We start from the raw sequence: 144,179 nt of genomic DNA on the forward strand, positions 1-144,179 counted from the left end.
GTATTTTGGCTTTAGGGACCCGTGGTCCCGATATCTCATTACAGTGTAGTAACGTAAATGTGTCTTACTCAATTTAGTACCCCAATTACTATTGTTTCTGTGATATTATCTTCATAACCGGAAGATGCTCTGCAATATACTATCACGAAAATGTACAATAGAAAAGTCAGAGTACTCAACAACTCTCAGACGAAAAAACGCGAGGCAGAATCAACCAGTACTGATTGCAAATTTGAAGGCGAAGGTAACAATGGATAAAATTGTTGGCAACTCCAGCTTGACTGAATGGAACTAGTTTGTTTTCATTGCATACCATCAGCACTGAAACTCTTCCAATTACACTAAAATATTCAGAAAATATGCCTAGACAACTACCGAAATTTTTCGCTGTGGTTGGGGTTGACCGTATACAAAAAAATGTTTTATAGCAAAATGAATGAAATTACCAGTGCAGAGAGAACACGAATCGGGACAAGAGTCTGACTGTATTTTGGACTCATTGCCAATGACTCTACAAATAAGTCACTTTCCGTTTAAACAGATTTACTAACACCAAATATTTTGCCGCTTTTATTTCTTCCAGCCATTACTAGTTACTAACACTAGCAATGTCAACGTATTATGAGGGGGGGGGGGGGGAGGTACTTTGTCCACCACACAAACTTAAAGAAACACAAATTTATTTAATAGTTATTAACTTTCATTAACAACATCGTTTTTGGATAGGTACTGGCTCATAAGCTGGGTCCAGAACCTGAAAATATCTTTGAACACAATTTTAGTAGTACATGCACATTTCCGTAATATGTGTACAGGGAGGAGTGAAGCCTTATGACCATACAAAAAATTTAAAAAAATACAGATTTCAGTAATGGCGTTGCTTAAAGATATGTAGATGTAGAAGATATGAATTTGCTGCGAAATGTCACATTTGCTACTAAGACTTATATTTCTGTGTTACGTTTTACTGAGAAATTACAAACAATTGTGGAATACTCTATAAGATATTATTACAGCCGGTAAATATTTTTCGAAATTTTAAAATATGATTTACACGATTAGATAACAACATTTACAAAAGGTGGGTATAAAGTACCGCCCCTCTCTCGGCCTAAAGAGGCTTAAGATTTTTCAGTGGTAGCCTTAACTCCAAAATAAGGTCCTGCTTACTATAATTCTACTCCTGCCTATGTGCGTTTTTTGGTTGTTTTACCGGTCGATTCCTGAGAGAGAGAGACTTTTAAATGACGACCACTTGTAAATCCAGTCTGCTGTGGCTCCGTGCAAGATGTCTGAAACACTGCTGTTATACGAACACCTCACTTCAAACCGCCGGCACAGAACATCCTTCCGCGAGAGTAAGCAAAACGCAAGAGGCGCGCCGGCTCTGTCGCTGGAGGCGAAGGTCAGCGGCGAACGTGTGACGAAACGAACAATGAATGGATCGGCACCCAATAATTAGTGTGAGATTAAAGGAAGCCGCCACGTGGCGACTGCGCGCCTCGTCCTTTTGTGCGTGGCGCGCCGCGTTCCCACGGTGGCTGCGCGGGGCGGGGCGGGGCGCGGCTGCGCTGCGCTGCGCTGGGGTCCCGGGATCGATAAGCCGCGCGCTTCTGATTCGACGTTCAGTGCGGCTGCACAGGCTCCTGGCGTACGTTTACAACGAATGCATAGGGCTTGCCTGTGTTGCGTTCAAAATAACTCTTCAAAGAAGACGTACTACTGCATAATGATGCAGATCGTCTTATTACTATTTTTAAAAGGCAGCGGAAGACCCTATTTTAACTGTAAACAGCTGTATTCATAATAGTGAATGTCGTAGTCGGTCGCTCTGAAAATGTACTGACGGAAAACAACTAATGCACAGTAATGGATTTCCGGCAATGCATTTGTCTGGGTCACAGGGTAACGTAAGCGCGAGGTAAGTCATTGCAAATGTGAAATGCTGGAACATTAACAACCTACGTAGCTGCCAGAATGTTGAATGCAAGCCTGCGTTTGTGCGTGCATTATGTTGTAAAGATGCCGGATCTTAGTTTGTGGGATGGAATTCTATGCCTGTTGCACTTGTTTGGCCAATACAGGGACGGTTAATGCTGTTTCTGAACGATGCTGGAGCTGTTGCCCACTAATTCCCCTTGTGTGATCAAATGGAGACAGATCTGGTGATCGAGAAGGCCAATGCAATATGTCAACACTCTGTAGAGTACGATAGGTTTCCACAGTGGTATATGGGCGAGTGTTATCCAGTTGGAAAGCACAGACCCCCTCCCCTCATCCGAAATGATGCTCTTGAATGGCGGAACAACTAGTTGCACAACCAAACTGACGTACAAATTTGCAGTAAAATGCCAATGTGCGAGTTATAACCACAGGAGTGCTCCTCCTATTATACGAAATCGCACTCCAGACCCTAATTCCAGGTGCAGATAAAGCGTGTCTAGAACAACTAGAGATTGGTTGCAACCCCTCAACTGGTCTCCTCCCAGCCAACACACAGCCATCACTGACACTGAGATAGAACCAGTTTTCATTAGGAAACACAACAGACCTCCACCATGCCCTCCAATCAGCTCTCGTTTGATACCACAGAAGCCGTAAATGGCGGTGGTTTGCGGTCAGTGGAATGAACGCTACACGGCGTCTGACTCGGAGCGGTTCTTGAAGTGATCGATTTGTAACAGTTCGTTACGTCACTGTGGTGCCAACTGTCGCTCAGATTACTGCTGCAGATGCAGTACGATGCGCCAGAGCTATAAGCGGAACACGATGGTCTCCCCTCTCCGTAGCGCCACTTGGTCCGGAGCCCTGTCTTCCTGCGACAGTACATTACCGTAACCACCACTGCCAGCAGTCATGTACAGTAGCCACATTCCTGCCAGGTCTTTCTAGGATATCGCAAGAGGTATATCCGGTTTTCCGTAGCCCTGTTAGACGATCTCGTTCAAACTCAAGTGAAATGTTGATAATGACATCCTTGTCGCCTTCCAGGCATTCTTGACTAACATCAACACGTCATGTCCAGTCTTTAAGGTAACCAAAAGGCTCACTATCGTTACAATGTGTATTTAAACCAAAACTGATTTTCATTCTCGTATTGGTGTTACTAGCACCTCCCTTATGAAACTGGCCTGAAGTTTGAATAGATATCTTCTTTCAGAGGTAGAAATACTTTTACCAACTTTTGTTTATGTCGCACAACTCTTCTTGCGTTGCGATATTCTTTTCCCAGCAGGGTGTATGAATATCTAAAAACCAGACAAATTCATTAAAAAGTTCGTCCATCTCCTTAGCTCAGTGGTCAGGGCGTCTGACTGCCATGCAGCGGGCCTTGATTCGATTCCCGGGCGGGCCGGAGATTTTTTCCGCTCTGGGACTGGATTTTCTGTTGCCTTCGTCATCATCACACGTAACTCGCTCAAAGATGCGTCATCTGAAAAGACTTGCAATACAGCGGCCGAGTTTCGCCAGCTGGGGGACTTCCAGCCATCAATGCCTTACTACCATCTTCATTAGGAAGTTCCACAGGTGACTTCTTTTATTTTTTCTTATGCATCCAGTGTGCGTCGTAAAATATGGCTTACGGGAAAGCAGTTGAAATGAAATGCTCTGTGCTGTTGAACATCAGATGATGTTTGCTCCCTGTAAGATCAGTGCTTTCAGCAGACATAAGTGGGTTAGTCATAAAGTTTTAACTCCCACCTGGAGGAAACGAAGTTACGTTATTAATTTTTTGTTTTTTTGCAAGTTAATGTCTCTAGTCTTGACATACATTAAAGATGGCTCACTGCAGCACCGTAACACGCTACCAGAACAACAAAAGCAAAACGCCGCAGCCCACTGACATAGCAGAGATGGACTGTTATTTTATTTTAGATCCTCTAACGGTGTGCTACAATGCTGTGGCGCGGGAATGTCAAGTGTGCGCAAGGCCGCACTCATGCACCTGCGAAGATTCAAGACATTAATTGGTAACTTTTATGTTCTATTTAATACTCAGAACTTATCACTACCCCTCGTATTTTCCTGGGTTGCCAGTATAATTCTAAGCGTCGGAGCATATGATGGAACAGAGTGTAGTGGATCTGTTCTTATTCTACCACAGGATATTCGTAGATCCTTTTGAACTGGTGTATTTGTAAATAATAATTTTCGTAGTTTCTGGTAATATTATCAGGTGAAATGAGACGAAGTAACAGTAAATGCCTTTAATTCCTTCCTTTCTGGTTATTATATTGATTTTTTCACTAAAAACGATTCCAAACTACCCCTTTCGTCCCTGCGAAGAAATAGATGAAGTTCTTTTCTATAATTTCTGCTAAAACCTTTATTTCATTTCTTAATTTAAAAATTTCAAGTCAAACTAGAATTAAATATAGCAAAACTGTAAATTTCCCAATTTTTCTTTAACAACCCTTTCTTCGAAGCAGATAACACGACGAAATCGCATTAAAAACATATGCGTGAAATAATACCTTTTCGTGTATTCGCAGAACTACATTTCTTGCACCACAGCCTGTATATAATTTAAGGGTTTGTATCATAAGTATTTACTTTCCATAAAGAAAAAAACTCAATTTTGGTATAATTTTTTTTTCTTAGAGATTTTTCGGAAACCACATGTTTGCTTGGCATAAGCACACATTTGCTGTTTAGCTGTCACTGAAAGTTCACAATGATGAGCAACAAGAACATTACTTGAAGGATTCTATAATTCGCTACCTAGAGCCAGTGACAAAAATTCCTTTATTATACAATTGGTTTTGGACCACAGACCAGCATAAGGCATCCTATTTAGCATTGCAAACAAGACACAAGAAGAATTACAAGTTGAACTGTCAGTATAGCGCTTTGTGGTGTTCATGTTTACGAATAACTCACTTAATAAGACGTCACACACCCACATGAAGTTTTTGCAACAATTTACAAAACCGTATAAAATAAAAGGCGTCAAATAACATAAAATCCATTATTCATCATTGTAGATGAAAATGCGACACATAAACTAGTATAATAGACTGTGTTAATACATTTTACTAAATAGTTTCGTGTATTGTATCTATATAGTGTTACTTACTGTCAAATGTTAATGTAAATCACATAATCAATTGTAGAAAGGCATGAGACATTGTTGTCTTTCGTGTCATGTCAACAGTCAGCTTACAACGTTACGAGAGGAGGCACTCTACCCACTGACAATTAAACAGCTGGTAATTGCTTATAAGTGAATCAAAGACGATCCAGAGGTTTGCGTATATCGATGGCTACAGTACTTTGACGACCTTCGGAGTTGGCATCGAATGCTCACGCAACAGCACTTTGATTTTACTCCAAAAGGTTAACTGATATTCTGTGATCATAAATTCCTCAATCATTCGTGATAATAGACAGTTTCATTTGACGTCTCGCTTATTGTGATTACATACATGAAGTGATATCGTATTATATCCAGGGCTGCATACAATCGCTTTGTAAGTGGGATAATTTCAACTTGTAATCGTAGTTCGAAACATTCATACTAATGCCAAGATGAGAAACAAGAGATGCGTTATGTTACAAACTTAAATTCCCGTTTCTGGGGATCTTTCTTCACTAACAATCCTCCTGCGATAACATCTAAAAACATGTCATTTTTTCAGGTCTCATGTAAGCACTTCGTAGCCTTACTTTCAGTTCTATCTATGGTTTTCTTCTGGTATGTCTTGAAAAACAGGTTTTTGTGATTATCAGTTATTTACACCTGCTCGAGATTCACTGTACTCTGCTTCTTCTGTAGTATTAATTTTGCTGTCTGCTTATATTTGTTGACGTATTCGAAAATTTGTAGTGTTTCCAATATATATTAAATATTTTTATTCTTATAATCATTGGAATGTGTCTTGATGCATTATTCAGACATATATTAAAGCAAATTTCGTTTCCCGGTCTTTTGTGGACTCTTGAGAATTGTACGTATGTATGGTTTACGAGTGTTTGTAAAATGCGGATTATGAAATCCACAGCTCCCATTGACGTAATTTGCTTTTCTTGTGGTCATCGATTTGTTAAAAGTTTACGGGTCTGCGGCTCCACTTTACGTACGACTTTACTTGAAATTTGTAAATAACAAACAACATTGATAGTGAAGGTGGATTATTACTGTTCACTATAAAAACAGAGGCATCTTATCGCACTTCCATCTGTCGTATTCAGCGTTGCCAACGAAAAATAAAATCGAATCATTGGAATCATTGGCGTAACTGACTGCACAGTTTCTAGAGCTGCCCTTAGCCGTTAGCCTTCAGAAGAGTGTGCTCCTTTTATCGTGATGACTTGTGACGTCATTCCTATGACGTTGCACAAGCCGTACGTCATTAATATTGTCTAATCAATCAAATAAATATTGCTACAGTTTCCAGTGACACTGAAGACAAATTATCCGAGCCACTCGTTGGATAAAAGAAGTGATCAGAGACCCCCATAAAGTGCCGGTTCTGTTTGGATATATATTATGTTCATAACGTAGGATAGTGACTGAACTGTCTTGAAATGGGACAGAAGAGCTAAAACATACGTGAAAGGCTGTCACTTAAAAACTGTCAAAATCAGAATTGTGCACACGATATGGTTCATATACACAACAAAACATTATTTTTAATGATAAATAAGAAATATGAGCTTAGATTTTTACCGCTGCGTTTTTAGCAGTCTCTTAATCAATTAATGTTAATTAGAACATTGTAGTTTCGATAAAATAAATTACCTATTTCGAGAGATTTCGGCATTGTGCATAAACTCTGGTACTTCTGCTACTAGAGAATGCTTTCCAAGGAAACAGTGGAAAAGTAAAGCCAGCAGCGCTCTCACATCGGGCTTTGGAGGATTATTTCGTGGAAGGTAGCCGACACCCAGACTGTTACGTCACTGCAAATAAAACGTGGTGCCGACTTCCAATACATGACAGTAATGCTGGGAATAATTTATTGAAGAGAAACAAACTACGAAAACTTCAACTACACGAAGAAAGGTGATAAAGTAAATGCAAACAAAAAGGTCGATATGGAAAGGGACGGATAATGGCAAATAGTTTTATGTACTGACCGAATGTGTCTGTTGTTTTACATCAGAGCTAACGCGAAAATTTTGATCATGACATAACAGTCGAAAGGCCTTCCTTCTGAAACTATCGGTTCAGGTCGATTAGTTGCAATCGATCGTTGATTTATGAAGAGGGAAGGGAGTTCAAGAGAAGTATACTGTACCACATTTTGCGAATGTGCGCGTCGGCGTTGTGTGTGTGTGTGTGTGTGTGTGTGTGTGTGTGTGTGTGTGTGTGTGTGAGAGAGAGAGAGAGAGAAAGAGAAAGAGGACAATATACATGAGATGGGCAAAAATATGGAAACACCGCGATAAATGCATGTTTGACGATAAAAAGCCGGCGTTACCCAAACCTGTAGATGACGCTGATCTTTTTAACACGAACGGCACTTTAGGTGTGAGTGCAATACGTCGGAGCTAAATGATTTCGAACGCTGGAAAATCGTTACGTTCGTATGGTGGGTGATTCCAGAACCAAGAAAGCCGAAGTGTTTGTTGCTTCCAGAGCAAGCGGGTCTAAGATTTATACCGCATACAGATAAAGCTGAGAAACATCATCCGTTAAGTCACAACGCGGACGAAACTGTGTGTTGAGTGACTGTCATTGAAGAAGACTGTGACGAAAGGTAAGAGACCGACGGCTGCAGAAGTCACTGCAGAACTGAATGTCGCGTTCGCAAACCCCATCAGCAGCAAACAACACGAAGGCTCCTCCAGAAGCAGGGAACTGTAACACTAAGTGGAATTCCAAAATAGTCATCAGTGATGCAAAGCCCGAAAGAGGAAACCGTGATGCAGAAGTCATAAAAGTTGGACTATGGAGCAATGGAAGAAAGGCATTGTCTGCCATTTCTGGCGGAGTTTACGTCCGGAGTAAGTCATCCTAAGCCTACGATTTACATTTTTTGCTGCGAAGAGCGAAACATGACGGGGATTCGGTGATAATATGGGAAACCACATTGTGGTGTTCTAGGGACCCCATAGTTATTTTGCAAACGTCGCATTATAGCCAAGAATTATGTGGCCATTTTGGCTGATCAGGTCCTTCCCGTGTTACAGTTTTTTTCCCCTGTAGTGATGCTGCTTTCCAAGACGCATCTCCCATGCCACCACAGTCACCATATCTCGATATTGCTGATCCTTTGGTCTCCTTTGGAGAGAAGGGTACGTGGTCTCTATCCACCTCCATCATCGTTACCGAAAATTGCCACTATTTTACAGGACTAATAGTATAAGACCCTCCTGGAAACCATACAGGACTTGTATTATAAATTGCGAGACGACTGGAAGCTATTTTGAATGGCAGCGGTTTTTATAAACTGTATTAAGCATGGTGATACTTTGTGTTTTTGGTATCTACATATTTTTCTCCCACCACTCCATGTACTCCTTAATATGTTCTTGTCGTTTATTGTTGTATTTGGTCACTGTTTAGAATGTTTCGTGTAACAATCCTGTGACCTAATGAGTATCTTATATCTTATGTTGCAGATCTTTTTGTTCATCCCTTCCTGTATTCCACAACACGCCGTCGCAGCTCCGTAGACAGTCTAGCGCACGGTCAGCATCTGTTTTTAAAGTATCTTTAGAGAGAACTCCTGTCCTCCTTTAAATGTTTTACAAAGGACTTGGGCGCCCCGCATCTTCGTCATACTTCCGTGCCTCTTTCTTGTGATGCCTTACTGTCCGCCAATGTTTTGCAGACACGTTGTCTTATTTTCATTTGTTTCCTTGACTGTATGATAAGTTCATTTCCAAGCTTGAAATACGATGATTGGCAAATTTGATTAGACTGAGCTTCAGTCATCAGTTTTGGTTTTTCTTTTTGTTCAGATCTGCGTTGCGGGTTATGTACGTATATCCTTGGTTTATTGGCTAACTCCTTTGCGTGACCAGAGGTGCTTACGGGGATCGTGCTAGCTCGGTTTGGTACATACCTAAAGTCGACTTGTATTTAATTCAGCAGAAGGTCAGGCTGCATTTATTACCTGTTGTTTTGGTGTAGTGAAGATTGTCTTTTCTCGCCCATGGCTGATATAAATGTTATTTACTTTTGCAAGTATAAAATTAATTTTATTAAGCCACACTCGATTCCTCTTACGGTCTGAGCTTCATATAACATGCAAGTCAATATACTGAAATCAGCAACTATATCTGTACTAATCTAAGAACTTGTAGCGTTATGTCGATACAATGTTTCAAAAAAACTATCAGATATATGGTTCATGAAGCTCTCCTGAAACAGGCAGTCTCAAATTTTTGTCATCTAGTGCACTATATATAGATTTACCTGCTTTTTGTAATTTCCATCGTCACACACGTTTCCTTCAACGAAAAATGCAATTTTTGGCATATAATGACGAAATATAAATATTTGCATTTGTTTTGTCAGTGTTTATGCGCATGGTGTCCTAAAACGACTTACTCTTAAAGTACGGAAGATGTGACGAATGAGGGAGTGGTGGTGCTGGGTTGGAGATGTGTGCATAACAATATTACACAAATAACAAAATTTTATCAAACAACGCGAAAAATCCAAGTATTAATGTGGATATCCAGTAAGGACATGAGCCACATAACTACAGTTTTACAAGGAGTAGATACAATGACCCCCGAAATGCACAGTCATTTAAAAAAATACAAATAGCATCCCTTTGGAATTTTATAATAACCTTAAATAACGATTCCAAAACTGTACAATATTATAAAGAATACAGTATAACATAACTTAGAAAGTTGGGCAACGCTTTCAAAATTTATTGAATAAGGTCAAGGTGGGAACCAAATTAGAAAAATAGCCTGACACCCACACTCCCTTAAAATACTAACAGTACGTAATACTCGCATACGGTTTAAATATCGAGTTCAAAATTATACCAGTCACTTCAAATCGGCCCTCACGCGAAATATGACAGAACCTCCGATTAAATAAATGGGTCCTCCACAATATACAACGATCAAAATGAATCTTAGAAGCAACAGACGCCGGCCGCTGTGGCCGAGCAGTTCTAGGCGCTTCAATCCGGAACCACGCGGCTGCCGCGGTCGCAGGTTCGAATCCTGCCTCGGGCATGGATGTGCGTGATATCTTTAGGTTTGTTAGGTTTAAGTAGTTCTAGATCTAGGGCAGTGATGACCTCAGATGTTAAGGCCCATAGTGCTTAGAGCCATTTGAAGCAACTCGTTGTTTTTGAATCAACGCACTGTGACGACCGTCCGAGAACAACACAGGGCAACACGAGTCTGTTGACGTCGACTGGTGGTAAAGGGCCACAGTCTGTAATGTACACATTCGCATGTTGCGATTAAACGCCAGCGTCTGTAGCCCAGTAAAGCTTCCCATTGTACTACTTTTCACAAAGCCAAAGACTGAATATAGACGAGAGAAACTGAGCAGCCTCATGTCCCGACATCAATTCCTGCGTGCGTTAACGATTCCCTGTTAGCGTCAGATCTGCACATCGAGAAAACGTGTGCATGCAGTCGAAGCTGCCTCTGCCGTGACCAGCTGCTGGCCTCCACACAGGAACAGAGAGCCCACGAGAATGCCGGGTCGCCAAAGCGACTGCGGAGCATCCCTTCGGCAAGTGCGGCCGACGTCGAGAACACAGTTCGCGAGCGCTGTCAGCGGCGGCGCGGTTGGGGCGGCCTTCAAATCTGCTAGCGTCTGTGACGTAGCTGAAACACCTAAGATAAAATTTTGATCTTTTTGATTACCTACCAATTTCGCACTTCTTACAGTTCTTTCGGCTAGTCTCTGGCTTTGTCAATAATTGTGTATCATATTACACTGAGGTGGCAAAAGTCATTGGCTACTCCCTAATGTCGTGTTGATCTCTTTTTGCCCGGCGTTATGCAGCATTCTGACGTGGCGCGGACTCAACAAGTCTTTGGAAGTCACCTGCAGAGATACTGAGCCATGCTTCCTCCGCAACCATCCGTAATTATGAGTGTTCCATTACAGGATTTTCTGAAGGAATTGACCTCTCGATTATGTCCCAAAAATGTTCGATGGAATTCATGTCGCGTGATCTGGGTAGTCAGATCATTCACTCGAATTGTCTAGAATATTCTTAAATCAATTGCGAACAATTGTGGCCCAGCGACATTGTCCATTGTAATGCATAAAAATTGCATCATTTCTTGGGAACGTGAAGTCAATCACTGACTCCAAATAGTCTCCAAACAGCCTAACATTACCATTTCCAGTCAATGGTCGGTTAGATAGGGACAGACGACCCAGTCGATTACATGTAAACACAGCCCACATTATTATGGAGTCAACACCAACTTGTACAGTGCCTTGTTGGAAACTTGGGTCGATGGCTTCGTGTGGACTGCGCCATGCTCGAACCCTACCATCAGCTCTTACAGAAACCGGGAACATCAACCAAGCCACACTGTTTCACTCGTCTAAGGTCCAACCCATACTGTCACGAGCCCAGGAGAGGCGTTGCAGACAATGTCGTGTTAGCAGTAGCACTTAGAGTCGGTGTTGCCTAGTCCATTAACGACAAGTTTCGCCTCACTGTCCTAAGTGGCATGCTCGTCGTACGTCCCACACTGATTTCTGCCGTTATTTCACGCAGTGCTGGTTGTCTGTTAGCACTGGCAACTCTAATCAGACCCCACTGCTCTCGGTCGTTTAATGGAGGCCGTTGGCCACTGTGTTGCCCTCAGTGTAAAGCAATACCTGAAATTTGGTATTCTCGGTACGCTTTTGACGCTTTGGGTCTCGGAATACTGAATTCCATAAAGGTTTCCGAAATGGCAATCCCCAATCGTCTAGCTCCAGCTAACATTCCGCTTTCGAAGTCTATTAATTCCCGTCGTGCGGCAATACCTCGGAAACATTTTCACGTGAATCACCTGAGTACAAATGATTCCATCGCCAGTGCACTGCCATTTTATGCGTTGTGTAAGCCATACTACCACATATGTGTGTGTCCATGTCGTTATCCCAAGACTTTTAACACCTCACTGTACGTTGGCTACTGGCAATATGTATTTGTAGTAATTGGAAGACAGTTATTTTCACTCTCTTATGCCTTTCCACTCTGATAACGGTTCGATTCTAGTAGTATATTATTTGTTTCTATACTTGAAAGATTATCAGTTATACCGGGTGAACATTAGTAAAACTGGCAAAGGACAGGGACGGATTCCTGATTGAAATTCCAGGAAGAAAGGTTGTATGAAAATGTGTCAGGAAATGCATCGTTGACACTGTAGATGGCGCTGACGAATGACGATTCCTCTGACCATGTGCTGTGTGTTCATTGTGTCCTGCAGGCTCTGTGATTGACACAGGGTACTGTAAGCAGCAGAATGGTCGGGTAGTCATGTCGGGAACAAGTCGAGATGTTCTCTGTGTACGTCCAAGCAGATGGAAACGGTCGAGAGGCAGCACGGCTGTAGCAAAACATGTACCCTTACAGACACCAGTCATATCACACAACGTCTGAAGCCCTTTTTGGGAATTTATGTGGTCATGGGTCCTTTCAGACAGACGAACATGCATGGAAAAGGCGGATTGTGCGTAGTCAGATTTTGAAGACCCATTCTACAGGACCCTGAGACGAACCCATAGCACAAGCTCCAAATCAGGTGTACGCACAGTCCGTCGCCTCCCTCTACGTTTATATGTCTGAAAGGACCCATGATCACACAAACGCCCAAAAGGGGCTTCAAATGTTGTGTGATGTGGTTGGTACCTGTGAGGGTATTGCTTTTGGTATAGCCGTGCTGCCTCTCGACCGTTTCCATCTGCTTGGCAGTACACAAACACCAACTCGGCTTGTTCCCGACACGTATACCGGACCATTCCGCTGTTTACAGTACGCTCTGTCAATCACGCAGCCTGCCACACCCAAGGAAAATATGGCAGGTAGTCAGAGGAACTGTTATTCGTCAGTGACGTTCATTTCCGGACACATGTTCATACGGTCGTTTTTCCTTCATCTCCATTTCCAGTCAGGAATCCGTCCTTGCAGTTTGTCGGTTTTATTAGTGTTCACCTGCATTTATGTGAATTGTAATAAAATTATTTATTTGCAATTCCTTACAATCCTTAAGCCTTTCTGTATCACTCCTGTAGAGGTCAGCCTGTACGACTTCTATGGTGGCAGGTGAACCTGGCTCTCATAGAAAAAACTGTGGTAGTTTGTAGACGGATCAAAATCGTTTGCACTGTCTATACACCAGCTAGATATACCATAGTCACATCTATAAACATCTGAATTTACTGACTCGTTATTCAACAAATAGTCTGCAAATACAGCTGCCCACACACGACGATCTCCAGTGGTCTGAACAGCCAGCTCGGCGTCTGTCTCGCCAGTCGAGTGACTGTTAGGGATTAATGATTGTGTTGCATTGCCCCCATTCCTCAAGCTGAAAAATAAACGCACTCTACAAGACGGTTCGTTTCTAAAAGTTTTTCTGTGCAATCACCACTAGTGCTCACTGTGTCTTTATCTGCTAAACTCGGTGTCTTTCAGGACTGTAACTTATATATTGCATATATTGGGGTATTTTAATATAAAATACATATATGTGCACCGCCCTTACAAGAGATCCATTACTTGTGCCAGAGTTGCGCCATATGGTACTCATTTATTCTCCATAATGAATTACCATGCTTTGCAGTGTCAGCGCTTCGTTATGCCCGTTTCAGTGGGGTGGAAGGTGTTTGCTGACCCATAATCAATTCAGCAGCTTTAAAACTGTTCATCAAGGAACTTGCGCATCTGAAAAACAAAGTGTGCAGGAGCTGTCCATCTGTCTGCAACCAATCGTAATTCATAATTTCCTTCGTCTTAGAGCTGAGGTGATAAACTACTTTTACAACATGTGAAAATAAAAATTTCCGTTGGCATGTCTTTATAAAAAAGTGATATGAGCATATATCGCCATGACATTCATATCCATATTTTAACACGAAGTGTGTTCTTACCCATAATAAAGATTTTCTCTTGACTAGAAAACTACATTTTTCCTCCATGAACAGCGATATATACACATTTATCAAAAAACGCAGTTCCTGATAGGGCTATGCCATTTGTAAACTGTGACAACAATATATAACAGGCTGCAGTTTACTGCCTCACGTTGTATTCAGAAAATTAATTCACAAACATTAACCTGAATTGTTTCATTTTTAAAACCTTTCTTTAGCTTCAAGATGGGACATCAGTAACGTCTGCTTCCCATGTAGTGCATTACTACAGACATCAGGGCAACAAAAATCCTTAGGTAGGGTCTCCAGACCTTAACTTACATAGCCCCTCGAGGAAAGCTCCACGAGCATAACAAGGGTAAAGTTATGAATCAGGCTGGTAGCACCAGAGCAGGCCAACAGGCTTACATAAAATGTCAGATGCTTCAAGTCACATAGACGTTATCTTCTCAGCCGGTGCCGCCAAGGGGACACCAGCCACGCTTGAGAAATTACACTGTGAGCCATAAATATCAAAAAAATGGTTCAAATGGCTCTGAGCACTACGGAACTTAACATCTGTAGTCATCATTCCCCTAGAACTTAGAACTACTTAAACCTAACTAACCTAAGGACATCACACACGTCCATGCCCGAGGCAGGATTCGAACCTGAGACCGTAGCGGTCACGCGGTTCCAGACTGAAGCGCCTAGAACCGCACGGGCACAACGGCCGGCCAATAAATATCACTCAGTGCAAGAGTAAGAGAGGAATGAGGGAGAGGGTCCCTGGAAGGAGCGCATATATGTCATGAAGATCCTATAGCAGGTCCACGACATGTATTTACATCAGACGCCTCCCTCCCTCCACTTTCTGAAAGAACAGTGAATATTTGAAGCCTTTGAGACGGCGAGGGCGCTTCAACATTACGCAGTGTCAGGGACTGGCAATGGCGAATGGGAAATTTATTAAACCTCGTATGCACACGCTACCAATGGAGACTCACTGCAGTTAGAGCAGACAGGAGAAGACAGGATGGGCAGATACTACTGGAAGTGGAGAAATAGTAGTATTCACTGAATCAGACAGTGGTATTAACAGAAGCAGCCGAAGTTATTAGCCAAGCAGGGCTGAGCAGATTTATCTGCAGTAGCTCGGAACGGTAGATGGAGCTCCAGATGTGTAGCTGAGGACACTTGCGTGTTGTGTAGTGTGTGAAGACGCAGTTCATACCGACAGGATCTGTGCAGAACGGTGCTAGTTATTCAGCGCGTCAGAACTAGGACTTCCATGGATACAACTCATTTAGAGCAAATATGTATTAGTCTGATGGAATTCTCTGAATACATTCAGAAATTGTAAAACAGTGTTCGTGCCTCAGTACAAAATTCAAACTTTACCTTTTGTAATAAGGGAATTTTAACAACATATTTCGTTCAAGAGTCTCGCTCACTCAAGCCAACCATTTCCCTTTCTCCTAGTAACCTGTAGCCAATCCCAAGCAACACTTACGTTTCGGACAAGACGGCCACCGACTGAGGTACGCAGATATACGCATATTTCCTCTTCAAAAAGTACATTTTTTTAACAGTAAGTAGTGTTAAAATAAGTTTGTTTCGTTTTTTATAGTTGCTGCAGTGTCTGTCCTTGTTATACAAGTGAACATTTAACGTCCCTATTCAGCTTTTTCTTAAAAAATTCTCGTGTTATTCGAAATCAGACAGCTTGACGAACTTGATACATTCTTTAAAGTAAACTTAGTTCTTCTTTCGAAATTGACTATGAGTGAGAATCATGGAAACTGTCATAAGGTAGTTTGTACGGGATTTTTGTTCCCAACCTTATAGCAAATATTTTCAGTTGGGGGAAGCAGTTGGGGGACGTAGGGAAAACAGAATAGGCTCTCTCTCGGAATTGCAGAGTATACAGTACCAACACTTTGATTGTGGAACAGGAAAGGAAAATTTGTGCCCTTCAGGCGCAGCTGGAGGAAGTAAGCAAGGATCAAGCGAGGTGGAGAGAAGGAGGCTGGCCGGGAAGTGTCAGTTGGAAGGAAGGTAGGGACAAAGACGACGCTGATTGATAGTTTCATTATCAACAGCAAAAACGTGTATGTTCTACTGCCTGAGTTAAATGGAGAAGTGCCTCAGGCAGCACTAGGAGCAGGAAATATGCAACACACTTTCACCGATGTCAGCAAGCCTTGGAATGGGCAAAGTGTTGGAAAGGAGAAAGAGCTGCTACTGGGTAGTAGCCAGGGCCGAGCGGTAGGCCCTCATCTACAGGAAAGCTTAGGGGCAGCGCACCAGGCTACCAGTATTCTGAAACCAAGTGCAGGGCCAAGTCAAGTGATAGAGCACTTAGGATCTTTAAGCACAGATATTTCATAAGGGGGCCATGTAGTGATAGTGGGTGGGGCGGGAAACAGTTTGGACAAGGATGGAGCATGTTTGGACAAGACAGCGTATCTCCAGCAGTTTAAAAAAATCTGAAATAATCACTAAAAAGACATATTCTAACTCATCAAATGACACATGTATCACATATCCCAAAGAAAGAGAAACAATGAAAAACGCGATATGGGACGTTTCACAGACTGAAAAATCCTTCATCAAAGCATGCATCTGAGTCCAAATATGGCAGCAGAAGTTGATAAGATAAACATCACGTCTACTACAATCAATGATGGAATCATCATTTGCATTTTTTCTATTATTTGTCCAGAAGAAACGAAATAATAGGCACTCTACACAATCCATAGGGAAACATTAATATCACATTTGAAAACTATCGAACGAGTACTCTCTAAAGGCATTGCAACGGATAATATATTATCGATATGGTTAAAAAATAGACAACCGGCAGCATCGAGCATCAAGTGAAACAGGCGTGACGTTATGGGTTCCATGATACGCAGCCGAGCAAGTGAAACGACTGCATTGTGATTTGAGGTAGACATATGGTTTTATCTATAGTATCTGTAGATCACACTCTTACAGTCAGGTACCCACCATTTTGTCTTTCCATTACGTAGACAGCTTCTCCTTTAGCACACCTAGTATAAATAGTGGCTTAATTTACTTTTCGCTTTAATGATTTTACAATAGCCGCCGCCCTACTCACTATGCGGGTACATCCAGCTTCTGCACTGGCATCACTGGAACTCCCATTTTTTCAATCAAGTTCATCAAAATGAGCTCAATGCAGTTCCAGGGTATGAAATAACTGAGACAGTCTATGAAGTCCTACCCAATTAAAAAAATACCTGCGAAATAATTTAGCTCTAATGACTCATTGTCGTAGTGCGTTAAGATTCAGTGGTACGAAATGCATTTAGGTATTGTACTAATCTAGACTTACATTTTCACGCAACGCGAAAACACAATACTTCCCGTGCTGGTGAGCCCTTCCCAATCTGTGACGTTTCGACCGTCTCCTACAGATTGTGTTTACTAGGCTACTACAATTTAAAGTATATCTGTGTTCACAAATTAAACTGCTGATTATATTTACAAGAAGACTGTTCCTTGTATCATCACAATGCTTGCTGGTACTCGAAGTCGATACAGTGGACAGGAAACAGGTTGACAAGTCAGGGAATACAGTTAACGAACTCTATGTTAGCACAGTCATTAGTGTGTCTCTTTAGCGCAAAACTGGCTCTATTGCACAGAACAGTAGTTCACGGCAAAATTGGCGAAGTCTATATGTTTATCAGTAGATTACAGCGGCGTTCTTAATATCAATGTTAAATATAATTCTCCAGTCCGTTAAAACACCATTAGGGAAATTGTCGTCAAACACTTTTGCTTAACACCCAATACTGACATTGTGGCGCAGCTCCTAGGGCAGTATGTATACTGATATTATTATTATCTGTTAACCTAGATTAATTAGTACATCATGAGCCACCAATGGACTAGCTATAGTAAGGGCGCTATAAGTTGGCTGCAGGCTCCCCAAGTACTGGTTGTTAAATGTCGTACTATTTTGAACAATTACTGTCGGCTGTTCTTTCTTTGATTGCTACGACACCGAATGACCCCAGCGCTCACTTTTATTGCCTGACGAAGGGGTGGTGTATTGTCTGTGTGGGGGCATGATTAACTGTTTGAAACAGTAATTGCACTTCAATTTAAATTCATTACGCAAAAGAGATAAAATCACGACCGTTTACTACATGTTTCATATTACTTGCTATAAGTAAGTACCGCCCTTGAATATGGACGGCCGGCCGCTGTGGGCGAGCGGTTCTAGGCACTTCAGTTCGGAACCGCGCTGCTGCTACGGTCGCAGGTTCTAATCCTGCTTCGGGCATGGATGTGTGTGATGTCCTTAGGTTAGTTAGGTTTATGTAGTTCTACGTCTAGGGGACTAATGACCGCGCCCGGGTTCCCGGGTTCGATTCCCGGCGGGGTCAGGGATTTTCTCTGCCTCGTGATGATTGGGTGTTTTGTGCTGTCCTTAGGTTCGTTAGGTTTAAGTAGTTCTAAGTTCTAGGGGATTGATGACCATAGATGTTAAGTCCCATAGTGCTCAGAGCCATTTGAACCATTTGACTAATGACCACAGATGTTAAGTCCCGTAGTGCTTAGAGCCATTTGAACTATTTTTGAATATGGACGTTTCTGTAAAGTGCGTCGAAGAATCCATGTTACAGCTTTGTCAAAATCTACACTAAAGCTGCTGATCGGTACGAAACTTCGGATAGCAGAAAGCGTTAAAACTCCGTTTGTGGCATGTTGGGAGGTGCTTCAGCCTCACTTTGTATCAGCCCGGCGGATTATTGACGAGTGTCGCTGTGCCGGCCAGCTTCGACGTGGCCTTTAGGCTGTTTCCCACACATGACTAGGCTATTACTGGGCTGATATCCGAATCCCGCCTCAGTTACACGATTCGCTGACATCTAGAAAACTTTCACTCACACTCACGTGCGTTACAATACACTCAGAAGGCTGGTGTACAGATGTCTCATCCTGGAGGGTTACACTGTGCCGATAGCAAGGACATCTGGACACCCCTCAAATTAACCATGCCAGTTCGGTGGTAACAATGCGTAGTTGCGGACAAAGGCAAAAATGAAGAATATGAGCTGATCGGTACTAGTAGCACAGGACCATGAGTTGTCAGTAATGGAAGACAAACAATAAACCGTGCTCACAGCCGAATTCACGTACGTCAATTACGATAAACGACATCCTAAATTATTACAGTATCTGTATCTCTCGGTGCTGCTGAGCAGGAAAACTTCACTCTCAAGAAACTCCCAACGTTAGCTGCGCCTCTGAACTCGGCTGTTAGTTGCTAGATGCTTACTATCATAAAACACGACTGATAACCGATGGATGCACGAGTGCTTGATTGGGTAGCATGCAGCCGCGGGTCGCAGTTTGATGATTACTGCATTAGGGTATACCGTCACGCCATTCACATAAAATAAAATACAAAAATAACTGTCGTTTCAACCGTATTGCAAAATCCTTCCTCAGGCGTAGACTGGATTTACTGCAATAAGATACTTCAACGTTCTGAATCCCTGTCGGTTTCATAAACTAAAGAAGTCATTATTCTACGATTTTGTCGTCCCCGAGGCTTCACTGGTCTGTATAACAACAAAGGAATTGTTAGAAGGTCGATGCAACGACCGGTGAAACCGTTACCCCGCAACCACTCGCGGCCCGCCTTACTGTGATCGCTTTCTGTTGATGCTGATGCATCACTTCAAGATTCCAACGGCTCATTTCTTTTGCATGTGATAATCCGAAAGTACCTTGTACGTATGTGGGCTCCCTGTTACTTTATAGACTTCCCACAACCACGATTGTGTATGACTAGCACCGGTCTGCTGTGCCGCGTCAATGGAATGCAGCAGCTGTGTCCAGCTATGCGAGTGACAGCGGGCACTCTCTGTTCCCACGTATAGGCAGCCCTGTGCTCAGCAATAGTTCTCGGCTACGCCTGCGCTGTTGAGAACGTTCGCGGTTTGTGTTAGTGGAGCATCTAAGTTCCAAACCATGCAGCCACTAATGAAACTTGGTTTGATGCGTTCCAAGCGAAGCGGGCCGCCAGTTCGGTACCCACTAGTTCCAATTGAGGTGAGTGCCCAAGTGGGAACAGTTTCTTCATATCTGCACTACAGGTAATGTGCATCAGATAAGCAGAGCTTCTAGTCACCAGTTGTCAGTGTGCTTTGAAATACGCAAATAGACTTCCACATATCTCCTCTCTCTTTGTTTGCTACAGACTAGTGATACTTGAGGGCTATAAAAGCATAAAATACTGACGTTGGTAGTCCTGAGGTATCTACATGCACATAATCTACGTCAGTACTCCGCAATCCACCTGACTGTGTGTGGTGGCCGCTCCTTCTTGTACCACTATTTCATGCCACCTTCCCTGCCCCATTCGCATATAGATCGTGGGAAGAATGATTGATGGCTGTCACCTATGTTAGCTATAATTTCTGGAATTTTCTCGATGTGGTCATTTCGCGAGACGTATGTTTAAGGAAGTAATATGTTGCCCTGAGCTTTCCGGGGGATTAGCGCACGGTTCGATTCCACCCGTCTGCTTTGATCGAAAACTTCCTAATTGGAACAAATAGCATAATTTACACCAGTGATTAAAGTAACTCAGTTATAATTTAAAGACAGGCCACTTACATCCTTTAAGATGGCGACCACAAGAAAGACAGTTACGGCAAAAACAAACATAAAAACACTCGAAATATTTCAGTCACTAAATGAAATGAAACTAGTGGAACAACCACATGAATTGGGTTCCAAAAAAACAAATAACCAATATCTACCAAAGACCCAGTACCATTAAACTGAACCATTACTACAAACAAAATCACAAACACCCGTCTGCTTTGATCGAAAACTTCCTAATTGGAACAAATAGCATAATTTACACCAGTGATTAAAGTAACTCAGTTATAATTTAAAGACAGGCCACTTACATCCTTTAAGATGGCGACCACAAGAAAGACAGTTACGGCAAAAACAAACACAAAAACACTCGAAATATTTCAGTCACTAAATGAAATGAAACTAGTGGAACAACCACATGAATTGGGTTCCAAAAAAACAAACACAAAAAAACAAAATACGCAGCAAGAGTGCGCCACCGTTAACAATAACATAATGTCTTCGACAACAGCTGCGCGGAGTGGCCGTGCGGTTAGAGCCGTCATGTCACGGATTGCGCTGCCACTCCCGTCGGAGGTTCGAGTCCTCCCTCTGGTATGAGTATGTGTGTTGTTCTTAGCATAAGTTAGCTTAAGTTAGTTTATCGGGCATGTGAATATGTGTTGTTCTTAGCATAAGTTAGCTTAAGTTAGTTTATGTAGTGTGTAAGTCTAGGGACCGATGACTTCAGCAGTTTGGTACCTTAGGAATTCACGCACACACACCTTCGAGAACATTCCAATTCAAGTACGCCGTGTCTCCAAGACGTCACCTATCGCAAAGAAAGAGAAAAAGAACAGCATATTATTTCTAATAAACAAGATTATAAATAAAATAAATACAGACTTAACTCACAACCTTTTGAACTACGCCTAACGTCACATTTTAAAACAGTGCCGCATTTGAAAAAACCGCCACATATTTTAAGAAGCATGATTATAATTATAATTATGAACCGCTTCACTCTCAACATTTAAACTGTGCTTTTAGGTTCTTGCCTAAACTTACCTTCGGAAATAGTGTCACATGCGGGAAGAAACAATCATCTACTTGTGAGAACCAAGATTATACATATGATCGCTATTCGTTTCTCTAGCAAACATTTAAGCTGTGTCTTTAGCGTCCTGCCTAACGACAACCTCGTAAATTAAGACACTTCTGGAATTTACAGCACGGTTTAAAAAGAGTATAGATTACACCAGTTTCTAAGACATCGATATATAACATTTAATAACAAGTCACTTGCATCCTTCGCATTATAAGCTGATGACATCACACAGGGGATTATTGGTAAAAGTAGACGGGTGGTATCGTACCATGCCTTGACCCCTTCTCAGGAAGTACTCTTTTGAAATTTCAGTAGCAAACTACTTCATGATGTACCACACCCACCTTGAAACGTTTGCCAGCGGAGTTTCCTGAGCACCTCTGTAACGCTTTAGCGCTAGGAGCACTATCCTATTATGTAACTCCCTGCTCTGTCTTGGATCTCCTCTATCTCTTCTATTGGTTGTACCTGGCATGGATTACACAGAGATTAGCAATATTTAACAGTGGGTAAACTGTAAGCATTATGAAGAATATATTCCTAACGTAACAACCAATCTAATTGTAAGAGAAACTGTTCAGTGTAATGAATACATTAGTACTTACCATATACTTCAAAACCAATGACGTGTTATGAATCCGTAACGCACTCCCTCTAAAACGACTGTATTGATCTCATATTCACTTCTGAAAATCGCTTTTCTCATGGCCAAAACTAATGACTTTACATGTGAGAACAAAGCACTCTTTCGAGTTAGACACAGGGCCACAATAGTTGTTTCTCAGGTAGTGAACATTAATATCACTTTTATTTCCACTTAGTGATACTTAACGAACAGGAATTGGAATTTTTATATACACAGTATTGAATTAGAAATGTGATAGGCCATATCATTATTTTCGAAATCCGCTGTGAGCATGTTGTGTACTAATCTATGACGCATCAGTACACGGCGTCGATGTCAGAAAACCGTGTTTACCATCATTGATAGTTGAGAATCTTGCAGTCCTTCAGATAAAGCAGCACTGTTTTCTCTATGTATGGTGTGGACACATCTTGTACTCATGAACTTGTGCGAAGTGTTCAGAAATTTTAGCAATTAAAGAAAGAAAACTAGTTTATAATGGGCCTTACCACATCTGTGGAATAGCACACGGCAATGCTGTGGGGGTTGACACTTTATGTACACACAAGAGAAAAAGATTTCACCATGTTACATATGTGCAACCATTTACTGAGTAAAACGTATCGTAATTTTCTATGAATAGTTAAAGAATATTTTATTTTTGTAATTTTTGTGTAGCTACATCCTTGCACCCAAGTGACTGTTATTTGATTATTGAATGTGCATTGCTGTAATTTTTACTGTTTTATCTTCAGTGTCATGTATTGCATTGTAATATAGAGAATATACGCTAATTTACAAATACTACTTTGCTATGTATTTAAACATCTTTTTTACGTTTGAAGGATTCATGGCTACAATGAAAGTTAAAGATTTATTTTAAAAGATTGTTACATAGCAGGAATTAATCAGCGCTCTGCTGCTGTTAAAATGGGGGTAATTGATGAAAGATTTTGAGGCAGGTATGAATGGTGGAGATAAAAAAGAAAGAATATACAGAATATTTTTATCGTTTTTCTGGTAATGTAGGCATTTTGTTAGATTTTTTCCCCTTAAATTTATTTTTCCTACCAAGACATTTTAGTTTAACTTTTGATGATGTAATTTGACCTTGTGTGCAAACAGTTACTTTTGATACTATTCTTTCCAGATTATGTGACTTTCCTGTTAGGAGCCAGTACAGAACTTAATGAAAATAAATTCAGGGACAATGTGAAGCTCCATAACTAGGAAGAGGTCAGATAAAATGAAGCTGACTGTCCATACTGCATAATGTGCCTTGGCAATTTAATTTACTGATAAGATAGTATAACTTCCACTTAGACTTTCTGGCTGTGTTTGTTATGTTGGTGTTTTGGAAAGGTAAGATGAAGCATAGATAACTTAATGAGTAATGTTTGGTACTGTTGACAGAGGTGTATTTTTGGTGCACATATGATAATTATAGCAGTGGTACAAGTAGAATAATAAATATAATGCTCATTTAAAATATGAGAAGTAGTATGGTTACGGTAAGTTTTTATTGCAAAAAATATGGTAATGGAGTAAAGAAGCTGTCTTGTAGCCATTCAGAGATGTGTAGTAAAGTAAAAGTATATGCTGCAACGCTGATAAAAGGTAAATCATACTGATAAGATTACAATGAGTAGAAATGTGACAATGGTTGAAGAATTAAACGAAATATAATAGCAACGAAAAATTCATAAAAGTTCACTTCACTTAGAAAAAATGATGGTTACTTCATTTGTGCTTCTTCTTCACTGTTAGCTTTAGCCAATTTATGTTTTGAGTATTTACTTTGTTTTCATTCAAACAGAAATGCTGAAGATGAAGCAATAAAATTGGTCGTCAATAGTATTATTTAATCAGTTAGTTACGTTTACTTTGGAGTACCATTTAAATATTTATGTCTTTTCCATTTTCTTTAGTTGTATAAAATGATATTTCAAGAATTCTACTTGTGACTGACTGATGACTGGTGACTTTCTAACAGGATTTTTCTGGCAGCACTAGTTCTTTGAATCAATTCAATAATCTTTTTTATAGCTAACTTAAATATTGCTTTTCCTTGCCTTCATATGTGTTAGCAGTTGATTTCATCCTTGTCATATGTATCTGTAGTTGATTTTGTTCACTGTCTTTATATGTATTTGTAGTTGGTTAGCAATAGTTTGTTTCCTGTGTGTAGTTGATTAAAATCACTATTTTATTCAGCTGTACACAGAAAATAAACCACTGTTAACCAGCTATAAAACATACCATTAATTGTCAACATGAAATATTTTGATACATAATGCTATGCGTATTCTCTTTTGTCATTTGTTTTGTTTCATTTGAAATATTTTACCTTTCCAATTGCTGGGAATATTATTTTTGCTTATTGCTACTGTCATGATTACACTGCAAGTACAGCTTTATTTTAGTAATTTATGAAACTTTACTACGTTAAATTTTTGTATTCTTACTAAGTTTTTTGTGAGGAAGTTGATTATTGCAACTTAGTCACTATATGTGCCATTATACAGTCACAGACAGGGTTGTAGCCTCTCCCCGATGTTGTTCAATCTGTATATTGAGCAAGCAGTAAAGAAAACAAATGAAAAATTCGGAGTAGGTATTAAAATCCATGGAGAAGAAATAAAAACTTTAAGGTTCGCCGATGACATTGTAATTCTGTCAGAGACAGCAAAGGACTTGGAAGAGCAGTTGAACGGAATGGACAGTGTCTTAAAAGGAGGATATAAGATGAACATCAACAAAAGCAAAACAAGGATAATGGAAGGTAGTCGAATTAAGTCGAGTGATTCTGAGGGAATTAGTTTAGGAAATGAGACACTTAAAGTAGTAACGGACTTTTTCTATTTGGGGAGCAAAATGACTGACGATGGTCGAAGTAGAGAGGATATAAAATGCAGACTGGCAATGTCAAGGAAAGCGTTTCTGAAGAAGAGAAATTTGTTAACATCGAGTATAGATTTAAGTGTCAGGAAGTCGTTTCTGAAAGTATATGTATGGAGTGTAGCCATGTATGGAAGTGAAACATGGACGATAACTAGTTTGGACAAGAAGAGAATAGAAGCTTTCGAAATGTGGTGCTACAGAAGAACGCTGAAGATTAGATGGGTAGATCACATAACTAATGAGGAGGTACTGAATAGGATTGGGGAGAAGAGGAGTTTGTGGCACAACTTGACTAGAAGAAGCGATCGGTTGGTAGGACATGTTCTGAGGCATCAAGGGATCACAAATTTAGTATTGGAGGGCAGTGTGGAGGGTAAAAGTCGTAGAGGGAGACCGAGAGATGAATACACTAGGCAGATTCAGAAGGATGTAGGCTGCAGTACGTACAGCGAGATGAAGAAGCTTGCACAGGATAGAGTAGCGTGGAGAGCTGCATCAAACCAGTCTCAGGACTGAAGGCTACAACAACAGCAGTCACTTCTCAAGTTCCAACAATTTTCTTTCGTTTTATACAGCTTATTGGGTTATAGATTTACTGAATGTTCTGTTATTTTTCATTGTTTCATGTTAGCTTTGTTGGACCTGTCAGAGAGATATAGGTTATCACCATACCACATACACACCTGCCCTCTGAGAGATGGACAGTCACTGTGCTAATACTGTACCGCTGTCAGTACTGCTTACAGACATACAGATTGGGCAATGTGGCACTTAACACACAAATACATTGCCCTGTACTGTCATCATAAAGGAACTGAACATTCATGGCATTACAAACTGATGTACAAGTGTGATTTAACAAATGGGCGTCAGCAGATTCATCACTATTAGACTAACGGATTTATGGGTTTTTACTAACGAATACATTGCTTCCGGCTTAGTGAGTCTACACTTATTTGACGTACGTCTAGTGTTCCCTTGACCAATAATCCTTTTACTACGTGATGTTACAATACTTACCGTTTTGAGGAAGATACTAGACGAGCTTTCGGTGGAGGACATATCACATCGCTGCTTTCCTGAGTCTGCCTTCTAGTTCCCACACATGTACCGTTTCATCACCCAATACCGATTCGATTTTTTTTTTGTGTGACGTGTGTGTGACAATTTTTTATACATTTGTACTTCCCTCCTTGAAGAGAATACTGTCCTTCATTTCGCTTACTGAATAGGTTTTGGTTTTGCTATATTTTTTGGTTTACTCACACATTTGCTGGTTAGGTCGTACCTCATGTACATATGTTGTCTTTGTAGTGGTCTTCAGTCCAAGAAGTGGTTTGATGTAAATCTCCATGCCACTCTTTCCTGTGCAAGCTTCTTTATCTTCGAATAACTGCAGTAAACTACATCCGTCTGAATCTGCTTACTGTATTAATCTCTTGGTCTCCCTCTACAAATTTTATCCACAATACCTCCCTTCAGTATTAACTTGGTTATCCCTTGAAGCCTCAGAATGTGTCCTAAAAACATATTCCTTCTTGTAGTCTGGTTCTGGCACAAATACTGGTCTCCCCAATTCTTTTTCAGTACCTCATCATCAGTTACGTCATCTACCTATGTAAACTTCAGCATTGTTCTGTAGCACCACAATGCAAAACTTCTATTCTTTTCTAGTCAAAATTGTTTATCATTCATGTTTCGCCTCCAGACAAATATCTCCAGAAAGGGATTCCTAAGACTTAAGTCAATATTCGACGTGAACAAATTCCTCTCATTCGAAAACGCTTTTCTTGACATTACCTGTCTACATTTTATATCCTCTCTATTTCTGCATCGTCAGTTATTGTGCTGACCAAAGAGCAAAATTTATCTAATATTCTAATGTAATTCCCTCAGAATCACCCGATTTACTTCGACTATGTTCAGTTATCTTTGTTTTGTTGATGTTTATCTTTTATCCTCCTTTCAAGACACTGCCCATTCCGTTCAACTGCTTTTCCCAGTCCTTCGTTGTCTCTGTCAGCATTACAGTGTCATCAGCAAATCTCAAAGTTTTTATTTCTTCTTCCTGAACTTTAATTTCTATTCCAAATTTTTCTTTGGTGTCCTTGTACATGTGTAACTCCGGTATAATCAAAATAGTAATTATATTAGAACTGGATTATATACCTGACATGTAATTTTTTCTTAATAGTTAGTCATTTTCACCGCTATTTTGAAGAAGATACTGTACATTGAGGTAACCTACTCGTACTTTTGTTCATAATTTGACTGCAGATTATCTTTTTTGTCTCTTTCTCTATGAATTCCTAAGTTAGAATTTGTTATATATTTGTTCCTATTTGCAGCAAAACATACTGCCGTAATTTTGTTGGAAAAGGAGGGGTTTGGAGGATTTCTAAGACCGTGCTTCTCCCAATCTACAGATTTCTATTTTAGGCCTGCAAGATTTCACAGTTATCATAGTCCCTGGTCTTCATTAGGTAATACGGATTTACTTACGGGAATAATTGTTGCCGCAAATGGTGCTGGCGAATGTTTGCAGAGTATAGTCGATTCATAGATTAATACTGTATTCCACTTCTATTTTTTCCTCGTGCAAACTTCTCTCTGTTACAGGTCTGAGGTATGTTTCCTTCCTGTTAATGGGTGTAAATAATCCTGGGACCTTACCCTGAACGAAACAGCGGTTGGCTAACAACTTTAAAATTTCTTTTTCTGAAGTAATATACACTGACGAACCGCCTCAGAAATACAGAGCACGTCTGATATATCTACGAGCACCTAACAGCGTATGCAAAACAAAACAAAAAAAAACAAAAAAAAAAGTTCTCAAAATCATTTTAGAATCGACGCAGCGTCTGACTGAAGCCTTCCAACTGCCTTCAAATCAAAGGGCTGCAGTCAGTCCTCTGGATTACGCCAAAAATTTCCATCTGTGATTTCATCCCATGAGCGATGCTAGTGGCTGTCAGCACTTGTATCCGCATTCGTCTTCCCCCTAAAGTCACACGTCTCCGCCCTGGGCGAGAACTCACTCACTACCTCACCTTCCGCATCCGCCTTCTGTCTCGTACACATATCCTATATCACTTGTTGAAACTACTCCTTAAAGTCTACGAGCACCGTTACGGATCCTAGAGGCCCTCATTCCACAAACTCCAAGATCATAACCCAGCTGTCTTCCCAGTCGTAGTTACGGGCTGTTTTCTTCCCTATACCAACACATTCCGTCACTCTCCACTTCCAAACCCTCCATATCTCCTCTCAAGGCAACTTCCTGACTAAGAAATAGCTTTAGACTGCATCCAGCGATCAGAAACCTCTCTCAGCCTCCTGACATACCCTCACTCTTTCCTGTTCCAGCCTCCATCTGTACATCCCACTAACCAGACCAACTTAATTTCTCACACCACTCTCACACCAGCTACCCATTTATCTGTGCTGTCGTATTGCTCCACAATTTGTCTGTCCCACCTTTCCTCCTACCACACAGTGTTTAAGGTGTGCTTCAGGAACTTGCCAAATGCGTCATCATCTTACCGCCCAACACACCATTACTACCTGTGTTTTATAGTGAAACATCAATGAGAATACTATATTTTATTTTAATACCACTATATTAATGTTTCAACTATACGAAAAAAAACTATATTTGTATACACTGGTCTGCAAAACTTAAGGGACAAAGCTAACTCTCGCGTGATGTATCCCTGTTTAGTAAAATAGCTCGATGAAAAGAACTACTACAGTATACTAACGGAAATAAATATGCAATGAATGAACAGGAATGACAGTTTTACTCGTAGACAATAATTATACTTAAGTCACAGCGATTTTAGATGGTGCCATGGACATTATATAAGATGTGACATGGCTCTTAACAGTGTGTACGAGCGCCACAGACGGCAGTGCGTGGTCCATAATTTACTCCCATGTAGCCAGAAGGTTGGTAAAGAGTTCTTCTTATAGGGCGTTCCATTAATCAACCTGCGGTTGAAAACTGCTGCACAGTCGTTGATCTATGTGGACGTGCTCTAGTACATCTTCCCAACGGATCTCACACACGCAGGATCAGATTTAAGTAGTCGGACAATTGGGAAGGCCAGTCCATTCGCCGAATACCCTTCCCGTTTTAAGAGCTCCATTACCTTCGAGTTCTATTCGGTTGCGCGGTGTTATCAATAAAAATGGAGTCAGAGCCGAATGCACCCCTGAAAAGATGCACGTGGGGAACGAGTACGGTGTCACAACAACGTTGAGCAGTGAGTGTACCATGTTGAAAGATTTGGACATAAGTACACCCATGCAACTTCGTGCCTCCCTACACCATAGCACCTGGACCACTAAAAAGATAATATTCCTGGGTGCATTATGTTTTTGCACCCCTCGCCATATGAGGGTACATTCAGAGTCACTACTCAGACTGACTCAGCTCTCAGCAGAGAAGAGGACGCGACCCCACTCGTAGTTGGTACAGTCCATATTTCTCTTTACACTATCACAAACAGTGCCCCTGATACGAAGGTGTCAACGGAATACATTGTACTGATTGTCGAGCAAAGGAATAACCCCAAAAAACTCCCGTGCCAGTGTGTAGCGTGACACTGCGTGCCTTACAGACCTGTTAAAGCGTTTCCAATTACACCCGTTTTTTGAAGTGGCTTTCTTTTCTCTGTTGCGCAGTTTAGCGGAAACCGACTGCTGTGGTTGACCGTAAGCGATCGCCGTCCGGTCTGTTTGGTCCGCAGTTCCCGTTGTTCAGAACGCTCCCCACACATGTGGAACAATGCTGTGAGCAATGCACGTCTTCCAGTTTCTCGATTGTTTCAAATGCTGTCTCGGGGACATATTGCAATTAAGAACACCATCGCAGCGCATCGTAACTGTTCGCCGATTGACACACACACACACACACACACACACAGACACACACATGGTCTTTTTCCATTCCTTCAGCTAGCTCATGTTGCGGGGTCAATCACGCTGACCTCACGCAATGTGACGCCCCACTTTCTGTGTACGCCTGGGAGACTTCCGTCAACATCCTCCCGCACCATCATTGATTTCCACCAATATGGTAAGATGTTATGTTACCTTATCGATCTCGTTCTTACGTTTTATAGAGCAGTGAATATTTACATTTGGCTTAGCAATATGGCCAGTGCATCCTCTTCTCCATACGACGGGAATGACATGATGAGTAAAAAGAAAAAAGAAACTATCTAGGCAGGACACACTAGCAGACAGCAATGTAAGTCGTTCACTGTGGAGGGCTTATAACCAGATGGCATTGTAGAGATTTGCTTGAGAGGCTGTTTACATGCGCTAGGAAGGCTGGGCCAATAGCTGTTGCAGACGCGAGATATGTTCAAAAAGTATCGCGAATTTTCATTGTTTGGAAATAATTTATTTATTCGTCTACAGTAATGTTATATCCTTCAAGAGTATCTCCTTTAGTTATTACACTTATGCCAGAGCTTCTTCCAACGTCCCAAAAATTACTGGAACTCGATCTTTGGGAGAACACTTAGATCTTTCAGCGATGACCTTTTAATCTCATTTAAGCTTGTAAAACAACGGCCGTTTAAGGTTCTCTCTATTTCTGGATACAGAAAAAAGTCACACGGGGCCATATCTGCTGAATATGGAGGCTAAGGCATCGCTACAGCTTTTTTCTCCAAAAACTCATGAATAAGTAAATAAGTGTGAGCAGGAGCTTTAACGTGGTGCAAAAGCTCTGAACTGTTTCGCCACAAATGCTGGCGGTATTTTTTTCTGATTGTTTCCCGCGCTGTTACTCTTTATTAGTTGTTTGACGTTTTGGGGGCAAGAACTCGTGATGCACTATGTCGTTAACATCGAAGGAAACAGTTAGCGGAACCTTCATGTTTGATGGTACTTGCCGAGCGTTTTCCCATCAAGGGGATCCAGACGTTCAGCCCTGTTTTCGGTGTCATACCCATATTCCCATATTTAGTCATCTGTTATTATACGTTTCGATAGTTCTGCATCGTTGTTGACTTCATTTGGCAACTCATGGGTAACTTCCATTAGCCGCTGTTTTTGCTAGAAATGCTCGAAATTCAACACCTCTCCCACAAATTTTGCTGTCACATCTCTCATACCCAAAACATCCGAAAAGATTTCATAGAATGAGTCAGTTGATATGCCAAAATTATCAGCACTTTCCGTTATTATGATTCGGCGAACGTTCGTAAACATTTCTTTCACTTTTTCCACGTTTTCATCGGTTGTTGATGTGTTGGTGCAATCAGAACTTTCTTCATCTTCAGCTTCTGCACGGTCATCTTCATCTTTGAATCGCTTATACCATTCACAAATCACGTTCATCTCATAGCAGGCTTACCAAACGCGAGATTCAACGTTTCTAAAACACTATTACATTTGTTTCTATTTTGTAGGTAAAGTAATGAGAATCTCCTATAATTTTTTAAAAAATAAATCAGGGATCATCGCTCGTAAGTAAACACGTATGTCCTTGTTCACAACTAACGACATGCCAAAGATCCAATATGGCTACCAGTATAAACATACGTTTCGGAGATGTTTACCACCATAACAACGAAAAATGCTGCGAATCAGGCGAGTACAATACATGACATTACAAAGGTTCAAATACTTTATGAACACACAAGTTATATGGATGAGAATACGAGTTTACATTCATTAAGCAACTTGCGCTATTGCAGAACCTTCGTTTACAGGGTGAGCGTATGTACAATATACATTTACTACCCCTCTACAAATTGTCAAATCTGAAATACACTACTGGCCATTAAAATTGCTACAACAAGAAGAAATGTAGATGATAAACGGATATTCATTGGACAAATATATTATACTAGAACTGACATGTGATTACATTTTCATGCAATTTGGGGGCATAGATCCTTAGAAATCAGCACCCAGAACAACCACCTCTGGCCGTAATAACGTCCTTGATACTCCTGGGCATTGGGTCAAACAGAGCGTGGATGGCGTGTACAGGTACAGCTGCCCATGCAGTTTCAACACGATACCACAGTTCGTCAAGAGTACTGACTGGCGTATTGTGACGAGCCAGTTGCTCGGTCACCATTGACCACCCGTTTTCAGTTGGTGAAAGATCTGGAGAATGTGCTGGCCAGGGCAGCAGTCGAAAATTTTCTGTATCCAGAAAGGCCCGTACAAGACCTGCAACATGGGGTCGTGCATTATCCTGCTGAAAAGTAGGGTTTGGCGGGGATCGAATGAAGGGTAGAACCACGCACGGATCGTAACACATCTGAAATGTAACGTCCACTGTTCAAAGTGCCGTCAATGCGAACAAGAGGTGACCGAGACGTGTAACCAATGGCACCTCATACCATCACGCTGGGTTATACACCAGTATGGCGATGACGAATACAAGCTTCCGATGTGCGTTCACCGCGATGTCGCCAAACACGGATGCGACCATCATGATGCTGTAAACAGAACCTGGATTCATCCGAAAAAATTACGTTTTGCCATTCGTGCACCCAGGTTCGTCGTTGAGTACACTATCGCAGGCGCTCCTGTCTGTGATGCAGCGTCAAGGGTAACCGCAGCCATGGTCTCCGAGCTGATAGTCCATGCTGCTGCAAACGTCGTCGAACTGTTCGTGCAGATGGTTGTTGTCTTGCAAACGTCCCCATCTGTTGACTCAGGGATCTAGACGTGGCTGCACGATCCGTTACAGCCATGCGGATAAGATGCCTGTCATCTCGACTGCTAGTGATACGAGGCCGTTGGGATCCAGCACGGCGTTCCTTATTACCCTCCTGAACCCACCGATTCCATATTCTGCTAACAGTCATTGGATCTCGAACAACGCGAGCAGCAATGTCGCGATACGATAAACCGCAATTGCGATAGGCTACAATCCGACTTTGATAAAAAGTCGGAAACGTGATGGTACACATTTCTCCTCCTTACATGAGGCATCACAACAACGTTTCAACAGGCAACGCCGTCAACTGCTTTTTGTGTATGAAAAATCGCTAGGAAACTTTCCTCATGTCAGCTCGTTGTAGGTGTCGCCACCAGCGCCAATCTTATGTGAATGCTCTGGAAAGTTAATCATTTGCATATCACTGCATCTTCTTCATGTCGGTTAAATTTCGCGTTTGTAGCACATCATCTTTGAGGTGTAGCATTTTTAATGGCCAGTAGTGTAGTTCTCAGCCTGTTCAGTGCCAAACTGGTGAATCAATCCGTTTTGCACTTGCGAATTGCTGGGCTTAGACGAGAACTAAGGGTAAGAGCCCTGAGGCAGTAGTTTGTGTACGCAGACTAAGCCCTATGGTAGAGAGCGGCTGACGTCGCACCGCCGTCGCCGGTAATGGTCGCCATGCGTCACCTCGGCGGCCGAACGCCGCGGCGCGTTTGTCACGGCGTAATCATGTCAGGCCGCCTTATAAACACCTGCGACCGCTCGGCGCCGTAATTAATGGACGTGTTCGTTAGCGGTCGGCCGCTATGGTGCTCGCTGCTCCCAGGGCAAAAAGGCAAAAAACGAACGCACTAACGCGTAACGAGCCCATCTCGGGCTGGGGAGCGCGCGCGTATTTAACATAAACGGAGACGTTCCCCCGCGCCGAATAAAACACCCCGCCCCCTAAAAGTGATGTATTCTAATAGCGCTCCTTTCGTTTTACGCAGAGAGTGCGAGTTCACCGTGGAGTTCACTACATCAGGAGGGCCGCGGGGTGCCCGCAACAGCCCCAACAAGTTAACTCTGCCGCACTGTACCTCACTCGTGTTAGTGTAAATGAGAACCAGTCTCGAGAGCATTGTCCGCTCTTAATAGCGAGTTGCCCCGTGTTACAAGCACTCGAAGGATTGCTGAACCGAAGGGAAGCTTTTAAAAAACTTCGTGTAGTAACGCCGAAGATAGTCTTGTTGAAATGTCTCCCTCTCCCGCTCCCCGGGAGAACCACTCGTGAAACTATTCATTCGAATTAGAACTCCAAAAGAAATATACTTCAATACGAAACATATGGTGTCTGAGGTCAACTTCTAAAGTTAGGGAACATTTTATTAAGCATTCACAACTGTTCTGTGTACGGTTGGTTAGCTGCACTGATTGGATTCATCACTGAAGGTCAGACAAAGGATGCACTTTCAGCACGATAACGCGCCAGCACATTTCATCAGTGCCATGAGGAACCATCTGATAGCCACCTTCTGGAACCGATGGATCGGTCGAGGTGGCCAGGTGGCATGGCCACCCAGGTCACGTGACCTCCCGTGTCTGGATTTCTGGGGACATGTGAAGCAGTTGCTGTATGAAAGCATTGTGGAAACAGAAGAAGACCTCGTCGCTAGAAGTGCCATCGCTGCTGGTACCATGGCGTGCATACCAGGAATTTTCGAATGGCCTCAACAGTCAATGGCCCAACCACGCAGGCCAATGGTTACGAATTCAAGCAATTCCTGTGAATGCCAATGCTGTAATTAGCATGCTAAACTATCTTTTGCGTAAATCGTCCCTAGAATCACACAACTGCCGTTAGGGTCCGTATGTCTCTTAACTAAATATTTTGTTTCGATGGTTTCTACCTCCTGCATTTGAACACCCTGCATGTTCAACGTCTCCCATCCGCAGAGTTCTTGTTGCAATGGTGATGTATCGAACGACTGTCAACTCACTGCAAATTTTAATCATTTGACTTGTTAAAACCAAACTTATGAGTAGGGATTACTGAACTGTTTCTGTGGTTAATAACTTGGATTGTTATAAAAAAAAGTTTCTCAACAGTAATTTACATCGATTAAATTCAACTTTTACTTGAAGAACGTGAAGATATTGAATCTCTACCTTCTATAATCAGAGTTTCTTAACAGACATCAAGGTATCGCACCAACGAAAACGTATCCACCCGAAAACTTTGTAACTGAATTACGACACCACCAAGATCTAACATTCTCACGACGAGAAAATAATTTCTAGTAATGGCAAGAAACAGTCGAAAACAAAAATCGTAAGAAATCTCTGTACTGTAGCATTTGTGTCTGAGTAAATTCCATAATTACGATTGTCATAAGTAGAGACCATTGTTTACATTTGCCCATATAAAAATAAATTAAGTGACATAATGCTGAGAGAATCTTGACTACAGGCTGTGGGATCCTCAAGAGGTATTCATCGCCCTGGAAACACATTAGAGTAAGCAGGAATCTCTACGCCCAAATAACTAATTACACTGTCTTCTTAACATCTGCATTACATTCTGTGGCTCGAAACACTTAGGCACTACAACACGCCAAGATTTACAGTTTAGATAATTATCTCCTTAGAAAGATAGAGTAGTCGAAAATTTTGTGGAGTAATCGCTCACATCGACTTTCACCTCACTATCGAGATACAATGTTCTAGTTACTACTAGTAGCTACAGTTGGGGATACGTGTGTCCCGATATAAAAATCGTCGTTCTCGTAGCAACCAAGAGAAATACAATTGATCGTTTACTGCAGACTTGTCCGCTGAATGGGCGTATTCCTGTAACGCCTGTGCCATCGATTTGAGACCTGTAAGAATAATTAGTGAAATGAGCAGTCGTAGAATTGAAATTAGTCTCGCTAGCAAAGGACCGATGAAGATATTTATTGATCTTTCAACTTCTCCATCCAAATAATTTCATAGACAACATTGACATAATTCTTCATAAGCCTTCTTTCAACATTTCAACGCACAACTTAGAACAGAAATTAATATCGCTCCAGACAGAACTCAGTTCTAAATTGCCTCCAGCCATGACTTGAACGATCTCATGCCAACATATCCACTGTTCACCATAGACTAAAGGCAAAGAATAACTGCCACACAGAGCGTCTATAGCAGTACAGTTCCAACGTACATTAAATCTCTGCTCAGCGAAGAACTTTACACTAGTACCTTATTACTATGAGTTCTCGTGGGTATGTACGGTACTAAATCTTGGTCACAAAAGGGAATAATATTGATGTCCTGTCAGTTCAGTAGGAGACAGTGAATCACAGATGCGAACATTATGTCAACTCTCTATCTTACTAACAAAAATCGTCGTGTTTTCCAAATGAAAACAGTTTAGATAATCATTGTTGCAGTGAATAAGAGGAAAACAATTACACGTTAAAGTCGTTGGAGTGTGGAATCACTGCACTGCTTAAGTATTTTAATTAAGAATTTTGTTTCGTGTGATCCATGATATGAAGTTTTTCGTCTTAAGATACGTTTAGTTTGTTATCTGTTGATTATTTTCTTAATCTTAGTTTTTTTTTTTTATTCGAGAATTGAGAGAAATTGTGTGAGGTGAAATGAAAAGTTTAATGTCGCAATGTTTCTCGCCAAACTACAGCTTTTCACACAGTTTTCAACCCGCCAACATAAAAACAGTGCAATGGATAACGCTTCTTGCCAACATCAAGAAGCGAAATAAGTTTATACACAACAACGTTAAATATTAACTCTCCGAAAGAACATCAATCCTAAGCGCAATATTACAAACGTTTAATTGGAAGTTTCTTTACATTAATCCTAAGCACAATAATATGAAAGTTTAATTGGACGTTTCTTTACAAAATTGCTCCTACACATACGTTATGATGTTGGTCAGCACTACGAAAATCGTCGGATTCCGGTTCAAAGTTCGGTACTATTTAGGATGACAATCAAGTCTACAGTGGATGGTTAGTCAAGTGACAAATTTGAGTGCAAGATTACCCAAGGCCACTCGAGATTACAGTGGATGCAAGCTAGTAACCCAGCAAAGTTCACGCCTCTGCACGCGGTATTTACCCTAAGCTGAGACGTGCTGCTGTCTGCAAGGCCACTCTCTCCCACTGAAATTCCTACAAAACTAATCTGGCCTTTGCTGAATTTTCCAGCAGAAAGTTTCACTATGTTTCTCATTATGCGGGAAAACATGTACTCAGCCCTAATTTTATTATGTGGCGATATACACATGCATGGTTGAAGCAGCGTGCATATTATAGTGCCCTCTCAGTTCTCAAAAGAACAGTTAACTAATCTGGCTGGTTCGTTTCTCCATAGTTGGATCTAAACATTGCTACAGCTAATTTTAATTGGAGTGCAGCCACTGTGAACACAGCGTCCACATCAATTTCTTCTTTGTGTCGTACGGAGCGTTAAGCGCACCGTTCTGCACTTGACGCCAGTTCAGAGAAGAGTCCCCTCAAAATTTCTCTCTTGTCCTACTCATGGCAGAACTGCCTCCCTTCACTTGGGTTCCTTTTTGACATCACAGCTTTTTTCGACCAATAGGAGCGTTCCTCTAACTTGGTAGAAACACCCTCTACCAATCGCAGTGTCCCTTCTATCAAACTGCATCGAAACTTCAGTAGTTTTTCTCCTTCCTAGTGAGCCAATTGGACGCTTTTTACCTGTTACAGATGCCTAAAATACATTGACCTTTCTGTGTCGCACTTGCTGGATGAAAATGCATCACTTGCTTTTATTTGTATCCTGTTTCAATTTCGAAATGACGTTTTCTAAAGCTTCTCCTCTGCTCTTGTACCGATGCCCTCGCTACAGGCAGCCCTCCAGCTTGAATCACCTGGCCTGGGGCCGCTGTCCTCCTTCTTGCCACCCCTTTAAGTGGTTGCTGGCATAACTTCCACAGAGTGGTTTCCCTACGCCGTTATGGAGCTGGCTTTTCGAAACTAAAAGTGACTTCACTCGCGTTCCCTGTTCTACCTTCCGCTTATAGACGTGCATTGTATAGGAATGGTGTGTTAATTACTGTCGATTGACAGTCATCTGTTTTTGCATTATATATTGATAGGCAATTGTTCTCTTAACTGTCGATTTATGTTAAGTGTCATCTTCACCTTCTCATTGCGATTTGTAAAGGTCTCATGTAAGGTGCGAATCTGACCAGTTATTCTGCCACCTTACACTGTTATGAGAAAATGTTGTTGTTTTAAGTTCTTATTTGAGTTGCTTTATTTTTAATATTAATTTTTTCAAAATATGTTTCTTTAAACATGGTATCCTTTTGAAGATTTGCTGATCCTGTATGATTTATACCTTTCCTTTCAACTAAGCTTTTAGATATTTTCCATTAAAGATGAGTTATTATTCATGAAAATCCTTCGATTGTCATTGAGGAGAGTTATTAGAGAGTTATTAGATAGTCTGGTTAGTTTATCTATAGAAATGGTGATATTCGAGGATGACACTATTCTAATTTTTAGATTTACCATTCATTTTTATTTTCTGCTTGTAATTAGACAGTGACACTGAAGATGTTAAGGAAATATTTTTCTTTTGAGGCAGTACTTACAAATATAAACTTTTATTTGTACAGCTGGTCATAGTGGGTCAGTACGAGGTGGGACTAATCACTGAAAACATTTCTTCTCCAAGCAATGAGACTCCAGGCTGGGAACGTGTCTGGAGACGCCCCAGGTTCCCATGGGATGCCAACCTGACCGTCGTCCACCATAAGGCCCGATAGTCAGGAGTGATGATCTGGAGTGCCATTCCATTTCATAGCAGGACCCTTTGGTTGTCATCCGCAGCACCCTTACAGCATAGCGGTACGTTGATGATATTTTAAGCCTTTTTTTGTTACATTTCAGCGAGATAATATCCTCCCTCACACGGCGAGAGTTTCTGCTGCTTGACTTCATGCTTGCCAAATCCTACCTTGGCCAGCAGGGCTGCCGGATGTCTCTAACTAGGAAAGTTTTGAGCATTATAGGCAGGGTCCTCCAACCATCTTGGGATTCTGCTGATCCAACGCGCCTTTTAAACAGAATTTAGCACAATATCGCTCAGGAGGACATAAAAGAACTCTAACAATCAATGCTAAGCCAAATAACTGCTTGCTTAATGGTGAGAGGTGGCCCAGCGCTTTGTTGGCTTGCTCAATTCGAGAAGCCCCTTCTCTTGAATAACTCAACCAATTTTTCTGAAATTATTACCATTTATTTATGTGTACATGTACTTCTCATCTACCGATTGTCGTCCCATTCGGATAATTACTTCGTGGTGTCTCCTTTTTCTTTGTGTCTCGGAGTGTATATTATAGAAACAAACGTTCAGTTCTCTTAAATATTCGGAATCATCAATTTCAGTTTAGAATTAATTACAGTGTATTTATAAATAGGTATAATCTTTCTAGGTTAACACAATTTTTAATTTCTGTAACAAATTTTCAGTGTTGCATCAACATAACTGGCAACTGTCAATATTAACGAAATTCTCCAACGGCCGTGTAACTAAGATGTTATTTTATTTAGACGACAACCACTGTCGGAATTCCACTATGCCATCTTCAGGCCCCATATACATCTCTCAAAACACAGGACAATGTCGTACAGTGCCTTATATTTCTGGGTTTCGTGAATTCAAACCTTTTCACAAGTGATTCACTCGAGGACTTCAGAAACTCAAATTTGGCCCAGTGGAATGTCGAAACTAGTTGGCGTCAAAATAAAGTAAAATAACATGTATTGAAAACATTTTCACGTTTCAAAGAGAAGTATTTAATTTCTTAAACACGACATAATCGCGTTATTTCTGAGTGTGTCACCTGCTGGTCACACGTTTCTAAGCGCTGTCCGACCACGGGTCAGACAATTTCTCATCCAATTTGCCTTCATGTCATCTCTGTTAGAGCCTCATCTATTCGCCTTCTTTGCCAAGCGTCGTTATCATTAATTCACGCCACTTTGTCGACTGGTAGACGATAATGCATACGACACGGCTGCGGAAAACATGACTCTCTGCAATCGAAGAAGGTACACACATCCCCACTTGTAATAATAAACTAATTTCAAATATGAGGTTTAATCTAATACATAACGACCTATAGTCTATTTTAATTGCTGTCAAGAGATGTACACACACTTTAACTGCAGCATTTTTCTGTATTTCTATTCCTAGTTCTTATTTCTTTATTTCATTCCTTCTTGTTGTACTTTTCGATTTGCGTAACCACTTTTGTAATGTAAGGCGATAAATTATATCATTTTTAAGCAAAATTCTGGCTTGAAAATCTAAATCTTACGGCCTCTTAGCCAGGGAAAATATTGTAATAAATACAGCATTTCTGTACTAATTCTGAACACCATTTAAATTTTGATTTTACATATCAGAATATGGTTTCTAATAAATAATAGCTCGCAAAGAACTAGTTCTACAAGAAAGGGGAGATTAAAATACACTGAACTGCAACCCTCTCTCACATTTATAGGCTTTAATTTTTTGGGGGATAAATATGCCTGTGGACACTAAAATATCCTACGTTGCTGTATTTCATTTTTATGGGGAATCAAGTGTCCTTTTAAAATGTACATTTTCCTCACTAGCAAACAGTAGTTCTTCTATATATATAGGCAGACAAAAAATTGACCATATCGAAAGACTGTGGGCCTACTGAACACAAACATTTGTGAAAGTGTTATCTCGATTTCTTCAACAAATTGTTCAGTATTGGGGGTGATATCAGAAGTTCCCTCACACTTTATAAATCAATCAAATGAAAGCTATTTACATTGACTCTGTATTCATGTAATGTAAAAGGAAGAAAGATTTAGGTTTAACATTCTGCCGACAATAAGGTAATTACAGACTGCACATAAACTCGTATTAATGAAGGAAATTGGCCCAGCACACCGTTTGTGGAAAATGTCTGAAACATAACTTTTGAAAGCAGCACGGATATTTTTTACTATCATCCTTCCGAATACGAATTCATGTCGTTCGATCGCTTTGTTTAGGCCAGTGATGGCTCGTTTAAAAATGAGTACCGTATCAAAATGCGTATGGTGTTAAAATACGGTACATCCTAAATTTAAGTTTCGCATCGGACGAAGCACAAAGGCAACAAATCAACAAATAAGCAACCGAGGACAAATACGTCATAAAAATTTTTGTTAAGTTAGCCTTAGTTTAGTATCCTTGGCAAGCAAAACCTTGAAGCAAAGGAGTAGTAAGAAGAATTGATTCGTAGGCACAGTCGCCCAGACAAACTAGTGTGAATTAACGATAACGACGCCTGGCAAAGAAGGCGGACAGACGAGGCCCTAATAGAGATGACGTGAAGGCAAATTGGATGAGAAATTCCCTGACCCGAGGTCGGGCAGCGCTCAGAAATGTGTGACCAGCAGGTGACGCACTCAGAAATAACGCGATTACGTCGTGTCCGGCGGCGCGGGCTCCCTACCGACCTAACAATAGCCGCGGTACCGGTCCGCCGGGCCGGCCGCATTAGCATACGAAATTAACGCTCCGTTCGGACGCGTAAATCACGCTCTCCGTACCGTCCCGCCGGCAGAACTATCGCCTAATACATTCAAATATTATTATTTATATGGACAGAGCACATTCAGAAATATAACACGCGATGCATCACCCGAGATTAAACCGGCGCGCCGCGAGTGATAGCGTGCTGCGTAACAAACGAGCCTCGAATTAACGGCCGCCCCACGTGGCCCGCTAGCCGGGTGGCGTCTGGCGTGCCGAGCCGGGCTGTGGCGACTCCATTAGGGCTCCCGGCTGCGGGGCCTTCGATTAGCGCGTAATCGCAGGTACCGATCCGAGGGGCGCGCCGGCCGCGTGTCTGAACTGCTTGTAGGGGGCAGGGCTCGATGCACCTGCCAGCCATTGAGCTACCCAGGTTCCATTTTCACTCACAAAACGCTAGGATCATTCCCCGTAAGTCAACATTGCTCATTCCTTTCGGAACATGTTCTTTCGTTTTCGGGTAGTTCCGTTTAGCTACTACCATTTTTCATGAACCATAATAGCAACATCTCACTTTGCTGTTTAATGACTATACGACCGCACTATACTTTTTCTGTGAAAAATATAACAACATATTGACCACCAGTGGAAAACGCGCTTATCGGAGCACAAAAAGAGGCGAATATTCTCCTATTCATTAAAAGACTCTACTGAAAAGTGCAGTACCACCTGCTTCATTCCACATTCATCAGTGCTTTACAATATTGCAAAAAAATTTAGCGCACGAACGTATTCACTTTCTATTTAATGCGTAGCTAATCTCTCACTTGTTCAAATGGCTCTGAGAAAATGGGACTTAACGTCTGAGGTCGTCAGTCCCCTAGAACTTAGAACTACGTAAACCTAACTAACCTAAGGACATCACACACATCCATGCACAAGGCAGGATTCGAACCTGCGACCGTAGCGGTCGCGCGTTTCCAGACTAAAGCACCTAGAACTGCTCGGTCACTCGGACGGCTTCTCACTTGTTCAGTTGCTGTATGTCGCTCATACCCAACAACTGTCGCCCAGTCTCACTCTCTCATTCAGAACAATTCACTGCTATTATCTCTTTGTGTTTCTGTAACTGTTACAGGGTCCTCATATCCACACTCTCCTTCGTTCTGTCCCACTACTACTGTCTCACTGTCGCTGTCTCCCTTTTGCTCTCTCTTACTGGTACTATTCGACACATTGCTTCCCACTGCTGCTGTATCTTCTCACTGTCACTATCTCTCTCTGTCACTGTCATAAGGTCTGTCTCTCATTATCATTGGCGGCTGTCACCCAATTTCTGTTTCACTTTATTCCTACCGGCCGGAGTGGCCGAGCGGTTCTTGACGCTACAGTCTGGAACCGCGCGACCGCTACGGTCTCAGGTTCGAATCCTGCCTCGGGCATGGATTTGTGTGATGTCCTTAGGTTAGTCAGGTTTAAGTAGTTCTAAGTTCTAGGGGACTGATGACCTCTGAAGTTAAGTTCCATAGTGCTCAGAGCCATTATGAAACGTCCCCTTAGAAAAATTATACATGACTGTCCTTAACCTGACACACAATATTTTTAGCGCAACGCAATCTGACTTTCAAAATCCCTACAAAAGAATGGCCCTGACTAACATTAAACTATACCTTTCAGAAATCACTTACCTCACAAAAATCTTCATTACTCGAACTACTGCAATACAGCGAGCGCCACTACTGCCAGCTAATTAAAAGATTCAAACTACGGAAGGCACTAACTACTGATAGGGATAGTTAGCAAATGAAAGATATTAATAGAGAACAAACAATGTATTTACCTTGATAGTCATAATATATATAGCAGTTCATGACAAATTACAAAACTCCGCCATCTCTCTTCCCACATCCATCACTGCTGGCGGCTCACCACCAACTGCGCAACACTACGCGCTGTTCACAGCCAGCTGCCTAACACTACAATGGCGAGTATTACAACAATGCAAAGCAGCCACAGACTGCACACAGCACAGCCAGTGATTTTCATACAGACGTGGCGTTACCAATAAAAAAACCTAAACAGCCTACTTACACCATTTGAACCGTTTTGAACTTTATTCCTCTCCCACTAATACTGTCTCCTTCACTCTTTTCGTAGCACTCTTCTGTCACTGTCAACTATGTTCCACTGCCACTGTGTCCCTCTCTGTCTCTCACACTGCTACGTCTATCTCCTTCGTTCTTTCTACACCATAACCGCTGTCTACTACCTCCTACTTACCTCCAGTATTTATAACTTTTCCGTCTCTATCCCGTCGACACTGTCTGCTTCTTTCTCAGCATAAGGAAGTGCGAATATGTTCGCAGGCCGAAACTTTAGAGATAAATTTTAAAGGTGTTGCGGAAGGCAGTGTAAGGCAGCTGTTACCCCATTTTTCAGTCAGAGTCTTTTAAACAGGAGCTTATCTGCCTCTTTGTGCTCTCACCTGAGCATTTTCCTACTGCCTCCCTTCTTTTTCCTGCCACATCAGGCATGTCATTCATATGAAAAGAAATACATGGGTCTGAAAAATTTTTATTGTTCTCGTGACACAGAAATAACGCAGAACTATATAATTTTGTACCTAAGATCAGATTTTATGCACAAAAACGTTTTTTATGTGCTAATGGTGCCTCCGAAGCCCTTTAAGGCTCACCATAGACTAGTGTAAGACAAACAGAACCAGCCGACTTCTCCCATTTGCATAAAATTGTAGAAGAGTGTAACATTAAAACTTTGACCCTGTACTATAGGATAGTTTAATTAAAACAATCCTTCTGCTGGGTACACAATAGGTTCCTAGCCCAAGGAATATCCAAAACATTTGACACCACCATTCTGCCACAAGCGGAAACCGAGGTATGAGCTCTGGAAAATTCCCGTTTCTGTGCGCGAAGTTTTGGAACGTATTACGTAGCGTATGCGCCGCATTATTGTCCTGCTTTCTTGCTGCAGTGAGTATATTTAACTACAATATCTCCCTGTTCTCCTCCATAGCTAAGTGGTAAGTGCAACTTACTGCCATGCGGAAGAGCTCGGTTCGATTCCCAGTGCCGTCAGTGATGTTACCTTGATGGGATTGCTGGAACGGGCTGCACTCAGCCTCGTGATGCTAGCTGAGCAGGTACCTGACCGAGTAGTATTGGCACTAGGTCAGCATGACCAACATGCTGTCTCGGGTGACCTCGTTGAAAGATAGCGTCAGCGTGACCTGGGAGACAGGGCAAAGCCACTGACCTTAACACGATAGAAGTGTAGCCCATGTCGTCAAAATTACACACTACGCCAACCAGAGATGATCACCCCAGATGCTGTGCTACGTGCTGACAACGAGTGCTGTGTGGCAGTGTTCGTCTCTTCGTCCGTCGTGACAATGTTCCCAAAGTGGGGGTCGGTCTGAGAGGCAACGTGGAGGCACACCCGTGCCCAGTGCTGCCACTGGACGCAGCTCTCTCTGTAGCTGTAAAGCTACACTGATCGTCGCAGAGCTGACACTCTGTGGTGTTCCAGACTCATCACATTGCCATTGTAGATACTTACCTAGCTGCGGACAGGCTAGCCCTTACTGAATGTACCTCGTTCCTCATTTCTGAACGAACAACACATCTTCCCTCTCGGGCGCTAGTATTTGGAGCTGCTTAGATCCTGCATCGCGCTGAGTATCGTCCTCCACAGCCGAGCGATTCTACATTTGCATGGTCACTATAAAGCCGCTGTCGAATAACGACAAGTGCTGGTAGACGTTTCTCCTTGTTATATGAAGCATAGCGCTGTCTTACCACAAGCATTAACGCCCAATTATACGAATGCGTGCAGGAGATCACGGGTTCAAATCCCGGTCCGGTATATGTTTTCATTCGACGCCGCTGATTCCGTGTAATGTCCCGATGCTGCAAACATCAGTAACCCCAATTCCTTCCCTTTCTCTCCCCCGCTCCCTTCCACCACCAATTTACATAAAGTTAACACCAAAATTAAGTTTGTGACTGAGGAACCCACAGTGCAATATTATCTCACGTACGGAATGTATTTGGTGATATTCCTACCCTCTTTACGCGTTTGCTCTGAAATGATAATCATTTGCGTACGCAGACCTGTACGGGGACGTGCTCAAAAGTAGTATCTCCGAATTTCTTATATGAAGACTGTTAATGACTACAAACGCCATTAACGTTCTGCATCATTATTCTTCGTTTCCACATATTTGCAGGTCTCTGCCGTTAGATAGCTCCGAACTGTAATGCGTAACGTAGGGGTATGCAACGTAACTACGTCGTGTGCAAGAAACAGCGTGCTTTAATCGAATTTCGAATTTGAAGAGTTTGTCCGTCCACACATGGAGAACCGTCTTCTTCATCATGGCAATGTCAAACAGCACAAAAGCGCTGCGGCATCTGCAACAATCCGACTCGTTGGGTTGACTGTCATCGGTCATCCTCCTTACAGTGCTGACTTGGCCCTGTCTGATTTTCATCTCTTTCCAAATCTTAAGGAACCCTTCATTTTGATAGTGGCAAAGCGGTGCAAGTACACATGGTCTCGGCAGTGTATATCTTAATGTCAATGAGCACTTGTTCATCTTCGCTACTGTAAAACACAGTTCTACTACTGTCCAAGTGTTCATAGCTCTTAATGTATGTACAGGGTGAGTCACTAACTATTAACACTTAGAACAACTCCGAAAGTATGAGGGGAGCTGAAAAGCTTGTGGTACAAATGTTGCATGGGACAACGGGGGCCATAATACGACGTTACTTTTTTGTTGCTCACAAAGAGCACCTTGAGTGCAAGGTCGCAAGTTCAGTCATTAGTAAGGCTCATTTGAAAGTGTTATGTTATTAGCTGCTAATGACTCACCATAAGTATATGGAAGGGCGACAGAAAATGACTGTTCGGGAGGTGCAGAGATCAACGTTCTGTGAGATGTATGTTTTAAACCACATAAAATGAACATCGTCGATACTCAAGGAATTTTCAAAACAAATCTTTAACTTGTACCATGAACACAGAATGAAATATATCACACATTTCTCACAAGGGACAGTTGCTCCAAAGGAGTATGCTTTCCATATGCAGAATAGGAATCAAGCAAGCGGAAGTTGTTTTCACCAGCTGTTTACAAAAAGCACTGCTCATACCACAGTTGTACTTCTCTTGCGCCAATTTTCCTACTCTTGCTTGCTGTGACGTAAGTACTCCTTACTGTCCTTGGAAGATCACGCACACGAGAAAGAGTCGTAGGGCGCAGAACACCTCCAACTTCTTGCAGATTGGTAAATAACTTACTTGCCAATTTGCCACTCAGATTAATAGTCAGCGTAATTGTACACAAATGCGGTAAGGCATTGATGGTAATTGCTCTTGATACAATACTCTTGGTATCTCTAATTCCCAGGATTGCTTTCATGTGCATTGCTCTTGATACAATTCTCTTGGTATCTCTAATTCCCAGGATTGCTTTCATGTGCATTTCCTTTTCAAATCCCGATTAGTCAGAATTGAAAACAAATTACTTATTGAACGATAGGGTAAGTTTGTTTATCTCATCTAAACATTTTCGGGAAGATTCCACAGTTTGCTGTGCATCGTGAAGTTCACGCTTTGTTTGAAATTTCGTTATCTTCCGTCTTCGAATGCTGTAGCACTGTTTGAAATTATGCAACCACCCACTGCTTCCGTTGAAATCACTATAATCTATGTCGTACGCAATTTGATGTGCGTAACGTAGTAGGTCATTATCATGCACATCCTGTAAATTGTATCGAGCATCCTTGAAACGCACAAACACCAATTTTTGTGTCAAGTGCCCCTTTTCGTCCCTTGTATGCACTGAACGGTCATACTGTCGCGAAATTATTTCATAACTGTTCTTTTACTATGCTACGGTTAATTTTCCATGTACGTAATGATGTTTAGTACCCTCTCTGTGGACAACGATTGTCCTGTACTGTATTTCATTAGAGACGGGATTTGTGGCTGCCTGTCCGACGAGGATGATGAAGGTACATGGCTAGACATCTGTTTTAGTATCATTTTCACTTGTTAAGCATGTATCATCGTCACTGTACTCCTAATGAATATTCTGCGCAGAGTTGAGCGTATACGGCACTAAAAATTCCACTGACTCATTTCATCTTCCACTTCTTTCTCACTCTGCGAAATTTCTTGGGTAAGTTTCTGACGAAATGTCAGCTTCGGCAACGGTTGTTGTAGATAACTCAATGTTTGCTTTGTTTGTCGTTGTCAATGCTCTGCTTTGTATCAACACCACAAGCCCTGTATCACTGCTGAAAATTACTCGTTGACTAAGTAGTGGAACTACGTTCTGTAGCTTCATGCTGCACTCACTACTGGATGCCTCCAGTCCCGCGCCCTGTTGCCATTAGCAGCCAATATTGTCGTTGCATGGTAGACAACATGTAGGCGTCGAATATCGTAAACATCACTGACCTTTTGCGATGTCGCACTCAATGGGTTCCTTGTTAGTAGTTTTCCCCGCATACAGTTACATGATACTCATCACGCCGGGAAAACTTCAAGAACACATTGGGCTCCATTCTAATTGTATCTCTTCAACTCAATGATGTCTGCCCATGGTAGCTGAGTGGTCATCGCGACGGAATGCCATACCTAACGGCCCGGGTTCGATTCCCGGCTGGGTCGAAGATTTTCTCCGCTCAGTGACTGGGTGTTGTGTTGTCCTTATCATCATTTCATCCCCATCGACATACATGTCGCCGAAGAGGCGTCAAATCGAAAGACTTGCACCAGGTGAACGGTCTACCCGACGGGAGGCCTTAGCCACACGGGATTTCCATTTCCAGCTCAACAATTCGTGCATTGTAGCTCATTATATTGCAGTAATGTATCTTATGATATATTGTACTTGCGACTGAAATATTATTACAGAAGTAGTGCATAAAGCTCGAAGAAGGTACCGACTGTGGTGCTTGAACAGCCAGCAGAAAAATCCAGCGGTCTTTGAGGTCGTGAAACTGTCAGATCATGATTTGAATCATAGATTTCTGATTCACATTACTGTTCTTTCTGAGCTTACGTTCTGAAGTAACGAAGCAGAAAATTTAGGACATGATTTTTGTCAAGGAAGACATCTCTCAATACAACGTTTCATTACAGTCGTCTACTTTACACTTCGTTACGTTGCAAATTCCACTCAGTAACGAAGATACCACCCATTTAAAATCTTATAACTGGTCAATGGATCACATCAATTTAACAGGGTAAAAAATAGGTCCTGGAATTTTTAGGCTTCCAAAATGCCGCATGTAGTTCACAACTGGTGCGTTCACTATCGTGCTTTACAGGATGCCACTCACGCGCTGCCACCACTTTGAGATAGGTCCGGGCAGGTGGAAGTGGCGCAACACAGCCCAGGAAGCTGACTCGTACTCCTGGAAGTGGCACGTAGCTCTGCCGGACCTGAACATAAATTGCCAGTGTTAACTAGTCAGTCGCGGGATAACGCAAGAAAACCCGCTTGTTCTGTTACGCTCAGGTGTCCAACAACCCAACTTATGGCGCAGCTTTATTTTCTCAGACCCTTCTTCGCCATTTTGCAGAAGAGACTAAAAGGCGATTATCTCCGGAACCCGTTATGAGCGAATACCTTACGCGGCTATTAGTAGCAACTGACTGCCCAGTAAGTTACGTCTGCCAAGTGTTCGTAAATAATGTACTCGTCATTAGTTCTCAGTTTGCCTACAGGAATTTCCTGATGGCTTGTTAATATCAGCAACAAAGTAAAAACGCAAGTGTCATACTCGTAGAAAATATTTACATCCTAAACAAAACTATACCTATATTCAAAAGAAGAATATTTTTTCCCTTATGTTTCACCTTTCCGTCAGTGCATAGGTAACGTTACTTTAATGGTTCCTTATTCTGTTATGAGAAAAATATCTGCTTTCAAACATTTCCTCAGAGGTGATCCTCACGAGACGAATGTGTCACAAAACAAAGATTCAGAAAACTTGTCGACAATCAGCTGGTTGTCGCGAGAATGCTCGTCTAGAACCAGTGTTTCTACTCGTTTATAATAGTTATTTTCAGCACAAGTTCTGAGCTCCTACAGGGACGCTGGAATGCGCTCATTCTCTGCCATAGGAGCAGCAGCCGCCTAGGCGCAGGATGCAGTATGCTGTTGTAGGGATCAGAGTGTGGAATACTGATGCTGACTATCCCTTCCGTTTCCTATCTATGTCACTCTCTGTTGGTAGCTTTTCTGGCGACTCCTTGTTTATACAGAGTGCCATGCAGAGCTTAGTGTCGTTTATTCTCACTTCCGTTACTTTCTGCTTTACAGAGTCATATAACATATTCCCAAGGAACAACAGCTTCGCCTGTTCAAACTGGAACTTGTGTCCTTTATGATGCTGCATTCTACCACTACAAACTTTTCTGTCTGTCGAAGGTGGAAGTTTCTTATATGTTCTACGCCAGAATGTGGGTCATTGTCTGATCTAACGGCGTCAATCCTCGCATCTATTAAGAAAAATTGAGAGAATTAGGGACATGACATGCTCCATTGCACATCAACTAGCGTTTACATGTTTTATGCTCAAGAATGATGATTTTTTTAAGAACGAAAACTTCCTCTATGAAAATTAACAACGATTCCGCTAACAGAGATCTAACGATACGCAGCTCGCTCTGTTCCTCCATGAGTTCCAGACGCGGTAGACAACGGCGCTGAGATTGATGCCGTGTTCCTTGAATTCAGGAAGGCATTTGACACCGCTCCGCACTGCTGGTTAGTGAACAAAATACGATATTTTCGGTATCGGACCAGATTTTCGACTGAATTCAAGACTTTTTTGCAGATAGAACTCAACACGTGGCTCATAACAGAACAAAATCGGTAGGTGTACCCCAAGGAAGTGTGATATGGTGGTCAGTATTTACAATATATACACTGAAGCGCCAAAAAACTGGTATAGCCATGCGAGCGATGGAACATAGCATATCTGGGGTAGCGATGAACTGGGGACTTCCTCTTACGATCATTACACGAGTGTACCGTGAATATTAGAAATTCGGTAAAACATCAAATGTCCGACATCGCTGCGGCCGGGAAAAGATCCTGCAATAACGAGACCAACGACGACTGAAGCGAATAGTTCAACATGACAGAAGTGCAACCCTTCCGCAAATTGCTACAGGTTTTAATGCTGGGTCATCAACAAATATCAGCGTGCAAACCATTTAACGAAACAGGGTCGACATGGGCTTTAGGAGCCGAAGGCCCACTCGTGTACCCTTGATGACTACACGATACAAAGCTTTACGCCTCGCCTTCGCACGTCAGTACCGAATTTGGACCGTTGATGAGTGGAAACATGTTGCCTGATCGGACGAGTCTCATTTCAAATTGTATCGGGTGGATAGACGTGTACAGTTATAGAGCCAACATCATGTATGCATGGACCCTGCATGTCAGCAGGGCACTGTTCAAGCTGGTGAGGGCTCTGTAAAGGCGTTGCGCTTCTGCAGTTGGAGTGATATGGGACCCCCAATACGTCTACATACGACTCGGACAGGTGAAACGTACGTAATCATCCTGTCTGATCACTTAAATCCATTCATCTATATTGTGCATTGAGCGTTTCAAGGTTGCTCGATACAATTTTCAGGATGTGCATGATAATGACCTACTTCGCTACGCACATACAGAATTGCTACAGAGTGGCTCCAGGAACACACTTCTGAATTTAAACACTTACGCTGGCCACCAAACTGCCCAGAATTGAACATTATTGAGCGTATCTGGGAAGTTCTGCAACGTGCTGGTCGGAAGAGATCTCCACCCCTTCGTACTCTTACGGATTTATGGACAGCCCTGCAGAATTCATGGTGGTAGTTCCCTGTGCTCTCTGGGGCGCTATACGATATTAGGCAAGTGTACCAGTTTCGTTGGCTCTTAAATATATATATGAGCTAGTAAAAAGCGTTGGAAACTCTTGGAGATGTTCACAGATGATGTGTTTGTTTATAAGAAAGTAGCAACCGCGGAAGACAGTATCGATTTAGAGAATGACCAACGAAGATTTATGAACGGTGCAGGGTCTGGCAGATCCTGAATAAATAAATGCGACGCATTGTGTATACATAGGAAAAGAAATCCACTATTTTGTAAACCCTCGCTGTCAATTTTTGTAAAGGCCTCACCGTTACTGCTGTGGTGGCCGAATTGCCACTTTTATAGCAGGCCGAGTTTGTGAGTTCGTGAAACGGCTTCTGGTGCAGTACACCACTAAGACAATTTCTGCCTGCCACTATTACACGGCTATGCCCCAGGGTCTGGTAACAGGATACGAGAACGAGGGTCCTACAACACTGAAAAAAATTACTAACAAAAATACACAAATGAATTAAAAAGGTTTTCTTATCTTTGTGATAAGTTGACTGATTAAGTGTACAGCAATCTGCATGTAATATAACACAAAAATGGTCCTCAGCAGCTAAGTGCAAATAATCGTAGATAATCTTCTCAGTACATAGGAAATGATATTTACAGCAACTGTCTCTTCACTTCTAAGAGTTCACTAAACGACGTTCCCTGTCCAATTCAGTCCTGGACGATGACCTATAACCAAGTGATACAGCTGGTCTTCTGTCTTCCGAGTCTGCTGCTGTCCGTTGTCGTCCGGTCACTGGCGGACTGTATTCAACCGGCAATTGGCCGATGCAAGTCGATATCAAAGCCGATATCTTCATTCTCAGCGGCGCCAGGGGCGCCGGTGGAGCTCGCCCATGTGGCGAGTCTCTATGGCACTGCCACCAGCTCGCATCTTTGCGCCTGTAGTGCTTTTGCCCTGGCCGTATCTTGTTCGGACGACATGCAGACTACTTTATAACTATGCTATTGATGACAAATTGCTGCAAACAATATCCAGCGTGATATATCTAGGAATAACTGTCAAGAGCGATCTTAAGTGGGATGACTACGTAAAAAAAAGAGTAGGAAAAGCAGATGGCAGATTGAGATCCATAGGAAGGATCTTAAGGAAGGAGGTGACTTAATGCTTGATCGATTGATCCGTGAGTGTTGTTCATCAGTATGGCGTACTTCCGACATAGGACCGATAGAAGTGATAGAGAAGATCCATCGAAGAGCTGAGCCTTTTGTCACAGGATCGTTTAGTCGACGCGAGAGAGTTACAGGGGTGCTCAACTAACTCCGGAGTCAGACGCTGTGAGAGAAGTGTTGTGCATCACGGAGAGTTTTACAATTCAAATTTCGAGAGAACATTTTCGTAGGAGAGTCGGACAACATATTACTTCCCCCCACGCACATCAACGCGATATGACCACGACGAGATAATTCGAGAAACTGTGGCTGAGACAGAGGCTTACCAACAGTCATTCCTCCCACACGCCATTCGTGACTGGAACAGGGAAGGGCGGATCAGTTAACGGTACGAGGAGTACCATCGTCCATCTGTAAATCGACCATCTTGATGTAAGAAGTCTGACAATCGTCTTGTATATGAACGGAATTTGAAACACCCATCGAGTCATCGCGAATTAGTTTTCTATTGAATCCCTGAATAACTGCACGTGATTTTTGAAACAATTTATTTCGCAGAGACACAACCATCTTTATCTGTCTCTCTAGCTGAGCAAATGTTAGTAGAGAACTCGATGTCGGTGAGTTGTTACTGTCTAATCTCCCCGTTTCCAAAACGACACCTATGTTAATGAATAATTGTTTTTGTTTTCATATAATTATTGCCCGTATTCCTTTGATCATCTTATTTTGGCTAATCTTAATCTGAACGTTTTGCAGTGTAGAATGTTGTTGTGGTAAGTATTCTCAGAGTTCTTAATTCAGAGCGATAGAATATGCATCTTACGTTAGCTGTGAACTCCGTCTTCTGGCCACAAGAGGCCCATCTGGACCATCCGACCGCCGTGTCATCCTAAGTTGAGGATGCGGATAGGAGGGGCGTGTGTCAGCACATCGCTCTCCCAGTCGTTATGATGGTTTTCATTGACCGGAGCCGCTACTATTCAGTAGCGCTCGGAAAAAACGAACACACCTATATCTTTCAGCGGGACCTCTGATTTCCCTTATTTTATTATGATGATCGTTTCTCCCTACGTAGGTCTCGTCAACAAAATATTTTCACATTCGGAGGAGAAAAACTGTGACTGAAATTTCGTGAAAAGATCCCACCGCAACGTGAAACTTCCTTGTTTTAATGATGTTCATCCCCAATTCTGTATCATGTCCATGACACTCTCTCTCCTACTTATCACTAATACAAAAAGTGCTGCATTTCTTTGAACATTCTCAGTGTACCCTGTCTGGTAAAGATCCCACACAGCGCTGCAGTAGTCCAAAGGAAGACGAATAAGCGTAGTGTAGGTAGTCCCTTTAAATGATCTGTTGCTCCTTCTAAGTGTTCTGACTATAAAACACCGTCTTTGATTCGTCTTCCCCACAACACTTTCGATGTATTCTTCCCAATTTAAGTTGTTCGTAATTGTAATTCCTAGGTGTTTAGCTGAATTTACGGCCTTCAGACTCGATTAATTTATGATGTAAACGAATTTTAACAGATTCCTTTTAGTAATCATATGGATGGTCCCACACTTTTCATCATTTAGGATCAATTTCCAATATTCGCGCCATGCGGATATCTTTTATAAATACTTTAGCAATTTGGATTGATCTTCTAATGACTTTACTTGAAGATAAACAACAGCATAATCTGCATACAACCTAAGACGGCAGCTCAGATCGTCTCCTAAATCGTTTTTGTAGGTAAGCAACAGCAGAGGCCCTATAACACTACCTTTGGGAACGCCAGAATTTACTTCTGTTCCACTCGATGACTCTCCGTCAATTACTACGAACTATGATCTCTCTGACAGGAAATGACGAATCCAGTCGCCGAACTGAGACTAAATTCCATAAGCACGCAATTTAATTACAAGCCGCCTGTGAGGTATTGTGTCAAAAGCTTCCTAGAAACCTATAAATACAGAACAAATTTGACATCCTTTGTCGATAGTACTTGACACTTCGTGTGTGTGTTTAAAGAACTAGTTGTGCTTCGCAGGAACGAGTTTTCTAAATCCGTGTTGACTGTGTGTCAATAGACAAATCTCTTCGAGATAGTTCTTAACGTTCGAACACAACATACATGTTCCAAAATTATGCTGAAATTTGAAGTTAACGATATGTGCTCGTAAGTTAGTGGCTTATTGCTATTGCCTTCCTTGATTATTGGTGTGACCTGTGCAACTTTCCAGCCATTGGGTACGGATCTTTCATCAAGCGAGACATGCCTTTATTAAGTGATTTAAGTCAATTCACTATTCCCAGGATGTCTCCTTCTAAGTTACTCATGTTGGCAACTGTTGTGTATTCGAATTCTAGAACATTTACTTCGTCTTTTGGTGAAGGAATTTCGGAGGACGCTGTGTTTAGGAACTCTGCTTTAGCAGTACTGTCATCGATAGTATTTCCATTGTAGTCGAGCATAGATGGCATCGATTGTGTCTTGCCGCTAGCATACTTCATGTAAGACCAGAATCTCTTTGGATTTTGTGCCAGAATTTGAGGCGAAGTTTCGTTGGCGAAACTGTTATAAGCATATCGCATTGAAGTTCAAAATGTTCAAATGTGCGTGAATTCCTAAGGGCCCAAACTGCATAGTTCATCGGTCCCTAGAGTTACACACTACTTAAACTAACTTATGCTAAGAACAACACATACACTTATAACCGAGGGAGAACTCGAACCTCCGGCGGGAGTGGCCGCGCAGTCCGTGACAGTTCCCGTTAAACCACGCAGCCACTCCGAGCGGAGACTTTGAAGTCCGTGCTGTGTCTCGAACTTCTGTAAAACTTCGAAAGTTTTGGGGATTTTGCGTTTGCTTAAATTCAACAGGAATTTTGTTGTCGTTTCTGCAACAGTTTTCTTACCTGTTTTGTGCACCATGGGACATCAGCTTCGTCATTTGTTAATTTATTTGGTATATATGTTAAAATTGCTATCGATACTATCCATTTTAATTCAAGAAACATCTGGTGTACACTCATATAGTTAATTTGCAAGGAGTGGATATTGCCTCTCAGGGAGGCGTCAAGCAAATTTTTATCTGGCATTTGAATCTGTGTATGTTTGGTTTATTTTTGGTTGATCTTGGACCTACGGTATTCAGTCTCGCTACGACAACACAGTGGTCACTAATTCCTGCACTCGTTGTGGCGCTCGTTGTAAGCTCAGAATTGCTAAATAATCAAGAGTGTTTTCACAACTACGATACGAGTGGTCTCATGAAGTAATTGCTAGAAAGAAATTTCAGAGAATGCGTTTAGAACAATTTCGGATGATGTTTTATGCATACCTCTTACCCGCGAAGGTACCCGAAATCGCTAATGCGCTGCTTCCTAGCCTCGGGTAGGTGCACTGGCCCCGGGTACACCGGACGTGGGCTGGTATGCCGACCAGCCTTGATGTGGTTTCTAGGCGGTTTTCCACATCCCGCTAGGTGAATACCTGGCTGGTCCCCATGTTTCGCCTGAGTTACACAACTCGCAGACATTTGAAACACGTTCGAACTATTCCATGGCCTACACTAGTCGCAGACAGCTGGAGTACACTAATTTCCATCATGGGGGTTCGGGGTGGCAGCAAGGAGGGCATCCGGCCACCTTCTGCAACTAACACTGCCAAATCAATAGTAACAAGGCCGACTACGCATTGCAGCGGGAATAAGGTCTCAAGCAAATGATGACAATGATGAAGATGTTTTATGCATACCTCTTGATTTAAAGATGTATTTTCGCCAACATATCCAGGATAACTTGAAGTTAATACCAACTATATTTGTATGAGTCGGGTACGTGATTGAAATTAGGCTCACGTTTTCTTCGAACCTTTCGGCAACTGAACCATCTACGTCGGGAAGTGGGTAAAAGGAACCAGTTATTATTTTATTCCGATTCCCAAGAACGACCTCTTTCCATACCAACTCACAGAAACTATCTACTTCAATTTTTGTACAAGATAAACTGTTTGTAACAGCAACAAACACTTCATCACCAACTGTATTTAGCGTATTCTTTCTGACTCCTTTCGATTCTTAGCAAAAATTTTAGCTGAAATTATTTCTATCTTTAGCAGGCTTTCAGTGCCCATAACTATTTGAGCGTCTGTGCTTTCTGTTTGTGCTTGGAGTTTTGGTGCTTTCCCAATACAGTTAAGAGGATTTACAGCTGTTATATTGACAGTTTATAGATCTACATTTTTCCTGGGTGTGACTTACACTCTTTGAGACTGAAGCCCTTTCTGTGTTTCCCCGAGACCCTCTAACCTGAAAAGCCTCCCAGTTCACGCCAAGCAGCCCCTGTTATCCGTGTAGCCGCCTCCTGCGTGTAATGATCTCCTGACCGATTTAGCGGAATCCGAAATTCCACCACCCTATGGCGCAAGTAGAGGAATATGAAGCGTACACAGTCGCAGGATCGTCTGGGTCTCTGATTCAGTACCTCCACTCGACTTTGTGCCAGGGGTCCACAATCAGCTCTGTCGACTATGCTGCAAATGGTGAACTCTGTTTTCACCTCACTAGCAGACTGTACCACTTCACATGGTCGCTCGAAACCAGGGAGAATCTCTTATAATCCAAAGCGACACACATCATTGGTACTGACATAAGCTACCGTCTGCAGCTGGCTGCGCCCTATGTTCTTCATGGCTTTAGGGAGTACCCGTCGCAATGTCTGGAATGACTCCACCGGGTGTGCAAATGAACACATGAAGTGACTAGTGACTTTCTGCCCCACCTTGGCAGTCATGCTCCTAAGGGGTGCCATAATGCGACTAACATTGGAGCTCCCTAATACCAGTTATCCCATCCCCTGTGAACTCCCAAGATATTGCAAGCTGAGAGGTTTCCTCTGAAACAGGGGAAGTGTTGCATCTAGATGAGGCATACTGTCAGCCACAGACAGCATTTGGAACCTGTATGTCAGAGTAACTGGGGAGGGCTTACTTTCGGCCCTCCAGGAAGTCTTTTGCAGTCTGCCACAACCTGAAGTGACCTCCCACTCGACCACGGTGAGGGGCCAACCTCAATGCGAACAGTAACTGTGCTGGCCACCAGCGCGGACTGATCGGTGGATTCGTGGGTCCTGCTGGACGAACGTTGGATCCCTAAGGCCAGTCCACAACAGTCCACTACAACTAAACTACCAAAGCACGCGGGTGAGACTAAATAATTCGCTCCTCGTTAGGATCTTGTAAAATGTCGCAAAATATGTAATTTTTCGATGCAAAAAGACCTGGAAACTGTGTGTATTAAATATTACATTATCCCACAGAAATTCAAAACCTAAACTACCAAAGCACACAGATGAAACTACATAATATACTCTCGGTAAGGAAGTCGTAAACTATCACACAATCAGTTACTTTCCTGTTGTTGGTTGTGGTGTCACCGCCAGACACCACACTTGCTAGTTGGTAGCCTTTAAATCGGCCGCGGTCCGGTAGTATACGTCGGACCCGCGTGTCGCCACTGTCAGTGATTGCAGACCGAGCGCCGCCACACGGCAGGTCTAGAGAGACTTCCTAGCACTCGCCCCAGTTGTACAGCCGACTGTGCTAGCGATGGTTCACTGACAAATTACGCTCTCATTTGCCGAGACGATAGTTAGCATTGCCTTCAGCTACGTCATTTGCTACGACCTAGCATGGCGCCATTATCAATTGCTATTTATCTTGTGATGCATGTACCGTCAGACCGATGTGCACCAATTATGGATTAAAGTTAAGTATTCCAGAAGCTACGTACTATTTTTGCTACTATAAAGACCTTGTCATTTTCCGGACCTCACGCCAGCCTGCGTGAGCTTTAACGAGTGCCTTTCGGATTCACCTCGTAGTGGCTTGGCTGTCTTACCAAGTCACAACATTGGTGTTTCTCGGCCGGCAGCTGCAGCCAGGCTCTCGGATATGGAAAATGAAAATACATCTAAATTTATAGCAACTTTCTATACAGCTAAGACTTCCACTTTCGGCATTTGGTGAAAAAAAGTTTGAAAGGGCTCTCGACGTAGGCGAATGGAATAAAGAGAAAAGTGTCTTTCACATGACGAATTAACTAAAAGGAAGATTTTTGTTCATAAGTCGTATTTGTAGCATGTTTAACGAAAATCAGTTGTGGAAAATATTTAGCATTAATTTCTTGAACTTTTTTTTAATTACTATAACTGACTTTGTGCACTGATTAGCTACTGTTGTAGTGGAACCCTACACAGGTAAGCATAACTCGCTTCAGTGCTACACAAAAAACGAAATTTGTCTGTCGATATATTTGTGGACACTACTGTTCGTATTTGCTGTTGTTTTTCCTCAATTAGTTCTTCAACAGTGTTTATCTCGTAGCTTCTCTTTTGAAACTGAGTATTTATTATTGTATTTCACCAAACATATTTCCCCTAATGTTTTTAGACAGAATTAGTGATTTTAGTGGCTTTTATGTTTTATGTGTGCTCACTGAATTCTGTTTTAGGTCCTACCCCATAAACAAAAAACAAACACACACACTCACACACACACACACACACACACACACACACACACACACACACACACACACAAAGTTAATGAACGTACACGAAACATCGGAGACTTAAAGCCTATGAAAACGGCTCGACGAAACACACTTGGTTGAGAACAATAACAAAAACAATAAGAAATATGAGTAATAGTTATTCTTACATGTAAGGTAAATATTATTTTTCTTATTGATTACGTTGCTGAAGCTGAAATATCAAGTGGCAAATATTAAGCAAGATTTCTGATCCCAAAGGCTAAAAACAATAGGCGAGTAGATGCCTTGATTGTGAAAATAAATTGCACATCATATTTCATTAAGATAATGTATCTGTCCTAAAAGGTGCTATGGAATTGGGAAAACTGAGGTAAGAACTGTAAGAACATGAATACTATTCACAAGATTTGGAACCCCTTGACGTACCCATCCCTACAACTTCGTAAACGTGTGGCTGAAACACGTTTTCACTCCTTTGCCTTGTCATGGCAGATGTAGATTAGTACGACGGACTTTCAGTAAGCCACGCAACAAATTTTTCTCGACCAGTTTCGATTGAAAAAGTTTGGAATTTATTGTGGGGCATCGTAGAACGTTCACGCTTCTGCCCCATATAGTTTCTTGCAGTTCCGATGGGTGGTGGCGCTGTACGTAGCCGACACCCCCGGGATAACAAGGCCGCCCAGCAGTGTTAGTGACGTCACACTAAGCGGCCCATAGCCGACGCAGCAGTCCACGGACACCTCCGTACAGACGCGCCTGATGCTAACGATCTTCTGTCCGTCGTACAGAAAGGAGCGAACTATAATTCGAACCAAAGACCAAATTATATATATTCTTGTAAACAGCATAAAGGTTCATAACGAAATACCGACTACATATACGGGCAGGAATAAGTTTAATCGATTGAGGAACTTTGCCACAATTTTATAATTGTCAGAACACTATTTAGCTTTAAAACTCGCATACAGGTGGTGACAAATGCCAACTGACAGCAGGCCTTCACATTTTCAAACTATTACACTGAAAGTAAATTATCTTAAACACTGTCATACATAGCAAAACCCTCACAACTTTCGTTTACAATAAGGTAACAAGAGTTCGCTTTATCTCATAAAACACATAACAATTGTGAATTTACTCATATGTTCATGGTGACAGCTCTTTTCAAGAATTTTTACAAGTGTATCCCCAGTAATAAATAATGGAAACAAAAGATAGATATCAAATATTCTCCTTTTAACATAGACATCACTGAACACAAGGTTCTGTCTTGCACTGTGATACTAAGGGACTGCTCTTTCCTTTAAGAAAAGCCTGACAATTTGAAGTTCACTCTGCTATTGAAGATACACTTCTTGAAACAATATTAAAAATATTATGAAAGGTAAGGAAATGAAAAACAACCAAGTGCATTACATGTAAGAATGTGAGCAAAAGGCTGAAGCTCTCTTTACTTACCATTTTCAATCTCTCTACAGCTTATTTCCTTTTCCACGTAGAAATCACCAACTGCAAGTCTCATTATTGCTGTCTGTTACTAACAAAGTGCTTTTCTATTTAGAAAACCTGACAATTTGATGTTCATTCTGGTACTGAAGATAAACACTTTTCAGAGCAGTTCTAGAACCTATTCCTGCCCGTATATGTAATCGGTATTTCGTTATGAACCTTTATGCTGTTTACAAGAATATATATAAATTGGTCTTTGGTTCGAATTATAGTTCGCTCCTTTCTGTACGACGGACAGAAGATCGTTAGCATCAGGCGCGTCTGTACGGAGGTGTCCGTGGACTGCTGCGTCGGCTATGGGCCGCTTAGTGTGACGTCAGTAACACTGCTGGGCGGCCTTGTTATCCCGGGGGTGTCGACGTAGCCATCAAAATGGAGTCTCTGAGGGAGGCTTGTTTCAACCTGAGAGATGTTACCGAATTTCTTTTGGCGAGAAACCCGAGCCCCGAAGATATTTACAGGCGCTTGCTGGGTGTCTACGGAGACCCGGCAATTAACGAAAACAGGGTGAGTCTTTGGACGAGGTGTCAGTTATCATCGGACCTATGTCAGGCAGATCTGTCCGACCTCCCACATGTCGGCTGGCAGCGCGCATCTGTGATTCCTGCAGTGCTGAAACGTGCGGACACTTTCACTCGAGGTAATCGGCGGGTCACAATCCAACACCTCACTGACAACGCAAGGCCTCGCGCAAGTCTGTGCACCCGAGAGGCGCTCACAAATCTTCATAGGACGTTCTTCCTCATCCACTCTATAGCCCGTATCTCGCAGCTAACGGCTTCCATCTGTTTCGCCCAATGAAGGAAGCACTCCGCAGGAAGCAGTATATGGATGATAGGAAGGTTATTGATGCTGCAAGACGCTGGCTCTGACGTCGACCGGTAGAGCTTTACCACGCAGCCATACGGGCCCGGAAGACCTTCGCATTGAAAGGAGATTATTTTGGAAAATAGAGTTATGAAGCAAAAAGAGTGAGGAATAATGTGGTGTGTTGGATTCCCAAACCAACCTACTTTCGTAAAAGTTGCATTATTTATTGAAATCCCCTCATACGTTTCTGAGCTTTCACAATGATACTTCCCTGGGAAAACGGAGCACGAAATTCGTTCTCCTAGAAGGAATCTCATTAGAAAATATTTGGCTTTTAGACTGGAAAACAGAATCTTGCTAGAGGAGAAAAGTTGATCACTGTGCCTTCTTACTAGACTCTCCAAACAAACAAATTCTTGCTTAACAACTGTGAAGGTTAAATTAAAATTGCAAGGAGAGTAAGGGTTGCATAGATCCACAATTTTCTCGAACACTTTTTCCGAAAACCTATGCACGCAAGGCGTTCCAATAAAGAATGTGAAAATGAGTACTTCGAGTTCAGAAACATTTACATATTATAGCAACAGCTTAACTGCTTAAAAGGTCACAGGGACTGTTCAAAGTGACGATCGCCAGTCTCATTGCACAAATCGCAGCAGCAAGCAACACTTGTCCACCCTCCCTCAAATATTCCTGTTCTTATTTTGTGCAATGAGGTCGTTGCCCACCAGATCTTATTATTACGCGAGAAAAAAATTGCCTGAAACTATCACAGACCTTTTTTTTTTTTACAGCGTAGCACCATAACATACAGGGGTTGGAAACATAAACAGACACCAAACACACATTATCATGCCCATTTCGGCGTAGGATAACCATTGGCATGCAGAACAGCTTCAGTTGTCTCGGACTGGTTTCCAAGGGAATTTTTCCTACAAAACAGTGGCAAGTTCAAGTAAAAATAATGGAAATGGACTGCGCTCATGCAAATCAAATAAACCTCAAAATGCAATAATGTTAAGATTTTGTGACAATGCTGGCTAGGGGAGATACGACAATTCATCCCAGTGCTCATAAAACCAGTCCTGCACGATGCGAACTGTGTGAACACGGGCCTTGTCTTCATAGTGTACAGCATCAGCATTGAGGAACAAAGATTGCACAGCCAAAACAGTCACAAAATCGTTGTCGGTGGTGCTACATTGCGGAGTAACAAGTGGGCCCATGAAACAGCATGATATGGCTGCCCAAATTGTCATTGAGCCTCCGCCGGTTTTCACTCTTTGTAAGTGAATTCGGCCAGAAATTGGAAACAGTGTGGAACAAGGCTCATCAGACCAAAATCCGTTTTTCCTTTGCTCTTTCTTTTAGGTTTTATGGAGTCGGCATCACGTTTTGCTTTTACAGGCATGGTGGATGAGGGGTTTTGCAGTTCTAGCTCTCCCTTCAACATCTTGATCCTGGAGCCCACTCCACGTTGTTTTGGTGCTGACAGTGTTCACGAGTGCGACATTCAGTTCTGCAGTGACTTCTGCCACTATCGTCCTCTTATTTTTTGTCATAATCTTCATCAATGACCGTCCGTTGTTATCACTGAACACACAGTTTCTTCCGCGTTGTGTCTTACCGTATGTCGTATCTCCGTTTCCCGTGTGTGCGGTATAAATCTTCGATACGACACCTCTTGGTGTACCAAACACTTCGGATACCTTCATTACGGAGACAACCACCATACGAGCCTCAACCCACGTTCGAATTCTCTTAGCTCCCACGTAATGAACAAACAATTACACAGAATGTTGTTGTGACCGCGACTGACACTGACACTGAAAACGTATTGAGGACATTACACTGATGCCGTTCGTAGTCAAATACAACAGCGCAACCTGAAGGCCTGAGCAAGATCTGCATTTATGTTCAAGCAAGCATTTCGTGCGCCGTTTTCATTTTTTATCCAACCCTTGTAAGAGGGGTGCCAATGGCCTTGCCGCAGTGGTAACACCAGTTCCCGTCAGATCACCGAAGTTAAGCGCTGTCGGGCTGGGCTAGAACTTGGATGAGTTCCGGTCTCCGAGCGCTGTTGGCAAACAGGGTGCACTCAGCCCTTGTGAGAAAAACTGAAGAGCTACTTGATTGAGAAGTAGCGGCTCCGGTCTCGGCAACTGACATACGGCCAGGAGTGCGGTGTGCTGACCACATGCTCCTCCATATCTGCATCCAGTGACGCCTGTGGGCTGAGGATGACACGGCAGCCGGTCGGTACCGTTTGGCCTTCATGGCCTGTTCGGGAGGAGTTTAGTTTTTTTGTAAGAGTGGTAGTAATTAAGTTGTTACCTCAGAAAACTGAACTGATCATTGTTTTGTTTATCTGGATGTACGTGTCTGCAATTGTGGCACACAGTGAAATCTCCTTGCCACAGTACCGTAGCATACCGGTATAAGAGGCAAAGGAAAATGGCAAAGCCCATTCTTTAAGTGGAGCACAGTGTGGTAATTCGTTTCCCGTATTTTAAGGGGAACAATGCTGCATTATACATGCTGAACTAGTGGAAGTGTCCGCCTTCCTAACCAAGTGGTCGGCGTGGCTGACTGCCATGCGGAGGACCCGGTTCGATTCTCGGTATTCCCAGGGATTTTCCTTGGTGGGATGACTGGTAAGGGGGCAACCAGCCACGTAAGGTTCAGCGAGGAACTACTCCACCGGTTAGTAGCAACACAACAACCAGGAGAGCGGTGTACTGGCCCATACCCCTGAATAACGCAATCAATGATGCCATTGTCATAAGACGATACAGCGGTTGATCCGGCACGATTGACCCACCAAGGGCCAGAACGCGAAACGTCACTTTACTCCTTTTATTGGTTAAAATGCACGCAACAATGCTTCTTCGTATGACACCGTGGTTACTTGGTGTAGACTCTTCCAGTGTGGTAAAATGTCTGAATGACGAAGAACGAACGACGTGGATCATCTCTTTGTGAGGAAGGGGGAGTCGACAGAGAAATGGAAGCTCTTTTGTTCACAGACTAGCATACCGCAAATCGACATGAGAATCAAAAAAGTGAAAATCAGTCACGTATCAGTTTTCAAGTATTGGACGGCGTTTTAAAGAAGGTCGTCGTCGTCGTCGTCGTCCCCCCCCCCCCGCCCCCCCCCCCCCCCCCCCCGCGCTTCCCACTGGTTTCCGCTACTTCTCACACCTATTCAAAAACCCGTGAAGCAGAGGCAGCAGCGGAAAAGTACATATGGATCAGCCTGTGGGGCGGCGGGTAAAATTGATACAGTTTGTTAATTTTAGTTTTATAAGTTGAAGTGTTTACTAGTCTTGTGCGTTTTTTGGATACAAGTGCCTGTAAACTATTTGTGCGAATACCCTGAGAGCGATGGAGAACGTACCGTTCGTGGTCTTCAATCCACAGGTCAACAGTACAGCTGTCAAAACTGAAATAAAAAATTCTAACATTCTGGAAATAATGCAGAGGACTCAGGAACCCCGCCAGTAAGTCAGGAGTTAGTTAGGAAGATCATTAGAGCTTGTCCTATCGTACTCAGCACTCGGCACAGTTAACAGCCGATTTATACTCCTTGTTCCTAATCACGTAAAGTTAATTACTGCTCATAAGACTGGAGAATAATCTCAGACACTCCCCATGCGGTTCTCTAGAATATAGCCGGCGGCACACGAAACAAAATATAGAAAACGAAACACGGGCTTTCCCGTTAAATTATTAATCCAAGTAAGTTAACTTCCTCACAGTTTCACGAGATATGTGCTATATAAAATTTGATCGGAAAACAATCGTGTCAGACATCACTAACGCCATCCGAGGCTTAAGCGAACACGGACGTGAACAGAATCACGGGACAGAAACATAGCACATTCTGAAGTGGATATATCACATTTCCGTATGGCTGACAACGATCGAATAATCCAGGTGCAGACACTTCGGTCTTTATATAATCTCGGTGCGAACGGTGAAGGCAGATTCGTTCAAAAATTGCTTCTAGCGTCGGCAGTAGTGCTCATGCAGCACCCTTTCTGAGCATAAAAATATTTATGTCGTTTTTAGTTGAAGGCCTGCAACAATCCCAATTTTCTTCTAAGTAAACCTAAACTCTGAGAATATTGCACAAAATTCTCAGCCCGATAACTTTGAAACTTAAACTTCCAGAATTTTTCGAACGCAACAGACGGTAGATAATGGCCTCTGAACTGTCCCTTTCTAACTTGTGTACCTTTGCTGAGTTATAGTATCGTAGTGAAAGTTGTTATAGTTTCATTATCACTTATATCAGTATTATAGTTTTAGCGTTGCATATTAGTTACTAAAGTAAGTTACACTAACTCGGTTTTGCTGTTTTGACACAAGAATTGGACTTCAGTTATTAATTCGAAAACTTAAAGTGGTACCTTCATGAAAACCACAACCGTAAAGGCTTCACGATAACGTGAAGCTAATTCCATATGTTGAAATTCTACATTATGTTCTTTTAAGATTACAGAAAAAGTGGAATAATTCAAAAAGTAAGAGATAGCGTGATGGAAACCTCGACAGAATGTTTTTATGACTAACTGAAACTAATAGCACAAATATCTATGTTCAATATTACACACTTTTAGGGTTTCGAAGAAAGTGGATTTCTGAGGAAACCACTTACCGAATCACGTTGAGGCTCAAAATCTTTGACGTTGTCTTAGTTCTGCATAATCTGACAGAGTTTAGTAACCGTATTTAAACATTTAATCTTACATAAGGTTGTGCAATATTTTTGTTCGCTCTGTTCAAGGCGTGCAGCAGGCTCCTGCCATCTTGATCTTGGCCGAGCGAAGGAGAAAAATCATTAACTCATTCACCACTAGACATATCGGTAAGTGCTTGTTTGCGCACACGTCACTGCCGGAGAAAACTCAGTTATCCTTGGGAAGGTGACACTGAGTGTTTTCTAGGAAATCTGAAGGTTTGGTGCTAACAGAATAGTTTATTATGCGGTAGACTGTCACAGGAGAATACTGTCGAAATCTTCTCACAGGTTTACGGGAGACAACACAAGCGCGTGTTTTTGCCCCACAACAACGTCCTAGCTCATTCTGTCCCTGGCACAATAACATATGCTGCTTCCTCGTGTTATCAAATTTGGTTCACCCTCTCCCTCCCTTCCCCCCCCCCCCCACCCCCCAGCCCTCTGTATTCTCCACTCAGCGACTTCTTTGGCATTCCGCAGTAGAAGAAACCATCCCGTGGCAAGAATTCAGAAGGCGACAGTGAGGTGGTTTCCGAGGAGGCGCCGGCCGCGGAGTCCGAGCGGTTCTAGGCGCTTCAGTCCGGAACCTCGGGACTGCTACGGTCGCAGGTTCGAATCCTGCCTTGGGCATGGATGTGTGTGATGTCCTTATGTTAGTCAGGTTTAAGTAGTTCTAAGTTCTAGGGGACTGATGACCTCAGATGTTAAGTCCCACAGTGCTCAGAGCCATTTGAACCATTTTTCGAGGTGGCACATTTCTTGAACGGACAAAAGCAGGCTTGTAAGACCAAGGACCTCTTCGCATCATCCTTTAGTTGAGTAAAATGTGTCGCATTGAGGTGCGAATCGTTACGGCATAAAGTCAGCGCCAGCGCGGCAGTCGGGAACGATAGAGAAAAGAAAGCTGTGAGAAGAGGACAGCCAGTCGCAGACTGACCAACCTCTCCCCAGGACGGCAATGCAACCAAAAAAAAAAAAAAAAAAAAAAAAGGCTCTGAGCACTATGGGACTTACCATCTGAGGTCATCAGTCCCCTAGAACTTAGAGCTACTTAAACCTAACTAACCTAAGAACATCACACACATCCATGCCCGAGGCAGGATTCGAACCTGCGACCGTAGCGGTCGCGCGGTTCCAGACTGAAGTGCCTAGAACCGCTCGGACACTTCGGCCGGTGACAATGCAACAGCAGCGGCACCTAGGTGAAGACGATATAAGCGCTGCGCCCAAGTGGTGGCACCCACCTCGATAGCAGCTTTGACGTTAGCCACTTCGTTAGCTGACACATCATAGTCTCTTCATAAGTAATCTCTACATAGCATAGTTAGAGATCGGCAGTCACTGTAGTTCAGTTGACAGACTTTTGTTCGTAGCAGTCGCTAGGACCAGAAGTTTTTGTATTCTGATGAAGACTGATTATTTTGTATGTCGTAATTTGCTTGCGACACATTTGTATAATTGGACTAGTGGATGACCATGTAAAAAGGACTACAAGAATTCTCAGATCAAATTTAAGTATTTATACTTGTATTGTAATGAAACTCATTAATACTGTTTGATTGCTTATCTAGCGAACCGAGTATGCAGGATTCCTAGACACAACACGAATATATGGACAAAGGCTAACAAAATCGGTAAGTTTCATGGTAGCAGCCTCATTACCTGGAGGTCTTGATTATAGCTTTATGCTATTAAATTTTCCCGTCAGTCTGCAGTGTATCAGTGGCATTATAGAAGGCATGTTTGCTCCTAGTATCTATTGATTTAAGAGAATATGCTCCCCTAAACTTGGTGGGTACACTGTTCATTGACACAAGAAATCCTAGTTCAATTTATTGCATTCCTGCGTACGTTCGAAGTGTTTTCCGATAACTTTAAGAAACACAGCAGATGCCCATTACAGAGATTCCAGTTGTCAATAATATATTCTTCTTCACAGTCTGCCAACGATGAGGTAACTTTTCGATTCCGCGAATGTAGAAATCACGTTGTTTTGAGGCGAAGAACACGTCTAGCCACGCTTGGAGCACATTTTCATCAGGAAAGGGAGTTCCTTGAAGGTTGTTCGATAGAGAGAAGAAATGGTGAAAATCTGAGGACACGAGATCAGGTCAATTAGGTGGGTGCGGAATGACTTTCCAGTCCAACTCCTACACAGCGATTTATGTCAGGCCAGCGGAATACGGGAGGGTGTGGTCGTAGAGTGACATAACATCAGTCAGTCTTCCTGGTCGTTGTTCTTGGGTTGCGTCTGCAAGACGTCTCAATTGTTGACAATAAATGTGAGCAGCGATGGTTAGTCCTCGAGAAAGTAATTAGTAGTACACCACATCCTCGCTGTTCCACCAGATGCACGTAAGTCTTTGTACAATGAGTTGCTGCCGTGTTTCTTCTCAATCATTCCTTTTCTTCTCTTACGTTAGCATAAAGACATCCATTTCTCGTCAACAGTACAGGACACGAAGCCAGTTGATAACAAGCAAGCAAAGATGCACATTTGGCCACCCACTGATTTTTGTGATTTTGGCTTAGAGCATGTAATACACATACACCCGATATTTGAATCTACAGCCGACCGCGGTGGCCGAGCGATTCTAGGCGCTACAGTCCGGAACCGCGCCACTGCTACGGTCGCAGGTTCGACTTCTGCCTCGGGCAAGGATGTGTGTGATGTCCTTAGGTTAGTTAGGTATAAGTAGTTCTAAGTTCTAGGGGACAAATGACCTCCAATGTTAAGTCCCATAGTGCTCAGAGCCATTTGAAACATTTTTTTTTTTTTTTGATCTTTCCCGGTTCATGGGAATGTTTCTCTCTGCCTGTGCTGCTGCTGCTGCTACTCTATTGAACTCAAACAGAAGAGTGTGTTGGGAATATTCAATTTCTCCACTTGGCACTTCCTATTCAAGCGTCCGCAGCTCAAGTCACTATCTCCAAATAGCCAAACGACAATATGTAAACCCAAATAACAACGGTGGACTACGAATAAAAATTGGTAACCGATAAATAAACCTATAACAACCGGAATACCAACATTCGAAACAAAAACGCTACGAATTTATGCAGTGACCTAATATTACATTTCCACGCAGCGAGAACGTTCATTTGCATTTTAGAATTTTGTGACTACCCGTCGTGAGACTTAAGAAATGCATGCGTCATCCGCAGGTCTCGTTTAAGATCACGAATCACCTGAAGTGTCAGCTCTACATCTACCTCTACGTACATAATCCCCAACGACTGTACTTTGCGTGGCGGAAAGTACACCACTACACCATTACTAGTCATTTCCATACCTGTTCCTTTCGTAAAAAGAGTGAGGGAAAAACGAGTGTTTATATGCCTCTGCGAGGTCTCTAATTTCTCTTATCTTCGTGGTCCTTCCACCAAATGTGCGTATGCGGCTGGAGAATCTCTCTATTATAGGCATGCCAATGCTTGGTGTCTATTCTTTCGGATATAGTTCGACTGTCCTAGATTGGCCATGGATCCACCTTCTTCAGTGCGGATGCACAAATACGTCCGACATTCTGTGAGAATCTCGGAGAAGGAACATAGAAGAAACGGACAGGGACTGTGGATACGTGGCTCTCGATGGGAGTGTGGATTGGTCGTGAGGCGTACTGAGATAGTCCGCCCACTTGCGGTAACGCACATGACTAGCGAGCAGGAGATCCCGGGCTCGAATCCCGTTTGGTACACATTTTTATTCGTCGCCGCTGATTCCCCGTAATGACCCGATGCAGCTGACACCAGTGGTCTCCTCCCTTTCCTTCCCTTTCTTCCCCTCTCTACCTTCAATTGACATATGAGGTATAACACCTGAGGACTCCGTGTGGTGTTTGTTCTGTAGAACATGTTTGCTAAGCATCTTCGTAATACTCGAGTGATGTTCTAACCCAGAGGCAACAAACCTAGCAGCCCGCCTCTGAATTGCTTTTATGTTTTCCTTTAATCCGACCTGGCGAGGATTTCAAACACTCGGGAATTACTCAAGATGGGTCGCACTAGTTTCCCAGATGCGGCCTCCTTTACAGATATACCACATTTTCCTAGAATTCTCCGAATAAGCCACACTCGACCATTCACCTTTCCTGCTCGTGACCATTGATTCCTGAGATCGAGAGTTCGGAAACATTGACCGTCTTTATAATGTTGTCCACAAAGGCCTGGGAACCTCTGTATTAAATTAAAGCTACGTGCAGGGCAGAGCAGAACGCTAAGCACTGCTTAGCAGCGCACCGTCCAGATCCCCGCGTCCGCTACCTGGCTGCTACACGTGGCGTCTAGCCCTGTGTGTGATGCGGTCCGCAGCCGTCCCTTCAGTCCACACAATTTAAAGTGCTCTTAAGAAATGTGTTTATGCGGGTCGCGGCTGTAAAATGAATCTTCCCAGATAACATCAGGCCGCTCGGAGTCTTCGCCCTGCGGAAATAAAGATGACATTAGCAGCGCGTCGCGGACAACCATCCCATCCCAGCGTCGCGTCGCAGGCGGGAATCCGTTTCCCGGCCCGGAACGCGGCCGACATTTATTTTTTCGTCGCAAAGGTTAGCCGGCCCACGTGGGCCCACGGCAGTATCTCATAGCCAGCTTGTGTTTCCGTCCCTCGATTCCACACGCTGTATTTCCACCGAATATAAGTCAATTTGTTACACATTATAAAGCTAGAACAGTCGTCCTTCACAGAGAAGAGTCTACCTTTCCTCGAATTTATCACATATCGTTCGGATAAGAGATAAGGAACACTACAGGAATTACTTTCGTATTCAAATAGCCGCGCGGGATAGCCGCGCGGACTTGGGCGTCCTGTCACGGTTCATGCGGCTGCCTCCGTCGGAGGTTCGAGTCGTTCCTCGGGCATGGCTGTGTGTGTTGTCCTTAGCGTAAGTTAGTTTAAGTTAGATTAAGTTGTGTGTAAGCATAGGGACCGATGACCTCCGCAGTTTGGTCCCGTAAGAGCTTACCACAGATTTCCAAATTTCGTATTCAAATCTCATGGGATAAAGTAACTGCGCATAAAAAAGAAATTGGATACACATTTCAATATCATGGAGTATAACAAAGCCATCTTCAAAAGACATTAAAATTAAATTTGTGGTAAGCTACTATGGGAACAAACTGCTGAGGTCATCGGTCCCTAGGCTTACACCTACTTAATCTAACTTACCCTAAGGACAACACACACGCCGATGCCCGAGGGAGTACTCGAACCACCAACTGGGGGAGCGGCTCGAACTGTGGCAAGGTGCCTTAGACTGCGCGGCAACTCTGCACGGCATTCAAATGATAGTCGGCCGGGGTGGCCTGGCGGTTCTAGGCGCTACAGCCTAGAACCGCGCAACCGCTATGGTGGCAGGTTCGAATCCTGCCTCGGGCCGGCCGTAGTGGCCGAGCGGTTCTAGGGGCTTCAATCTGAAACCGCACGACCGCTACGGTCGCAGGTTCGAATACTGCATCGGACATGGATGTGTGTCATGTCCTTAGGTCAGTTATGTTTAAGTAGTTCTAAGTTCTAGGGGACTGATGACCACAGCTGTTAAGTCCCATAGTGCTCAGAGCCATTTGAACCAATCCTGCCTCGGGCATGGATGTGTGTGATGTCCTTAGGTTAGTTAGGTTTAATTAGTTCTAAGTTTTATGGGACTGATTACCACAGCTGTTAAGTCCCATAGTGCTCAGACCCATTTGAACCATTCAAAAGACATCCACATAATACTGGGGTCCCCATTTTGTGTTGTTCCTTTGGGTTTACCAGTCTGCATGTAATAGCTGATACACATTTAGCATATAAGCTCACTGTACAAAATAATATTCTCTCTCTTTCGGTCGCTTTTGAGCTCTGTCTATCGTGTAGAACTGATCCGCGCAGGTCATGCGACCCTCTGTCGCTGACGCAGGTCACAGCAGGCATTGGTATGTTTCATTTGGTTCCAGGGAATCAAATCAGTAAAAGTTGTCGACGTGGAACTGTGACTAATGCCAAGAAGAAGCTACCTTGTATGGATCTATTCATGACTGCATGTGAATAAAGTTGCTTAATTTGTTGGCCAATCAACGTGAACTATACGCTGCATCTATGTGGAATGATGTAGCACTCCCATCCATGTAAAACTGCATAACAACATTGGTCAGAAAAGGAACCTAACCGACATAGACCGGAGGCGGGAGTCACCCATTTTCGATGACAAGAGGTTTCAACCCGACAGCGGTTTTTACTGTCAGTAGATGCAAGTTCATCTACATCAACATCATTACTCTATAACTCACACTTTAGTGCCAGACAGAGGGTTCTTTGAACCACCATCAGACTATTTCTCTACCGTTCCACTCCCTAATTGTGCTTGGGAAAAATGAACACCTAAATCTTTCCGTACGACCTCTGACTTCTTCTAAATTATTACGATGATCGTTTCTCCCTAAGAAGATAGACTTTTTCGATGTCCTCCGGCAGTCCTGCCTGGTAAGGATCCCATGCCACACAACACTGCTCTAACAGGGCACGAGCAAGCGTTGTGTATGCAGTATCTTTAATAGATCTGTTACATCTTCTCAAGCGTTATGCTAATAAAACGCAGTCTCTGATTTGCCTTCCCCACAAAATTATGTATGTGAGCGTTCCCATCTAAATTCCTAGGTATTTAGTTGAGTTGGCAGCCTTTAAATTTGTATGATTTATCGTGTAACCGAAATTTAACGTTCTTTTTTTCGTCCTCACGTGGATGATATCACAGTATTTCTTAGTCGGAGACAATTGCCACTTTTCGCAAGATGTAGATACCGTATCTAAGCCATTTTGCAGTTGGTTCTAACTGTCTGCTGACTCTACTAGACAAATTACAGCACCATCTGCAAACAATCTAACAGGGCTCCACAGATTATCTTCTAAATCGTTTATACAGATTACGAACAACAGAGTGCCTATACCTTCCTTGGGAAACGCCGAATTTCACTTCCGTTTTACTCGATTACTACGTACTGTCACCTGACAAGAAATCACGAATCCAACCACACAACTCGAGCGATATGCCATAGTTACGCAATATGATTAGAAGTATCTTGTGATAAACGATGTCAAAAGCACTATGGAAAGGTAGAAATGTGGAATTAATTTGAGAGCTCCTGTCGATAGCAGCCAATACTTCGTCCCAGTATAGAACTAGTTGTGTTTCACAAGAACGATGTTTTCTGAATCCGTGCTGACTACGTTTCGAAGTAATTCATAATGTTCTAACACAGTACGTGTCGCAGAGTCCTATTGTAAATCTACGTCAAAGATGTGAGTCTCTAATTCAATGGATTATTACTGTTTCGAGTGTTGGTGTGTCCTGTACGACTTTCCAGTCCTTGGGTACGGGTCTTTCATCGAGCAAGCTGTTGTGCATCGTTCCTAACGATGAGAACATGGAAAGTGCTGTAGCCTGAACGATGGTAAAAAATCTCGTGGTACTTTGTGTGCCTCTAATCGAGTAAACAATTTAACCGCAACAGTGAAACAGTGGCTAGCGTGGCAGTTTCTTAGTCTTCCGTCTCATGTTCGAAATCCGGTTATTAGTTATATTTTTGTTTTTCATTCATCTATCCGTGTCCACGGATCATTACTGCACCAAAGTTTACCATCATATAATGAAATAATGTTGTCCTTGTTCGCCTGATAATTGTATGCCTGGTGAATGAATTAAAAAAAAATCATGCGAATGAGAAATTTATTTGAAATTGTTTTCGGTGAAATTCCTGTAGTGTATCTCGATTCCTAAAAACTGCAAGCGTCAGTTTTCGGTAAAGTGATCGGTTACGCGTGATTTGCGGTGAAATTACTGCCAACGCGTGAAATGTCCAGCAACGTAAACGATGTTTCTTTCCGGGGTGAAATTCATACGAAGAAATGTCAGTGTAGCAAACATGCCTTTGCACGATGCTCTTAGCGTTCGGAATCCCTACATTTCGAATGTTTCTACAATAGATATCCAAAGGAATGCATCAAATCTTCCTCAAGAATAAACATAATCATAAAAGATAACAATTAATATGATAATTGATATGAGAATGAAGTATAAGAATATGAGAGTTTAAAAAGATAATAACCCTTGAAAATACTATACACAGACAAATTACATAATAAATTTATGACATTTAAAGTAAAACACTGCTGTAATTTTGAAGTTCATAAAACGCCCTTGTATTCTTCTACGAACATGAGTAGATAAATTAAAAAATAAAAAAATAAAATAAATAAAACAATAGCCATGTTTCGAAAACAGGGAGCAAAAGTTAAATGTAGCGGCACTAGCCACTGCACCACCGTTTTGGCTGGAACATCGCGCACTAAATGGCATCTAAACTACGATGAAACCTTTAACCGTCGTTTTCTGAGAAACTGCCGAGTATCTACGAATAAGTCGAGACACGTGTTCGCTTTTTTTTAATTCCTGTTCCACTGACTGAAATTATTGGGAAATCGTGTTACGGCAATTGACGTTTTCTACTCGTAAGTATTGGGCTACTGTATCGGCATACCCTGAAAAAACCTAGTGGTATACTGTCTAAACCATAATACTTGACTTTAGTAAGTGCTTTAATCTGCTTCGCTACACCGACCTACTTCTATGTTAGTCAGATGGGTAGTTGTTCTTGATTCGAATTCTGGAATATTTACTTAGTCTTTGTATTCGCTTTGGCGATACATATACAAAAATTGGAATGATGCTTAGTCTTTCTTGGTGAAGGAATTTCTCATAACTGTGTTTAATAACTGTTAGTGGCGCTGTCAACGGCAATCTTACCTTCGGTATCGGTCAGTAAAGGAATTGATTGTGTCTTGCCACTGGTGTATTCTACATACAGGCAGAATCTCTTTGGATATTCTGTCAGATTTCGAGGCAGAGTTTAGTTGTACAAGCTATTAAAAGCATCTCGCACAGAAGTCCGCGGTAGGCTTCGAGCTTAACTAAAACATAGCAAATCTTTTAGATTTTGCATTCTTTTAAATTTGGGATTCTTTGTTTCTTTGCTTTGCCAACAGTGTTCTCACGTCTTTTGTGTACCAGGGCGAAACAGCTACAGCTTTTACTAACTGATTTGGTATAAATTTCTCAGTTTCCTCAGATACTCTTTTAAATTTAAACCAAATTTGATGTACCCCTACATAGTTAGATTAGAAGTAGTGGAGATTCTCTTAGGAAGGCGTCAAGCGAATTTTTATCAGCTTTTTAAATAGATATACTTTGCATTAACTTTTCGAGAATTTGGATGTTGTGCTGGTCAGTCTCGCTCCAAAGAATTTGTGGTCACTAATCCCTGTATCCGTCATAAAGCTCCCAATCCGCTCAGGATTATTTGTTGCTGAAACGTCAAATGTGATTTCGAAGCCATTTACACTTCGAGTGCCCTACTGAATAATTGCTGAAAATAATTTTCAGAGAAAGCATTTAGTACAATTTCAACCAGCTTCCGACCGAAAATTGCGATGCAAACTACATGCAGTGGACATTTCAAGTCGAGTACCTTGCAAAGACCATTGTGCATAAATGCATATAAAATGCACGTTTTCAGTGAGCCAGATGAAACAGAAACAGGATAGTATCTGAGTCGAGACGCGTGCAGTATCAGACGATGAGTCGATGCTTTGCCTCTTTTTAAAAGATGCGAGGCGCCTATTGCTATGACCCGAAGTCCTTTGAGTGTGTAGGTCTGATCGAAGTTTGCTCTTTCTTGTGTTACTTGTACTATTAACTGAAGTCATTCATTCATATTACCGTGAAAATAGACCAGGTTGTTTATTTCCACATTCGCTGCCACCAAGTGGTACCATTGTTGCTAGATATTTGTGGCGAATAATCCGTCTTCCTGGATTACAACTGCTGTGTTCACAGCACTGAACGCTAATGTTCCTGGTTGGACAAGCACTCAGATATCCTGTTGCACTTCCACTGACCCACTAAATCATGCTCTCTTAATCTCTTAGGAAAGTCTGGTAGTCTTCGGAACAACAGGTGAAAGTAGCTTTACGTCCCCCCTATTGGGCACCTCTATCCATGATAATCATCAGTGAGTGGCTTTAGGTGAACATGGCACACCTGAAGAAGCTAGTGGATTCTCTTCCTCGCCGAATCCAGACCATTTCAATGGTTAGGGTCGGTGTTACACGATTTTAGCGTGAGTTTTCGTAGGGGTGACAGATATTTATAACAGAATGTATACGTAGAGATTCACAGCTAATTGGCTCTTGAGACGTTGGAAAACAGCTAAAAAGTAGTTCCTCAACATTGCCGAAACCTGTCAGTAAGGTGCCAGAAACTTCTACAGAGTTTTCTTTTTGTCATTACAGAAGCAGTAGCAGGTAATAATTTAGTGTTGACTGCAAAATCCCAAATATCTCGGTAAAACGCATTCAACATGACTGGAACAGTTTGCTCGAGGTATTTTAGATTTTATGGAATTTACATGACAGTGTTCAAATTTGAACCGGTCAATTCTTGGGCATGAAGAATGCAGTCTACACGCTATAACAGCTACTTTCTGATGTGAGCAGCCGTCTCACGAATAGTTCATAGGACTGTAAAAACTGAACACTGAGAGCTTTTGAAGCTTTATTCCATCGGGCGGACTTGTCGTCGAGCGATTTACTCATCTTTTTTGTATACTTTATATTTAGTAGGCACGCCCATGCGAAGAAAACTTGTTGATGTCTGTTAACACGAAAGATGAATTCTCGGATCACAACTGTCTATCATTCACAGCATAGCAACGATATACGAACGTAGAGTGTTCAGTATATCCCTATGACAGCATACGAAATATAATTTTTGTGATTCGAAGCAATTAGCTACTTTACAGGCGGAAAAGATACGTCTGGTGTTCTAGGAAAGTAGTATTGCAAAAGAAACCTTTCTTTACTTCTGAAACTATCAAACCTGAAAAGAAACTATCATATTTAATAGAATATTGTCAGAATGGTAGTAGATATTCAAAAAGATTTCCTTCATATACAAATTCAGAGGTCTGTTCCCAAAAACTAAACAACAAGAGTTTACAGCATTCCGTGACAAGTAAACACTTTCATGCCAAACTTCGTATGGGATCCTTGAAATCTGATTTCACGAAGTTTGATTTAGCTAACATGACAAAAAAATTCTTCAGTTTACTCCAACTATATGTTATTTTGTTGTCATCTTTATATCGAAACTGATTTTATGCAGCTCTATATCCTAGCCAAGTCTGTCAACTATATAGAATTTTATAAATGTTTCGGGGTCTCGTGTCGCTGTTCCAAATGATATACGGGAACAATGTTGGCATCCCTCGACCGTTAGCTCAATGCATTTGATAATGGTACACTGGGGAGCCGAAAAAGTCAAGACTGACGGGCAGTTTGGTTTGTTGTATTAAATTGGGGTTACTGTTAGTGGACTTATTTAAATTGTATAAAGTGCTGCGTGTTACGCAATGAATTTAATTGTGTTACTGTTCATAACTATGTGCCGAACAAGCACAGAATGTTGTATATTATTCTAACCATATACTGAAGTTTGGACTTTATCCTCGTATCGTCAAAGGCTGGGGCAGTCTGGCGAGCGTTGTAGGTGGAACGATGGGATGCTTACAGTGGAAAAGCTTCACTTCTCCGTTTCTTGCTTCGTCATGTTCTACAGAAAAGGCATTGCACCATTGAACCAATAGCAAAGCCAATGAAAGGTATAATGCAGCGTAATTTATAATAAGGCACCTATCGTCCTTTTGTAGTATAAAAAACGTTTATTTAAAATCTTGGTAGCTTTTTATCACCATTTCTTTTCGAATGGAATCATTATTACGACGAACTACGACGGTAGAACTGGTAGGTAACAACTTTCAGTCCGGAATGAATAAAAGAAAATAAGCTTTAAATTGTGTGTTATTCGCAACTGGTAGTTTTTTGTTTGTTTGGATGATCTGTATTTATTACCTGCGCGCCTAACCAACAATATATCTAGAAAAATGGAATTCTTCGTTAAGGATAAAGCTGTCGCTTTTCATCAGTCTCAACACTGGCACCGGATATAAATACATTGGTCTCAAAATATTGTAAATTGGGAAAAGCTGTGGGACTTTATTTACTCCCAACAACCACAATGAGACTATTTCGCCTGTAGCGTGTGTTTTTTCACCCAGTATTTATCTGAAACGTGTTTATCGTTGATGTCCTTGTTTGTGTTCTCCGCACCAGACCCACAGAACGTGGTTTTAGTTCACCTGCATATCGCAAAGTATCTGTTCCCGTTATATGTAAGTCGTTGGCTCGGATATTTCACTTTTTGTGTAAACAAGAATATCAGTACCTCGACGCAGGTGGCTAGAAATGCAGTGGCGAAGAAGCAAACTGTAAATCGTCAGCTGATTGAATAAATTCCTCCCCCATTCTCCTTACACAAATCATTAACAATCGAGGGACAGTTAATTGCTTGTGAGGAACAGAAACGAACGTTGGTTTTCACTTTACTATGGACTGTGCAAGACATACAATTTTTCGTCATTGTAAAAAGGACGGCACATTTGCTGGAAACGTGCTATATGCCATAAGTTGTCTGGGCACGAGGGCTCCGCAAAAGCTGTCCTGCGGGCTGCATCCAGATGTGCAACAGGCGATCGTAGAAGAAACTGCTCCTAACGTCTGTGCGTTTAAGCACACGTGCAAGTAGTCTAAAGAAACCAAACTGAAAATTAAATATTGTAACACTATGTAATGACACTAGGACGGGGCTTAAAAACTGCGAGATGCAGAACTGAAACTTGGCGAGCCCTAGAAGAAGAAAGAAACCCGCAATACTTCAAGATAGTACATATATGGAATTTCCAATAATGTATCATATTATCCTGGAAAATTATGTTACTGAACATCATTGTGAAACTAACATGGCCTCTTCAAAGAGTTATTGATTGATGAGGAATAGCACTCGCCTCTCTTACATTTAATATTTTTATTTCGTTTACAATCCTATATCATTTACTTTATAGTTTGAGATTTGAATATTACGTCTTTCTTCACCTGTAAAAGTAAGATAATTTATTGACTTCCAGAATTACGTGCCCTGTCATTTATGTGTTGGTATTATTGGTCCTTCATAACGTTTTCTTTTGTTGGTGCAAAATGTATGTTACATTAAATGGATATACGCTGACGCAAAATGTATGTTACATTAAATGGATATACGCTGACGTCACTACGGCTATCATACAAGTATATTTTTATCATATTATCAAACTTGTTTTGTTTGAGGTCCTCATAGTTCTTCTATCGTATTTTTTGTTCTCTTAATCGTCCAGAATCTATGCGTAATGTTTACCAATTACTTTTTCCGAGTCAATCAATAAGACTAATAGCCTGCGAGCTCAGAAAAGAAAGCCCACAACCAGTTGATTTGGTACACAGTCAGTTACCTGTTACCTTTCTTTTTTTTTGTTTCTGTCATCAAATAATTTCTTCAAGTGCTTTCCACAAGTTACACAATACCAACTAAATTCTAATGAAACCCATTTTAGAATTTGTATTTGATCTACTTTCAACACTCAAAAATGTACCGATCTGCCACAAACCTTCCGCTTGAGACACACACTACTCTTTCATCTGATGTGGCTATGCTGGTCTCTCTATAAACATTGTAATTTTTGCTATTCCACAACTTCATCTAAATCTGTAGTTGTGAGTTATCTTTTAGACAGATAGTTTCACCAGAACAACGACCATATTTGAAGTCAGCTGCTCAGTCATTAAAAGCTGAAAATGAGGAGCTGACTAGCCGGCCAGAGTGGCCGAGCGGTTCTAGGCGCTACAGTCTGGAAAAGCGTGACCGCTACGGTCGCAGGTTCGAATCCTGCCTAGGGCATGGATGTGTGTGATGTCCTTAGGCTAGTTAGGTTTAAGTAGTTCTAAGTTCTAGGGGACTGATGACCTCAGAAGTTAAGTCCCAAAGTGCTAAGAGCCATTTGAAGAGCTGACTCCAGATAGCATAGCATCAAGTTTCAGGTAAACACCGTTGGCAATGAACCGCCCTAAAACAAGAACTTCATCACTAAATCTGCCTCTCGAATTTATTAGCGCGACAAGAGCCCAACAATAGTGCTGTGAAGTACCACTTCAGTCTCATTTTCAGTTCCAGTGCTGCTTACATGGAGACGTGGGTACGTTAACTGAGCTACAACCGAAGTTTGTTTGAACTGAGAAATCGCTCGTAGTCGCTTCAAATAAAATCTTGAAACATTATGTGCAGAATTTTACTGTCATCCATATCTATTTTTTTTTCTTTTTCCATTGTTAACATTCACTCATTTGTGAATGTTACTTATCTCCGTTATAAAACAAATTTTATAGATTATACTATGGTACTTACTCTTTTAGAAACTTTTATTATCGTTATGTAACTTATTGAAGTGTACTTTACCGTGAGACATCGTTGCTTTCTCGGCTAAAAACGAAGTTCATAGAAAACAACCGAGGGGAATTTATGACGAAATGAAAAATCTGAAACTCAGTAGATATATAAGAGTTCTGAAACCCATGACTGATTTTGGAGCTCTTGTTACCTTCGTAAGTAAGCGAGAAAACAGTTATGGTAAAAGTATTTAGTCAGCTCGAACTCGTGGCGGTCACTGAATAACAGAAGCAGTAAACATGGAATGCGTAAGCCACAGCACACCAGGATATGTCTGGCACATTGTTTTCTGAGTGCGAAACTGGAGGCACAAAGTGATAATTCAATAAATTACTGTTTTATGTATTAGTTTCTTATATTTTATGATACGTTAGTGTCTGCATTAATGCGTATGACAGCCAGACAGACATAAGTGTGAAACTTCCTGGCAGATTAAAACTGTGTGCTGGACCGAGACTCGAACTATGGACCTTTGAATTTTGCAGCAAATGCTCTACCGTCTGAGCTACCTCACCGCTTTACTTCTGCTGCTTCCCCGTCTTCTACCTTCCAAACTTCACAGAAGCTTTCCCGCGAACCTTGCAGAACAAGCACTCCTGGAAGAAAGGATATTGCGGAGACATGGCAGGAGAGATTCTGTGAAGCTTGGAAGGTAGGAGGTGAGTTAATGGCAGAAGTAAAGCTGTGAGGACGCGGCGTGAGTCGTGCTTGGGTAGTTCAGACGGTAGAGCACATGCCTGTGAAAGGCAAAGGTCCTGAGTACGAGTCTCGGTCCGGCACAAAGTTTTCTGTCAGGAAGTTTCATATCAGCGCACACTCACCTGCAGAGTGAAAATCTCATTTCCACACGTAGCCGTGTCTACATCTACATCTACATTTATACTCCGCAAGCCACCCAACGGTGTGTGGCGGAGGGCACTTTACGTGCCACTGTCATTACCTCCCTTTCCTGTTCCAGTCGCGTATGGTTCGCGTGAAGAACGACTATCTAAAAGCCTCCGTGCGCGCTCTAATCTCTCTAATTTTACAGTCGTGATCTCCTCAGGAGGTATAAGTAGGGGGAAGCAATATATTCGATACCTCATCCACAAACGCACCCTCTCGAAATCTGGCGAGCAAGCTACACCGCGATGCAGAGCGCCTTTCTTGCAGAGTCTGCCACTTGAGTTTGTTAAACATCTCCGTGACGCTATCACGGTTACCAAATAACCCTGTGACGAAACGCGCCGCTCTTCTTTGGATCTTCTCTATCTCCTTCGTCAACCCGATCAGGTACGGATCCCACACTGATGAGCAATACTCAAGTATAGGTCGAACGAGTGTTTTGTAAGCCACCTCCTTTGTTGATGGACTACATTTTCTAAGGACTCTCCCAATGAATCTCAACCTGGTACCCGCCTTACCAACAATTAATTTTATATGATCGTTCCACTTCAAATCGTTCCGCACGCATACTCCCAGATATTTTACAGACGTAACTGCTACCAGTGTTTGTTCCGCTATCATATAATCATACAATAAAGGATCCTTCTTTCTATGTATTCGCAATACATTACATTTGTCTATGTTAAGGGTCAGTTGCCACTCCCTGCACCAAGTGCCTATCCGCTGCAGATCTTCCTGCATTTCGCTACAATTTTCTAATGCTGCAACTTCTCTGTATACTAAAGCATTATCCGCGAAAAGCCGCATGGGACTTCCGACACTATCTACTAGGTCATTTATATATATTGTGAAAAGCAATGGTCCCATAACACTCCCCTGTGGCACGCCAGAGGTTACTTTAACGTCTGTAGACGTCTCTCCATTGATAACAACATGCTGTGTTCTGTTTGCTGAAAACTCTTCAATCCAGCCAAACAGCTGGTCTGATATTCCGTAGGCTCTTACTTTGTTTATCAAGCGACAGTGCGGAACTGTATCGAACGCCTTCCGGAAGTCAAGAAAAATAACATCTACCTGGGAGCCTGTATCTAATATTTTCTGGGTCACATGAACAATTAAAGCGAGTTGGGTCTCACACGATCGCTGTTTCCGGAATTCATTTTGATTCCCACATAGTAGATTCTGGGTTTCCAAAAACGACATGATACTCGAGCAAAAAACATGTTCTAAAATTCTACAACAGATCGACGTCAGAGATATAGGTCTATAGTTTTGCGCATCTGCTCGACGACCCTTCTTGAAGACTGGGACTACCTGTGCTCTTTTCCAATCATTTGGAACCTTCCGTTCCTCTAGAGACTTGCGGTAAATGGCTGTTAGAAGGGGGCAAGTTCTTTCGCGTACTCTGTGTAGAATCGAATTGGTATCCCGTCAGGTCCAGTGGACTTTCCTCTGTTGAGTGATTCCAGTTGCTTTTCTATTCCTTGGACACTTATTTCGATGTCAGCCATTTTTTCGTTTGTGCGAGGATTTAGAGAAGGAACTGCAGTGCGGTCTTCCTCTGTGAAACAGCTTTGGAAAAAGGTGTTTCGTATTTCAGCTTTACGCGTGTCATCCCGGAGTGTCTGGATATGCTGTTTCGAGCCACTTACTGATTTAACGTAAGACCAGAACTTCCTAGGATTTTCTGTCAAGTCGGTACATAGAATTTTACTTTCGAATTCACTGAACGCTTCACGCATAGCCCTCCTTACGCTAACTTTGACATCGATTAGCTTCTGTTTGTCTGAGAGGTTTTGGCTGCGTCTAAACTTAAAGTGAAGCTCTCTTTGCTTTCGCAATAGTTTCCTAACTTTGTTGTTGTACCACGGTGGGTTTTTCCCGTCCCTCACAGTTTTACTCGGCACGTACCTGTCTAAAACGCATTTTACGATTGCCTTGAACTTTTTCCATAAACACACAACATTGTCAGTGTCAGAACAGAAATTTTCGTTTTGATCTGTTAGGTAGTCCTAAATCTGCCTTCTATTATTCTTACTAAACAGATAAATCTTCCTCCCTTTTTTTATATTCCTACTAACTTCCATATTCAGGGAGGCTGCAACGGCCTTATGATCACTGATTCCCTGTTCTGTACATACAGAGTCGAAAAGTTCGGGTCTGTTTGTTAACAGTAGGTCCAAGATGTTATCTCCACGAGTCGGTTCTCCGTTTAATTGCTCGAGGTAATTTTCGGATAGTGCACTCAGTATAATATCACTCGATGCTCTGTCCCTAACACCCGTCCTAAACATCTGAGTGTCCCAGTCTATACCTGGTAAATTGAAATCTCCACCTAAGACTATAACATGCTGAAAAAATTTATGTGAAATGTATTCCAAATTTTCTCTCAGTTGTTCTGCCACTAATGCTGCTGAGTCGAGAGGTCGGTAAAAGGAGCCAATTATTAACCTAGCTCGGTTGTTGAGTGTAACCTCCACCCATAATAATTCACTGGAACTATCCACTTCTACTTCACTACAGGATAAACTACTACTAACAGCGACGAACACTCCACCACCGGTTGCATGCAATCTATCCTTTCTAAACACCGTCTGTACCTCTGTAAAAATTTCGGCAGAATTTATCTCTGGCTTCAGCCAGCTTTCTGTACCTATAACGATTTCAGCTTCGGTGCTTTCTATCAGAGCTTAAAGTTCCGGTACTTTACCAACGCAGCTTCGACAGTTTACAATTACAATACCGATTGCTGCTTGGTCCCCGCACGTCCTGACTTTGCCCCGCACCCGTTGAGGCTGTTGCCCTTTCTGTACTTGCCCAAGGTCATGTAACCTAAAAAACCGCCCAGCCCACGCCACACAACCCCTGCTACCCGTGTAGCCGCTTGTTGCGTGTAGTGGACTCCTGACCTATCCAGCGGAACCCGAAACCCCACCACCCATGATTTGTGGAAAAGAGATGAACATTTCTGTCCTAAGTAAGGGAGTAGCTAAAGTCTTCTTCAAAGATACATTTCAATGTCTAGCGTAGCCATGTTCAGTTTTCCCGTCGTACTAGCATACACAAAAGTTTTAAGGAAAAGAAGGTCCCACGTCGTGAATATCTTTTTTAGAAATAATTTCTTTTATCTGAAGTAATTATAATTTTAAGCTTTATTTAAAAATTGATTTTCTTCAAGTCTGTATGTGTGCAACCTGATAGAATTTCTGCTGCATAAATACTGCCGAACTCATTTTGCTAACCATACATTCTTCACTGGGCAGTCTGCTTCAGGCGGTTGCGCGGTACGGACGTGCTGTCCCGGCCGCGGGCGCGCGTGGACGAGGAAGTGTTTACACCCCCGGCACTCGCGTGTGTTGTTGTCTGACTCGATCGCCATGGCACACAATTTTCGAAAGACTACGCTCCAATTTACGTTCGACAACGAATTTGCCACACCAAAAGCTTTCGAAATAGGGCGTTTTTTGAGGGAAGAAGTACGTTTACCTGCTGCAGACATAATTGGAATACACCTTTCAATTGTAAGCAGCACAATGTACGTAAAGATGACCGATGAACCTGCGTGTGAAAGAACTCTCTCCGCTGCTCAAAGAGGATTTAAATTTCGACACTCTGATGGCCATATCAGCGATGTCACAGTAGCTCCTTCAGGGCTGGGTGTGAGGGTCATTCGGATCTTTGAATTGCCGTTTGAGGTGCCAGAATCGATGGTTACTGAATCGCTGCGACCATATGGAACGGTACTTAGTCATACGCCTGAACGCTGGGCAAATTTTAGCACCTATCCTGTGCTAAACGGCGTCCGACAGGTGCGGATCGTCCTTACTAAACATATCCCTTCTTATATATACATTGTGGGATGTCGAGCTATTGTGATTTACGATGGCCAGCCACGCACTTGTTCTGGCTGTGGTGGAGAAGGACATATCCGCTCGGAGTGCATCCAACGCCGCGTCGTGCAACTGCCACATGGAGAAGCGTCACAGCGAGAAGTTCCCACGCAACTGCCGATGACGTACGTGTCGGTGGCCTGACGGGAGGTGTTGTCAAGTTCGGAGCGTGACAAGGACGTGTTTATGCAAGAGCAGACCGAGTTACGGGAGCATGGAGGTAACTCGGAGAATGTCTCTACACCCACGTCACGTCAGTTGAGGGAGGAACCTTCCGAAAACTCACATGTAGCACGCGGCGTGGAAGTAGAGGTCGAGACAGTGGCGCCAGCAACAGAGCAACGAACGATCGACGAACACAGAGAGGTAGAAGAGGGCAGGGCACGCAAACAGCGATCGCCAAAGCGTCGCAAAAAACGTCGCCATAGTGCGGGTGACACGTCCCCCCTTAGCCTAGGGGACACGGAAGCTATCCTAGCCGAAGAACTGTCTGATACAGAACACGTGCCTTTGGAGGACGCTGACAGTATTCAGTCAGATGGTGACCGGATGTCCTGCCTTTCAGATGGTCCCTCTTCATTGACACCGACTGATCCAGCGCTGCCGACGAAGCCACCAATGTCCCGGCAGCCACGTCGAAATACAGCAGAGAACGTTTCTCGGATGGATGACCGCTGCGACTGGGCGGAACCAGTCGAAGACATACAGGAATTGCCACCCCCAAATGATGACCACTCACATACAGGATGCACACCACGGAACGACAACAAAGGAGAGCAACCCGTTGGCGGGCACCCCTCTGAGCACGAATAGTGGACTAAAGCCCTTGGAGTTCCCAATGACATGACACGATCATGACAACGACAACGAACCAAGCATGTAAGGTGGGCACAGTGAACATTAACACCGCACGTTCGCTTGCAAAGGTGCAACTTCTCCGGGACATGAATTACGCCACAGACGTTGATATTCTGCTGATGCAGGAAACCTGCAGTGCTGCTTTTCTCGACGTGCATGGATACAACACTTATCTAGCGCCGACTCCAGATGGAGGACGTGGCACAGCGATACTAGTCCCGGAAGGGATTCCGATGTGTGACCTCGATTAACTTCCTTCGGCTCGGGGTTTGGCTATGACCGTGAACGGCATTCGTATCGTCAACATCTATGCACCCTCCGGATCTGGCAATCGACAGGCGCGTGCACGATTCTACTCGGAGGAGATTGCCCTCCCCCCCCCCCCGCCCCCCCCCCTATTCCATGGGAGGTACGACCACATCTTGGTAGGGTAGGATTTTCACTGTGTACTCACGCCGAAGGATCAAACTCCTAATTTCAGCTTCTGCCACGCATTGAACACGATCTGCCGGGACATGGCCCTAATGGACACGTGGGAAAAGATCCATGGGCAGTGAGAGGGCTACACGTATTTTACTAGCCACTCGGCGAGCAGGCTGGATCGGATTTATGTTTCTGATGGATTAAGAGATTACGTGTTGGCTGCTGAACGTTGGACCACAGCTTTTACGGATCACCTTGCATATTTCTGCACGTTAACCCTCCCACGGCAGCGGGTCTGGAGGAGTCGTAGTTCCTGGAAACTTAATTCATCCCTATTGGTGGATCTCGAATGTCGCCAGCGGATCGAAGAAACATGGCAGACATGCACTCGCCGTCTGCCGCTGCACCGTACGGTTCTTTCATGGTGGCTGCAGTGTGCAAAACGGGCGATACGAAGAGCTCTCATAACGTATGGCAAGGAAAAGGCGAAATGGCTCCGAGACACACTTGATTATTACTACATGGTGCTCCGCGACCTGTCCTCCAGAGCCCCATCGCCCGAGCGTCAAGCGGAAGTTCATCGCATTCAGGCGTGCATTTTATCGATCACGAGACGTCGACTGGAGGGATTTTCGATCCGTGCTCGGTGCTTGGACAACGTCGATCGAGAACGTATTAGCATGCATCATGTGTCCAAGGGACATGCGCGTAACCGCCTATCCCTAATCACAGTGCTCCATGATGACGATGGTCGGCCCTTGACGTCACAACAGGACATTGCTGCTGAGTTTCTGGAGCACTACCGCCTCCTTTTCACTGGGACGCCGACGGACAATCGGACAGGAGAAGAAATTTTGCGACAGATGCAAACGGAAGTGGATAGTTCGGATGCAGAGGCGCTAATGGAACCCCTAACGGAAGATGAGATCCGGGGCGCACTCGCGAAGGGTGCGGTGCATAAATCCCCTGGGCCAGTTTGGTTGACACTCGAATTTTATCGCTAATTTGCGGATTTAATGATGTCCCAGTTGGTATTGATGTAGAATGAGTTATTGAACCCTGACACGTACGTTCCGTCGCAGTTCATGGCGGGACTGCTTATACCAATACCGAAATCGATAGCGAGTGTCAGCGCCCATCAATTTAGACCGCTCACGATACTCAATACTGACTATAAGATCTTTGCGCGAATGTTGGCGGCAAGGCTCAAGACTGTAATATCCAAGACAATACCACGAGACCAGGCTTGTCTAGGGGTTCGGACAACATACATTCTATCCTCGGCGAATACCGTGACGTAATTTCCCTGACGGCGTTCGTATCGGTGGATTTTGATCGTGACTTTGACAGGATCAACCATGATTTCCTTGACTCGACCATGCGACGCATGGCGATACCATAGCATTTTATTACCGTCCTCATGCGTCTCCTTCACGGCGCTTCTTCGACGGTGAGAGTCAATGGCAGGGAGGAAGGAACGATTCCTGTTTGCAGCAGTTGTCGATGATACTGTTTACAATAGCGCTCGAACCACTGATGCAGACTGTTAGACGGACTCTAACAGGCGTCCGACTCCGTGCGAGCTCCTTCACGTGTCGTGCATATGCCGACGACTTGATGATACTCGTCCGGTCGGAGAACGAAGTAACTAAGGTGGTTACCCTTCTTACTACGTACGGAGTAGCTGCGGGAAGCAGGGTCAACATGAATAAAACAAAGATCACGCACTTCGGTCGAGGGCTGGACGCTCTGCACAGTCCATTTACGACGGTGGACATCTTGCGATGCTTAGGTGTATTGTTCACACGATCGCTACGGCAATCAGCGGCGGCGAGCTATCGACGTCTCCTCCAGCACGTCCGACTGCACATACGCATCAATTCACTCCGAACGCACGACCTGCTCCAAAGGGTGGACTACACTAATGTTCACCTGGCCTCGCGACTGCCGCACCTGGCACAGGTACTGCCAATGCCACATTGTGTTGCTGACAGATTAATGGCGGCCTTTGGATACTATGTCAGCCAAGGAATGTTGTTTAAGATCAAATACAAGACTTTAACTCTCCCACACAATTCTGGAGGACTTAACCTCACGGATGTGCGGAACAAGGCTCTAGCTCTATACCTGCGAGCGACGCTACGAACTTGGAATCAACGGCAACACGCCATCACGTCGGCCATCCTGGATGTGCTTCTTCCCACGTCCTTTGAACCACCGGTGGCGGTAGGTACAATCTCGCCCTCGTTTTCTCACGTCGCGCGATTTTTTGTTGATTTTAGTTATGTTCAGTTACAGCTACCTTCTACAAGAATCCCCACTACCCGTGAGAAATACCCAACACGAAACTGGCGACCGATTTGGCGAGCTGTCCATACACCTGTCCTCACCACAGCAGCGCGATCGTCATGGTATACACTAATCAACCGCAAGACAGTCAACCGCCAACGATTGTACGACATTCGCATGGTAGATTCCCCGCTCTGCCTTATATGTGGCATGCAGGACACCGACGAACATTCTCTGCAGTGCGGTGAAGCAAAGGATGTTGGGCGGCTGACGCAACGCATCATGGCCCTCCTCCGACGCACCGACCAATCCACGATCACGACGGACGCTTTATTTTTCCCTGACGCTGACGTTTTCCCCTCACAAAAAACATCGGCAATCCGATGGATTGGAGGACACGCATCGCACTACGTGCTCTCGCGGACCTTGATATCGGGCATGGACTATTGGCATTATCTACTAGAACAACACGAAATCATCCGACGCCACTCTAAATATAAAACGCATTTTGCGAACTTTCTAGGCAGCGTGTTTCATAACCCCTCGAAGCGGTGGGGAGTCGCAGGTTTACGTTGTTTCGAAGGATAGGATTTACTCCCAGTGAAGTGACGAGGATGTCAATTCGGCCCTATATTTCTCTCCCTTCTTTTTTATATTAGATTTTTCTTTTGGGACATTAAATTAAATGAATAAATAAAATATTATTGTTACTAACAAAAAATTACAATGTACAATGTTTCCTTCCTGCTGCCTCTCCCTTATCCTGTCAGGAGACGGGGACACCGTGGCCAGGCCTCCAAGTACGACCCCTGCCCACTTTGCCCCCTGACCGACTTAAAAAAAAAAATACTGGGAAACGGCCTTGGCGCAGTGGATACACAGGTTGCTGTCAGATCACCGAAGTTAAGCGCTGTCGGGTGTGGGTGGCAGTTGGATGGGTGACCATCCGGGCCGCCATGCGCTGTTGACTTTTTTCTGGGTGCACTCAGCCTTGTGATGCCAATTGAGGAGCTACTCGACCGAATAGAAGCGGCTCCAGTCACAAAAAACTATGGTAACGACCGGGAGTGCGGTGTGCTGACCACACGCCCCTCCTATCCACATCCTCAGCTGAGGATGACACGGCGGTCGGGTGGTCCCGATGGGCAACTTGTGGCTTGAAGACGGAGTGCTTTCATTCTTTTTTACATTCCTCACTAGGTGGGGCGTTGACTTCTTTGGTAACGATTATCCCTTTATATCGACGTCTTTTCAGGTGTAGTGTGTTTTAACACACAAGATTATCAAAGAAAATCATTGTTTCAAGAGTTTCTGAGCTACACACGATGTAAAACAATTACCTAAGTACTCTTATAAATTTATTTTCGGCATCTTCTATCCGATTAGTGACATTTCCCTATACATCATTTCCAACTACCGAATCTTATTGCGTCTTCGCCGGCCGGAGTGGCCGAGCAGTTCTAGGCGCTTCAGTCTGGAACAGCGCGACCGTTACGGTCGCAGGTTTGAATCCTGCCTCGGGCATGGTTGTGTGTGATGTCCTTAGGTTGGTTAGGTTTAAGTAGTTCTAAGTTCTAGGGGACTGATGACCTCAGATGTTAAGTCCCATAGTGCTCAGAGCCATTTGAATCATTTATTGCATCTTCTTACCTTCAGTACTGTTGATAATTCATTACTGACACGGTATTTGCAGTGATAACTATTTAAAATACCGACCGCAGCTACAATACTCAGGACTCTGGTATGTAGTTCTGAGTAGACAAGACGGGTTGCTGACGCTACTACTTAGGTCAATTGCATACTTATTGTTGAATATTGTTGTTCTACGTATTGTTGAATGTTAGGTGGTACATATGAAGTTGTGTTTTGTTTTGGATCTGAAGATGATCCAGAGTGATCGAAACGTGTAACCTAGTTAAAAAGTGTGCCAGTAAGACATCATAATTAATGAAAATTTTCTTAATTCTCGATACACTTCCTGAATCTCTGATGACGAATAAGTTGAGGATAATATAATGTTCAACAACTGCTGAAGCGTGATGCTGATGACAATAACTACACAGTCGTGAGTACACCTGTGACCCTTTACACTGAAGAACTATGACAACTGACGAAGATCTGTCACCTATTTCAAACAATTTTTGAATTAAGTTTATACTTAATTCGAATTCTTTTTAATAATTTATTGTTTCTAGATCATTATTTAAAATCAGGGATAGGAACCCATGAAACCAGTATGTGTTTCCTTTACTTATAACAACGGTAGCAGTCAGCATGCTATTCGAGGGTGTTGCCCAAAAATTTCTTGTCATCAGCTTCCGTCCACTTCACAACTTTGAGAACATATGTAGTTGCCGACAAATGTTGACTTGCATTTCCCAACTTTCTCAACTAACGGCAGATGTGAGCTGACAGTCCTCTGAAACAATCAAAAAATTCTCCACGATTAAGACATAAACTTGTACGCTACATAGTACAAGATGAGAAGTGGTCATGAAAGTAGCGGAATGACCGCAACGAGCATAAATAATATCGCATCCGGCGGCACTAACATGTTGCAAAGTTGCTCAAATAAGTACAATTACTGAACTTTTTCTAGATCAGTTTTTGACATCTGACTTGTACCACATCATTTACGAACAATTTTTGGCCGTAATTCCATCTACGGAATCAATTATAGGATTGACGGAATACGGAGTGTGAAACTGTGCAACCAACCGTTATAGAGATTGGTCCAAGTACTACTGGGTCTTTGATGGGTTCTTTAAGCGGACAAGTTAATGCAGAATTGTACAGATTCGGCCAACAGCTTTATCACACAGAAAAAATAATGGGAGTTCATTAGTCTAATAAGAAAGAAGACCAACCAAGTTTTCCCAGTAACACAGAATAATCATTCTAGTCCAGTGCATAAAGTTCTCTGCAATCGCCTGATACAAAAACTATCATGGAGATCACTGGCCGTAAAATGAAATGTAGTACGGAGAATACGACGATAAGGTGGAAAACAGATTTTTACGTAGCATATTTGTAGTCAGAATCGAATACTAATATCAAGTGGCAAGGTGGTTATGATGTCGGCGAACGTTTTAAATTTGTTCCCAGCATTCTTCCTCATCACTGACATGTGTTGGGAGTGTCTCATACATAGTTTCTCGTGTCGGTGTGGCGCATCTGCTTCAATAAAGGAAGGTGTGCTAACACATTCAACGTCTACAGTGGACTGAATCACACCTGTGCGAAAGCGATGCAGACGAAGACTAACTGTCTCGTTACCGATTGTCCTCTGCGATTACAATAAATGCAGAGTCCACTTTATTCCCTGACGTCTTAGCACGTCCAGTCATCCTGTTCCTTTTTATGGTAAGTGTTATTGACAAATCGTTTTTGTTGCTTTTAATGTTCTCCTCCTTCGTCCATCATCCGTGATTTTGATTGCTAGTTAACGACATTACTTCACTTTACTCCAATTTTAGTATTTAATTTAAGCTAATCTCAGTTATGCTGCTCCTCATCGCTTTCGCTTTTCTTACGTTTACTGTCAGTCCAGTTTACTGAACTGTTTTTTCCACTCAACGAGTCATGAATTTTTTCCATCTTAACATTGATATCATTTCACATTGAATTTTGAACCCACTGGTGAATGGTTCTCTAATTTACTTCATTAATTCTTCGATGTATAACTTGAACAGTACAGAACGACTGATTCTACGCTTTACGCTCTTCCCAATCCAAGTACTTATCTGTTGTTCCTTCTTGGTTCTTGGCACACTGTACGCTACCTGTAATCCTGTACAGCTTGTACCAATTTTTCAGAGAATTTCAGACATCTTGCATCATTAAATTTTTTCGAACTCTTTTTCAAGTATTACCTCCATTATCAAGTACAAAAACTTCTGCCTTTGTGTTTCCCATCGCTTAACTAATAGTTTTGTCCTGAACTTTCATTTTCAGTCTTCTGTATGTTACTCATATTCATAACTTGGATGCACGGTTTGCAATAGTTCTCGCTTCTATCTGCCTTTATTATTTTTGGGATTGTGGAGATGATTTTCTTCCGAAAGCTCTATGGTACCTGTTCATTGGTCTACATACTACACCACACCTGGAATAAACGTTGGTTTGTCATCTTCCCCAATGATTTTACTAATTTCTTTGGAATGATATCTATCCTTTTCTTGTTTAATCGCAAGTTTTTCGAATCTTTATCAAACACCGATTCTAATACTGGATCCCATACGTCCATTTCTTCTGTCCCGTCAGTAGGCATATTCTCCTTGTCATAGAGGATCTCGACGTACTCTTCCCATGTATGAGCTCTCTCTTCTGCTCTGAACAATGGGATTCCTTTTGTACTTTTTATGTTGACACTTTTGCTTTTAAATTTATTCGATTTTTTTCTAGACTGAGACTTACCTTCCGAGGACTGTTTACGTTTAGATTTGTTCATATTTTTCCTGTAGCCATTTTACTTTAACTATTTTGCGCTTCTTACGTGCTTTTATTTAATTCCTATGTGACTCATACTGCTGTATTCCTTTCTTTCCTAAACATTTATTTTCTTCTTTGACGACTAACTGAAGTATTTCCTCTGCTACCCAAGGTTTCTCCGCAGCTACATTTTTGTTAGCTTTATTTGCCAGTCTGACTTCCGTAATCGCTCTTTTTAGGGACATTCATTCCTCTTCAACTGAACTTCCTCCTATGGTATCCATTATCGCAGGTTTTACAGTCTTAGAGAACTTCAAGCGAACATCGCCATTCCTCGATACTTCGGAATCCCATTTCATTACGGATTGCGTGGGCCCTCCCGCTGGATTTTAGAATGTGTGTGTGTTGTTCGTAGCATTAAGTTCGTTTAAGTAGTGTGTAAGTGTGGGGACCGAGACCCCAGCAGTTTGGTCCCTGAGGAATACACTCATATTTTGAATCCCATTTAATTATACTCTTATTCTTCCTGCTGATTCTCTTAAGCTTCCTCCTACTATTCATGGTTGCTAAATTGTGATGTGAATGTGTGTCAGTTCTTGGAAACACCAAACAATTTGCTATCAGAGTAGTCTTTATGTAATTCGCATGGTATCTTCCTGGATCTCTGACTCGTCGGTAATTGAGATGGTCAAGCAAGACCATCAGACATCTATAAAAATGTAATACATCAAGATGCTTTTTTACAATATTTACACTTAATACGTAATTGAGATATACATAAATTTGAATTGCCGAGAGCTCTTCTTGGTACTGAGTTACATACAGTGAGAGTTATGTTCTAAATAGAAACAATAAGTCTTGAATGCTGATACAATCAGATAAGCACTGACAATCAATAGTGCTTACAAGGAGACCGTTAGATCTGTTAACCACGGATTTTGATGGGTATTTCGCATACTATATAGGAGCCTGCCCAGAGTACATAGCTAGCGGCTTTGCAAGGGATGATCCATAGTGTCCCAGAAAATAGATGAAGTTCAACGCGCACCTACTGTACCCATAACGTTAACATGTTCCGACCTAGCGAGCGTAACACAGCGGCTAATGTTCGGAGCTACCGTGATGACGATACCGACCGTGTGATGTTTATTTTTATAGGCAGGTTAAAATTTCCACAAAAAAGATTCAAAATGCTCTCGACTTGATAAAGATGAAGTGTTAGAGCTTCTTAAATTATAGAAATAAATAATTACGTTCCAGCTTCTTCAGTGTAGTAGCCGTATGCTGAACTAATACTTACTGCTCGCTATTTTTGTAGAGACTGTAGAAACTAAAGAACTACCACTCCTTTCGTAAGACAAAGCATGCTTCGTACAAATACAGAGAACTTTTCCAGGCGACTTTGCAACGGAAACGCCGGATAAACATAACTTTTAATTTGTTTGTTTTCCAATATAAAATTATTTGAAACTGTGTGCGATGTCGTCACTTGAATATGACGCTTTCCAATACATTAAAAAGAAAATGGATTATTAAGATTTAACGACAAGGTAATTAGAGACGGAGCGTAACCTCTGATAGAAAAGAACGGGCATGATATCCATTAGTCGATTAGGGTGCGCACGAAAAACCTAAAACAGGTGGGTCGAACTTCGCTCCTTCGCCGATCGTGTTCAGAAATTATCGTTAGTAAGATTCGTTTTAATTCACTAGCACATGTTCCAGTTCTTATGTTTGAAATAAATGATGCTCATGCTATTTGTCGTCAGACATTTGACCGAGAGTACGCTATCAGTTGCCATATTGAGTGAAATTCCGGTTTAAACAGTTGGTTTTACTGACAATAAAACTAATTTGCACTCCTTCCTATTCGTACCTCAAGGAGCATACGGTCGTAAAATTTTATTTCACTGCTTGTCGTAAGTGTTTGCAGAGATTGTGCTGTAAATATCCATGTCACCATTTCTCCGAAGACCTTCATATAAGTTCTTTGAAAGTGCATGCGAAGCGCATTCTGCCACTGGAGCTTGTATCGGAGAAATGAACACGTTAATAGCCGCTCGGAGGAGAGTGCAGTACAAGCCGCGGCTTGTCTTGTCTTGGATGCCTTGTCTTGTCCTGGATGCCTCCGGATTGACTCCGGAACGCAGCTGCCGGCGAGCGCACACAGCCGCTGCACACAGGCGGCTTATGGCTGGCTGCTGTTCCTCTTTTTGCTCCCAGGTTTCTCCCCAGTCGCCAACAACAGAAGGTCGAGTAGCGGCACATTCGCCTATTTGCGTTTCTAGTCGTAAATAGGAAGACGCTGCCTCTAATTGTCGAACATCAGAATCTAGGCGATGTTCTCTAAGACGAGGAGTATTCTGAGAGAGATTGTAATTCTTTAAAAAAATGTCGTTTCTAAATTATACTGCCGACAAAAAATAAACAAAATCTTTGTAAATAGGATGGTCTCAAAACCTGTCTTACTAAATAATTTTTTACATTCGTCTTCCGTCTATAACTAACATCATCAGTTTCGCTTCGTCCTCTCATGGTGTCCCACTTCTTTTTTTGTGGCTGCCATTCACAAATTCCAACTCTCTTTGGCTAACAGTCTTGCTTAATTACATTCATCTGCCCATATTATTTCAGCCGAACCTTCCTTATCTCTCTCAACACATCTTATTCCATCATCATTACCCTTTTTCTTTTTCCTACACTTCATACGAAGTCACGATATTTGACATGTTTCCATCATAAAATCTCATACTATTGCTGCTAAAATTTATCGATGATACTTTTCACTGTGTTTTTACTTCACTGAGTAGCATACTTTTAAAAATTGTCCTATGCATTCGTTTCTTTGTCGTGTTCGTAACGTTTTGTGACAATAACAGGAGATTTATTTTATTTGTAGCTTGTGTGGCGAGTGTTATACTTCTTTCGTATTAACCCTCTATTGTATGGTGTTGCTATTTGCCAAAAAACTGTAAATTTACATGTAATTTTAATGAACCCACCCATATATGCTTGATGTTGACATCTAGCCCCACACACACACCACGCACACAGACACACAGACACACACACACACACACACACACACACACACACACACACACACACAGCCTATCTGAATCACGCTACACTGTGTTTAACGTCATTATGTTGGCAGAAAACGTTCAAAATTGACCGTTTTTGCTGAAGGTCGAATGTATGTAAGCACACACGAAAGAAGCTAAAATAGAAAATGATTTTTGCCAGTTATATCACTTCTAGTTAGATTTTTAAGGTATGTAAAAAAATTCTTAATGATAACACAGATTACGTTTCCATGTCTCTGAAAATGAACGACAAATAATTAATCAATATTTTCAGTTTGTTGTTTGTTGAATAAATCAAAATTAAATGAAAATCTCTGTTCAACCAGTTACATAGTATTTTGTATTTCACACCCTACCCCAAATATATTTTCACTCAAATTGGTTTCCTACAAAATTTCCATGCTATAGTGGGTTAAAATCCTTAGAAATTAACACACCTAATAACCGTACTTATGTTTCTCTCAAGAGCTAATTTCAGTCTCATTTCATTTTATCAAGAATGACAATATCAAGACGAATTTCAATTAAACAGTATCTGGTTACGACAACCTCGTGTTTGCGGGAGCTATTGTTTAGCTGCCATATTAAGTACTGTTAGCCTATTTTTGTCACCATGTGGTGATCATACCGCAGCATAAATTATTAAAAAAGGAAAAGAAGTTGTTTTACTTACGAAATAATACAGCACATATTTATAAGTAAGTTTATACAGGCAATTAAAAAAAATGGCATTATATTGTCCTTGTGAACTGTCAGCCCGTACTTTCGTGATATGTATTATCTAACGTTCATATTTGGCTGCAAACGATTCAGTTACAGTATCCGCAATTGGCATGTACATTCTTAGAAGTATCATGTGCAATTTGTATTCCGTTGATGGCCTTTGATGTATCTCAGCGTACGTTGCATCTATCCCACTCTTTCTAAGTGTTTACGCCGTCATTATCTCATGAAGGGTTAATTTTTCTTTCTATCTTCGATACTTGTCAGTGGTATTACGGCGAATTTCTGGGCTGCTGTTGAATGTTGATATGTGCGTCAGAGAAGACTTCATAAAAAGACAACATGGCGCCAAGCTTGATCACGAGCAGTATGATCCTGTAGTTGTTTTACCAGGTTTCCAGTCTACTGCAGGCACTTAAATAATTCCATACACCTGGTAACCGTTGACGACAGCATGCCTTCCTCACATTCTTGGATAAGATGTCGAACAGGTGTTATAGATCTGCGCTAATTTAACTGTGGTTACAGTTGTGGCAAGTAACTTTGTAGATTAGAATGGCACTGCAATTTTCTTTATCAGTAATTCGTTTTCATAAGCTTCAAAATAGATCTTACATTATTCTATAGACTCAACGCATTGACACTGGATGCTAAGTTAGAAGAGAAATTATTCCCACCACCACTGCTTGCACAGCACATTTATCTTTGCAGATAAAGTTTAATTGTCTTTCAACAATTCTTTTACGAAAAGTGTTTCTGTGCTATCCGTTCTAAGGCGAAAATCTCACTGCTGTCGATCCTCGTCTTGTGGAGAAAATGTGGTATGTTTGTCGTAGAACTAAATTGATTGAGTGCCATCGTCATTACAACCAAATACCGCTTTTGGTCTTACACTTGAGGATACGAAAGAATGGTTTCTTCTTCCGGAAGCTTACAGATCTTCTCATCGAAAACTCCATATTTCAGTATATATGACATTCACTGTGTTCTGCGCTATAGCTTTCGGAATTTGTAAATTTATTGTAATGGTATACATTAAAAGATGGATAAAACCGTATTCTTGATCAGAAAATTACACTGAATACATGGTTCACTTTCCTTCATTATGTCACATTAGAAACTACTTATGTAAATGACCAGAAAAATTTACGAACAAGCCTCCAAGACGTCACCACACTGAAAAGCTTACACCAAATTGCGAATCATATAAATAATATAAACGTAAAACTTGTAGAAAGCGGGTATACTTACCTCCACTCCAGACGTCTGCACCTATACGATAAATGTTAGTAAAAAGCTTTAGCACCTAAAATGAAGCAAACAGTTAAACCAGAATTCCTGCTCCAACAAATTACAGAGAGACCACCCCAGTGAGTGCAGAGCATCAGGGTAGTATTAATCTTATTCATAAGACACTGAAAATGTTTGGTTCATATGAACATAATGGGTTTAGAAAATTACGGTGATGTCCAGCATCACATTACAGAAAAACATATTAAGTGTGACTTAGAAATCCATATTGCCTTTGCAGGTATTCAAAAGTTCTTCGGTTTTGTGGTTGGAAGAAATACCGTTATGGAATAAAACTAAGAGCATTTCCGAAGTCCCTGTGTAAGTAGGCTGTTTAGGTTTTTATGTTGGTAACGCCACGTATCGCTCTGTACGAAAATCACTGGCCGTGCTGTGTGCAGTCTGTGGCTGGTTTTCATTGTTGTTTGCTATTGTAGTGTTGTGCAGCTGGATGTGAACAGCGCGTACCGTTGCGCAGTTGGAAGTGAGCCGCCAGCAGTGGTGGATGTGGGGAGTGAGATGGCGAAGTTTTGAGAGCGGATGATCTGGACAGAGACAGTAAATTTGTAAGACTGGATGTCATGAACTGATATATATATATATATATATATATATATATATATATATATATATATATATATATATATCATGACTTTTGAACACTATTAAGGTAAATACATTGTTTGTTCTCTATCAAAATCTTTCATTTGCTAACTATGCCTATCAGTAGTTAGTGCCTTCAGTAGTTAGAATCTTTTATTTAGCTGGCAGTATTCGCGCTCACTGTATTACAGTAGTTCGAGTAACGAAGATTTTTGTGAGGTAAGAATTCATGAAAGGTATAGGTTATTGTTAGTCAGGGCCATTCTTTTGTATGGATTACTGAAAGTCAGATTGCGTTGCGCTAATAATATTGTGTGTCACTTTAGTAAATGTCTGAGTACGTTCAGTTTTGCTCAGCTGTTTGAAAATAAAATAACGTAAGAGTTTTTCCAGCACTGTCATTCATAATTTTTTCAAAGGGGACGTTTCACCTGTTAGATGACCTTATGTAAATACCGAAGCTAAAATAAAATTTCCCGAAAGCAATCCCAAGATCCGAATACTAATTGGGGTCTGAAGCAAGGCTACAGCCTTTCTTCACGAATGTTTACCATTTATAATAACGACATTCTTAATAAAGGAAATTCTAGGATAAATCAGGCCATTAAATTAAATCAGCACACATGTATGACTATTAACCTACAATTTATGAAACTGAGAAAACCTTCATAGTCCATGGCCCGACTAAATCTATGCGAAACGCAGTGTAAATATATAAAAAGTAGTGGATTTTAGAAGAATCCAAAGAATTTGAACAAAAATTTCCATTTATGGACACATGGACACCCGGTGGAACAGCAATAGGACTTCAGCAGTTTGGCCAAAAGTATGACATAAAAATATATATAAATTTCAGTTTATATTTGGTGCAGTGTACCGTTTACTAAAGTAGTAAAACGGGATGGAAAAACTGCTAAGAATATGACAATAGTGACAGGGCAATAGTAATGCCCATAGTATTTTGTGGATATATAAGTTTGATTCTTTCTCAGAGTGAAAAAAAACCGGGTGTCTAGGTGCTTCATATTCTCGCTGAAAGGGAGACATTTTGCTCTAGTACATGTACGTGGAAATGAGGCATGTGCTGCTAACAGTGATAAAATCAGCAACAGAGTCAATAATAGAGAAACCACATGGAGTAACAAATTGCCTAAAGAACTAATATAGGAGCGTTCAATTAGGGGGCATGATGTAAAGAGCCCATACAGCAGATGGGTTGAAATTTGAAGCCTAACAGTTACACACTCAATCTCTGAACTGAAGAATTGGAAAGATAGACAGTATATTTGCTGTAAGCATATGGTCTACCATCTCTACCGTTTCTCTACATTTACTAAACTGAAATTAATAGAAATTTTGTGATATTTTAACTGTACACGCCTTATTAAAGTTCTTTAAGTCTTTGTTACTTTCGGCTACAACAGATTAGGCCATTTACGAATCTCAGAATTGTCATATATTCTCCTTAGGTTTTTATTTTTTTCTACTTTTTTCTACATCTTTCATAGCTTCTTAGGTACACAAGCTGAACAAAAGCAGAAATCATCTGGATAACTTTGCTGTAAGCTACTTCATAAGAAATTGTCATCCTCTCTTTTCTGTACATAATCCTCTCATTTCGATATTAACCGTATTAAATAAATTTCTTGTGTATCTGTTTCTTATCTCCATTCTCCTCAGAATTTCGAGCATTTCATTCCATTTCACGTTGTGGAAGATGTCACTGGTTGCCCAGAAGTTTACTTTACTTCTGTTGTTACATCCTTTATTAAACTCCTATCTAGTAGAACTGTACTGTGATATCTTTATTTTTAACGATACTTATCGATCTGTGTTTCCTTGTCTAATCAATTTCTTTTTTATTTTATTCAGAAATATGCAGGCCTGAGGTGTGACATTAACCGTCGAACAGTTTATTCCACTAGTATTTCTTTGCTAGTGAGCAGATACAGTTTTACCCACTTAATTAAAACTAACACGCGTACGTAGTTCTGCATTTTACTCTCCCTCAAAGACTGTATAAATTAGCTCAAACAGTAGAAAAGTGAAATTTTGGAGCTTGCAAAGTACTTTCCTTGTGGCGTTTTCTGAACATTTCCCTCTCTCCCCCTCCCCCCCCCTCCCTCTCTCCATCTCTCTCTTAGTTAACAAACCTGTGGCAAAGCGAATATTTTATCTCCGATTCTACATCTTCCATTAATCCATCCCGACAAGAATCCCAGAACGACGAACAGTACTCAAGCATTAGTGGAAGGAGCTTTTCGTAGGATTTGCGTGGGTGAATTACCAATCTTTAGCATATCTCCAATAAACCTGTCTGTCTTGTCCTTTCTCCATGGCTATTATCATTATTGTTATTCACGTACTGGCCCAATAGGTCCACGTGACGTACAATCCATCAATCTAACTTTTGATGGTTTTCCTTCCTTATGTCCAAATTTGTTTCATCCTTTTAGACTGAAGTTCCTTCCTTTGATCAGACCACGGTGTTCCAGTCCGTTTTCTAATTTCCCTCTGACTAACTTTCCAAGCAACCATCTTTTGCTGAATGTTTATTTTATCTGTAACGTCTGCCTGAGCTATAACGGTTACTTTAAGATCCTCATCCTCCTTAATTGCAGCGATCCATTCAATTAGCTCAGTTTTGGCCTTAATTCTATTTCCGTTGAATTCTACTATTTCTTTTGTCAACCTAGTGAGTATCCCTCTGTATATTTAAAATTAACTTTTCTGCTCCATAAAGACATTCAGGTTTGATTACAGCGCTGTAATGCCTAAGTTTATTGAATTTAGAAAGTGATTTTTTTTTTTACTATGAGTGTTTTGGGTTAATCTGAATGCAGTTGGCATTTTCTGACAGCGATGTTCGTTTTGCAGCTTTTTCCAGACCGTTTTCTTGTACGATTTTCCCCAAGTATTGACATTGAGAAACCCTTTTTATTTTTCCATATTTTGTGTTCAAAACTTTGGTGCTCGTTTGTTGCACATTACGTATTTTCGAATGATATTTCTAGTCATGCTTTTTCCGCAACTTCTTTAAGAATTTCAGTTTCTTTTTGAGCTGTGCAAATATCCCTCGTTAACTGCCAGATCATCTGGAAAGGTGAGTCTACTTTAATTTTACTTCTGCCTAACTTGATTGATTTCTCTATATTTTGACGTGACTTTTGCTCTCGCCAGTCTGTAATCAACTTTTCCGAAACACAGTTAAACAGTAATGGAGAGAGTCCATCTCCCTGTCTAACATCAGTCTTTATATCAAATGGTTAAGGAATTTCTCCCACGAATTTGACTTAAGAGCCAGTGTCAGATGGCGTTTCCTTAATCAGTGTTACATTTTTATTATAGCCCTTGCTCCTTTAAGATTTCGAAAAGAGATTCACGATCAACTGAGTCGTAGGCCGTTTTAAAATCCGCTAACGTACGTACAATATTGTTACCATAAATACTTTGGTCCCTAAGGATTAGTTTTAAATTAAGAATGTGTTCCAGACAGAATCTTTTTGGTCTAAAGCCTGCTTCGTATTCACCAATTTTAAGTTCTAACTGTTCTTGGGCTCGGTCAAGTAAACAATACGAGAGAATTTTGTATGTGACCAGGGGAATAGAGATTCCTCAGTAATTATTAACATCAGTTCTATCTCCTTTTTAATGCAATGGATGGATTAGAATAGCTTTCCAATCCTCAGGTATTTTCTCAGTTTGCCAGATACTGTATGTCCTATTAGTTGAGTGATCTCTTGTATCGTGTTACAGCCAGATGATTTTAGTTGTACTGCAATTATACCGTCTTCTCCGGATACTTTATTCTTTGGAAGCCTCTCAATTTATTTAATTATTTCGATTTGGTGTTAATAGTTTGCTGTGGTTGGAATTTATGCGCTGGTTGTGGATAGTTTAATAATTTTTCAAAATAATTGGCAAGTACCTTACATGAAACTTCCTGGCAAATTAAAACTGTGTGCCCGACCGAGACTCGAACTCCAAAATCATCCAAAAATCAGTCTACATATCCTGTTTTGTAGCAGTGTCCCTTCCTGATATTCCACAGTGTCGCATGCGAAGAGCCCCAGAAAGGTAAACCTTTTTGTATGTATTGTGAGCATAAAGGCTTCAAACTAACGATAAAGGAGTGTAAAAACTGAGTAAAAGGGCTCGTGAAATCCGTACCATCATGGTAAGTGTCAGAGCGGAGAAGAATGGGACACGTTAGATTAACACGTTTAATGGTGAATCATTTTGGGTATACTGCCTTTATATACAATACACACAAGAGATCAGTACGTCAGTATTTGTTATCATGAAGTATAGACAGTCAAACAGCCAACAAATTGCAAGGGTCACTGGCCTGGGTCCAAAAATTTAAAACAGTACATAATAAATTTAAAACAGTACATAATAAAGTAGAATTTAACAATATATGTTCTTTATTTATTTGTTTTAGTTACACTGACAATTTGGATTAATTGTGACAAGGACTTTTGTTTTCTTTATCGCATGGGAAGGCTTGAAACTGGTCACTGCTAATCCAGCTCCTCAATTTAACTCAGACTGAAAAATAATGAAATAAATGTACTACAACTGCAGATCCTTTTACTAACGCAACGTTGGCATTCTACGAAATTTAATAGCTGCATGGAGCATCAAGTCATTTAAGAACATCATGGCGTTCTCGATCCCGAATTAAAAAACAAATATCAATAATAAAGCAAGTTTGAAGGTAGACCAGAAAGTAAATTAATATAAGTCTAAAATAATGTATAAACAACAATGTAGAAGAGAAAAATTGCACAAATCGACAGTGAAATCACAGAAATAGTTGATGTTTTTGTTTTAAATCTAGGACAGTTGTAGACATGAATGGATACATTGAAAAAAGCACACCGCTCTAGCGGCCATGTGTCAGTTTCCGAGACTGGAGCCGCTACTTCTCAATCAAGTAGCTCCTCAGTTTGCCTTACAAGGGCGCAGTGCACCCCGCTAGCCAACACCGCTAGGCAGACCGGACGGTCACCCATCCAACTGCTAGCCCAGGCAGACATCGCTTAACGTCGGTGATCTGACGGGAACCGGTGTTACCCCGGGCAAGGCCGTTGACACGGATAGACGTATTATGTTCAAATGTATGTCACACATTAAGGTCTATAGTCCCTTGTCGGTGTGAAAATATTAAGCTTCTATGTCAATGCAGACAAACCATCCGGCGATTTACGTGACATGTCTTGACATTCGAAAACTCACGCATCAAAATCTGTAGTGTACTTCCCGTTGACCAAGAATCATTAAATGTGTCAATAAGCAAATTTTCACACTAAAAGTACAGGAAAAAACCCGAAAATTGTTAATTTGTTATTATATTACATGTAAAAATACTTTTTTCATTTTTTATCCCTTCGTCTGCCTGTTCGTCAGTAACTACCCCATTTTGTCTAGAAGCGTATCAAGTTGAAACTTACGTCACACATTAAGGTTTATGGTTCCTTGGCGGTGTAAAACAGTTACGCTTCTAAGCCAATGCGATGAAAAGTTTCATGATTATATGTCGCATATTTTGATACTCACAAACACACTCATCGTAACCTATGGGGTATTTCCGGTTGACCTAGTATCATGAAATTAGGCAAGTAGAAAGGTTTCACGGTACAGCTAAAGTAAAATATTTGTAACTTGCTAAATTGTAATTGTATCAACAAGAAATATATTTTTGCCATTTGAACAAACATTACAATCGTCATCAGTCAAAATCGGTAATGGATGAACATTACTGCATGTAAATACAAAATATAGGCAGTAGTCATATTGAAGTATATGAAAATAAAGGTAAACCAGTTACAAACTACGGCGTGCATACACTTTATTCAAGATTTAAACGTCACCACATACATTCGGATTTGGGTTATGACATGTTTGATATGCCAGCCATCACTTGCGATGATGTTGCGCAGACGAATAGCGAAATTCTGTATGACCCTCTGAAGTGTTGGAACATCGATGCTGTCAACGACATCCTGAATGGCTGTTTTCAGCTCACTGATGGTTTTGGGTTTGTTGCTGTACCCATTGTCTTTAATATGGTCTCACCAAAATGAGTCGTATGTGTTCAGATCCGGAGAATATGACGGCCAATCGAGGTCCATGCCAGTGGCCTACGGGCACCCCAGAGCCAGAATGCGGTCACCAAAGGTCTTGCTTCGATGGGGTTGAGCTCCGTCTTGCCTGTACTACATTTTGTCAAAATAAGGGTCACTTTGGATAATGAAGATGAAATCATCTTCCAAAACCTCCAAGTACCGTTCGGTAGTCAGCGTGTCATCAAGGAATATCGCACCGGTTATTCCGTGGCTGAACATTGCGCACCACGCACCCACCCGTTGAGAGTGAAGAGACTTCTCGATAGCGAAATGAGGATTCTCAGTCCCCCAAATGAGCCAGTTTTGCTTATTGACAAACCCATTCAAATGAAAGTGGACTTTAGTCGCTAAATAAAACCATACTGCACATACTAATTCCCATTATGCCCCGCAGCCAAACGCGTTCTTTGAAGGTCCTAACGCAAACCGTTCAGAAGTTATTTGTTTCATATAGTTCAATATCCGGTTTCAGATTATCCATGATCAATATCTTGCCAGTATTTGTGTCGATAACAGGAACAAATCGTTCAGATTCTCAAGTTCTAAGAGAGTATACGCACATATACACTACTGGCCATTAAAAATCCTACACCTCGAAAATGACGTCCTACAGTCGCGAAATTTAGCCGACAGGAAGAAGATGCTGCGGTATGCAAGTGATTAGCTATTCAGAGCATTCACTCAAGATTGGCGCCGGTGGCGACACCTACAACGTGCTGACATGAGGAAAGTTTCCAACCGATTTCACATACACAAATAGCAGTTGACCGGCGTTGCCTGGTGAAACGTTGTTGTGATGCCTCGTGTAAGGAGGAGAAATGCGTACCATCACGTTTCCGACTTTGATAAAGGTCGGATTGTAGCCTATCGCGATTGCGGTTTATTGTGTCGCGACATTACTGCTCACGTTATTCGGGATCCAATGACTGTTAGCAGAATATGGAATCGGTGGGTTCAGGATGGTAATACGGAACGCCGTGTTGGATCCCAACGGCCTCGTATCACTAGCAGTCGAGATGACAGGCATCTTATCCGCATGGCTGTAACGGATCCTGCAGCCACGTCTCGATCTCTGAGTCAACAGATGGGGACGTTTGCAAGACAACACCCATCTGCACGAACAGTTCGACGGCGTTTGCAGCAGCATGGACTATCAGCTCGGAGACCATGGCTGCGGTTATCCTTGACGCTGCATCACAGACAGGAGCGCCTGCGATGGTGTACTCAACGACGAATCTGGGTGCACGAATGGCAAAACGTCATTTTTCCGGATGAATCCCGGTTCTGTTTACAGCATCGTGATGGTCGCATCCGTGTTTGGCAACATCGCGGTGAACGCACATTGGAAGCGTGTATTCGTCATCACCATACTGGCGTATCACCCGGCGCCATGGTATGGGGTGCCATTGGTTACACGTCTCGGTCACCTCGTGTTCGTATTGACGGCACTTGGAACAGTGGACGTTACATTTCAGATTTGTTACAACCCGTGGCTCTTCCCTTCATTCGATCTCTACGAAACCCTACATTTCATCAGGATAACGAACGACCGCATGTTGCAGGTCCTTTACTGGCCTTTCTGGATACAGAAAATGTTCGACTGATCCCCTGGCCAGCACATTCTCCAGATCTCTCACCAATTGAAAACGTGTGGTCAATGATAACCGAGCAACTGGCTCGTCACAATACGCCAGCCACTACTCTTGATGAACTGTGGTATCGTGTTGAAGCTGCATGGGCAGCTGTACCTGTACACGCCATCAAAGCTCTGTTTAACTCAGTGCCCAGGCGTATCAAGGCCGTTATTACGGCCAGATATGGTTGTTCTGGGTACTGATTTCTCAGGATCTATGCACCCAAATTGCGTGAAAATGTAATCACATGGCAGTTCTAGTATAATATATTTGTCCAATTAATATCAGTTTATCATATACATTTCTTCTCGGTGTAGCAATTTTAATAGCCAGTCGTGTAGTTCCAAAACTGTATACATAAACATTGTTAACTTTGTACGGAACCCTCGGTGCTTGAGTGGTATTCCCACTTGGCCTATGGCGTTGTTCGTTCATCGAATTCTATTCAGTGGCTTGTTATTTGACCGTTGTGATTAAGGATCGGTAGATCCTCAGAGATGCAGCAGCAGATATCGTAGGGCACAAGGGGCGTGCTAATGCCAGCGTATTGCGTCACTTCTCGTTACGAAAAATCTGGCGCCCCAACACACATCTGCACGACCCCCACTTAGCGCCTGCCCGTTGTGCCGGCGCCCCTCGCCGTAATTTCCGCGTCTGTGGACGTGGAGCAGAGGTGTCGGGGCGCAGCGAGCATTGTCGCGCGGCAGCTGCCTCTGCTATGTATCTGGGAAGGCGATCTGGACGCAGACGGCAGCAGCAGCAGCAGCCGTCGTGGCGATGCCGCACGGCGAGATGGCCTGCCGATAACCGCAGTCCGGGTGTCCCGGCGCGTCAATATGACGTAACGACCGGCCAATCATATCGCCGGCAGCCATCTGCCGCGCCTCGCGTCGCCCCTGTGGTGCTCTGCCGTTCTGTTCTGTGCCGAGGGCAGCCGATCATTCTGCTGCCCGCACAAGTCGGTGCTGACGTCATCCCCTAAACGGTTCCTTACTTCTATACCGCAGACTACACTTTCCAGGTAGCAGAGATATAGATTCTACATGGCATTTACGGCAGATGAGCTACTATTCTGTTTTCCAATCACAGTCGATAATCCTCGTCAACATATGTGCTACTCACGCCGCCGTAAAGTATGCAATGGAGGGTACTTCGTACCAATATCAGCGATCTTTCGTCCAGTTACATTCTCCTACTGAGCTAAGGAAAAATGACTGGTTATAGGCCTCCATCCACGCCTTAATCTTTCACATCATATTCTTACGATCCTTAGGGGAGATAAATGATAATGGCAGCGGAACTGAGGCCCAGCTTTGATGGAAATGGGTTAAATGGCTCTGAGCACTATGGGACTTAACATCTGAGGTCATCAGTCCCCTAGAACTTAGAACTACTTAAACGTAACTAACCTAAGGACATCACACACATCCATGCCCGAGGCAGGATTCGAACCTGCGACCGTAGCGGTCGCACGGTTTCAGACTGATGCGCCTAGAACCGCTCGGCCACACTGGCCGGCAGCTTTGCTGGAATAACGGTCTTCTTCCCTTTCCTTGTTTTCTTTCAGAGATAGTAGCCGCCCTCCTTCCTTAGATTCCCATTTCAATTCAAATTCTATTTGCATCACTGCGCCTTTTATGCACTGTGCTGCCTGTTGCCTCCGTCTTCTCTGAATTCGTTCCATGGCCACTGTCATGTCTACTAAATAATGACTCCAAATGCTAGGTGCAGTGTTATACGGTCCAGTCACGTAAGTGTGACAATCGCCTATGTTCGTCGTCAACTTGCTATAACCACTCACGGGGAGCAGGTGGTAGCCCTGCCAGTCGAGGGTATAGAAACCGTATGGAGGGTTTCGGGCCAAGGATGTAAGCATTTCCGAAAGAGCTAACTTTTCAAACTGCTCACTTGCCGCTGTGGTTGAAGCATATTATGCTTGGCAATATGGCACTATACAAAACCGGTGCCCAGACAACTTTGGTGCACGATGGGTCACAGATGACAGCGGTGAATGACGGCTGGGAGATGTGTACGGGTGACTATACTTGCAACTGTTGAGCCACTGACCGCCCAGATCAACCAACGGGCTACCGACAGTGTCTCCCTAACAACCGGTCAGCGAACGTTGCTGCTTATGGACCTCCGCAGCAGACGTCTGTTCTATGAACCCATGCTGGCAGCTGTTTATCGGCAACTAAGGCTGGAATTTGCACGCCACTACCACAACTGGACGGCCACTGAGTGGCGAAGGGTGGCCTTTCCAGATGAATCGCGTTTTATGCTTCATCGGACCGGCTGCCGTTCGCGTATACAGGCCAGCAACAGTAGTCGGAAGGTACCATGCCGGAGGAGGGCTCGTTAGCGTCGGGGCAATTTTTTGTGGCGTTCCCTAGATTATTTCATCATTCTGGAAGGCATACTGGATCAAGACGAGTATGCATCTATTTTTGGGGACCACGTCTACCCCTTCATCCAGTGAGCAATTCCTAGGAGCGATGGCATCTACCTGCAGGACAATGCAATTGTCATACAGCTCACAAAGTACGTAAGTGGTTTATAGAGCACCAGGATGAGATTTTCCTCTTCCCCTGGTCACCAAACGCCCCGAATTTAAATCCAATCGAGAATTTGTGGAACCACTCCTACCGGGCTGTTCGCGCCATCCATCCGCAGTCTACACTCCTGGAAATTGAAATAAGAACACCGTGAATTCATTGTCCCAGGAAGGGGAAACTTTATTGACACATTCCTGGGGTCAGATACATCACATGATCACACTGACAGAACCACAGGCACATACACACAGGCAACAGAGCATGCACAATGTCGGCACTAGTACAGTGTATATCCACCTTTCGCAGCAATGCAGGCTGCTATTCTCCCATGGAGACGATCGTAGAGATGCTGGATGTAGTCCTGTGGAACGGCTTGCCATGCCATTTCCACCTGGCGCCTCAGTTGGACCAGCGTTCGTGCTGGACGTGCAGACCGCTTGAGACGACGCTTCATCCAGTCCCAAACATGCTCAATGGGGGACAGATCCGGAGATCCTGCTGGCCAGGGTAGTTGACTTACACCTTCTAGAGCACGTTGGGTGGCACGCGATACATGCGGACGTGCATTGTCCTGTTGGAACAGAAAGTTCCCTTGCCGGTCTAGGAATGGTAGAACGATGGGTTCGATGACGGTTTGGATGTACCGTGCACTATTCAGTGTCCCCTCGACGATCACCAGTGGTGTACGGCCAGTGTAGGAGATCGCTCCCCACACCATGATGCCGGGTGTTGGCCCTGTGTGCCTCGGTCGTATGCAGTCCTGATTGTGGCGCTCACCTGCACGGCGCCAAACACGCATACGACCATCATTGGCACCAAGGCAGAAGCGACTCTCATCGCTGAAGACGACACGTAAAGACTGCGATGGAGCTCCGTATGCCACGGCAAACTGGCTGACACTGCCGGTGGCGGTGCACAAATGCTGCGCAGCTAGCGCCATTCGACGGCCAACACCGCGGTTCCTGGTGTGTCCGCTGTGCCGTGCGAGTGATCATTGCTTGTACAGCCCTCTCGCAGTGTCCGGAGCAAGTATGGTGGGTCTGACACACCGGTGTCAATGTGTTCTTTTTTCCATTTCCAGGAGTGTACATACCTAGCGCAGCTGGCCACGTCATTGCAGCCGGAATGGCTCGATGTCCCTGTCAGCACTTTCCTGATCCTTATTCACCCTCTTCATGCACATATCACAGCGGTCTGTGCTTTAATAACTAGCTGTTCTGCCTTTTAACAGGTGCTCACATTAACGTGACTGGACAATGAAGGTGACCACACTACCCTCTCATATGCGACTTCCTTCACATATACTCTGTTTTCCCCAGAAACCTATCAACAAATGTTTATCTTCCATTGACCTGCTCTACCTTTACAGCTGATTGCGACTCTTCGCCCCATTTCATGTCTATTCTTACCGATAACTGCAAATATTTGAACGACGTGACGCGTTCCAAGGAAATTTTGTTGGAGGATACTACCAGGCTCTTTCTCTCTTTGTAGAAATCATCTTGTATTCATCAACATTTGAAGAGAACAGCGTTTCGTTAAATTTAGTGGAAATTATATCCAAATCTTACTGCATGTCTTTACTATCGCGCAACGACAAGAGAAGTGTCAGCGAACGAACTTAGAAGCCATTGTGCGCTGCTGGGCATTAAAATTTCAACACCTCGACTACGGAATGCAACAAAAGACAAAGTTACATGAAGTAAACTACATGTTGGGATACGCACATGATTAAGATTTCGACGCACCCGCACAAAACAACAAGGACTAATGCCATGTACAGGGTGTCCCAAAATAATGCATACACTCTTTGAAACTGAATGTCTCTTTTACTGAAGGAGGTAGAAATACAGCTTCAGCGGGTAATAATTCAGAAGACGGTGAAAAATACGACAACGGTTTATTCTGTTTCAATATCGTAAACGAACGTAGCGTTATCTTTGGATCACCGGAAATGGTTGCTTTGTGTTACAGGAAAACAGAGAATGTGGGTCAGGTACTACGACGTTAGAGGCTTAAGTCGGGGACACCACCACCAAAAAGAGCAACAATTATAGAATCCGAGATAGGTGTGAAGTCGAAGGAACAGTGCTGGATCTGAAGAAGGGGCATTGTGGAAGAAAGAGACGTTCAGCAGACAATGAAAGTGTTGATGCAGGCGTACACACAATCCCCGTTGAGATGTGTGAGGCAATGCTCTCATCAGACTTGGATCTGCAAAAGCAGTGTTCATAAAATTTTGCGAGCTCTGACACTTCAGCCTTACATCTGAAGACTTTTCCCTGTTCTTAACGAGGATGATCCTGATAGGCGAAGTGAATTTTGTGAGTGGTATATTAACAGATGTGGAGAACAGTATCGTTTCCGAGATCAAATTCTTTGGTCAGATGAAGTGACCTTTAAACTTAACGGGACAATTAACCGCCATAACTGTGTGTACTGGGCCAGTGAGAATTCACATGTAACCGAGGGATGCCATTTTAATCTACCAGGGGCAGCTTTCTGCTGTGGTCTGTCTTCTAGATGGTCATTCAGCCCGTACTTCTTTGAGAGCAGTCAAAAGCGACTCTTACTTAGAAATGTTGCGTATGATAACTCCTGATCTAAACGACTTTTTTTGAAAATGAAGATTATTATTTTCAACAGGTGGGGGCGCCACCTAGCTTTCATGTTGATGTGGAGTCATTTGTCAATCGCACACTTCTTGCGAGATAGCAGGAAAAGGAAGGGGATTTTCCAGCTAGATCTCCTGATTCAGCTTCTCTAGTCTTCTGTCTGTGAGGTACTCTCAAGAATGCAGCTTACACTGCGGCGTTTGCGGTCTACAAACACTAGAGGATCTCAAAGGGCAAATTGAGTAAGATTGTGATGCTATTCCATTAGCAACAATATATTTGGCATATCGCTCTGTTGCAAGTCGTTGTGCGACGGTGTATTGTAGTTCAAGGAAGCCATTCTGAACAATTACCACCTTTAGTTGGACCTTAAGGTACCCCACTAACATTATGCTTCATCTCTATCTCCTTTAATTAAAGAGATATTCATTTTCAATGAGTGTGTACATTACCCTGTATATTCGGCATGTGGGGAAGATTACGCAAAGAGTCTCACATTCAGAAATCGTCGCAGCTACACGAGCTCAGCACTCGGCATCGTAGTACGAGATGCCACTGGGCACTTAAAACGAGCTTCTCTGGTTGGCATTGCTGGTAATTTGGACAGCAACCGTTGCATTTCTGACGAGTTAAGGTCTGAGGCTATGGCCTATCTTTGTCATCCTGATTTTAGCATGCACTGTCTAATATGCTACACAACGCCACAAATAAAAAGGGAGTTTTTCCGGGGCTCAGATCTCTGGTGATAGAAAGTACGGTCAAGTGTTTCGGATAGCACTTGGATTGGGGCCCGTTTGTATACCGAACAGAAGGATCGTGTTCTGCAAGTATCACACTGCACAGGGTCAAACTTAGGCAAGTAGAGAAAACGAGTTGGTTCTTTTTACAGTATATGTAGCCTATGGTACCTCTCGTTTTGCGTGATTCCTCAGATATCCCGAAAATCTTTGTTTTTGGGTATCAAAACGGGGCCTCGGATTCCAAGACGGCAATGCATAGCAAATGGTCGATATTTTTACGATATGTTCCTCAGATTCCAATCTCAAACACCTTCAAGATGTTCAAGTTATCTTTATCTACACTACTGGCCATTAAAATTGCTACACCAAGAAGAAATGTAGATGGTAAACGGGTATTCATTGGACAAATATATTATACTAGAACTGACATGTGATTACTTTTTCACGCAATTTGGGTGCATAGACCCTGAGAAATCAGTACCCAGAACAACCACCTCTGGCCGTAATAACGGCCTTGATACGCCTGGGCATTGAGTCAAACAGAGCTTGGATGCCGTGTACAGGTACAGCTGCCCATGCAGCTTCAACACGATACCACAGTTCATTAAGAGTAGTGACTGGCGTATTGTGACCAGCCAGTTGCTCGCCCACCATTGACCAGACGTTTTCAGTTGGTGAGAGGTCTGGAGAATGTCCTGGCCAGGGCAGCAGTGGAACATTTTCTGTATCCAGAAAGACCCGTACAGGACCTGCAACAAGCGGTCGTGCATTATCCTGCTGAAAAGTAGGGTTTCGCAGGGATCGAATGATGGGTAGAGCCACGGGTCGTAACACATGTGAAATGTAACGTCCACTGTTCAAAGTGCCATCAATGCGAACAAGAGGTGACCAAGACCTGTAACCAATGGCACCCCATATCATCAGGCCGGGTGATACGCCAGTATGGTGATGACGAATACACGCTTCCAATGTGCGCTCACCGCGTTGTCGCCAAACACGGATGCAACCATCATGATGCTGTAAACAGAACCGGGATTCACCCGAGAAAATGACGTTTTGCCATTTGTGCACCCAAGTTCGTCGTTGAGCACACCATTGCAGGCGCTCCTGTCTGTGATGCAGCGTCAAGCGTAACCGCAGCCATGGTCTCCGAGCTGATAGTCCATGCTGCTGCAAATGTCGTCGAACTGTTCGTGCGGATGGTTGTTGTCTTGCAAACGTCCCCATCTGTTCACTTGGGGATCGAGACGTGGCTGCACGATCCGTTATAGCCATGCGGATAAGATGCCCCTCATCCCGACAGCTAGTGATACGAGGCCGTTGGTATCCAGCACGGCGTTCCGTATTACCCTCCTGAACCCACCGATTCCATATTCTGCTAACAGTCATTGGATCTCGACCAACGCGAGCAGTAATGTCGCGATACGATAAATCGCAATCGCGATAGGCTACAATCCGACCTTTATCAAAGTCGGAAACATGATGGTACGCATTTCTCCTCCTTACACGAGGCATCACAACAACGTTTCACCAGGCAACGCCGGTCAACTGCTATTTGTGTATGAGAAATCGGTTGGAAACTTTCCTCATGTCAGCACGTTGTAGGTGTCGCCAACGGCGCCAACTTTGTGTGAATTCTCTGAAAAGCTAATCATTTGCATATCACAGCATCTTCTTCCGGTCGGTTAAATTCGCATCTGTAGCACGTCATCTTCGTGGTGTAGCAATTTTAATGACCAGTAGTGTATTTCCGAGACACAGAGTTACCATACTGCCGGCCGAAGTGGCCGTGCGGTTAAAGGCGCTGCAGTCTGGAACCGCAAGACCGCTACGGTCGCAGGTTCGAATCCTGCCTCGGGCATGGATGTTTGTGATGTCCTTAGGTTAGTTAGGTTTAATTAGTTCTAAGTTCTAGGGGACTGATGACCTCAGCAGTTGAGTCCCATAGTGCTCAGAGCCATTTGAACCATTTTAGTTACCATACTTGTAAAAGGAAAATACGCACATAAAATACGGTGTGAGGCTAAAACGTAGTTTATGAAGTGAATTAGAACGGAGAAGCATCATTGGTCCACAGTGGATCGTTTTCCGAAACCGTAGCACACGGTCTTTGTAGATGTCGATGTGCTGATCACGAATATCACAATTAAGTAAAGGGTTACAAGTAAGGTGGGATTTTATACTGCTATTGTAATTAGTAGGATATATAGGCTACATTAACGGAACTTACCTAGTTGATTCACACCGTTTCTTTGTGTTCTCCTTATGGGCGGTGCCTGAACCATCTCTTTGTAGCATATAGCAGAAATCAGCCAGCATAGCAGTAGCCCACCGCTCTGCGTAAAGTTCTTCTGTGCGAGAAATGTCCCGGTGGAAACGCTTGCTGCGCTCTTGCTAAGTACACAACAGTTCTCAGGCAACACATCGAGGTTGGAGTAAAGTAACTGCATCTTCAAGGTGATGCTGCAGCCTATGACCTTATAAGCATGTTCGTCCAAAAGGTATCTCTAATTTCGGACCTCCATTCTCCCAAGAATAATGCTGTCACATTACAAATCCAGCGCCACGCATGCAGGTGATCACGAGTTGGAGTGGATTCAAAGTGTGTGTCCCTCAACAGCTGGCGTATATGTGGACCAATGAGTATCACCTTTGTGATCTTTCTGCTGAGCCGTGTATACCTTTTTCACAAATACTGAAATGCTGCTTCATTCCTCTGCACAGCTTTAACAAATGCTATAATGAATATCAATTCACTAGAGGTTTTTTGGCAATAATTTTTGACCCAGGCACCAGAGCTGTCGTGGAGGTCATTCCATTTGTGTGTACTGTTTTTCTCTTGCGCGACTGTCCCACTGACATAGGTAGCAGCAATGCTTAGCTTAATCCTCTTGCAAATCCAACAAAATCGCAATGACTTTGAAATCTGCACATATCAGCCTTTCCTTCTTAATGCAATTAACTAAGTTTACAACGGATTTCAGTATGGTATAACTTTCTTTAGCTACAGCAGCATATGCAAGAAGGGTGGGTGGCCTTTCATTAACATTATGCAGCAGCACTGCCTTCGATCTTATTTTTGAGCCATGTATAAAGTGTTTCCACTCGTTTGGTTTGTATGTAATGTTCAGATCTTCCTACAAAAAGTCACTGTCACTGCAGAAAGTAGTGTTGTCTTCAATGCTGAAATGACACTCAAGTTTTTTCTGGAACTCCTGAAACACAGACACACGTAATGTGTCAGCGACCGAGATTCCATTGCCGCAGTCGTGAGACCAAGATATCGGCTTTATGCTATAGAAGCACAAGTCCCTAATCAGGTCACTGTGTCCACACTGCGTGGTTCTTGTGTGGTTGTCCAGATTACGACGCTGGTGTAAATGGAGGGTCAGTGTCATTGGCGGGGATGACTGCATTTTTTTCGGCTGTACGTGTCAGTTCAGCATCAGCGCTTTCACTGCTTGATCGCGGTATGTGTGGGGGAACAGGAACAGGCAATCCTTCGCTATGTGCCACAAATAGTATGACAGATGGGCTGTCAGTACTGAATATTCCTGTTGGTGTTGACTCCTTTCCTCAGTGGATGCACCATACAAAAACAGCAACCGACACATGATTTGTGGTTTCACGTTAAATAGCAGGTACACAATCTTCGTGGAGAACTTCTGACAATGCACCCAGGCATTTAGTGTTGACGAACACGAAGTGCAACGCACGTGTGGAGCCCACGATATATCTTGGTCTCCTGCAGACCATATAGAAGATGCACTAGTTCTACTAGAGACACTGCCTACACTACACTAGCTTGTCCTCTGATGGACTATTGCTGTGCGGTATGGGATCATTGACGGATAGAATTCTTTTTATTTCAATATACAGGGGTTCGGGTCTTGCCTAGTTATTTCCTTCAACAGTGGAATGTCATTTATGACGATTGCTAGCGTAAGGACAACACAACATTCCGTTTCCGAGCAGAGAAAATCTCCGGCTGCGAATCGAACTCGGACCCTTCACTTAGTACCAGATAGGACTGGTGAAAAACATCTGAAAGTCGAAAGAAGAGCAGCTCGTTTCATATCGTCAAGAAATAGAGGAGAAAGTGTTACGGATGCGATCAGCGTTTGGCGTTTCGGCGAGATCGTTCCACGAAAATTCAGTCACCAATTTTCTCCTTTGAATACCGAAATACCTTATAGTCGCCAACCTATACAGCGAGAACTAATCGTCGTATTAAAATAAGAGAAATCAGACCTCGTGCAGCAACACTTAAATTTTAATTTTTCCCATGCACTGTTAGAGAGCGGAGCAGGAGAGAAATAGTCTGCAAGTTGTTCGAAAAGTCCTCTGCCAGGCATTCATGTTGAAATGCAGAGTACCGATGTAGATGTAGATGTAGATATACTTTCTGGCAGAGCCATTCAATACCGTTAGCCAAAGATTTCTTGAACGTAACAAATTTGTTTCATATCTTATGCGTAAGAATAAGAAAACGTCCACTCCAGAACACTGATGCTCTTTATATGTACTATTTGAATCTAACATACAAAGAAAACATAAAGAGGCGAAACTTCGAAACATAGATTAAACTCTCAATTAAATGTGTTACAGAATATTGGTATGCAGATAAGTATCTCGGAAAACCTTCCAAAGAGTAGGGAGGAGCTACTAGTGTAGAATGGTTTCTGTATAATTGGAGCAAGTAGTATATTTGCAAGCGCTGAAAAGCGTTACAAAGACAATATGTGAATGCAGGCCTGTGCAGATTATGGAGATTACGGAAGTAGAGTAAGAAACAGACACCACTATAACGCTCGTAGAAAGGCAGGCACATTGCTTGAACGTATCCGGTACTATAAATATCAAAGTCAAATGGGTGCAAAATCTGCATTCTGTGGTTCGCACCACACTGGTCGCTCAAGACATTTCAATGAACTTGCACTTCTATCATAGTAATTCTCTTTCGTTTGCTATCTTTTTAAGCACCATCTATTGTTGAATGAGATTTTCACTCTGCAGCGGAGTGTGCGCTGATATGAAACTTCCTGGCAGATTAAAACTGTGTGCCCGACCGAGACTCGAACTCGGGACCTTTGCCTTTCGCGGGCAAGTGCTCTACCAACTGAGCTACCGAAGCACGACTCACGCCCGGTACTCACAGCTTTACTTCTGCCAGTACCTCGTCTCCTACCTTCCAAACTTTACAGAAGCTCTCCTAGTTCTGCAAGGTTCGCAGGAGAGCTTCTGTAAAGTTTGGAAGGTAGGAGACGAGGTACTGGCAGAAGTAAAGCTGTGAGTACCGGGCGTGAGTCGTGCTTCGGTAGCTCAGTTGGTAGAGCACTTGCCCGCGAAAGGCAAAGGTCCCGAGTTCGAGTCTCGGTCGGGCACACAGTTTTAATCTGCCAGGAAGTTTCACCATCTATTGTTATTCGCATATGTGATAACCGAGACTTATTTTCCAACGCTCTGAGACAAGTAGTCCATGTGAGCATAACGTGCATTACTTTCTGTTTCCAGATGAAGTCTTCATTTTACTGGTTGCCATTCAACAACCCGGTCACATTACTTTTTTCTTTGTTTTGTAAACGAAATGACACTGAGCGCAACTCTATTAACATACGGTTTATAGTGTGACTAAACACTCGTTAATGCTGAGTAATTCAAAATACACTGGGGCTCATAAATCTTGGCACAGTTACATCAGTAATTACATAATGGTTTAAACAGCCACCTGGAGCTCTGTTAAGCACCACACTGCAAAGACAGATGATAAATTACTGCTTAACTTAAATGTCAGTTGCTGCCACAAGATAACCAGTAAGTTTATTCCTAGCCTTTCTTTAGCTTTAAAATTTAAAGTCTAAATTCTTCTCTTATCAATATTTATCTCTTTTCGTTCGCCCGTCCTGAAATAAATGTTTCTTGTAGAAAATGCTCTACCTTTACTGTTACGTAAGAGTCGAACATCAACAATGCGTCTGTAACCACTCCGTAATTTTTGTAATAATATTTGAAGCAGAAAATTTCATCCACTAGCCTTCTTGCATGATATAAAGCATGCAGCTGTTTCTTCGTAATTATTTGTCCCTTCGTAACAGAAACTACTTTTTTTCTGTTAGAAGAAATAACTCTCGTAGTGACGGGTGACTTTTTCCAGAAACAGCACCATATAAATGATACATTTTTCACAATAAAAATTCAGTTTACTTTATTGTATGGTCTCCTCAGAATTGCAGTGTTTTCAGAATTGTCTGCAATGATTACAATGAGCATTATGACTCCCCTCACTTTAGGGAAGAGCAACGCACTACGTCACGTGTTGCTGAAATTTCAGGCACTCAGCACTCTCCACGTGTCTGATCTTCAGATGGGCTGAGTCAGCTGAAAACGCTCATTGCAGGAAAAATAAAAAATCTTGATTTTCATTGTTCTACCAATGATACAAAATAGAAAACCGGCTGCCGGTACTCTACCACTACATCTCTCCACGTCAGTCAACCTTGTTCTTTCTTTTTCTAGTCATTTGCCGCTCTTAAGAAGATTCCGCTCTGGACCAAGGTTCATATTTTCCATGCGTAAACAGTGGCCTCGTCGTTTTATGACATTTAGCTGAGTTGTAGTAGTTACAAGATTATACATTTGGAGCAATGGCCCACGTACATTTTATGTAACCTTAGCCATATTTTAGGGACTTAATGTGATTTGCATACAGGCTGAACACAAATATGAACTCAGTCATAGCCGTAGGTCGTCTGCCTTGCGGTACTTTATTAAAACGTGCTGATACTCAGTCAAATATTGTTCTGCATTCGTTGAATTGTTAATTCAGCTCTCCAATAACAAGATATTCCAAGAGTTACCTTTGGTGTAAAGGTTTTGTGAGGATTTCACTTCGTCTCTTGAGTCTAAATTACAAGCTGAAGTAAAAGGTAGGAGCCGAAGTGGAGCCAAATGCAAATAGTTGCACACGGCTGGGAGAACAAATTCACTTTGCTTGAGCCTATGACAGCGAGCAGCCATGGGTCTCTTTCATTGTACTACAGTTTGTGATTTTCTTTTCGATAGATCATTCAAGGAGCGTGAGAAGAAAGATTGCTTCCGTGGTTCCATACGAAGTCCCATCAGACTAATTTTATTTCCTAGGTCTGTACTAAATCTACATCTAGGGGGCTGAAGAATTTAGTTTTAGCAATAAAAATATGCAGCTTTGAACTTTTTAAGCAGGTTTTGGAAAGCTATAAAGTGTCTTTCTGTGAGTGCTTTCCAGTGAAGTTTTTCTTCTTCATTCTCACGCTAGTCGCCAAACCTATGAGCATTCGCGCCGCTCTTCTTTGTAGAACTCGATATCCCCTGATGAGTACCGAAAATATCGTTAATATTCCGGTATGGGACATACTTGTAATCTGTAAGTGATCTGTTTCATGTAATAATGGTATGTAGCCAATACCCTACCCATAAATAGAAGCCTGCCGTTAGCTTTACCCTTACTTTCATATGCTCTATGCTTTCTTTTTCCCAGATATTTGTATGACATGTCTGGCGTGTTCTGTGTGATTACAGGTCAGGCAGTGAAAAGCTTCTCTGTATTTATGATTTTGAATTTAAAACTTTATTATTATCTAAGTTAAGTACTAATTAGCACCATTTTCACCAGACTGACATTCATCTCATCAGTGAAAAGTCTGGGATTCTAACTGATACTATCGTCATGCAATGTGAATGCTCTGCCACCAGAAAAAATACTTTGCGTTCTGCCTGACATAAACTTTACAAACTAGTGACAAACTTGTAGGAGCATCAGGATCATTTCCAGGGCATTTAAAACAGGCAAGAGTAGTATGTTTACTTAAGAAAGGTAATGCAGAAGACACAGAAAATTACCGGCCGATTTCCCTGCTGTCAGCATTCTCAAAAATAATAGATGTAATTATGAAAGACAGATTAATGAATTACCTGAATATATACAATATTATAAGCGAATCACAGTTTGGTTTCTGAAGTGGCAAAAATACGGAGTCAGTCATAGCAGACTTCACAAAAGTTGTACTTGATGCTCTTGTTAAAGATGAGTGTGTCACAGGCAAGTTTTTGGATCTTTCGAAGGCGTTTGACACAGTCGACTACAAGATTCTACTAAATAAATGAGAAGCATTAGGAATAACGTGGGTAGCTAATGACTGGTTCAAATGGTTCAAATGGCTCTGAGCACTATGGGACTCAACTTCTGAGGTCATCAGTCCCCTAGAACTTAGAACTACTTAAACCTAACTAACCTAAGGACATCACACACACATCCATGCCCGAGGCAGGATTCGAACCTGCGACCGTAGCGGTGACGCGGTTCGAAACTGAAGCGTCTAGAACCACAGGGCCACACCGGCCAGCGCTAATGACTGGTTTAGATCATACCTAGCGGATAGGGTACAAAGAGTAGAGATGCCACATACTTCAAATAGACTAAGCATTTAGTAAAACACTTACCAGAACCAATATACATTAATAAAGGGGTTCCGCAAGGCAGCATATTAGGACCAATACTATTCCTGATATACTTCAACGACTTTCCCAGTAGTATTACTCTTGCTGAAAAAATTCTCTTCGCTGATGACAGCAATATTATAGTCACTAAGAAAACAAGAGAACTCCTTGCCGAGAAAGCAAATGAAACTCTAAAGGACGTTTATGATTGGTCAATAAGCAATAAAGTGACATTGGACATAAAGAACACTAATGCCATGAATTTCAGTTTGAAGAGGAAAAATGACAATGTTAAATTAAATGTAGATGACACCTCTTAGAGACTATGTAACAAATGCAAAATTTCTAGGAATGAATATTGATTCTCAGTTGAAGTGGTGTGAGCACACAAACACACTTCCAAACAGAATTTCATCAGCATGTTATGCCCATAGAATTCTGTCATCAGTGTGCAACATGCAGTGTCATTCAGTTACATATTATTCATATATACACTCAATTCTTAGCTATGGCATTCTATTTTGGGGAACAAACGCACAAAATATGAACACAATTTTCAAATTCCAGGAAAGATCCATAAGAAAATAAGCAAAAATACTAGTCGAGCTCATCGTAAAGATCTGTTCAAAACACTTGGGACTTTAACTGCTCCTTGTGAATACATTTACCAGTCAGTTGTACGTATCAATAATAACATTGGTAATTACTGCACTAACAGTTCTGTCCACGACCATGCATACCAAGAAAAAATAAAAATAAAACTCAAAATAGTATTTTCTACCAAGGAATAAAACTGTACAATAAATTACCAAAAGAGACTAAAGAAATTGCAAAAACACACTTAATTAAAAATGTTAGCTAAGAAGTATATGATATGCAATACATTGTAGGATTTCTTAGATAAAACAGAGTAAGGATTTGATAAAAAATGTTTTACAAATAAATAATATTAGTTATCATTATAAAATATCCAACATTCCACGTAACACCTTCGCTTTATGTTTTTTTCTTTCTTTTTTTCCTTTCTAGAAATACTTACCCCCAAGCTACGCATAGCTCAATACTAACACCTCTTCCTCTTTCTGAGCTCAACATCTCACTCATTATGGAGGGATGCTGACTCAGTTTTTCAGGATAGCAACTGTGGTACAGAAAATGGCACAGAGATCACCAGTGTGGGTGTGTATGTGTGTGTGTGTGCGTGTAGTGAGAGAAGTGTTATGAAACAATGTGTGTATAGTGTGTGCAGTGACTGATAGTGAGATATGAGTGAACAGTGTGGCATTAAATTATTTAATAAGTTATTTGTAAAAAAGTACTGTATACTAGGAATAAATCTAATTATTGTCTCTAACTAGAAGCCTGTAACTATATGTGTATACCAATTAGCTTATTTTAAATTGGTCTAAACTTATAAATACTTTGACATGTCCTATATCATTGTAGAAAGAGATCTAAAGATGAATAAAGCTACTACTACTACTGCTGCTACTACTACTAGAATGCGGAGATATATTTTTTCCCATGTAGCACCGGGTACTACAGTCGGCAACGAGCTATCACAATCACAAGACAGGATTCAAGAGGAAGATTAGAGAGAAGAAGAATATGAGGACTCTGACGTCAAAGATGTTGCTTTTCTAGTGAGGAAACGCCCCACAACACCAAAACCTGTGCCATCATCAACGGCAATGATGTTACATGCCAAGCAACTACCAGAGAGCATATATATAATCCGGAAAAGTCGATTCCGATATGGCTTGCCGGTATCTAAGGGTTTAAAATTTGTCCAATACACTAAACGCAAAAATATCTTGTGCTTCGCAGAAAAAGCAACTGTGTTTTTCAGTTCCATAAAAAATAGCAGAACCAAAATAATGCGTGACTTACTTTTTGAGGTCCCACAGCAAAAAAATTTCAAATTGTTCTTTCAGATGAAATAATAAATATCAATTTGAGTTACATCCATAAATTTTTTTGTGTATTTCAGTTTTCAGTTTACAAATAAAATCCATCACCTGAAAACATGCCATTACTAGGACAAGAAATACATGAGAAAGAAGAGAGTGAAGAAGAATATGAGGGACTATGACGTCAAAGATGACTCTATTTTTAATAGTCACCAAGTCTCTATACACAATGTTGCAACATTCTAACAGTGACTGAGTACCTTGACTATAGAAATTCAGTCACGGGGCACAAAGTCATTTGACAATCGCTGTGTGAATGTTGGAGAAATGTCTTTTCCCTTACATATTGTTTCAGTTTGCTCAGAGGAAGACTCTGAGTAATGTAATATCTGGACTGTTCCTTCTTGACCAACGTCACCCACATCTGTGCGGACTGTGTCAAAGTGTCGACGCAATTTCGCTACAGCTCGACGCGACATTGCTTTTGATCATTAACACCAGAATATCACGGCGAACCTACATAAAATGTAGACGTTTTGCCCACAACATTGGTGTGAGCTTCCGGTTACTGTGCCATTGCGCTCGCACACTGTGATGCAGCTATTATTTGCAAAATGGCTCTGAGCACTATGGGACTTAACTTCTGAGGTCATCAGTCCCCTACAACTTAGAACTACTTAAACCTAACTTACCTAATGAAATCACACTCATCCATGCCCGAGGCAGGATTGGAACCTGCGACTGTAGCGGTCGCGCGGTTCCAGACTGTAGCGCCTAGAACCGCTCGGCCACTCCGGCCGGCTGTTATTTGCACCGTTGCATAACTGCATCTGCAGGAAAATCGGAAAATGTAAGTTACTCTCTTCAGACAATGCGGAACTTTCCTTGGACAACGCGCTTGAGGTGGTACATGTGTAATGTACTTTCTGAAGTCCTTACTTTTTAATCCATTAACAGAATTGAACTCTGAACCCGAAGTCATGTGGCTCCATTACCTGCATGCGTTGCTTCCAACAAAAGTGAAGTTGCGGCTCTACCATTATTCCTCACAGAGTATTCTTCAAAATGTGAATTCATGGTAAACTTGACAGTCGTTTGTTGATTAATCTCCTCTCACACGATCTACCACTACAACCTCGGCCACCGCTCTAAAGCTGAATTGATGGCGTTTATCTTCAGTTTCCACGTACGACAGTAAATTTCTTCCATTTAGAATGATCCATGTTGCGAGAAGTTGGTCTGTCCATTCGTACTGTTTCCGGACATTACAACTTGTTGCGCCATAACTTAAAAACATGACTGCAAGTTTCTGTAACGAGTAGTATCCTACTTCCAGCGTACGGTAACGAGTTCCAAACGATGGTAAGCATCACTGCGGACATATCAGAAACGATGCTTATTTCTTTTTCTTTTCTTTTAATACCATGGTGCCGAAAGTGGTACTGTGGTACAATTTTCACATTTCGAAGACCCCTGAATGGGCTGTTTGATTGCATAAACATATTATTGTACATGGCGCGTGAATACTTTAAGTACTGACGGACTAAAAAATATTAGTTGCACAAATATTTGAATGGAGACATCGTTGACGGCGTGTATCAGTCAAACTGCAGAGACAGGAAATCATTAATTCATTCATTAATACAACGGAAAAGCTAGTACCTCTTCGCTGTGAATTACTCGGCGCTGCAATACGAAGAAAACCATGAATGGTGCTTAAGGTGAATAAGACTGCTGAATGAAACTGACTTACGGAGAAAAACATCTGAAATGACAGGCGTGCGAAGTATTCATTTGCTGAGGTTAAATGCATAGCTCTGGCTCCTCTCCCTCGAAAATTAACTGCGGAATAAGGAAGAGGGCCCGCGCGCTGTCTGTGACGCAAAGTGTACGTGTCACCGGCCGGCGCGCGAGGGCGAGGTGTGCCGCCGCGGCGTCGGAGGAACACGGCGGACGTGTGCAGAGGACGCGGCGGTGATGTACGGCGCTACGTGGAAGGCAGCCGTATAACTCACGGCCCGGCACGGCTCGCGGTAGGACGGCGCCGGCCCGCATCAGCTGATGAATGGCCAGCGCTAATAGCGCGCCGGCAACGGGCTGGCGGCCGCGTGGTTAATTGCGTGACCCCGCCATAATTGCTGGGTGCCGCGCAGGTATCGCACGCGGCGCCTCGTGCGACGCACGGATTAAGCGCTGCCGGAGCGGCGGCCTCCGCTGTGCGACCGCTCTTGCCTCACCAGGGTATCTCCAGTTCCGGAAAACGTCTCCGATTACGAACTGGACGGCAAGATGTCACTCAGGTACCTGCAGTGCCACAGTATCAGATTATGAACTGGTACTCAGATACCTGCTGCTCCGGAAAACGTGTCCTATTATGAACTGGAAAGCAAGATGGCACTCAGGTACCTGCAGTTCCACAGTATCAGATTATGAACTGGTACTCAGATACCTGCTGCTCCGGAAAACGTGTCCTATTATGAACTGGAAAGCAAGATGGCACTCAGGTTCCTGCAGTTCCACAGTATCAGATTATGAACTCGTACTCAGATACCTGCTGCTCCGGAGAACGTGTCCTACTATGAACTGGAAAGCAAGATGGCACTCAGGTACCTGCAGTTCCACAGTATCAGATTATGAACTGGTACTCAGATATCTGCTGCTCCGGAAAACGTGTCCTATTATGAACTGGAAAGCAAGATGGCACTCAGGTACCTGCAGTTCCACAGTATCAGATTATGAGCTGGTACTCAGATATCTGCTGCTCCGGAAAACGTGTCCTATTATGAACTGGAAAGCAAGATGGCACTCAGGTACCTGCAGTTCCACAGTATCAGATTATGAACTGGTACTACTACAGTAGTACAAGTTCATATGCCAACTAGCTCTGCAGATGATGAAGAAATTGATGAAATGTATGACGTGATGAAAGAAATTATTCAGGTAGTGAAGGGAGACGAAAATTTAATAGTCATGGGTGACTGGAATTCGTCAGTAGGAAAAGGGAGAGAAGGAAACGTAGTAGGTGATTGGGGGGAAGAAATGAAAGAGGAAGCCGCCTTGTAGAATTTTGCACAGAGCATAACTTAATCATAGCTAACACTTCGTTCAAGAATCATAAAAGAAGGTTGTATACCTGGAAGAATCCTGGAGATACTAAAAGGTATCAGATAGATTATATAATGGTAAGACAGAGATTTAGGAACCAGGTTTTAAATTGTAAACATTTCCATTGGCAGATGTGGATTCTGACCACAATCTGTTGGTTATGAAGTGCAGATTGAAACTGTAGAAACTGCAAAAAGGAGGGAATTTAAGGAGATGAGACCTCGATAAACTGAAAGAACCAGAGGTTGTAGAGAGTTTCAGGGAGAGCATAAGGGAACAATTGACAGGAATGGGGGAAAGAAATACAGTAGAAGAAGAATGGGTAGCTCTGAGGGATGAAGTAGTGAAGGCAGCAGACGATCAAGTAGGTAAAAAGACGAGGGCTAATAGAAATCCTTGGGTAACAGAAGAAATATTGAATTCAATTGATGAAAGGAGAAAATATAAAAATGCAGTAAATGAAGCAGGCAAACAGGAATACAAACGTCTAAAAAATGAGATCGACAGGAAGTGCAAAATGGCTAAGCAGGGATGGCTAGAGGACAAATGTAAGGATGTAGAGGCTTGTCTCACTAGGGGTAAGATAGATACTGCCTACAGGAAAATTAAAGAGACCTTTGGAGAGAAGAGAACCACTTGTATGAATATCAAGAGCTCAGATGGCAACCCAGTTCTAAGCAAAGAAGGGAAGGCAGAAAGGTGGAAGGGGTATATAGAGTGTTTATACAAGGGCGATGTACTTGAGGACAATATTATGGAAATGGAAGAGGATGTAGAGGAAGACGAAATCGGAGATAAGATACTGCGTGAAGAGTTTGACAGAGCACTGAAAGACCTGAGTCGAAACAAGGCCCCGGGAGTAGACAACATTCCATTGGAACTACTGACGGCCTTGGGAGAGCCAGTCCTGACAAAACTTTACCATCTGGTGAGCAAGATGTATGAGACAGGCGAAATACCCTCAGACTTCAAGAAGAATATAATAATTCCAATCCCAAAGAAAGCAGGTGTTGACAGATGTGAAAATTACCGAACTATCAGTTTAATAAGTCACAGCTGCAAAATACTAACGCGAATTCTTTACAGACGAATGGAAAAACTGGTAGAAGCGGACCTCGGGGAAGATCAGTTTGGATTCCGTAGAAATGTTGGAACACGTGAGGCAATACTAACCTTACGACTTATCTTAGAAGAAAGATTAAGAAAAGGCAAACCTACGTTTCTAGCATTTGTAGACTTAGAGAAAGCTTTTGACAATGTTAACTGGAATACTCTCTTTCAAATTCTGAAGGTGGCAGGGGTAAAATATAGGAAGCGAAAGGCTATTTACAATTTGTACAGAAACCAGATGGCAGTTATAAGAGTCGAGGGGCAGGGAAGGGAAGCAGTGGTTGGGAAAGGAGTGAGACAGGGTTGTAGCCTATCCCCGATGTTATTCAATCTGTATATTGAGCAAGCAGTAAAGGAAACAAAAGAAAAATTCGGAGTAGGAATTAAAATTCATGGAGAAGAAGTAAAAACTTTGAGGTTCGCCGATGACATTGTAATTCTGTCAGAGACAGCAAGGGACTTGGAAGAGCAGTTGAACGGAATGGACAGTGTCTTGAAAGGAGGATATAAGAGGAACATCAACAAAAGCAAAACGAGGATAATGGAATGTAGTCGAATTAAGTCTGGTGATGCTGAGGGAATTGGATTAGGAAATGAGACACTTAAAGTAGTAAAGGAGTTTTGCTATTTAGGTCGAAGTAGAGAGGATATAAAATGTAGACTGGCAATGGCAAGGAAATCGTTTCTGAAGAAGAGGAAGTTGTTAACATCGAGTATAGATTAAAGTGTCAGGAAGTCGTTTCTGAAAGTATTTGTATGGAGTGTAGCCATGTATGGAAGTGAAACATGGACGATAACAAGTTTGGACAGGAAGAGAATAGAAGCTTTCGAAGTGTGGTGCTACAGAAGAATGCTGAAGATAAGGTGGGTAGATCACGTAACTAATGAGGAGGTATTGAATAGGATTGGGGAGAAGAGAAGTTTGTGGCACAACTTGACTGGAAGATGGGATCGGTTGGTAGGACATGTTTTGAGGCATCAAGGGACCACAAATTTAGCATTGGAGGGCAGTGTGGAGGGTAAAAATCGTAGAGGGAGACCAAGAGATGAATACACTAAGCAGATTCAGAAGGATGTAGGTTGCAGTAGGTACTGGGAGATGAAAAAGCTTGCACAGGATAGAGTAGCATGGAGAGCTGCATCAAACCAGTCTCAGGACTGAAGACCACAACAACAACAACAACAACTCAGATACCTGCTGCTCCGGAAAACGTGTCCTATTATGAACTGGAAAGCAAGATAGCATTCAGGTTCTTGCAGTTCCACAGTATCAGATTATGAACTGGTACTCAGATACCTGCTGCTCCGGAAAACGTGTCCTATTATGAACTGGAAAGCAAGATGGCACTCAGGTACCTGCAGTTCCACAGTATCAGATTATGAACTGGTACTCAGATACCTGCTGCTCCGGAAAATGTGTCCTATTATGAACTGGAAAGCAAGATGGCACTCAGGTTCCTGCAGTTCCACAGTATCAGATTATGAACTGGTACTCAGATACCTGCTGCTCCGGAAAACGTGTCCTATTATGAACTGGAAAGCAAGATGGCACTCAGGTACCTGCAGTTCCACAGTATCAGATTATGAACTGGTACTCAGATATCTGCTGCTCCGGAGAACGTGTCCTATTCTAAACCGGAAAGCAAGATGGCACTCAAGTACCTGCTGTTCCGAAAACTTGGGTATCAGCAGTTCCAGAAAACATTTCTCATTACTAACTCTAAGGCAAGATGTCACTCACTTACCCCCAGTTCTGGAAAACGTCCTCAAATGATAACTGCTATGCAAAATGGCACTCAGCGATCTGCTGCTTCAGGAAGCGTACCTGAATATGAAGTGGAAGGCAAGATGGCACTCAGGTTCCAGTGGCTACAGAAAATGTCTCTGAATATGTACTGGAAGCCAAGACGTTTCTCAGGCTCTAACAGTGAGAGAAAATGTCTCCGATTATAAATTAGAAGACAAGATGTCACTCACACACCCACAGTTCCGGAGAATGTCTCTGATTATTAATGACACGGCGAGATGTCACTCTGGTATCCGCAGTACCAGAAAAAATTTACAATTACGAACTGGACAATAATGTGTTACTTGGATACCTACAGTTCTGAAAAACGCCCAGATTATGAATTGCAAGGCTAGGTCTCACCTGGGTACATCCGGTTCCTGAAAATGTATCGCAGTTTGAACTGGAAGACAAGTTGTCACAAGTGTGCCTGCAGGCTGGAAAATGTATCCAACTATAAAATGGAAACCATGATGTCACTTGGGTACCCACAGTTCCAGAAAACATCTCCGATTATGAACAGGAAGGCATGATGTCACTCAAGTACTCACAGTTTCGTAAAACATCCTGGATTATGAAATGGAATGGAAGATGTCATTCGGATTCCCGCAGTTCCGGAATATGTCCGTGATTATGAACAGGAAGGCAAAATGTCACTTGTGTTCTTGCAGTTCTAGGAAATATATCTGACTATCAGCTGGCACTCAGGTACCTCTGGCTCTGGATAAAACCTCCGATTAGGAAATGGAAGGCAAGATGTCACTCGGGTACTTGCAGTTCTGGGAAGTATATCTGATTATGAACTGGATGTGAAGATGGCACTCAGGTACATGTAGTTCTGGAAAACACCGATCATGAAATGTAAAGCAAGATGTCAGTCCAGACCTGAGTTCCAGGAAACGTATCCCTTTATCATCTGGCACTCAGGTATCTGCGGTCACAGAAAAGTCTCAAATTATGAACTATTAGTCAAGATGTCACTGGGGTACCTGCAGTTCCGGGAAGCATATCCAATTATGAAGTGAAATGCAATGTGAAATTCAGATACTTGCAGCTGCAGGAAGTGTATTCGATTACAAACTCGAAGGCAAGGTTTCACTCGGGCACCTGCAGTTCTGGGAGAGGTATCTGATTATCAATTGGCACTCAGTTACCTGTGGCTCTGAAAAACGTCTCCTATTACTAACTCGAGACAAGATGTCGCTTGGTTACCTGCAGTTCTGGGAAGCATATCCAGTTATGCCGGCCGCGGTGGTCTCGCGGTTCTAGGCGCGCAGTCCGGAACCGTGGGACTGCTACGGTCGCAGGTTCGAATCCTGCCTCGGGCGTGGATGTGTGTGATGTCCTTAGGTTAGTTAGGTTTAAGTAGTTCTAAGTTCTAGGGGACTGATGACCACAGCTGTTAAGTCCCATAGTGCTCAGAGCCATTTGAACCATATCCAGTTATGAAACGGAAATGAAAGATGCCACTCGGGTATCCACAGTCCTAGAAAATGTCTCCGAATATGTACTAGAAGGCAAGGTGTCAATCGGTAATCTGCAGTTCTGGAAAGACTGCGAGTTTGAACTGGAAGGCAAGGTATCACGTGCATCGATATAGGTGTTTGAGAAGGAGAAGTGTAGCAGAGAAGTGAGGTGAAGGATGGTGTCTTTGCATTAACTGTAAGGTTTGTGATATCATTATGTCGAGCTCCCGCGAATAGGAGGTGATCGAGTACTTGTATTCGTACCTACACCTACATCTGAATGTGTATTCAGCGATTTACACTTAAGTCCTTTATAGAAGATTCTTCGAATCAATTTCAGTCTGTTTCTCTACCGCTCCACTTTCGGACATCATGTCAGTTGGTAAAAACTAAGACATACATATTTCGGTGTGAGCTTCAGTTTCTTAAGATGCAGATTTTTTTTTCCTATTCAACAAAGTATTTTAGGATTCAGAGGAGACAGTTGGAACCTGAAATTTCGTGGAGACATTTCGCAGCAACAAGAAACGTCTTTTGTTTATGTTTCCATTCCCAACGCACGTATAATATCAGTTTACCAGATAAATTAATAAGTGATGAACCTGATCCAGCCTGGTACGCAAAACAGGCCATAACATACTGCAGAAGCAATGCAAAAAGCATGCCAAACATAAAATTAGCAAATATATCAATGATTGACGATATTTTGCTGAAGCTCGAAATTTAGGGCGTACTTCAGTCCGAGATGCTTTTAATAGTCTCCACAACGAAACTCTGCCTCCAAATCTGTCAGAAACTCAGAAGAGATTGTGGCCATGTGAAAAGTACACCAGTGGCAAGGCACAATACATTCATTATGCAATAGCAGCGAAATACGACGACAGTGCCACTAAACTGCAGATACGAAATTCCTTCGCCAAAAAGGACGAAGTAAATCTTCCAGAAATCGAATCAAGAACATCTGCCAACATCAGTGTAGCGAAGCAACTTAAATCGTTTAGTAAAGGCAAGTCCTCTGGGCTACATTATAAACTAATTTACGTTCCTTCCAGACTATGCTGACAGAACAGCTCCATACTTAGCAATAACACACAACTGCTTACTCGACGAAAGATTCGTGCCCGAAGACTCTAAAGTTAAAGAGCTCACACAAATACTCAAGGAAGGAAATAAGGGTAACCCAATGAATTACAGATTCATATTACTGATGTCAATTTGCGATAGAATTTTGGAGCACATACTGTTACGAACATTATGAAGTACCTCGTAGAAAACGGTTTATTGAGAAAGAGAGAAAATGTATGATTAAAATAGTGTTCTTATGAAACCCAACTATCTCTTTATTCACACGAAGTAATGACTGCTATCGACAGGCGATTTCAAATTGATTCCATCATTTGGCACAAGCGACTTTTAATCAGATTCATTGCCTATGGTGTATCATTTTAATTGTGAGACTGGATTATTGATTTCCTGTCAGAAATATCAGAGTTCATAGTTACTGACAGACGCTCATCGAGTGAAACATAAGTGACACCTTCCGTTTCCCAAGGAAGTGTTGCCCTTTGCTCTTCCTAATCCATAAAAACGATTTAGGAGACAATATGAGCATCCCTCTTAAGTTGTTTGCAGATGATGCTGCAACATACCGTCTAGCAAACTCAACACTTGCAAAACGATTTGCATAAGATACACTATGTGACCAAAAGTATTCGGACACCAGACAGAAAATGACTCGCAAGTTCGTGGCACCCTCCATCGGTAATGCAGGAATTCAGTACGGTGTTGGCCCACCCTTAGCCTTGATGACAGCTTTCACTCTCAAAGGAATTCGTTCAATCAGCTGCTTGAAGGTTTCTTGGGGTGTGGCAGCCCATTCTTCACGGATTGCTGCACTGAGGAGAGGTATCTATGTCTAACGGTGAGACCTGGCACGAAGTCGGGGTTCCAAAACATCCCAAGGTGTTCTATAGGATTCAGGTCAGGACTCTGTGCAGGCCAGTCCATTACAGGGACGTTATAGTCGTGTAACCACTCCGCCACAGGCCGTGCATTATGAACAGGTGCTCGATCGTGTTGAAAGATGCAGTCGCCATCCCAGAAATGCTCTTCAACAGTGGGAAGCAATAAGGTGCTTAAAACATCAATGTAGGCCTGTGCTGTGATACTGCCACGCAAAACAACAAGCGGTGCAAGCCCCCTCCATGAAAAGCACGGCCATTCCATAACGCCACAGCCTCCGCATTTTACTGTTGGGACTACACACGCTGGCAGATGACGTTCACCGTGCATTCGCCATACCCACACCCTGCCATCAGATCGTCGCATTGAGTACCGTTATTCGTCACTCCACACAACGTTTCTCCACTGTTCAGTCGTCCAATGTTTACGCTCTTTACACCAAGCGAGGCGTCGTTTGGCATTTACCGGCGTGAAGTGTGGCTTGTGGCTCATGAGCAGCCGCTCGGCCACGAAATCTATGTTTTCTCACCTCCCGCCTAACTGTCATAGTATTTGCAGCGGATCCTGATGCAATTTGGAATTCGTGTATGATGGCCTGGATAGGTGTCTGCCTTTTACACATTACGACCCTCTTCAACTGTCGGCTGTCTTTGTCAGTCAACAAACGAAGTCGGCCTGTATGCTTTTGTGCTGTACGTGTCCCTTACACTTCACTATCACATCGGAAACAGTGGACGTTGGGATGTTTAGGAGTGTAGAAATCTCACGTACAGACGTATGACAATCACCTGACCACTTTCGAAGTCCGTGAGTTGCGCAGAGCGCTCCATTCTGCTCTCTCACGATGTCTAATGACTACTGAGGTCACTGATATGGGGTACCTGGCAGTAGGTGGCAGCACAATGCACTTAATATGAGAAACGTATGTTTTTGGGGGGGTTTTCGGACACTTTTGATCACGTAGTGTTTCTGCATGGTGCGAAACGTGACAGCTGACTCTAAATAATGAAACATGTGAATTCGTCCACATCTCTACTTTAAAAAATGCGTTAAATTTCAGTTACACGATAGATTAAAATCTGAGGGTTGTCAATTCAACTAAATACCTAGTTGTTACAATTACGAGCAGTTTAAATTGTAACGAACACACAGAAAATGTAGTGGGAAAGGCAAATCTAAAACTGCTTTTTGTTGGCAGAACAGTTAAAAGATGCAACTGGTCTACTAAAGAGACTGCCTACAATCGGTTTTCCGTCATCTTCCTGAATATTTCTGTGATATATGAGATCCGTACCTGATAGTATTGGCAGAAGACATCGAAAAGTTGAAAGAAGGGCAGCTCGTTTTCTACTGTCATGAAATAGGTGACAGAAGGTCGCAAATGTGGAGCAGGTGTTGGGGTGGGCATTCATTAAAATAAAAGCGTTTTAAGTAACGGCGAGATTTGTTACTACATTTGAATCAACAACTACTTCCTCTGAAAGCGAAATTGTTTCGTTGATATATGGCGGGAAATGGTCAAAGCAATAAAAATAAGAGTAATTAGAGTTCGCATTGAAAGATTTCAATGTACGCTTTATCCGGGCGCTATGCCAGAATGGAACGATAGGGGAATAATCTGAAAGTGGTTCGAAGAATCCATTGGCCGGCTCTTAAGTCTGAGCTGCAGAGCAGACGAAGATGGAGCCGTAGGTACACTCTCCCCTTTTTCGCGATAATACAAAACAAGCTACTCTTCTTTGAAATTTTTCGATCTCCTTTATCAGTGCTAACTGGTTAGGATCCCATACTGCGCAACAGTACTCCAGAAAGGGACGGACAAGCGTAATGTTCGAGTAGGCGTTCACTTTAGCAGATTTGTTTCATCTTCTAATTGTTTTGACAATTAAGCACTGCCTTTCGTTCACATTCCCCAGAACTTTTTCAGTCTGACGGTTCCACTTCAGGTTGTTCCTGACTAATCCATAGGTACTGATTTAGTAATACTTCACAGAAGCTCTTCTTCGCAGGAGAGCTTTTGTGAAGTTTGAAAGCTAGAGGACGAGGTACTGGCAGAACTGAAGCTGTGCAGACGGGTCGTGAGTCATGCTTGGGTAGCTCAGATCTTAGAGCACATGCCCGCTAAAGGAAAAGGTTCCGAGTTCGAGTCACGGTCCGGTACGCAGTTTTAATCTGCCAGGAAGTTTCATATCAGCGCACACTCCGCTGCAGAATGAAAATCTCATTATGGAAAGAATGCCTTTGTTTTAATGATGCCCACACGAAATTTCTCCCCTATTTCTTCATAATGCAAAACCCTGTGCGTTTATTTGAGCTTTTTCGGTGTTCTCTGTCAATCCTGTCTGTAAGGATGCCACACCACGCAGCTGTATTCTAAAAGAGGACAGGCAAGCCTATTGTAGACAGCATCTCATTAGATCTGTTACATTTTCTAAGTGTCCTGCCAATAAAACGCAGTCTTTAATTCGTCTTCCTCACAACACTTTCTATGCATTCTTTACAATATAAGTTGTTCCTAATTCTACTGCCTAGATATTTAGTTGAATGTATGGCCTTTATATTTGACTGATTTATCGTGTAACCGAAGTTTAACGGATTCCTTTTAGCACTCATGTGGATGATCTCCCAATTTTCATTATTTAGGGTCAACTGCCAGTTTTCGCATCATGCAGATATCTTTTCTAAATCACTTTGAAATTTGTTTTGATCTTCAGATGACTTTATTAGTCGATAAACGACAGCTTCATCTGCAAACAACCTAAGGCGGCTGCTCAGATTGTCTCCCAAATCATTTATATAGATAAGGAACAGCGAAGGGCCTATAACACTACCTTGGGGAACGACAGAAATCACTTCTATTTAACTGGAGTCAATTACTACGAACTGTGATTTATCTGACAGGAAATCACCAATCCAGTCACATAAGCACGCAATTTCACTACAAGCGGCTTGTGTGGTACTGAGTCAAAGCCTTCCGAAAGTCCAGAAACACGGAATAAATATGAAATTCCCTGTCAAGAGCACTCAACATTTCATGCGAGTAAAGAGCTAGTTGTGCTTCACAAGAGCGATGTTTTCTAAATCCATGTTGACTGTTTTCTTCGAGGTAATTCATAACGTTCGAACACGATATATGTTCCAAACTCCTGCTGCATATCGATGTTAATGATATGGGCCTGTAATTTAGTGGATTACTCCTACTAACTTTCTTGAATATTGTAATGACCTGTGGCTTTTGGTGGATAGGGATGCAGCTCTTCAGTCGAGACGGTTACACGTGTATCAAATCGAATTTAACCCCAAGTGCGAGATGTCCTCTCTAAACCCTTGACGTAACGTTACACACACTCGGTCACCAGGTCTTTGAGTACGGATCTTTCGTCGAGCGAACTGTTGTATATGATTGTTAATATGGAGCTAATGGTATAAAACACCTTATATGTGCGTGTGGTATGTCTTATAGGAGTAGGGAAGCAAGATGGAACAAGAACCCTTGTTTATGAAGACACGTTTGCTCGGGTACGTTGCATCCTTAACCAGCATCGTGGAAAAGCACTCTCTTCGAGAATGGCATATTTAGAGATGCATTTACGTCATTTACGCCGTTGTGGGTATTTCATAGGTATTTCATAGAGATAGCTTGACAGGTATAGTGTGTAGTGATGACATCCTTTAATGGTATGTGCGGATTTTATGTGGCGCATATGTGCTTGTTACGTTTGACAGACGATAATGCCCGACGATAGAGACGTGACCTGGTGACCGAGTGTGTGTAACGTTACTTCAAGGGTTTAGAGAGGACATCTCGCACTTGGGGTTAAATTCGATTTGATACACGTGTAACCGTCTCGACTGAAGAGCTGCATCCCTATCCACCAAAAGCCACTGCTGGCGTCCAGCGGACACAAGTCCAATAATTGAAGCCATGTTGTTATACCAGTCAGAGTAATTATTGCAGGTCTAGTTACCGATCTTCTGTACGGCACCAGCATAGTGGCACTATACACGTTATGTGAAGCTCAAGGCCTACTCTCGGTTTTACGTTAAGCATGTCACGTGCCACGTGATTCTTAGGCATCTTCTAGTCTACATCTGATCGTGCTTTGTGTTGCTTTTCCATGCACAGTGAAGAGTATTTGACGCATGGACATGAGCGTTTACACTACAGCAGGTTATCTGCACAAAAATTAAACAGATCAATAACATTCATGGAAATCGCATTATTTTAACAGGCGTAACAATTTCCAGATCGAGCTGCTCTTGATGAAAATCAATGTAGAGTTCCTGTAAATAGCCGTCATCTGATGACGAGCCTGCAGTGGCACAGAAATTGAGAGAAAAACACTACCAAATCGCTCATGTAGTCCAGTGTTTAGGCGACTACTTGCGACAAGCCACAAATGTGGATTCCGTTCCGGGCCCCAACACAAATTTTCAGTTCGAAGTCCTGGCTTATTACGTCATAAAACAATAGTTTCCACTCAAATTTTTACCAAAGACCCAAGTGTAGAATGAATGAGATTAAATACCTTTCACAGTGGTATAGGCCGGCATCTGTGGCCGAGCGGTTTTAGGCGCTTTAGTTCGGAACCGCGTGACTGCTACGGTCGTAGGTTCGAATCCTGCCTCGGGCATGGCTGTGTGTGATGTTCTTAGGTTAGTTAGGTTTAAGTAGTTGTAAGTCCAGGGGACTGATGACCACAGGTGTTAAGTCCCACAGTGCTTAGAGCCATCTGAATCATTTTTACTTAGAGCCATTTAAACCATTTTGAACCCGCTTGTGGCGATAATTCTTGCTAATCGCTGTATCGCATTAGATTTATCAAATCACGTGCAAAAATTAGGATATTCAGCAAACCCAGAAATGAACCATGCAGTTACTTGTTGCCGTTGCTTCTACCTCCTGTTCCTAGCAGTTTGAGATGCTGCTAACGCAGTGGGTAACAAGAGCGAGCAATAGTATCTCGCCTGTACGTGTAAGACTATGATTCTGCTCTTGACGCACAAGGCACTGGCAGCCGCACCACTGCTGAAGTCTATAGGATGTCCCCGGATTGGGACAAATGATTCAAATGGCTCTAAGCACTATGGGACTGAGGTCATCAGTCCCCTAGACTTAGAAGCAACTTAAACCTAACTAAGGACGTAACACACATCCATGCCCAAGGCAGGATTCGAACCTGCGACCGTAGCAGGGGCGCGGTTCCGGACTGAAACGCCTAGAACATCTCGGCCACAACGGCCGGCCCGTATTGGAACCCCGTACCTACTAGTCCCCCGGTTGCCGGCGTCTTGATCAATTCCATTTTCCGACTCCGGAACCGTTTACGCCACAAACTCGGCAAAACCAGTTACCATGTTGGACTTAACAATAACCAAAGCGACTTCATTTAGATTTCTCTTTTTAAACATTTAAGCATACGATAAATCTTTTCTTCAGTTCTCATCTTCTCTTTTTTCTTCCTTTTTCTGCCATTCACCTCATCTCACCTTCTTTCCTCTGTTGTTAACTGCATTCGCCCAATTCCTCACGTTCTTCTACTCTCTCTCTCTCTATCTCTTCTTTGACGACTGCAACAAAGTCTGTAATGCAACTGTAACTTCCTTTATTATTCTCAACTTCGCAAACAAATGTAAAATGTTATTGTTCCCGTTTTACTTACTACAATTACCACTCTTTCTCCTTATGAGGCTTTATTTTGAGTACAAGGTATTTTGTAGACTACATTTCATAATGAAATGGTGTAACATAAAGAACAGCAATTAGATGACTGCGAATGGAAATTGTAGCGTCCGTCAAAACTTCATTGAGTTAAGCTACAGAGAGACAGTGCCCAACATTAGGTACCCCTTGACTTAAGTATAGAACCAGAGTCAATTTCAATGTAGTTGGCACTATGATGTAAAATGTACAGCTCTTCAGCCAGTATAGGAGGTGGCTGTACCGTTGGTATTTTTCACACTGACGCCGTCACAGCACAGGAGAATGTTTTGGAAATTATCTATATCTGTCCATTAGCTCTACAGTTATAAATGTGTTATTCCTTTTTTCCTTCTATTTTTGCTTCCTTTCCTCTTGAAACTCGGAATAAAGTAGCAGCTATGAGATATTGTCAATTCACGATCCGGTTAGGCTGAATACTGCGTTATTTTTCACCTGCTACTGAAAAAGTGCCTCAAGAGCCATCCCTTACGTCACCCGAATGAGGTCTGCAAAGATTTTATGCTGATGTTAACTGAAATGAGAAAGAAAGCTCATTGTAAAACGCGTTAAGTGCTGATTAAAATAACTGAAGTAAAGAAGAAAAAACAAATAAATAAAACTATTACGGTAATTAAAGTTACAAACAAACAAATGGCTTCTCTTTCTGACTTTCTTTATGTCGAACCAGTTTTTAGATTACTGGACTGCCGTTAGTTAGTTTCATGTCCCAGGGATAATTTTTCAGGATAGACAGTAATTATTTGGAACGAGTCATTTTAAATTCACATACAAAAATTCATTTCTAAATACGGCTACATACTGAACATTTATAAGGTTTTTTTAATTATTTTTTTTTTTTGATGTGTTACCAACCACCATTTTTAACACATTAAGAAAATAGAAATTCATCTGCAGAACAGAGAGAGTTGTCTCTTTCAGTTTGGTTTCATATTTTATTTCCCTGTATTTCAAACACTTTACTCCCGAGGGTAACTTTAGTTGCAGCACTGTGCACCAGTTTTTGTGCTAAACATGACCTCAGTGTGGAGTAATGATTGTTGTTTTGCCTTTTGGTATTTTTATATGTACACCACTGTTTCTTTTGTACTGTGGTGGATTATTTACAACAAACTTCATGAGGGAATAAATATAACTTGAAGCAATAGTGAGACTGCCTAACCTCTTAAATAGATTATTGCTACAAAAGGGACTCAGTATTGTGCCCTTCAGCGTCCAGAAGAGTCAGAAAGCGCAGAATTGTATTCTGTACAGCAGAAAGAAGCACGTCCGTAGGTATGCTGGCTATATGTCTTGTTATGCTGCGCTTCAGATCAGCGCATGTGTGAATGGTCCCCTAGTAAACCCTGTCCTTCAGGTAGCCCCGCAACCAGAAACCACAGGAAGTGAGATCAGGTGATCCTGCCGGCCAAGCGTTTGCAAACGATCGGCTGATAATTCGATCGTTTCAGAACGCGTCTCGGAGAAGCAGGTGAACTTCACGAGCGGTGTGCGGTGCGGCCCAATCTTGCATGAAAACTATTCAATTCGTCTCTCACTTATAGCGCGGGTATGAGATGCTGGCGGAGCATATCGCAGTAACGCTGTCCAGCCGAATTGCACGTCTTTGGTCCTTGAGCACCAACCTATTTAGAAAAGAAACGTAGCGGTGAAGCCATACCATATGGTGACACGTTCACCATACAGAGGAACTTCACGCACAGTGACTGGAGGTGAAGATCCCACGCTTCAGCAATTCTTTGTGTTCACCTCAACCGTCAGAAAAAAATGAGCTTTGTCTGTCCATAGGATGGTCCAGGGCCAGGACTCGTCAACATCAGTCCTTGCGAGAAAGTGGAGAGTGAAGTCAACATGTCGTTGTGCGTTCTGTGGTGCAAGCTGCTGTACGTTATGGATCTCGTACGGCTAACATTTGAGAATGGTTCGAAGAACCTGCCGTACAGTGGACCACGGGATGTTCACCTGTCGTGACGCAGCACGCGCACTGCCTGACAATCGGGAATTCCGCGCAGCGTTGTCTGCCATAGCAACAACAATTACATCAACCACTTGTGGTGTACCCGGTCATAGGTCTCTTCCAAAAGCGACGCTCAGTTCCTCAGTTGATTCAAACTTCTTCATCACTCTCCGCACAGCAGGTGGAGAAAGAGAACCCTTCCGTAAGCCTTTCAGTCGGCGACATTCTCGAAGTGCAGCTGATGCATTACTGTTGTTTTGATATGAGTCACGATGACTGATAACGGCACCTGGCGGCCATTGTTGGAACTGGACGGGGGTGCTGTGCTGCTTGGAAATCGTGCACCCCATACTCTGCACATTAATGCTACCAAGTTTGGTAATCGTACGGTAGTTTCGTGTTATAACGTGTTCACTAAGTGAAGTTTAATTATAACTACCCGATATATGTGGAACAATAGTGGGCCTAAGACTGAGCCTTGGAGAACACCATGCGTGATTTCTCCCTAGTCAGAATTGCGTCCCTGGAATGTATTGGCTGAGTTATTAAGTACAACTTTTAGTTAGATTTGACGTTATCTATTGGTTGGCCAACCATGAATCCCATAAAACTTCAATTTGTCTAGGAGAATACTATGATTTGCACAGTCAGTTGCCTTAGATAGATCGCAAAAAATACCAACAACAAGAAATAACTAACTAGCGTCCACAACAACCTTGTCAGCGGTTTCATGACTGTAGCCCAAAAAGTTGAAAACCGGTTCGAAATATACAAATATCATTAGAACAAAACACAATTAGATTTTCAATTTGAAGCATGTAATTGTTCTACTAAGAGGTGATGAAAGGATATATAAATGTAGGATATGATGTTACACCGTTGTAATTCATCTTTTGTATCCAGCCATAAGATATACATGTAGCAGCTGTGCTTGTGGAGGTGTTAGATTTCTGCACCTTCAGTCTTCTTTTTACAGATTGCAAAGCGGATCTTTCTTTTTGAATTGCTTTCAAAAGTGAGTGTTAGCGTATGCAGTTTGCAGAGAGGCGTAGCTTGCAGAACGGATCGCGGCGGCGGCTGTGATGGATCCATCGCGGCTGAACAAGTAAGCGAGCCCGTTGCGAAAGACAGGGCGGTCCCCGTGACGTGAGGCACCGTGGCGCCCGGTTAATTCGACCGCGGCCCGGCCGGGGTGCTGCTATCGGCGGGAAATCGTGCGCATCGCATTAGCTCACGCGACTCCGCGCCTCACACAGCTGTACACACGGCCGCCGCACCGTCTATTAGACTATGAAATTAGATTGTAATGGATAATTATAGCGTCCACCTGTAATGGGTTAATGGTTTGTAGGGGTGAAAGAGCACTCGAGGAGGTCCTAACTCCTTCATCCTTTAGTCGGTCTTCCCACCCTGCTGGAATGAGGTGGAGGGGCGGAGTAGAGAGAGCGGGGCCGCTGGAAACAAAAGACTGGGACGTGCGCTGACGTCACTGGACTGATCACAGGTTGGTCGTGGCGCTGTGGGACTCACGTGCATGCGGAAATGCCTGTTTCTTGACGGTGCTATTGACGTCTAGACTTTAGAAACATAACAATAATGTTGGAATGACTACAATTCAATGTTCCGTTAGCTAAAAAGTTGCAACAGCCCCTGTTGCATATTCAATAAGCTGATGACCCTCATAGGAGGCAGACAACTCATTTACTGTGGCTGCTTTCCCACTGTGGCATCCTCAGTAATGAGGAAGCTGACGTATTAGCGAAGCAAGGTCTATCTACAGGCACCGTCCTTCATTCGAAATTACCGTACACAGACAACTTAAGTAAGGTCAAGTACCACGGTTAACATCAATGGCAAGAGATGTGAAACGAGTCCCACTAAACGGTAGGTGGTTATTACGCGGTGCTGCAAGCACGAAATCCAACAAGGCCGTGCTTTACGAGGGCGCAGCTGTACTTGCCAATGATTCCCACTGTCATTCGAATCTGCTTCAACCATGCTTCTTTTCCTCTACATCGAGCTAACATTTACGGTTCTTCTCCATGTGAGTGCAGTTATGGTTCGGAAGCTGATATAAGCCACATCTTGTTTCCGTATTCCTAATTAGATTGGACGTTTTGAAGACATTGCTGACTATGGGATACAAACTTCCTCAGTCAGTTTATTATTTCTCGTTTACTACCGACATTCACCATTGCAAAGTGATTGTTAACAATTTATTGTGAGGAAATTATGACCCCTTCAGCTCTTATAGCTGTAAACATGCATTTATGTATTTTCTTGCTGCAATTCAGCTTACATTGTAACAAAATGTTTTAGATGGCTACTACACACACACAGACACACACACTCTGGAGGCGAAATAAATTACTAAAGAAGATCACCCTCAACCAGCAACAAGTTGGTTGTGGCATGTTTCATCTAAGGACGTACTTTACCAGAGTCTCTCATCCTTTGTAAGAAAAAAATAAAATAAAAAAGTAAAGAAGTCTGTAGCGTGTTACACCTGTAGAGTCCTGTCATCAATGTGTGGCAGCTGATGCCTTTTAGTCACATACGATTCTTCCTTACATTCACTTCGCAGCTATGAATTTCTTTCCTGGGGAACTAACGCACTATAAATGAACATAGCTTTCGAAGTACAGGAGAGGACATAAGAATGATAACGAAAAATAGTACCTAATCGAGATTATTACGAAGATCGTTTCCAAACATTTAGTATTTTGAAACTTTCTGGCACATTAAAACTGTGTACCAGACCAGTGCTTACAACAACACTACGTAGATTAACTTACCAGTCCGTCATGCACATCAAAAATACCCTTGATAATTAGTGCACAGACACATATTGCCATGAGCATGGAACAAAATCTACGTCGAACTTACGTGTAACAACCTGTAAAGGCTAAGATATTACTAACATAGCACTCCGACTTCAGGCCACGAGCGGCCTACCGGGACCATCCGACCGCCGTGTCATCCTCAGAGGAGGATGCGGATAGGAGGGGCGTGCGGTCAGCACACCGCTCTCCCAGTCGTTATGATGGTATTGTTGACCGAAGCCGCTATTATTCGTCCGAGTAGCTCCTCAATTGGCATCACGAGGCTGAGTGCACCCCGAAAAATGGCAACAGCGCATGGTGGCCTGGATGGTCACCCATCCACGTGCCGACCACTCCCGACAGCGCATAACTTCGGTGATCTCACGGGAACCGGTGTAACCTGTGCAGTAAGACCGTTGATAAGATGTTACTAACATAAACTTATTAAGTGGCAGTTAAAAAGTACTTGTTTAAACCTACATTCTGCAAGGGATTACTTCAACACACAATGGAGGTTTGGAAATAAAATATAGGCCTAAACAAGTAAATAATAACAAAATATACCGGTAATTTCGCAACACACATTCGATTTAGTATTTTTATTTCCTGGAAAATCTTATACTAAAACTTTGCAATGAATAATAATAACGCCTTGTCCTTCTCCCGCGCTAAACATCGCACTAGCTAAGGATGTATGCTGACTCAGTATTCCAGATAAGCACATGGGAAGTTTCGTTACACAAAATGGAAACCGATCACAATCGCCATGGTTCTGATGTAAACTGAAACTCTAATGATACGTTGTAAAATAATGTACGTATTGTTTTTGCAGTGAACGCTGCTGAAAATGAATGAACAATGTAGCACTAGCTTTTTACATTATTGAATAACACCCTCCCAAAAATTTATGAACAATACAGAACTGCAAACTAGCAATAAGCCGAATGATGTTGCGCTGTTTTAAACAGACATCGACATCTGCATCTACAAGCATACTCTGCAAATCGCACTTCACTCATTTTATTATGATGATCATTTCTCCCGATGTAGGTCGGCATGAACAAAATATTTTCCCATTCGGAGGAGAATGTTGGTGCCTGAAATTTCGTGAGA

Source organism: Schistocerca piceifrons, chromosome 3 (genome assembly GCF_021461385.2).
Source record: "Schistocerca piceifrons isolate TAMUIC-IGC-003096 chromosome 3, iqSchPice1.1, whole genome shotgun sequence".
In the NCBI taxonomy this organism is placed as follows: domain Eukaryota; kingdom Metazoa; phylum Arthropoda; class Insecta; order Orthoptera; family Acrididae; genus Schistocerca; species Schistocerca piceifrons.